Source organism: Trichoplusia ni, chromosome 2, assembly GCF_003590095.1.
Source record: "Trichoplusia ni isolate ovarian cell line Hi5 chromosome 2, tn1, whole genome shotgun sequence".
NCBI lineage: Eukaryota > Metazoa > Arthropoda > Insecta > Lepidoptera > Noctuidae > Trichoplusia > Trichoplusia ni.
The window spans coordinates 13,553,580-13,697,224 of NC_039479.1; the positions used below are offsets into that span (position 1 = coordinate 13,553,580).

A 143,645-nucleotide genomic window follows, 5' to 3' on the forward strand; every position below is an offset into this window, starting at 1 on the left:
ATATCTAGGGAATTCCGTTTTAACAGATTATGTATTATTTTTTCCGCTGCAACAGCAAATACTTAACAAAATTAGGTTAAGCTATAGTTTGATGGTCATAAATTAGATGAGAAACACATTTTTTAGATTGGTTTTTGTTGAGATTATTGTTCGGAACCCTCAGTTGCTCGAGTCAGACACGCACTAGTCTGGTTTTAAAAATCTTGAAAAAAATGTGTCATTTCTAAAAGCTCGCGTATAGAAGCTACACATCTGAGTAAAATATCAAAAGCAATGTCACACCCATATTTGACTAGTCGTCTGCCATCGTTTATTCTAAACACAATAAATTAAGCTGTGGTAGTTTTAAACAGGTTTTACTTCCAAAAAAAACAATGACAACATCAATTAATTATAGGTATATTTGAGCGTTACAAATTCAGCAGCATATGGATAATAGCATAACATAAATCAAAATCTATCCAAATTGACGAATAAAAACTAAAAACAATAATAAATCTCAAGAATTCCTGAACACATACCATCGACTCTTTAAACAAAATAATCACTACCAAACAAGTTATCTCGACTTCGGATCCTTTAAGTTGAACTTTATCTAAATATTTCTAAGTCAGACTCCCTAAAATACCTTCTTTACCGCCTTAGTACCGTCCTCTCAGTTATTCGCTTTCATCCTTCATTTTATTGCCCTGACTATTTTAACAATGAAGGCGAAATATATTTTGTATACATTTTGGTAGTATCTTAAACAATATTTCGGTACAGCAATTATTTTTACATGTTTTTTTATCAATAGTAGCGATTGTTGTAAGGTGATTGTGAATGTTTGAAACTTTCAAATCATTCTAAAAATAAGGATTTGAAGTGGCTAAATACATATCACATTTATGTTGTACGGAAAGAAGGGCTTAAAAAAATATCAGTTTTTTTAAACTGTGAAAAAAAGTGTATATTACAAGTAAATAGTACTTATGTTACATTACGTTTAATTATCGTTCTTGAAAAAAAAGCACTAAACACAGAAAAACTGAACACTTTAAAGAAATCTTTTATTTTGTTTCATTGGTAACCCAACGAGATCGGTTAACATTTTTCTCTTTTCCTTTGATTCGTTGCTTATTTCTAACTGCAGGCAGTTTCACACTAAGGACCGATTTCACGAATGAAAGCCAACCTCGTTTAACCGAGGTAACTTCAATTTATTATTTTCCAACATATATTGCGCATAAACATTTGTCGTTTTGACGTCGATCACCCAGAACTTTGTTTTTAGAAATGCAGGTCAAATGTAACTGGTGTAATCACCCCTCTGCGATAACACGAGGATTACGTGTTTGCAGATTCATTATCTGGTTCAAACTACAGGCTCGCTGATTTTGATTTTCCTCTTGTTTATTTATTTGTTAACAGTCAGCATTCTGTTTCGACGCTATTTTGTTTATTCAAATGTTGTACGCCTACTTGAATGGCGTTACAATGTTTTAGTTTTATTTGCTGACTGTAACTAAGTGTATAGTTAAGTGTTATTTCTTGTAGATTTGTAGAAGATTGACTTCGACAATGTATTGTTATAGCAATTGTTGTCAGAACTGATTTGCAGATTTTTAAAATGATTAAAAAATCTCGCAAGTGCGTAATTTCGTCACTTAATCGTTATTTAATCATTTGTTTTCTTAAATCAATAAACTACCACTCAAAAAGCTAATTAAATCTGAGTTAGAATCATCGACCTGACCATGTTTCACATATCACATACCTGAACCCAATAATTAAATGTATTTATTCAGCATTCAGAAAGCACCTCTCTGGTGGTGGTCGCTCTCATCCCGCTCTTGTAAAAAATGTTTGTGGAATCTAAAGAATTAAAATAGGTTTCCCTTGTGGAAATTTACATCTGCCTCAATCGAAGTTGTATACATAATTCCGTACGACCAATGCAATTTGACCCCTAGTATCGTTATAAAAGATTCTAACTTAAAGTTCATCACGTTATTGATTTAGGTATGCTTGCAGTTCAATATTATACTTATATACTAGGATATGATTAACTTTTTTTCAATTCGAAGCAAGCACATCATGCTTTAAATAAAAGAGAAATTAATCTAAGATTAGAAAACAGAAAAAAATACGAATTTTAGGCACTCTTCCTATATCGAATACAGCCAACAATAAAATATATTAGCCTCTATAACTATGGCTTTTCCACAGGCAACTTTCTAGTCTGGAACTCTGAAACTCGATTCATTTTAATCGAGACAAGACAAACTACCGATGGTCTCAGTCTGTTGGTTCATGCGGTCAGACGTTACGGAACCTATCCATCAATATACGTCATCTTACATTATACCATATCCTTTGGTTCCTGAAAGGTCGATCAACTACAAATTAGTAAATGATTTGTCAAAGCTCATGTCAAGAATCAAGAACCTTGTGTCGACTATCTAGTTATTCTTTAATTGCCAATCGTAAAAGATAATTTAATAATGTGTTGACCGGTTTTCCACGGCGGCTAGCAAGACAACAGCCAGCTGCGCGGGTCATATTTCAGTCCACAAGCATGGGCGCTAACACAGGTGCACTCTCTGTTCCCATACGCACAAAGCCTGATCAAGCGCAAGACTCACATTTTTACATGTCGTTTTGAAACAGAAGCTATGACATTCGATAAGCCGTTATACGCTGTGCATGCCTTGGTATCGAAAGTCAAAGGTCCTTTGACTTGGTGGTCCTGCGGCATTATAATAGGTTTTCACAGCTTATATTGTGAGTGTAGAGTATTTCCTATCTCTGAAAACCTGCATACGACCTACGAGCACAGTCTGCGCAGTTAGTTTTTGTAAGTGTACAATAATTGTTTTAACTCTTCCTCACGAGTATAATAATAATGTCAATCTAATTTCTAAGCACTGCGTAGCAATTTAGATTCTTGACAAATATTTTACTCAAAATTTTCACGCAACTTAATTATAAACGGATCTTGCTGTCAGCAAAAAATGAAACATCATTTTCGCATTTAGAATATCTTCCATCGCTAATGCTCTTTTAACTATCTGATGGTAAAGAATTAGGTAGATATAAACAATTTTATCATTTTTTAATTACTATTTATTGATGACGAGATCCTTACCATATGAAGAGTAAAAACGTTAGAAACTCTTATCTGTTTTACTAGTAACGATATGTTTATAATAATTATTTTCTATCTATACTAATATATAAAGCTAAAGTTTGTTTGTTTGTTTGAACGTGCTAATCTCAGGAACTACTGGTCCAAATTCTTTTTTGTCCAAAAAAATCTTTTTGTTTTGAATAGACCATTCATCGAGGAAGGCTTTAGGCTATAAACCATCACGCTGCAAGTAATATGAGCGAAGATAGGTACAATGGAAAATGTGAAAAAACAGGGCAGGTATAAATCATAACATATATCTTTTACCCACGGGAACGAAGTCGCGGGCAACAGCTAGTTCGTAAATAAAAATAATACGTTATTATAGTGTATAAACCTAGCCGGTATTAATTTACAAAGTAAAAATCAGCAAAAACAAAATTCGCAATATAAATCTGATCAAAAATAAATAAAACTTGTAATTGGCTTCCATATTTTTATAAACAAAATTGATACGAGAACAAACTAGCTTAAAGTTCTCTCAAATAAATTACTTTTATATGACGGTAGCGCAATGTTAACAGAACTTGCGTAATTGACAAACTTTGAAGATGTGCTTATTTTTATTTCTAGAATTTGTGTATACAACACAAGTACAGGGAACACAGGCAAAAAAAGTCGCTAAGTGGTGTTTATTTTCAGTCAGAACGATGATGCGTTCATACACATAACTTCAGGGTAAACATAGTTCAGGTTTACAGGGAAAGTTTAGAAGCGTAACTTTCCCTGTATATCTGTTGTGTTGTATTTAAATACCCGTCGACGCTAGATATTCTACAACAGCGCTCTTATATGCTATCTTACCCTTTTCAATTCTGTTAGATTTGTCTTCCAATCTTATCGGTTGCAACTCAAACTTGTTTTTACGTTGAGCAATCGTCTGTTTGACCAAACGTATACATATGAAGGTGGCGCTATACCCTGTCTCTATAAACTGTAGTCATGTGTAGACATAATACTTGTTTATGTAACAGTAGTTTAAATATTTTCTTCTTAATATATATGTCAATATGCTATGTTAATAACGATTTATGGATTTTGCTTTCCGCTGAAAGACATGTCTCTTTTCCTGGACTTCTAGTACCTAAACTTAACAAATATGAATACCACTAGTTCGCCTATAAAAGTGAAACAGTCATAGATTCTAACTTGGATGTTTAAATATGAGTATGGATACTTTAAACACTACATTCGTTTTGAGTACTGTAGCGACCCAATCCGGAGGGGTCACACGAACAGCTATTATGCTTGGCGTCTGTTTAATGATACGGACCCCCCTAATCCGTTTACTTGCCGTTAGCAAAGCAATTTAGTAACGATGCTCCTTAATCCTCTATTCTGAGGGAACATAATTGCATAATAATCTTGAAGCTCCTACTAAACCTACTGGAAAATATACTTTAGTTTCTTCAAACAATTATGTATTAAAGTTTTATGTTTCTTGAATACTAGCTTAGGCACGAGGTACAAATGGAAAATGGCCCCAAGGGAATATAAAATCGGGATAAAAATATATTTTTCTATGTGTTAATTCTGGTTATAAACTATATGTGTACCAAGGTTTTTCAAAAACGTTCAATGATTTTTGCGTGAAAAAAGAACAAAATCCATACATAAGAGTTTCTTAATGAAAAAAAGCGTATAAACTATATGTTGAGAAACTGATGTGTCGGGTATATAAAATGTATGTCACAAAATGGCGTACATTACATGATGTTTCGTTAGATTATTTCATCGAAATAAAAATCGAATCAAAGCATTATCATAAGAAATATCAGACAAAAAGCAAAACCTCTTGAATTTCCACGATTTTTTTTTTATACTCTGAACAATCGACTTCCACTTCTACGCACGCTCTCAAACGATATTAAAGGGTACAATAACTTCATTCGATACATTGTCAATGATAAAAAAATTGTATGTATTAGACTCTGTGAACGGAAATTGGTAACAGGGAATGAAATCGATGCTCCAGCCACTGTGTAGGTACAGTTCAAGAAAACAGCAATGAGGTTTTATTAACTTTGCATAGAAATAACATATGGAAGCTGGTACCTTTAAGTGTTCTCAGTGTATCTTCAAATTTGATCTAGGTTTGCATTGTTTGAATATAATTTAGTAACAGAGATTTTGGAACTTTTATAGAAATTTGAATGTGTGTAAATTTTCGATAGTCTTTTCATCAACAATTTGGAAAACAATCAAACAGCCTTTATTTTCCCGGACAATCCTCTTTAGCTTTCTCAGGCTGAGAGGTACGCTTGACTCTTACTGGGTAAAACCATCGGAGTACTATACTCTTCCCTTGTCCCGAGACTAGAGAACTACCGTGATCTCAAGCAACCGACAGTGAACAGTAAATTGCATCTTATATTTATCTAAATGCTAATTTGCATAATAAATTTAAATTATTTTGACGTATCGCACCAAATAAGGTATCGGGTATGTATTCTGCAATAAATACACACCAGTAATATACATTTGGCGCCAAAATCTTGCTTATGTCATACATCGCTCATTGCCGTTCACCGTGCCCCCCTCTCCCTACTCCGTATCCCCTTCGGACATAATACACGTGATAGATTGGGAAACAACATTAGCCATACCTAGCATACGTCTGTACCAAATATACATAGATTATGTGAGCTCCGTGATTTATTATTTTCGTAATTTGTTATTTCATTACGCGTCGTGGGTTTTCTAGAAGGGTTGGAAGTTTAGTGTAGGAGACATGGTGATCGTTATCTGATTGGTGACTGACTACGTATTTATCGCTTCAAATATCAATAAGCCTATAGGATAAATAAACACATCAGTTTTCGTTTTTACTTTACGTTTTCTTTATTAAATACAATGAAATCAGTCCATATTTAAACTTTTGATCAAATACGTACGACTTTTTCTTAAACTAAATTAACAAATATATGATATATATATATAGCTTTAAACTCGTAAAACTAGAGCAAATGTTCAGCCCTATTTGTCAGGCAGTTTCTCTACTGTTTTCATAATATTATTTTATACAATAAATCATACAACACTATAGTATAAATATCTAAGCTCATATTTCCACGGTAGCTTCGCATCTACAGAAATTGTAGGATAAAAGCGAGTTGAACCTGAGTCTCTTGAATTAGAAACTGAGTCAATACTGGATTTAGTGCGGCACGGAAGCTACACGGCTCTTGTGTACTCGGGCTAGATTCAGGCCTTTAATACAATCTCCACTCGACTCGCTTCGAAATTAATAGAATGGATTTTAACGGATTCGCTTTATAATTTTGTTTTGTGTGCGTTTATAAAGCGATTTTTCTTTTCATAAGTGTTAATTGCCGAAGCTTGAACAGTATTTTACTTTTAAGAGAGATGTTTATAAAAATGTATTCTCTCATTCTCACGTCACACCTTCTAATAATCAACGTCAGAATTGACTAGATTTACAGTTACACATTAGAACACTGTTGGGGTTTCTGAACAACATAAAAGCGGTCGACTAATACTTACTAAGCAAAAGTAAAAATATTTTATCATAGCATAGCGACTTCAAATAACTTCGTTTTAAAATTCTTAGCTGGAATAAAAACACATCAAAACAAAATGCGATCGCGTCGCCATCGTATTGTACGCTTGTTACACTGCATACGAATTCAATAAAGCGTTTGCTATCTTCCTTCACACGGGCGCGTTAACTGGAAATATTGTATCCCAACGTGCTTATCGCACCCGGCGATGCGTGTTGAAAGGACCTTTCACAACTTATACATTTTAAGATGGTGCCGATTTACGAGAGTCCTTCACAGAAGAAGCCTTGACGATGATGAAAGTCAAACTAAATATAGGCAAAATAAACTTGAGGATTGTTGATCGTATCTTAAGGGATCGCGGTTTAGTTTTAGGTTGATTTTGATGGTGGCTTAGTAACATATTTATGCAAAGTTTCGGTAATCAGATTAAATTTGATATATGATAAATTATACGATTTTTGAGACGAGAAAAACTAAATAGAGATAGAGTTGTAGTTCGTGTATATTTAACAAAAATTGCACAAAAATAATGAAGTGAGACGGGTTACTCTGATCAACTATACTGATTTCATTTGTTCCTGTTCTGATCGGGTTGTCTGTTGCAGATAATAAAAAAACAATGACAAGCTTATTAAAAATTTGGACAAGTCAAGGTTTTTAAAAAATGCCTTTTTATAAAATATCAATAGATACCGCTTCCCATCAGAGCTAAGGTAATGTGTGATGACGGCGCGTCGAGGACATGCCCCCCACACCCCTTCCACAAGGGCACGCCGCTAACTTGACAGTTTGCCAACTATCGACCAAGATGATGCTCGTCAATGTCAACAGGCACTCGTAACGATTCATTATCACTTAGCAGACTTTTAACGGGCTTGCTACTATTTATAAGGTCGGTCTGGCCTTTACTTCATTATGTTCAAGTTTGTTTCTGGGCTATTTTGATAGCACTGTTTGGTGTTTATACCTATCGATTATAAAAAAGGTCTTCTTCAAATGTCAATCAATTTGTAGAATACATTGGCCAGTTACTGACTTTTGAAAAAGAAAATAGGATTTAGATTATTAAAACGCTAGTTGCATTTCTAAAATTTGTGACAGACCTTACTTTCCATTTCCATATGAACTTTTTCATTCCCAAATATAAATCTCTTCCAATAAACCCTACCAATACACTCAAAAGAAAAACAAAAGCAAACTCCTTCGAGATTCGATATCAATATACACCACAGCATTTATAACAATCCAAAGATTTAAATTCCCCTATAAATCGGATGCAGATGGCGGCATAACGAGCAGGCTGTTCAGCTCTCGAGGACCGCGTTAACACCTCGCTGCGCCACCAGAATGCATCGCACCGTTTATTTACGGACAGCGAATACGTCTTGAACCCACCTCGAACGAACTGCATATTTCATACTTTTATTCCGTCATAGTTTTATTCGTTCTCGTCCTTTGTGAGATGGAGTTTGGAGAAATAATGCATAAAACAAATCTTTGAGAGAAAGTTGAAGCAAATACTTATTCTTTTGTTCTTTTTTTAATTACGGTTTCTGCGTTATGAACTGTCTATTCCGACGTATCTTTATAATGGCTGATGTTTTAGTTCATTTGTAGATATAATTTGTCATAACCCAGCATCAAATAAGATATTAAAATAGATGATAATTGCCATAAAAAATCCTTACCATTTTATTAGCATCCAAAATATACCTATTAAATTTAATTGAGTGGAAATGTTTCATAAACTATTATTATCACTTTTTAGCTAGTACCAATGTCTTAAATCAGGAACTTGAATAGCGTAAAAAGTGAAAAAGCGATCAGTCAAACGATATCATGTCATCGGCGCAGCGGTCGCGACGACTTGCAAATTGTTTGCTTATGAGCGATGGCTTTTATATGTTGAACCAAACATGAAAATATGGCAGATGGCCCACCATCCATCTTGTAAGTGGCCAGTGTGCAAATGTTTATGCTTTTAGGTTCTTATTTACACTTTTTCTTGAAATCGCAAGTTCGAGGGTCAACCTTTTAATTAAACACTAAATTTTAATTTCTTATCAAGTTTTATTCTCTAGGAGTACCGTACTTGACATAAAGAACTCTTTATCGAACCCTTTTCGACAAAAAAATAACAAGATCCAAATATTTTTTTACAGCAAGTTTTGATTATATTTTAGATTTTTCTTTATTTATATTTTTTGAAACTTTAATCAGAACATATGCAGTGCCAGCAGAGGCATTGCTTAAAACCACGTTTGGCATTAATAAGGCGGTTTAAAAGTTGATAAAACCACGCAATTTATTGGCAGATTGCCAATATATCGACTGTACAAGGAGCTTTTTATTCCATCCGAAACCCTTTCCTACTTTGACCAAATATATGATTTTAAGCATGAAAAAATATTCTTCATTAATGACCACATATTTAGCACTGTCTGTCTTCAATTATAATACTACTTACTAAAACGTTTACTTATAACAGGCACTTACCTAATCAATAAAACTATTACTGTTTGTTTAAATTTCAAGAAATCCACAGACAATCATAAATTATCATTTCATGAACTGAATATTTTATGCGAATTTATTCTCTCATGCAAATACACTCTCAACACAACATATAACTCTGAAAGTGTATTATGTGATTGCAAATGTTATGCTCAATCAAACTAATATTATTTGCTGCATGAGCAATCACGTAATTGTTTCAAACACGAATCCTGATTGAGCTCAACTTTGAACCTCGCTTCGGACTCTGTTCAAAACTGTCGCGTGGTGACGTCACTCGATGCATGCTAAATACGTCATACTGGAGTATACGGAGAGATTTTCGAACTTTGGTCTTCTTCACACTTGATTATTTAAATATGGTTAGGAAGAGTAATCAAGAACATGTAGGTAAGGAATGACGATTCTTCCCCATAGGATTGTTTTGAATTCGTTAATGTAACGTTTGTTTCGAAAGTGTCTGAAAATAATAATTGAAATAAAGCTCTTTTCTTCTTTATTTTCTTTGAAAACAAACCGACCCAATCTATCATTCAACTTTTTGACGACCTCCGTGGTCGAGTCGCGCACGCACCGGTTTCAAGGTGTCGCTAGCTCTGAGGTCCCGGGTTCGATCCGCGGTCGGGTCAATGTAAAAATTCACATTTCTACATTGTCTCGGGTCTGGGTTTTTGTGGTACCTTCGTTGTATCTGAATTCCATAACACAAGTGCTTTAGCAACTTACTTTGGGTTCAGAACAATGTATGTGATGTTGTCCAAATTTATTTTATTCATTTATTTAAATTTATACTCTTTTGTAAAAAAATCTTTACTTCGGGTATTTCGCTGTTTTTTTTTTTTCAATGAGAGATTAAAGTAAAATTAACGCTATTTTTTACCCTTGTAAGACTAAGATTAATTTTCAGCCTATTTGCAATTTAACCCTTGTAATTAGATTAATAAAAGGTGTCCGGGGTGGCCTGGTAATTGGATTAAAAATATTGCGATTTTAGGCTGAACTGCACAATATAATATTATGTGTACAACTTAAAGTAACCTTAATCGTTATAAAAGTACCGGAATCGTATTTAGAGCACAAGTAAAGCTTCATGTTTTCAGCCTAAACTTTTATTCGTGGTTTCTACATCATGTAATGGGAATCTCAGTTTGATTCGCGATCCCGCCGCATCTGCTCATGATTAAGGACTCCGGTTGGGTCCGAAACTAGTCGGGCTACCCCGATAAATACGCGTGAGTAAACCGTTACATCATTTAATAATCTTAAAAGATTTGCGACATTGAATATCGTTTTAGTAACATACATATAAGGAACCAGTCATTTGTTATACGATCTCATGTGCGCGATCATCATCGTCTGTGAAGTATGTCGAGTGGGTACGCCAAGTCTAAAATATAATTTATTTTACGAACCAATAGAGGCCCACATTTGTGCATTGCGTTTTGTATCTGAAAGCTCGAGACATTCGGCTCCCGGAGGAATTTACCCTTTTCTTCACTAAAAACAAATACCTGTGTCCGCCGGTCTACCCGCCCGCTCCTGTATAATATTCTAATAATATTTGCCAACGATGACTGCACAAGTCCCGACAAGAATTCGAGGCATTTCCTTTTCAATTTGTACCACAAAAAAGGACACATTTACTTTGGATAAAAATGAAAATAAATTTTATGAGTTCAAACTTCTTCGATTGAAAACTTTGAAATGCTCGCTGTGTCGTCTACGTCCTCTATTTGACGCTGTCAAAATAACCTACAACACCGTCTTCACCTTCACGTAATGATAGCACAGTACATTATATAACTTATTTCCTTGGAGCACTGATGGAAAATTAAGTAATTCTATGATGAAGCTTTGTGACAAAAGTTTTAAGAATGTAGACAATCTGTATTTGATGAATGGACTGAAGGTACAAAACTAATACGCAACAGACACCAGTGGTACCCAGGCCCGTTAAACTAATGGCAGAAGGCCATCAAATATGAAGATTTGCATTCCTAAAACATCGCAATGCCACATTACAAAAGGGAACTGTCACGTGCTCGCCATCAGGCTTTTTATGACCGCAATAGATTTCTACCTATCAGTGGTCGCCAACTGCTTTGTGGTCCTCGGATATGTCTGCGGAAAAGTGTTCTGTCAGGAATACAGTCAGTGCCTCATGGCCAGCTTCCTCATCCTGCTCGGACACTTCCTAGCAATGATATCCGATGCTTTCACCATTTTTGAAGATATGTTCTACTTGAAGCAGTACCGGCGCGAATTTCATGTGAATCGCTTCTTCGTTTTTGCAAATATCCTCTCCATTATTGGAGAATACCAGGAACTGAAGACGTCCCTCAACAGCACCCGGAACATGGCATGAGTGCATGGTGTTGCTTTCTGATGATGAACATTAAGTCTGTACTTGAGCTATACTTGCCCTATTTTGGACACTTTTTGATGGCTTTAGGGTACATACTAGAACAATTCGAAGGCTTTGACCCCCCCGTGCCGAGCGCCGTGGTGTTGCTGGGGCATATATTCGTGCTGTCGGACCCCCGCGCCCTCTCTCCGACCCGACCCAGCGTTCAAATCATAAATCTAATATTCTTAGTGAGTAACATCTTAGTCTTCCTATATGACTTCGTCGTATCCCTCCGATATGATTTGCACATTGTAAGTGAAATGGACCAGTACATGTAAAAATGGAATGGCAGGGTTTTTGAAAAAAATATGAGTTATGAAACTATGGACCATAATAAAAACTCTATCATATTCGATCGTGGTATTATTTTCGGCGCATTAACAAAAAACGACGAGTAAGCGTCGCCAAGCAATCGTATTACACCGTTCAGTGTAGACCAGTTTATAAAGTAATAAATAATCCTCTTGCAACGGATAATTAATGAAAAGGGGTTTAGGTATTACAACAGAATTTTAATTGGCTACGTGATAATGTTGGCATAAGAAAATTAAAACTCCTCCTCAGAACTGACTGAGTAAACTTGTGCTAACAATGGAGTTTGTCACTTATAGTAGACTTAATAAGGATTTTGAAACTACAACAAAAACCGGGTAAACTCAATTTAAGATGGAGGAAGCTATTATGACTGAACTTTATTCATAAATTATTGTAATTACAAATATGTCATGCTGTCTAAAACGAATATCTTAGTAATTATCAACCAACTTCACTCTTTAAGGTGGATCTATGTTACCATAGTGACGTGACACTTTCGTTTCATTTAAGTATCTCTACACCAGTTAAACATACCAACAGTATTGTATGCCGACAGCGTACTCGGTATTAGAGCAAGTAATTTAGGTCTCTAAGTAAAGCTTATCATGAATGTATGGCGGCTTCGATATCGTTTTGTGGAACGAGCAGTGTTGAGTCTTGGAGCGAGTGCCGCTCCGAAACCCATTCAGACCGATATCCCCGCGGAATGCAGACTTATGTACGTGATGTTCGCAACGAATGGATGCGTGGGATTATGAACGACGAGAGTGTTTCTAAAATTGTACTTGTTCCAGACATTTTATGTTTTTTAAGTAGGCAGGTAGGTACATGGAGTTTCTTGCTACTTCTTGATACTTTATAGGACGCAGAATATGGGCGCGATTCTTACTTCAAGAGTTTCCTTCCAGCAAACCATTAAGGTTAATTGAAGTTGGGATATAATTAAATAAATAATCCATTTAACGATCTTGCTGGTAGATAAATACGTGACATACATATTAATGTTACATTCTATGTTTCAACAGTTGAGGTTTCGAAAATGCTTCAAGAATAGCTTTTGCACCATAAAATCCTTGATTTTGATTAATTTATTAAGCAGCTTCAGGTTTAGACCTAATTTGAGCTTAAACTGTACCATGCGTCAGTTTAATCAAGTTCAATAATCACATAAAATAATTTTTCGGTACAATTTACTATGGTAGTAACTCTTCATCAAAACATGTACTTAATAGCATCACGTAAAATACATGGGACGCGTTATAAATAGCAAACGAAACAATATAAATCACCAATATAACGATATAATCAAAGGGCGAGCCGTACCCCGCTATATCAAAAGTGCGATCGCGGCCCGAGTTGTCAATTTGGCACATTTTGTATCAACCGAAGTGTTCTCGGTCCTTCGAGAGCTCTCCAAGGCCTCTCACAACCACTTTTTATCGTTGCAACAAAGAAAAAAATAATTATTTAAGGTCACTTGACAAGTGTCAACTTTTATACCCAAGATTTATATTTAACTTTTTCTGAAATACATTTACGTAAGGCTATAGATTTGTTAGTGAGAAAACTTGCTGACAAAAGACACTGACAAAGTATAGAATTTCAGGGACACAAAACTATTCTGAATCATTAATTTTACCTTGACTGATCGTGCTTAATGAGCGGATCGTAGCAACGAAACTAATATTTATCTAAAAGTTATCCAAAACTAGTTCACAAAAACTTAAGAAACATCACATCAGCAGCTGTCTACTCCGTAATCGCCTAGTCATAATCCTAAGCACTAGCAAGAAACACAAATTCAGTTATAAACAAAACTTGTAGGTTTGTTCTCTCGTCCTAATGATAGTTTTTACCGTATCTTTCTATTTGGGGCGAAGAGGGCGCCATCACTGTCTCACTAACTCGATCTTACAGGCCATGAGTCGACGCTACCTAAGTTTTAACTTAATACATTATGATTATAGAACTAACTGAGAACTCGAAGCACATTTGAGAGGCATCGCGAAGCTTTTACAGACTTATTTAAGAACTGCTTTGTCAAACCTTGTTTATAAAGTGAATGTGTACAACATTATCGATTTTTAATTTAAGCATACACTTAATACCACCCTCGTAGCGCGAAGAAATGTCACAAGTTTTAGTACCTATATGAGACACCGTTTGTTTTGTAGGATACTAGTTTTTAAGAAAGCTGTAGCTTTCCTAGTGTATCACGTTTTCATTCTGACGCAACCGTTTATTTTAAGTGATGTGTTAGGTAGACGTATGAAATTCTTAGCTTCAAATTTTTAAGATTTACTTTTTTAATTTTTTCAATACCTACGTACTTCGTCATCCATGCACTTCCCATTACAATTCGAAGACAAGAGTCTACTTGAGGGTTATATAACCTCGGTAGGTATTTCGTTCAATCAATCGCCCTTAGTATCGAACCCTTTACATTGATAAGGCGATTCCTTTGAGGCGCCTTCCTTTGAGCCAGACTCGAAATACAAGACGACTGATAGGTATAATGTATGTATGTTTATACACCTATATCAGTTTCATACAACTCCAATATATTGTAGAAGATAGTGCATGTCACTGTGAATTTGTGTGATATAAGAAACTAGAATAGAAAATTTGCCTTGATTTTGTATTTGACACTGCTAGCAACATAACACTCACAGCTTGTTTCGCGTTATGAAGAAGACCAACAAATAGAGGGAGCAGTGAGTTTATATTAAAAAAAACATGTTGAAATAAGTAGAGTAACTCTCTACTATAAACGCTGTATAAAATAATACTGCAACATAGCACTTGTTACGATTACTACTTAAAAAAAGAGTATGACAACTCGATTTAGTCGGTTCATGATATTTTGAAACACGCATGATACAAAAGGTTTAAATCATAATATTCTCGTAAGAATACCAAAGTACACACCAGGTATACCAAACTAGGAACTAATTACAGTTAATGCCAGGCGCAGGGAACGAAGCGGAGGATTATTAGCGAATAGCGGCACATTCAAAGCGTCACTGCCAACCTGACGGCTTAACTGACAAAAAGAAAATTAGAAAACCGCTTCCTTCGTAATATCTCTACTCTGTGTTATACTTTTACTTACAAAATGAACTTTATAAACTTTTGAGCAGTTTTTTAAGAGGTATCAGTGACGATTCCCGATTTAAATTGCCGATTGGTTCGAAGAAATAATGGCTTGGTACATTTACATGGTTTTCTGTAAGAGACGATAGATACGTGAATTGCAGTATGGCTGTGATATCTTGCCTAAATAGTTTATGTATCATGCTCTTTTCATGTTTCTAAGTCATCACTGCTATTCTAGTGTATTATATAATGCTTCGGAAAACTGACAAATATTTTGTATTTTCGCGTATATTCGATCATTGACTACACAATCAATCATAGCAATGTGATAATCCGTCCAAATCCTATAAGTCCATTTTAACTTAAGAACTTTAGCCATCCATCAAGTAGATATTTGACGCTGAACAGTAGATCATACGATTGGAAAGAAATGGGGGAAGTAGCGCACAAGAACTGATAGATAAACAAATGTAACTAGAACTTACTTGTAGCAATAATTCTTAACGATTGTTTACAGACAGATTACTTACTTAGACAGAAGAAAGGTCTTGAAGAAGAAGAGAGAAGGGGGTCTTTGAACAATGGGATGATAAAACATAGTGAAAGCCCATTAATAAGTACTCAGATTCTCTCTCTGATTCCTATGGTCTACCATGGTTACGTTCAGTTATTTTTTTTTTTGTTCCACATTTGCTATATTATTTTCGTTTGCAAATGCAACGATCAGTCTATGCGTAATCATCAATTTCATAAACATTCATCTAGCCATACATTCCCCAATCTTATTAAATCCTCATTTTATTAATCATCCACAATATAGAACGGAGGCAGCAAACTAGCAATCAAATCAGTGCAGGAGAAGGCGCAATCATTGCATGTCAGCGTGCAATTAGACTCACATACATCGAGTGACTAGGTCACTGTTATGCTCATATTGATTGCTCGGTCCCAACATATGAAATTCTAAGATTTCAACTTGAATTTGCAGATTAGTTTATGTATGTCACCGACTTATTGAAAAGACGGACGTAGGGCAGGAAATTACGCTTTCCTTTAGCATTTGCCTTGCAGGGATGTGTCAATTAATAAAACTATATAGGTTACGTACACGAGCAAGTATGTAGTATATCAGAAATGTTCTATACAAAATACTCCAATGGGAAAAATAGTAAACACAAAAGGTAGGAACATAAAGTACCTACAGAATCATAACGCTGTTAGGGAACCCTATTTAACATAAAGTGAAACAAAAAATATCGAATCGGGCCGGATGCCAAGATATCGTTCTTAAAAAATAAGTATTCCATAGCAAATGACGTTGACTGAAGAGTCTCAACACAGCCCACTGTTACTTAATATTCAAGCAATTAAACCAGCGACTAGATATCGAAAAGGGTCGAGTTTGTATAAAAGTGAAGTATATTATATCAAGACTGTCTTTCAAAATCTATACAAATATTTAAAGAAGTCTTGTATACCATGTATTTACTTTTCAACTCTTTTATATTAATACACTTTTGTGATCAAGTTCTCATTAAAAACATTGTTATGAGACGTTTTCACAGTTTAAAGTCACAAATGAAAACTGTGACATTCAATACAATCTCTGTACAGCATTTTACAAGTTGACGGGAAAGGAGCAATCTACTTGACGACTAAAAATGGAACGTTTCCAATATCGCTGACATCCGTGAAGTCCCGAGACGGCGCTACACCGCAACACACTCCAAACATTTTGTCAGCGACCGCTAAAACTCTACACAATACCTCCGAGGACTATGACTACTGGGACACCTCAGAAATGATGCTCTCCAACTACGTCAACGGCTCCTACGTCGAACTCGACGGGTTCACCTTCAAACAAAACTCTAAGAGAAGCATTAACGACGCGGTCTCGAAGAACATTACTCTAGTGCTAGAGAATTTGTTGAAGAATTACGAAAATTCGCAGCTGCCGACACACGGTAAAGGTACGTAAAGGCCTTTGATGTTGATTTTACAGTGGATAATACTGAGTATCTTAATTTTTAGGTTACATTTTTAAACTATTATAGGTGCTTTGAGTTGAGCAGTCTATCCTAGAATTATTAAACCTAATTTTCTAAAAACATCATAACTGCAAATAGTTTAATTACTTTTTTTATGTTTGTTTTACAGGATATCCTACCGTTGTACAAACTAACATTCTAATTCGAAGTATGGGACCCGTTTCGGAACTTGACATGGCAAGTACAAAAAAAAAACAAAAAATAATATAGATGTTTTATACTCTAAAAACAGAACATATGCTACGCTTTTGCCATTAACTTGCTACGAGATTGCTACGAACTCCACGTGTTGTAACTACGAAATTCTGAGTCGTATTAATAATGAAATATTTTTTTCGATATTTTATAAATGTCTATTTCTGTTGACATACAGGATTATTCAATGGACTGCTACTTCAGGCAGTATTGGCGCGACACCCGCCTGTCATTCCTCGGTCCCATCCGCTCTTTGTCACTCTCTATCAAGATGCTCGAAAGGATTTGGCGACCAGACACGTATTTTTATAACGGGAAACATTCCTATGTCCACACTATAACTGTACCAAATAAATTGTTGAGGATTAGTCAGCACGGAGATATTTTATATTCAATGAGGTAACTTTGTTGTTCTTATTATTTTGTTTCGGACTTTAGATTTAGGCATTTTATACCTACTTACTTTTATTGATATACGAAAAAAGATGTTTATTTCAATTACACAATATTTAAACATTTTACAATAAGGAGATCTCCTTTTAGGCAAAGAGGAGATGGTGATAGGAAAAATGTAATAAAACTTTTTTGTTTTTAACTTCACCATAAAGCATAAAGCCTTAACTTGCCGTCAATATATACCAAAAAACTTTATAGCGCGGTATTTCACAAATACGAAAATCCCAATTTACGTTTGAGAATAATTAATTTCATACCCTTTACATAACCAAAGCGTCCGACGTTTTAATTGGCAGAGTGAAAAATCTCCGTGATCCGATTACTCGGTAAAGTTTTTATTGGACTAAAAAACCAGACGACATTCTTGTTTTGAAAAATAACTGCCATTGAAATATAGTCTGTGGTAATCAAGAATACGCGGCTTTTGATATTCTATTTCAAGCAGCTGTTTTTGTTACTAAATGGAATGGAATGGAAAGCAAATTTTGAATTCACAATTTTGCATAATTGAACATTATTTTAATCTAATGGCGACATTAAAAATCACATCGAATATTTATGGAGAAAAAGACATTAATAGTTAAAAATAGAGTTGATAATATTGTATCTATGAGAGGAACTTAAACACTGCAATTCTTCACTTATTTAGAATATGTAGAGAAAAAGTAGAATTCGAGCAAGGAAACCTCAGGCTCTTTTATATAAAACGGAATAGATAAGTTCAACTAATTTTCGCCGGAGAATATGCAACTGTCCGCCCGTTAATCGGTTTAGTTCGGGCGAAATTCAGCAGCAGAATTGCTTCGATGAACGCGACAAACAGGGGCTGACGATCCTCTCAGTTAATCTATCGCTCGAGTTTAACGTTCCACACATTTGCAAGCATTCACCGTACTGCTTTGCAAACACTTGATTTCATTTAAACTTTCGGTAAGAGTATTCTGTTTCTACATTCAGTGTCTATTCCTACACCTCGACTTTTTTAACATTTTAGGGCGTGAATACTTTCTTTTGACTTCAATGTTGGCGTATTTCAGGTTGACCATCAAAGCGAAATGTCCCATGGAACTCCGTAATTTTCCGATGGATCGACAATCTTGCCCTCTTATTCTCGGGAGCTGTAAGCATTTTACTTTTTTATGTTTTTGATATGTTAACAACTCTACGGTTATAATGATCGTGCTCTACTTTGAAAAACACTTAAGTTATTGTTTTGCTACTCTTACTTAAAAACTTTTTAAGATTCTTTCTTTTCGTTTTTAGATGCGTATTCAAACCAGCAACTAGTGTACCAGTGGCAAAACTCTCAGAGCGTTAACTTTGTTCCCGGAATGACTCTTTCACAATTTGACCTCATCAGCTTCCCTTACAGAAACTTCACTTTCACTCGTCGAGAAGGTAAGAAACCGTTTTAAAAGTCATACGTATGTATGTATCCCATTAGCCATCACTTGTAAATATTGTCACGTATAAAATGCCAATGCTTGCTAATATAAACTCTTCCTACAATATAGATGGTAGAGACGAACAACAATACTTATATAGGAAGCGAACACAATATACTCGATATATGTCTAGCCATGCATCATATTTATTAAGTTCCTGCTTTGTTCATCCATTAATTGTTCGTATAGAATAAGAACATTATTTAGTTATTTGCGCGTGGCCGTATGGAGTAAGTACAAAGAAGTTCCATTCATTTAGCAAGAAAGTTTGTCCGGGGCAAACAAGAGTAACCTCCCTTATTACGTAGCCTATACAAACAAAAACGTATTTGTACAAGCGTAACGTCCTAAGCTCGTTTGATTATATCACCATATTGAACGACGAAGAGGTTTCGAGATTATCAGTCTGTTTCTTTATTAAATTTTAATAAATCAACTTAAAATTGTGTTAACGCTATCAATATTGGAGGTATTGAGTGGAAAGCTCTCCGTCAGCATCCCTCTCATAACAGAGCTTTCATCTGTAGTAATCACGGCACGACCCGCGCCGCCGGCACTTTATCCGCTTAACGCTTAATGTGATCCGCGCACATGACTTCAGGTGAATATATAAAATACCCCTAGCATTTAAATATTAACGTGACTGACAAATTTATTTTAATTCGTGATCCTCATATTATAGCAATGGGATATGTATAACGCAGAATAACGACAAAAAAATTACACAAACCAAATAAGAAATCAATAAAGCTTTAAGTTTCTATAAGGAGATGCCACGTGTAAGTATTTTTCGTAAATGAGTAGGTAGGGGTACCGACGTATGGGCAAACTCACTCAGCCGTAAATGACTTTACCCGGCTCTTATTTACCGAAAATTTCTTTGCTTCGAAGGCGTTTTAGCATTTTTATCTTAAATTGCCTTGCAAAACAGACCGCAAGTAGGAACCTTCTTCTTTTATAAATATGATTTGCTTTTCTCGTCTCAGAGAAAATACAAAATAATGTCAAACGAATTGTAGCGCGTCGTAACAATGACACGGATTGGCTTTTATGCGCCACGGAATTTACATTCGCACAAATGGCTCGGGATATGTTACGAAATAATATTAACAGGTCATTGCTTTTTAGTATTCGGCTTGTTGTCACTTATGTAGCAAGTATTATATTTTAGAAAAATCGTAACTATCTGGGAATCTCCCTCAGGAATGAGCTATAAACTACTTTGAGTTACAAATGCAAACAGGAGATGAAGTTACGCTATGTTTGAAATTCTTTTCAGGTGAATTCTCTGTGCTCCAAGTGTCGTTCAATCTTCAGCGACACACGGGCTATTTCCTCATACAGGTGTACGTGCCATGCATACTTATCGTGGTCCTTTCTTGGGTGTCTTTTTGGATTCATCGTGAGGTAACATCTAACACATTACCCCCATTTTGTTCACCGTCCATACAATGGCTTCTAAATGTACCCCTTTGCAGGCCACTTCGGATCGAGTTGGGCTTGGCATAACAACAGTGCTGACGCTTTCTACGATCAGTTTAGATTCTCGAACAGATCTTCCTAAAGTGAGATATGCAACTGCTCTTGACTGGTTCTTGTTAATGAGCTTTTTCTACTGTATTGCAACACTACTGGAATTTGCAGGAGTACATTATTTCACGAAGGCAAGTTTAAAACTCTGGTAATACAATGATTAAATGGATAAATACTGAATTGTTCTTTAAAATATTTCAGGTTGGTTCCGGTGAGATTGTGATTGACGATGCAGAGTGGGAGGAGCTTATAGAAGAAGTGGGTGGCGACGCTTTTGCTGCGAGACAACTTGCTGTGCGCAGACGCAGCTCCGCGCGATCTACCACTAATTTTGTGAGTAATCTTAAACCAAAACTAAAAAAGTAAAAATTAGTATGTTAGCTTTCTTCTTTGTCCCTTATTTCCTCGTAACTCCACAAAAAGATCTGGCAGAAATTACATCATTACATGAAAGTTTTAAAGTGTAAAATAGCAAAGTATTTTAACCCACGTGAACGAAGGGCTTTTGTTCTTTTTTTCTGAAACTGAACTCATGAGAATAAATATTTGGGTTGAACCAAATATCCTGCATTGCATTGCAGAGCTTCACCTTACCAGCTCAAAGCAACACAGACGAGGGCGGAACAACTGAGCACCCAGCTGTACGGTTGACAATGGAGCGCACCACACAGACGGAGAGGCGAGTGCCGCGCTGGCGCCAGCTACTCTACTGCCTGGCCGGCGACGACCGCTACAGAAGGCAGAGGCAGGTCGAAGCTGGTAAGTGAAAATGTGTAGTTAACGTGAGGACCTAATATCCGTTTGTAAATTTTTTTCCTAGCCAATTGACCCCAAAGAAACTTACTCACAAAGTATGCTGCGCAGTTAGATATTTAAGACGACCCTGATCTTAGAGCGAAAGATTTTTGCATAGGAGATACTAATTCGTCGTAAGCCAAAGTAGTTGAAGGCTCAAAAGACCCAGTCAAGTCACATACCCAAAGTTGTTTTGAAAAACTACTCTGTATTTATAATTTTCCTCCTTAATCGTTCATGCAATTTTAATAAACTTCTTATTTTCGTGTCACAGGTAGTCGAGGCCACATAAACAGCGTGTCCCACATCGACCGGGCCGCTAGGGTCATGTTCCCAGCCTCCTTCGCTCTGCTCAACCTGTTCTATTGGATGGTGTACGCGTTCTCCAGCGACGACTTTGCTTGGAGTGACAACCCTATGAACACTTTGTCACATTGAAGAATACCAACTATTATAATAGATTGTGGAGAATCGGTTATCCCTATTCGCCATATTTCGACCAAGTTTTTACATGGTTCATGTAGGGTTTGCATCCCAAAACATCTTGTGTCTCACTAGTCCCTGTACACCTGTTTATATTACGACCTCTATAAGTTGGAATAAAAAAGTCTTTACTGTACTAGGCAAGCCACAAAGAAGAGTAGTTTATATGTATTAATAGGTATTTTGTAGGTATCTATTACAAAAAAAGAAACAATTTTATCCGTACAAAATTATTAGTTCAAAATATGGCCTGCGATTTAGTAGCGTGGAATAAATAAAGAAGCACCTTTTCAAAAATAAAACCTTGTATAGATATCGCCTTAACTCCGAGACGTTTCCTTTATTGTATTAGTACCTGTAGGGTCTTTGTATGATCATTAATTAATTCTTATGAAATGAACATCCATATAATAGTATGCAACATCCAAACCGAAGATAAAAGTTACATTATTAAAAAAATACTTGTAATTTATTCTCAATTTCATTCTTAAATAAATAAATATAGTAATTATTAAAGGTAGAAAATAAACAGACATTATGTGTTTCACGTGTTTTATTATATTCAAAAACTAAAGCCATTACAGGTATAGTGAATCTTGTTGAAGTCGGAACTCATGAACACTTTGATCTTACGATTAATAAATACATTGTTTTATTTATATTTCGTTAAAAAATATATAAGTTTACTAAGTATAAAACATTAGTCTCGCCTGGGGGCGTTAGTTACCAGAACAACAATTCAGGGAAAATGACTGAGTCGTGACGATAAAGAGTACAATGGGCCAAAAAAGTAGTAAATCAATTGCGCATCATAGTGCAACAAGGTCGATTATCCGATGCAAAAATATTCTGTCAGCGACAAATGTCAACCTTATCGCTATTTTCATACACACGATATTATGTCTAAACTGGTAAACCACTTTCTTGGCTGACCGTACAGTTATTTTTTTAATTATTTGAATGCCTCGTTGACGATCACTTAACGTTATTACACTAGTTTGTTGACGAGAAGCAAGTTTATCATGGAACAAAACAGTTTAAAACATAATATTTTAATAGCTACGTCTAACTCACGACTTGAGCATTGCATCGTCACGACACGGATTCCATTTGTGCAAAAAAATAATTTTCTCTCACATTATGATGACGGCAACATATAGAAGTCCCTACGCAATAACTAACTGCCTCCAAATTAACATACAATTTGTGCTATATAAATGTCATTTTTAATTTATAAATACGTCTTTTAAGTATAATTAAATACCTATTACATGTCAACATTTGTATACATAGTGCTAAGAGACATGCTGTTGCTCTGTCATTAGTCAAACGAAAATGGATTTTATTGGGTTATAATTAAAGCTTTTATAGTGTGACTGTTGTGCTATATCGTCAACGAGGCCATTTAATGTGACCACAAACATTCCCATTTCACGCGGCCATTGATTCCAAGTACCACAAGCCACAAAACGCTTATTGACAATGTATATTTGACGTTTGAACCGCACCATCACAAGGGCCGCGAAAATGAAAATTTTCGCAATCACTACAATTGAAAAATAACTGTTTTGTTATCCCAACAGTTGGTTTACGTAGATACATACATTGTTAACAAACAATAGAATTGATATAATGACATATGGAATAGCATAACAGTTACTACGTTCAGTCACGACAAAATCAGTTGTATTGTGATTACAGTATACTCAATGTATTTCACAAATAGCATCCACACGGCAACGGTTTAAAATAAACAATATATTTGTACGACGTTAATCAACATCGTTAGAGAGAACAACCGATGTTTTATACATACATATAATATCTGCATAAGTATACGTTACATAACACTTCTCTAACAAATATCACAAATACATCAGTTTACAATTTATAGTCATAATTGAAATTGTATTTAGAAGAGGTAAATTTCGAAGAGAGCTATTTAGGCTAATTAGTACTCCAGTTGGTCCAACATTCTGTATAAATGCTAATCACTTCGTTGCAAAACCTTTAAACGTCATTCGTAAGTAGAAAATAGACATTTCGAAGGCATATAGATTAAAATACATAGTGGAATGTATAGTTTTTTAAGGCTTCCATCATAAGTATGAACTACCTACTACGTCAACATTAAATGGCGAATATTGAATCGTATAAAGTCGTATATATACATATATGGTTTAGAATATGTTGCGTGGACAATACAGAGTTATTAGGAAAATAGTTCACTAATAAATATTCTAGATGCGCCGCAAACATTACCAATAATATTGCGAAAGTTACATGAAGTCACCTCACAGCTGTTTCCAGCCGATAGTCATCATGTAAATGAGCAAACGTTATGTAGGTCCCGTAAGTAGTCATTTCATATAATTTACTATCAATATATAATAGGCTATAAGTAGGTGGTGAGACAATATAAAGTTAGTTGTTCTAGCGGTGCAAAGCTTATACGAGGCCTATACTAACGGCGACATGTCAGGATTCGCCTTTCCTCTTGCCACATCAATCGAAAATAACTACTTTTAATCTCATATATGTAGCAAAAATGCTCTACATTAAACATCCATCATCAAAAATTCACAATCACAGTTGATACCCTCTCTGAAATCCCATCCTGACTACGTCTACTCGGCGCCTCGGCCTACACGCCTAGCTGCCTTATCCTTGCCACAATCTAAAATAAACATATTCCGCACTAATCTATTGTCATTTAAACATAATCTGGTAAGTAGTCATGCGACAGTCATTAAATATTACAGATCATCTAGATAACATGCGCCTAGACATCCATGCACTTCGTGCTTAGATAATTTTCTACACACGTACTGTGTGATCTACAAATAGTCGAATAATAGTCTCTAATTGTTCAATAGTTCACGATAATTGCGTATTGCAACGGACCCTAAACACCTACGGAACCCGATCTAGGAAATTGACAAAAGAGTTGTATAATGGTAAGCGATGCGTCACTACGTAAACAATATAAACATATCTACTCACTACAAAGTATTAGTACCGTTTACTTAACACTAAACACATCTATTTAATTACATTTATATAAATATAAAACTCTATTTACTAGCCCAAGTGGGTTTATATTCACTTTTTATATACAAATATAAATTTATTCTCCGTAATATAAAGAAGGTAAATTTGAATATACAAGTCAAATAAATGGCGATGATCCAATTTTTTCGAATAAAACAGCTGCCGTCAATCAAAATAACTGCTCACTATTCAATCACGTACGTCATTGCAATCCAAATGTATAAACTAAGAATAATAAAACTGGATCATTTCCATTCTATGTTGAAGACTAGAACACTGGTCACAGATATTTCGGTATAGGCAAGGAGATTTTAATAGTTCGAATTTCTCATCTAAAATTAAATATCCATACATACGAACACACTCATTCCATCCACATAAGCTAGAAAAACAATAAATTAATAGCGTATGCAACACCCCGAGTATTTCTTCAAGCACTTATGTACTGCACACAATAAATAAGAATTTCATATATTCACATCTCCAATATAAATAATTAAATCACAGATTCTATATTTTTATTACGAATTAGTTATCTACGTATCTTTCCTACCTACAACAAGATAAACGTTCATGTTGTCCTTGCCTTTGACGTAGACGCTGCCTCGCTGCTCGAACTCGTAGCGCGCGGACAGGACCGGGATGCAGGCCTCGCCCACCTGGATCCTCTTTGGCACGCCGGTCGAATCCATCCTGGAAGCTATGTTCACCGCATCGCCCCAGATGTCGTAGTACAGCTTCGTAGTACCGATCACGCCCGCAGTCACGTCACCAAAGTTATACCCGATTCTAAGTATAAAGTCGAATTCGAGCAAATCTTGGTTGAAGTTGTCCACCACTTTCTGCATTTCTAGTGCAAACTCCATTAACTGGTAGAGGTGGTCGTAAGTACCGCGTGACGCGTGTCTCAGGTCTGGGTTAAGTCCGCTAGCTGCCATGAAAGTGCTGCCTATAGTCTTTATTTTCTCCACGTGCTGAAACTGAGGCTTCTCAAGAAGCTCATCGAAGTCAGCTATCAGTTCATTCAATACCCGCAGGTACTCTTTCCCTTTCAAATACGATTCGTCGTACATTTCATTAAAGTTAACAATGCTGGCAAATATAATCGCAACATCCTTGTGATTTTCCGAATATTTTGCCGTATTTTTGAGCTGGTCTGCGACATGCCGAGGTATAATGTTATGGAGCAGCCAATCAGCTTGGTTTCTCATGTTCTGTACTCTCTGTTTGTCTCGGTTTGCTACCACGTTACTATAAAAGCTCAATCGGTAACTGATCTCGAACTCTCGGTTCAAAAACCACACCAACATAAGCAATAACGCTACATCTAGGTAGAGCTCGGTTAAATGTAACTTATGCTGGTGTGTATCGAATCCTATGGTACCGTTTATCTCCAGCCAGTCCATAGAAGAACTATTTGCAAAGTCGTAATCCGTAGTATTCTGAGCAAACATTTGTGGGCTTAGCTTTAAAGTAATATCAGCATCTAACAATTGAGTATTCGCTTCGTGACAACCTAGCACGGCAAAAAATAGGAACAAACCAGCGTAAAGCGTCACTAGAGTATTTTTGACAAGCCAGTTCATCTGCGTAAAGTTACAGAAGTGCACTATACTTATACACAAGAGGTAAACGTAAAACGATTGTTCACCTCGAAGGATTGTCATCGTTGTATTTTGGCATGAGAAATTAATGAGCACTGCCAGTATTGGCAGACTAATGAGCAAACCACCAGACAAGTGCCACGGGAACCAGTTCGACAACTTCCTGAATATCCTCACCGATCTCGAGATCGATTCGGTCAGTGTTTCGTGGCTTGTCTTCCATTTTAAATAATGTCTATAGGAACAGAGTACCATCGCTACGATTTCTATTAACAGGAAGAAGATGAACCATCCCAAGGAGTGCATCCAATCGTCGTACAGTGTAAATATGGAAGCTGTCACCGCTAAGAAAATTATAGCTGATACTAAGATATCTAACGCGGTGTTAAATCTCGATGTGGTGAGTGTCGGGGGGAAATCTTCGCTGTCGTCACTTCGATGTGCACGGTCCCTGTAGTGTTTTTCTATTTCGTGTGATTTGAAAAATAGAGTGAACCTATTGAGGGGTGGTTGTACGAAGTAATTGATACCAGAACGGGCGTTATCTTGTACACAGCGGATGAGTTGTAGGTCGGATTGTTTCCTTAGTTTTTGTAGAGACTGGACTTGTTCCTCGTTGAGCGGCGGCGGGAGGCGGCTCCGCGACTGCGCTTCGTTGAGCGACGACTGACTAGAGGTGTAGTACCCGGACACGCGATGCTGCATCATGTCCGTGTGCGACGTCGCTATATGATTCAATGCATATATCTGTAAACGTAAACAGAACGCTTTATTTACAAGCTTAAACTGCTTTTATTTCAGATGAGCGTTGCAATTCGCATAAAATGGTTTACGACTTTTACATCATCTGGATATTATCTTATTTTCATTCATGTTTGCGTGATGTGGTTTTGCGTCAAAGCTTCGCACACATTATTTAAATAAATTTTTATGCCTTAAAGTTAGTTGGGCGTCTAAATGTTTAAAATGCCACAGCAGTATGATTATTGTCATTTGTTTTATTTTCTAACCTATGCCTTCAATGCTGGATGAAAGCTTATTGTAATGAATACAATTAATTACTGAAATTAATACACTTTTCTTAAATAATTATTCAATTTGCATAGAATGTCAACCAAACAATACGTTTCTTACGTATATTGTACGTTGGGTTTGGTTTATCAAGCAGAAAGTCTAACGAGAGGATTTATTCAAAGTGCAAGGTCGAGTTGCAGCCTTCAACTAACAAAGTGACGTTTATTCCCCGAAGAGATTAATTTGACAGTGAAACGTCGAAACTCAGACGATAACTCAGAAGGTATTCGGAATTCACGAAAGGTCTCATACAAAGATGTTCAAATGAAGGGGGAAAGCCTCCTTTTATCAAAATTAATACTAGGAAAAATCTGGGGAAGAAAAAAGGTTACATGCAAATAAAAAAAATGGTAGGAGTGAAGTACCCTTAACATTTAGGGGGGTGAAAAATAGCCTTTTCGGAGGAGTTAAGTACCAGACGATGCAAGAATTTTTAATGTTACAAAGTTTTCTTGAAATTTTAAAGACCAGTGTCTACAAAACAAGCGCGACAAAAATGCAGAACAAATCGACGCGTAGCGAATAGTACATTGCAGAAAACAGAATATATTTTGGGATTAAAAGTTTGCATATAAATATATCAAAAGTAGAAATTGCTGCTCTGAAAAAATCTGCGAATAGGCTTTATCGGTATACGAACAAATGATAACGACCTAAAGATGGATTTATATCTCTGATACTACGTATATCTACCGGAAAGTGTTCAAGTTATTTTCGTCAGACACTTGAAACGGAATTCCCTAACATAATACGCGACATTTCACTCCAATAATAGGTTCATGACGTCACCAAGCAATGACTATATGAAGTGATTTGAAACTCGACCCCTTGTGAGTGGAAGTTAAGTATTGGTTTTCATAAATATTACGTTTCGAACAAAATAAGATTTCATAGTACTTAGTGATACTTAATAATGAAAAATATGAGGTCAAATATCTATACAGATTTCAAACAAAGCCAAAATTGTGCATGGGATTTTCAACTTTATTAACGATGAGTAGAGTTTACCTTTATATCAAAAGTTAAAAGACTGACTGGTATGGTTTATGACTGCAGCCCACACAAAGAACGTGTTTATAATTTATTAAAAACATGTTTACGACGAATTACCATTTCGTGAAAATTCTAAAATTACTATTTAAATCAAGTCCAGATATTGTTTAAGATCAGTCAGTGTTTATGCGGGACTATTTTATGCATGTTAGCGAATATTGATGGCATTCACACAGAGTTAATAAAAGAAATAATAGTCAGAATACTGCCATTATAAAAAGCAGGAAAAGCAAAACAAACGTTGAAGAGCAGATCTCCTTCGAGCAATCTGAAACCGGACGCGTGCATGACTATGCAAAATTGACAAATTTAATGTCATACAAATCCTGTTTATTGCTTAAAATATAGTCCAAATTACGTAGGTGACAAACGCATACGTTAGCACACGCTTATGTAAGTACGCACGATCTATATAGCTTTTAATTTGTCTGTGGGTATTAAAGAAGTTGCATTAACCTGCTGTTGTATGCTTGACCGTCGACTGGTACTTCTAATGCCGGAGTCTTTTCTACTGTTCACTGAGGGACACAGGCTAATGACGTCATCAGCCGGTCTCGACGGCTGCGGCGAAGGTAACGGCAAGTTCAGCCGTCGTTCTTTAGGCCGAATCAGTTCGTCCTGAGTTGTGATTGTAGAACTTCGGGCACGACAAACTGGCACCTAGGGATAAAAGAAAACAGTTTGACAGTGAGTATAAATAAAAAGAATATAGTTTTATTACAACGCGCCATGTTGATGCATGTATGCAATAAATAAATTGCAAGCTGGCCGTCTCATACACACGTTAATTATTCGATGATTCCATATAATTTATAAAGTTTACAATAACTGAACTGATTTCGTTTTTTTTCTGGATGTTTACGTAAAAAAGTTTGTAATAAAGTTCCGCACAATTCATAAACAAGACGAAAAATCCTATACAGGTACAATATGTTTAAATAACATATACCGAGATTATAATGTTGGTGTATATCGCCCAGACGCGGGATTTACTCGGCGATTTCCACGACCCTCGGTCACGACATAACTAATTTAAATGATAAATATTGAAAGTTACGTGTCTAATATACCTACACACAGCATCGTTAGGAATTGTAAACATTGGTCAACACATAATAGAAACATGTATTTTGCACGCAAAATCGAGATACATTGAAGCCGACGGATATTAATATAATATTACAAATAAGTTACGCAAACACCAGTATCGGTTACGATTCACATTGCTCCAGAGTCAAGGGCGAGGTTAAAAAGTTGATATTTCATAACCAAAACTGTGATAATCTCGCAAAGATATAATAAACTCATAAGATAAGATGTCATAAAACTAAATACATCGGTTTGGTTCAAATATGATTCTATTAATATTTCTCTTAGCGTCATAGACGTGGTTGCAATAATGCGCGGCATCCGTTCACAAATCCTCTTAAACTTTCCTTATCACCATCTGTACTATCGGAGAGTGACTTGGACGTGTCCCAACGACCGGTGTTGTTACCGCCGCCGGCCATATTACCCAAGATCCGTGACTTAAAACAAAGCAGTGAGCTGTGACACATAAACATCACTCAAGGCGAGTTGATTCAACTCGATCGTAACTTATCGTAAAAATTGTTGGTGAAATTAAGTCGATGATGTTATTGTAAATATTGCATGATACCTCTTTTCGGAATAAACTTTTTAAAATTACACGTCTTTAATGAAAAATATTCACCTCTATGTTGTTAGCTCTTCCGTATTGGGAGCGATAGCTGCTACTTCTTGCGAAGGGCGACATGTTGCTTCTTGACTGGCTCAAGTACGACCTGATGTCGATGATCTCCCTCTCGAAGGACGCCACGTCGTGACTTATGGGGGGAATGTTCAGCCTACTGCTACTCTGCACCGGCCTACTCTTGTTATCCTGAGATTCTATCACAATAGGCACTTGCTGGTAACCATTACTCGACGGTATGCCAGGACTGACATCCCCCCTCTCCAAGAAGTTTATACTCTTATCTGTCAACTCTTGCTTTTTCATTTCGTGTAGCGGCGTATCAGAATGTTTCCGTAAAAATCTAGGCACTTTCCAGTTTTTCAATTTTGTTGTATATTTGCCGTAGCTTCCTAAAATAAAATAAAGTTACATGAAGCAGAACAGATAAATACCTCCACAGGATCATTTTCTTTAGATAAGTTTTCAACCGACTTCAAAAAGGAGGAAGTTCTCAATTCGTCTGCAATGTTATGTTTGTCTTCGGGGTTGATGATACGAGTTGAATATTTTTTAATTTAACGTGAATAGCTGTCGTTTGGTCCGATAAAAATTAATCAAGTTTGGCTCTGTGTTTTTTAATTGAAGTCGTTTGTATGGTTTTGTGAGATCGTAAACTCTGATCTTATTCAAATATAAGATTTACAACTTTCCAGTCAGCAACCAACATGAGTTACTCAACAATAATTTATAGTTCTCCTTGAATCACTCCTATTTCTAGCTCTGGTAATAAAAGAGGGAGAAATCTATAATGACTTTAATTGCTTGCCTATAAAATCTGATTCCGTTTCATGTTTACAGTTTATGTGGGTGATGTTACCAACAATACTGATACTAACTGCGTATGAAATGTGTGGACGATTAATTAGAGCATTTTCATTTCAGATCAATCTTGTTTGCTAGATCAGCTACTTATCGGAGAATGAACTAATACGAATCATCTCGCTCGTGTCATGATCTGCGAGACAAAGAGCATCACCTTCACATTCTATATCTTATCGGCATGTACCATATACTCCCGATAACTAGGAATTTCCTACAGTTCAATATGCACGTATTAGCTACAAGCAACCGACAAAAACGTTAAATTATATCAACGTAAACACAGGTGATTTTTAGAACAAAGCAGACCATCAGCGAGAATAATGAGGTAGTAAAAATTGGCGAAGTACGTGACGGCTACTTTACATTGTATAAGTAATTGCGACCACAAAGCGACGTAGCATTTGATTATACTAGCAATGCGATCGTGAATTCAGTTTTTCTTTTATGCGAGGAGCATCCTTTAATATGTTTTCTTCAGTAAAACTATAAACTCACCTACAGAAGTGGGACTTTTGGACGAGCTGTCATTTGTTTCCTGATATCCCTTATCCCTTTTTTCATCCAATTCTGTGTCGGAATCCAATATACTGGGCAGTGAACTAGCTTTGGTGCGAAAATTAAAATTACTTGGGGATAGGAAGTTTTTTGAGTCTGTTTTCCTGGTACCAAATCGGTCGTCCCCTGGTTCGTTCGGCGACAGCGGCAGCGGGAAATGATTGCAAGATAGGACGGATTGGGGAGACGCTGCAGGGGATATAATTAGGCGTAAATTTACAGGATTAGAGGGAGTCAGGCAGTTGTCGTGTTCGTAGGGGAAATACAGCTGGCGACCTTCAATGAAATAGGTTTTATGACCTAAAGGAAAAATATTGGTTTTAGACATGTTTTCACAATACACACATACATTTGAAATAATGTAATCATGCAATTTGAAGGTGTGTATTAAATAGTAACTTACCGAAAACATCATCGCCTTCTTCTAGTATATAGGAACCTCCGAGAAACTTAGCGGTCTCTTCTGATATGTGGACACGGCCTGGCTTCCCCGTTGACTCCATTTTATTCGCAAATGTAACGTCGTTGCTCCAGACATCGAACTTGAACCGTCTCGTGCCTACGATGCCGCACAGTACGGTGCCAGTATGGACCCCTACTCTCATATTTATTCCTTCGCCGCGCACTCTATCAAACTCTTTTATAGCATCTATCATACCTGTAATGAGTTTTGGATATTAAACAGAACTCTTTTAATTCTGCTATTCGTTTTCCGGAGAGAGCAAGAAGTATTTATGATCGTAAATAAGCCGTAATTAGTTGAGACCTATTGTAATACACTTACCCAGTCCCATTTCTACACAACACGTAGCGTGGTCCGGCCGCGGCTCGGGGCAGCCAGATACACAGTAATAACAATCTCCTAATGTAGAAATTTTCTCACACCCGTGGTTTTGACATAACTCATCAAACTTCTCAAATAAATCATTCAATATATTTACTAATTCTTCAGCACCTTTGTTACTCGACATCTTGGTGAAGCCCACAATATCGGCAAATAGTATGCTAACATTGTCCATTGAGCTCATGTTAAAGGGCCTGAACAGTGACTTGATGTCTGACGCACCAGGGTTTGAATTTCTAGGTTTGAGCGGATTGTGTGTCTTTAGAGTGTCTGTCTCAAGAACTTGTTCTTCCAATAGCCAACTAGCCACCTTTGGAGGCATCACAGAATGTATCATCTTCTCCTTTAGCTGCTTTTCCATTTCTAGCTGCTTTCTTACTAACAGACTCTGTCCTACTTTCATAAAAGTTCCACGCATTCTTACAAAGGTCATTAAATAAATATGTACACCAATTATATGGACACAAAGTTGGAGTAAGATTCTCACAAACATTCCGGGGCATTGCCATTCTTGCTCTGACAGGTGTAACACAATATTCAGTACTTCAAAAACAATTGAATACAAAATTCCAATGATAACACAGGCATAAAGTGGTAATGGAGTCAGTGTATAAATAATCAGTAAAATTTCAATGCACATGGTGAAGTGACCCGACTGGCTGATGTCAGCTGCCTGTGACAATGCTGTGTCTAATCTAGTAGTGAGTGTCACCAGTGACAGGCTGAGTGTACACAGAGCGAGTGCCATGACCAGGGATAACTTGAATGTATACACTTTATAAATATTTGTAAAAGTAACAAACAGCATAACAGATGTTATCAATAGGACCCCACCAAATATAGAACATAAAAATGGCCACTTAACTGTTATACCATTCAAACCAAGGACCACAAAGTAGACAAACCATGATATAGAAAATATCAAAATGTATAAAAGTGCAAATCTGAAAAAAGAAAAATAAAAAACATCAAGTATGTATAATTAATGATACTTTTGTGTCATCAAGCAATTTATCAGTTTGAACTTACAATCATGCAGGAATGTTACACACTTATTGGTGCTTATGTATATGTACACATTAGGGGACTTACCTAAATCTTAATCTTATCTGTCTAAAGGAACTACTTCTGTATTGGCCTTCAAGGATCTCTGAATCAAATCTTGGGTTCCACCAGGTTCCAGATGCAGCCCTCTCAAAGGCAATGGGTATAGTGAGCCCACAGCAGTTGGTAGTGGGATTATTGCGTGCCAGGTAGGCCTGGACATGAGGTGCCAGTCTGATTTGAGCATCCTCACCCTCAGAACACTCAACGTCATGTTTGCTATCATACTGTTGTGACCCACCACTACAGCTGACACACCCACTTGGAGCATACATCCTTTTTTAATTATTTCATATTACCCATTGTCAAACAGCTGCATCAGATAGAGCCATCTTTAGTCTGCTAAAAAAGTGTAACAGGATTTGGTAATTACTATTAAGTACTAAAATTTGAATTTTAGCACTAAAATTAATTTGTGAAATGATTAAATCTCTAAAGTTATTTATTTCATAAAAATTACACAGATGAGGCACTGGTGATATTTAAATGGCAATAAAGCACACTGAGTAGGTATAAGTAACAGGTATGTTGTGTGTTGAGATGAAGATAACATTTGAAATGGACCAGAATAAACTAGATTAAATAGAAATAACAAAGAAGGCATTGTAAGATAGTATTACACTTATCTGCAGTACAAGATTAAATTTAATCAAGTATTGACTACAGTCATAGTAGATTGTAAGCTAGATGATGTTTTTCTTAATAAATCTTAAAAATATTTTTTCACTTTATTACAATTAAATATTGACAATAATTATTTCGTTGTCGAGATATTATTGGCGAGTTCTTCATGGGAAATCTATAGTTTTCATGAGATTGAATAAACCACAACAATATCTTCAAATGAAATATTTTTTTATTTAGAATTCTAAAATCTATACACGAAACGAGAATTTATTATTTTTGTAACTAAAAATTACCTTGGTCCTTACAATTCAATTAATCATTAACTTTTAAGTTTCCTAATAAATCACAAAATATTAGACAACTAAATTATTTGCAAATATTATTACTTACCAATACATTCTGAATTTCTGACGTTTATTGATCAAGGTTATTACAGTTCAATTATAAGTAAACAATTAGAAACAAATTTAACTTTAATAACATGCTCACTTTTCTTTCACAAAATAACTAATACATATTTAATTAATTGCAACAACCAAAATTACGAATAAAAATCACAAAAAGACACACAATCCTCACAATACTATTATGTTAGAGACGTACTCAGGCAATAGTCAAATAGTGAAACGTAGTGGATGAAGGCTGGAATACTAAGCGGAGAAGATAGTGCTTTATGAATATTAGTCGATTTTTTAAATTTTCGATAATGAAAAATCTTTCGAATATTAACGTGAGTTACATAGTGTAAACTTATTTCGATTATTATGCTTCCTACCTCAATATTAATAATATATTATACTATAGCTTAGGATTCCATGTTTGTTTATGACATATGAACCTTTACTTGGTACCGGAGGGTTTCAATCATATTAAAACTTTCGTTCTCGATCTTGTAATCTTGTTGGACAGATTTAAGGAACAATCTTTCTTGCACATCCAACGAGGACATTCAGCTGCATTAATTCAGGGTATCAGCTAGTCGTCCATTGATCCATTAATTCAACAAGTCAAGAATCCAAATAAAAAGAAAAACAAATCGGTAGGCTTACAAATAAATTTATGGGTACCCACACTACCCAACCCCACAAACACGTAAAACTTATAATAAGTACCCCTTTTTTGTGTCGAAGGTGTATAAACTTTAGTTTCATCATATTAAATTCTCAATTTAACCCCCCGACACAAAAACAGGGATGTTATTAGATTGAAGTGTCTGTATGTGGCATCATAGCTCCCGAACGGATTGAGCGATTTTAATTTAGTTTGTGTAGCATTAGTGATGAACAATGTCAAACTAAAAGAAGAGTTTATTTGCAATGTGTTGCAGTTTATATGTGAGTGTTCTTATGTTCAATGAATATTGGTTGAGCAGTTTTAAAGTTGTGGAGGGTAAATGTGGGGAATTGAAGATAGCTAAATTTAATTAATAAAAAAATAAATATCACAAAAATATATTTTATTCATTGTGCACTACAACTACAAAAATATATAATGCTATGAAAATTATTAAAGTAATTAATACCTACTAATGAAAAAGATCGCGTAACAATTTATTTATTTGAATACAAAGAAAATAGAAACTTCAACAATTAACAGGGATTCTTGAATGATAATGGAAACTGATACTGTTAGATAGGTATAAGAGAATGCAGCAATAATCTGGTACAAAAACGGAAATTATTAAAACTAGACAAATTTCAGATTAGACAGACTAGACAGATTTCGAATTTCAAACCATAAACTTATTTGAGATTGTTCAATCCTAAATACATTCTTTTGGTAACTACAACAAAACAATATCAAAATACATTCATTAAAATATCAACATTGGTGTCTCATACTATATCAAAATTATCACATTATTAACATTCTAATAAATAACTTATGCTAAAAGGAAGACACTTCATTTGACAATTTTTATGCTGCTAAATAAATTTGTAAACATAGATATTATTAACATTACATGTAAGGCACATGTGGAGCACCACCATTATAATTATTATTGTCATTTTTTAATTAGCAAAATATTTGTAGCATCCTGCTTAGCTGCCACATGTAAATAACTATGCTTTATACTTATATAACTTGTTTCAGTTTTATTCTAGTAACAATTTAAATTATTGCCAATAATTATTTAGCTATAAGCATTTAACAATATAGAAATAACTTCAAGAAAAGTTTATTTCCTTTCCAAAAATATTCCTTAGGCCAGTCTGTTGTTTAGGCCACCATTTAACTTAGTTGTTTGGTAAATATTTAATATCTCTTTTCAATATCATCAATGTAGGAAAGCATCTCAATTTTACCCTGATACATCTTTAGTCATTGTACATGCCGTCAAGCAAAAAATCCATTCGCTTGTAATGCCTATTCTTCCAAGCTTCTTGGCCTCTACGCAATGCCATGTAACCAAGTACTGCAAACATAGGAACTAACAAAATTGTTATAACTAGAGGCATTATCATTCCAGGATGGCTGTTGGCATTCTTGGTGTAGGCTTTTAATTCTTTCTTAGGTGTCAGAATGTGGTCATATACAGTTGCTGCAGAAGGTGTCTTAACGGTCATGTTCACAACCTTGTCATATGATAATACACGAGGTTTCAAGTGTACTTCAGTTGTATTTACTTCCTTAGTTTTGTTTATGTTGTTCACCAAAGTTTCATTTACTTTAGAAAGTACTACTGGATGTGTCACATTATTTAATTGTGTATTTAAAGTTTCTGTCTTTTTTGCAACCTTTAAAGGGTCAATAGAACTTTCACCGAGTGTTGACAGAGTTTTCTGAGGCTTTTCACTATTATCTTCTGTATACACCACTCCTTTCCGTGCGACCACAGATTTAACTTTGTTTTTGCCTGTCTCACTATCTAAGCTCATCAGCATATCATGTTTATCTTTAGGTGAATCCAAAATTGATGTATCAGGCAATATTTCACCACCTTCACTTAACAATTTTTCTTTAGTTTTGTTAGGTAGAAAAATTTCATGAGATTCAGTTAGATTTTTGTTTGCGATTTCCGGTTTGCTGCTCGTAATATTTTTGCTGTAAACTATCGGAATAAACAAAAAATTACACAACAGAAGATAAAATATCATTTTGTATAAAACGAAAATTATCGAAAACCAAAAATCTTCTAAGTAAACTCATACAAGTCACAAAAACATTAGACTGGAAATGGAAAGAATAACATTATGACATCTATCATGTCATAATATATGACGTGTGCAGTCAAAACGGGTACAGTAGTGTAGAGCAGAAGCGGTCTAAATGTTAGTCGAATAAAATGTATGAAATTTTAATTAAGTTAAACTTGTTTAAACCCAGTATCAAGTTCATATAATATTCATTAGTACATATTGTAATTATCAATAAGTAAACAGGCTCCAAAACTAGAACTAAAGAGTAGCTCAGTACAAAAACATAAATTCATATGACACTTGTGACAGCTGCGACTTTCAAATGACATAAGACAAATTATCTTCGGTATAAAAATAATATGTTATTAGTAAATATAATTCATTAAATAATACGACGTTCACCGTCATATGTTCGTTATTGAGTGATAATGAAGTGTATGTATCGTTGTAAAACATAAAATACTACTGCGGCTGCCAAGATGAGGACTCGTAGTAATTCGGGGGTGCGTTTAGACTATTATCAAAGGGTAGTGCACAAGTTAATTTTAGATCATCAGCAACCTGTGACTGGTTTATTTCCTGCCAGTCCTCACAATGATCATGCGTGGATTAGGGACAATCTGTACTGCATATTAGCAGTATGGGGACTCTCCATGGCATTCAAGAAAATTGCTGATCAAGATGAAGATCGTGCCAAAACATATGAATTGGAACAAAGCTGCGTCAAACTGATGAGAGGTACATTTTTTGATGCATTACATTATTATTTCTTAATCAATCTGATACAGAATAAACTTTGTTTAACTATCTCAAATTAACCTTCCTGACATGTAATTTTATTACAGGTCTCCTAATGGCTATGATGCAGCAAAAAGATAAAGTGGAGAAATTTAAGAGCACACAGCACCCCATGGACTCACTCCATGCCAAGTATTCTTCTGCCACAGGGCGCACAGTGGTTAAGGACACGGAGTGGGGACACTTGCAGATTGATGCCATCTCTCTGTACCTGCTCATACTGGCACAGATGACAGCATCTGGCCTTCAAATTGTATTCTCCTTAGATGAAGTATCATTTATACAGAATTTAGTATTTTACATTGAATCAGCCTACTGCACCCCTGATTATGGTATTTGGGAAAGGGGTGATAAGACTAACCATGGATTGCCAGAACTTAATGCCAGCTCTATTGGAATGGCTAAAGCTGCTCTTGAAGCCATGAATGAACTAGACCTATTTGGTGCTCGTGGAGGTCCTTCCAGTGTGATCCATGTTTTGGCTGATGAAGCCCAGAAATGTCAGGCTGTGCTACAATCCATGCTTCCTAGAGAATCAAATAGTAAAGAGTTAGACTCAGGCCTACTATCTATTATAAGTTATCCTGCATTTGCTGTTGATGATCCACAGCTGATTGCTATAACACGGGATACAATAGTTACTAAAATGCAGGGCAAATATGGATGCAAGAGGTTCTTAAGAGATGGTCATAAGACACCCAGAGAAGATCCAAGCAGACTGTACTATGAGCCATGGGAACTGAGAATGTTTGAAAACATTGAATGTGAATGGCCATTATTCTTCTGTTACCTCATATTAGATTACTGCTTCAAAGGTGATAAGAACAATGTGACAGAGTACATGCAAATGTTAGAAAAAGTTATGATAAGGAAAGATGATGGGATAAAATTGGTCCCTGAGTTGTATTCAGTGCCAGCTGATAAGGCTGACTTAGAACAGCATGAGCCTGGAAGCCAAGAGCGCATACCATTAGGAAGGTGCCCCTTCATATGGGCACAGTCATTGTATATCTTAGGAAAATTGTTGCAAGAGGTAAGTTTATAAATATTGCATATTATAATATGTTTTAAACTAATTTAATAATACATTTCACATTATTATTATCCGTTTCAGGGTTTCTTGGCTGTTGGAGAACTGGATCCTCTCAATAGGCGTCTATGCTCTGAGAAGAAACCTGATGTAGTTGTCCAAATTGTAATACTGGCTGAAAATAATGAAATAAGAGACAAATTGCTTGAATATGACCTCCATGTTCAGACTATTAGTGATGTAGCACCTATTGAAGTTCAGCCGGCAAGAGTGTTGAGCCACTTGTACACATATTTAGGTGATTATGACTTGAATTAGAAAGGAAATAATAAATTTTAAACTTATAAAAATACTGTGCTGATTAGGGAAACAAGAAGCCAATGTCATCATTATTAATTTTTAAACTACAACAAATAAGACCAAAAGTTGAATGCAATCTATTCAATCTTAGCCTATTTTGATGAAGATAAACTAATTTTTTGGTATTTTACCAATTCTAAAGGATGATGTTCATTATGATTGCAGGTAGAAACAAAAAGTTGGGCTTATCAGGCAGAAAATCCCGTGACGTGGGTATCCTTAGTACAAGCAAATTGTACTCATTAAATGATCGTATTTTTGCTTTCACGCCACAGGTAAGTTGACCGCATTTGCGACTTTTTCAGACTGAATAAAACTGCATGTAAAATGGGTATGTTTATATAAAAGGTCTTAAGTGAATTGTTTTTTTTTTTTGTAAATTGAGCTTTAGAATTATATTCCTTAAGAATGTTAGAGACAAAGTGAACTTTTACTGGTCCTATTTTCCATTATAAACTTAATATTTTTATTTAATTTGCTAGTTTTCTGATATGAGACGTTTCTACATCGCCTCCGACTACGAACTAATGGTCGATACCCTCAAAGCTGAAATTAATTTCTTGAAGTCCTCTTGGCAAAACCTTCTTGGGCGACCTCTTGTGGTCTTGACTCTGAATCAAATGCATTTAGGTATTGTTTGATTTCTTTATTATTTTGTAAAGATTGCTTGCTGGTTTTACGTATCTATGTTTATTTAATTTGTACAATTATTCATTCATGAATAACAAACGCCCTGTAGTTGTTTAGTTTGGTTGATGCAGTGTTTTATCCTATTTGGTTATATAGTCTTGTGTTTTAGAAGTCTGAAATGTGTTGTTGTTTTTTCTACTCAGGCTATGGAATTTTGTAAAGTCCGTTTCCCATTTTTATTGAGTTGAGGTCTATGTTTCATCAAAATCATGATGTAATTGTAAGTTGGAAGGTTGATGTTTTGATAGATTTAGAAGTAGTTGCATCGGTTTACTCCCATATCATTATAATTTACTTGAACTTAATCCTGATGGGTGAAACTAGCTCAAAGGTTAAAGTTATTTATTGTATTTATTTATCATTAATAAAAGACATCTTTCATAATATGTATATTCGCCGCCTTTCGATATGTTACCATCGATATCATGCGAAAAAAACCTATCAATTTCAATTTGATTTTGAGTTTCGATGCGGTTCAGGCGTTCTTAAAAAAAGGGTTTAAACAACCTGTTGATACATATTAAAGTATTATGAAAATTACTAAAAAAAAAATGTTCACCATCATCATTAGATCCATTAGCTACCTTATTTCGACCGTCATAAAGTGTAAATTCGTGCGCGCTGCTGCGCCCGTCCCTGTAATAATAACCTCGCATGGGTGTGGTGTGTCATAGAACTTCGACTACGAAGAGTACTACATGTCGCGCGACCCGGCGCTGCTCGCCAGCACGTTTACGGCGAACGTCGCGTTCCTCGGCATGAGCTGGAAGCAAATGCTCGGCCGGCCGACGATCACGTTGCTCGCTACGCAGTATCTGTTAGGTAAACTGTGTGATGTCTATCTATCTTACCTCTCTGTCAGGCATCTGGTTTCTTCTTCTATTTTGTGTGTAATACTGTAATGTGACAGACGTGTTAGTTAACTTTTTGATATATAATTGATTTTAATTTAAAATAAGAATGGATTAAATTAGAATTTCCTCTACACTGTTGCACACATATCTTTTTTAATAAGAACAAAAGGGTTAGGTTGTGGATGTCCAATCTAATAAATGAGAACAGGTGAAGGTGGAGTGTATCCGTAATGCTTACAACATACAAAATAATACCTACATATGGTACATGGATATTTGTATGTGTTAATAAACTACGGTTTTAAGGTAATATGTCGAAAATGTTCTGTCCCTGTCTAACATTATGAACCAAACGCCATTACTAACAAAAATCATTTTCATCATGCTTTCAAAGCTATTGAATATTCTGTTATTCTGTATTTAACCAGTAAGCTTTATTGGATTTTTACATTTTAGACCAAGGCAAGATCCCGATGGCGATGATAACGACTATGAAAAAGCTGAAGTCTGGATATATAAACGGTACTCGAGTTACTCTTGGTAATCTCGGAGAGTTTTTGAGCACTTCTGCCATTACCAACTTGAGTTTCCTGGGCAGTCAAGAGGATGGATACCCGGACAGTAAGTATTATTATAGGTATAAGGCATAGCTAAACATTACGTTTTATGAATAATAACTGCATACACTCAAATTTAAACGTTTTAAAATAATTACTTTATAATGAGTTTAAAGTGTCCATATTTTTGAGACTTATTATCATGCCTATCAACTATACTAAAATACAAGCAATATTTACAGAGCTAAACCCCGAAGTCCAAAGCTATCTGGAAGAACATCTATTGAAGTCGTTCAGCAACAAAATTAGTTTCATGTCACGGCCTGCAGGCGCAAAGAACAACCGCGCCCTCCGCCGCCGTATGTCCGTACGAGGAGCTATCAAGAAGACCAGGTCTATCAATGTTGACTGTAAGTATAAGGTTGCCCTATTCAATTTTCGACCTTATGCGTATTCGAATAAGATTGATATTGCCTTTTAAGATATGTGGTTAGACAATGTGTATAAATCTTGACTAAAGTACTACAATACAAGCGTGTGATTTTGCATTTTTAACCTTATGGATATTGGAATAAGATTGATATTAAATTCAAAGATAGTCGGAAATTCGGGATCTATTAATCTTTGAATGTAATTACTACGTATAAACTGTGATATTGCATTTATAACCTTATGTGTATTGGACTAAGATTGATATTTCCATTTAGTGCGAGTCGAGAAGACGATAAATAATTATATTCAGAAAAGTTCTTAAATTCGTTACTAGAACTACACAGTAATGATTTTGTATTTCCTTTCCTAGCTGATACTTTGGGTATGGAAGGGGAATCTGTGGGTCGTTCCTTGGAGCGCAAGCCTTCGTGGCTTGATGTCGACCCTTCAACCTACGGCCGAAGCCCGTCACCGGATAATGCTAAGCGTGCTTTCACTAAGTATGTATAAACGATGTATTTTTATTCTATTAATTTTGATATTTAAATGCGACTGGCCTGCTGATCTAAATTTTTTAAATCGGTCCAGCTGTTTAGGAATTCAGTGGCATATTAAAAAAAATAAAACTTCGTTCTAAATATGAACTTTTAATTTTCCAGAGGAACATCGACAACAACTTTGGCAGTACCGGCACCTACTATAGAAGTGACAAAAGAAAGATCTCCTTCGCCGCCAGAAAGTACGCATTTTCTTTTCAAATTTTATGTAAAAGTTTTAAAAAAAAACGTAGTTGCAGCTTTATGTATTGCAAACATGTCACACTACTTCCCACATTTTCGAAGCGATATTTTCATCTAAATACTTTTCTCTCTCTCACAGCTATAATAAACAAGAACTTGACATCGATAGTCCGCAACCGTACAACATCGGAGTCTCAGAACTCGGTGTACGCGGAACAGGAGACCGACGAGCTGATCGCCATGCTGCGGGAGACCGAGAGCCTGGACGAGCAGGGCGACATCCTGCAGTACCTCGTCGATACGCATGGACTTGACTTCAGTACTGGTGAGCTGGTCACGTCACTATAGACAAGTCTTTTCCGAAAATTTCCCGTTTTACTACCAGTGTTAGCTGATGAACACAATTACTGTATCATCCAGAAACGTCATTCAGCTAAAAGTCGTCCATAATTTTCATGATGTCTGCAGTATATATCAGCATAGACAAGGACGTGAAATTTAGACATTAAGAATAGTTCAAACGTATCATGCATTTGAACTATTCTTGTAGTCGGTATAACCGAAAATTTAATGTAATTAATATTTGTTTGATAACCTCTGTAATCAAGTATAAATCTTGCATTGAAATCAAATCAAAATGCATTTGTAGAGAACACAACAGAAATAAAAGGCTCAAAAATGTTTTTTCAAGAAAATGAATATTTACCTCCTCTAAAAGTAATAACACAGTATTAAAATAACACAGGCATGCAAGAAAACGGCAAGCTCGTCACAGTCAAAGATTTACTCAAGGTGCTATACGAGAAGGCTTGCTCACAAAAGCTGTGGGGACTAGTGCGTCATACCGCGGGTATGCTCGGCAAGCGCGTTGAGGACTTAGCGAAGGCTGTTACTGACCTACTCGTGCGACAGAAGCAGATCACGGTGGGCATGCCCCCTAACAATGAACACACTATCACAGCTCCACTCCCGGAGAATGAACTGAGGCAGCTTATACACCAGGTATGTATTTTGACGTTTTTACTTTTTAATGCTTGCTACTGTATCGTTGTATGTGATTGTACTGTTAATGTTTGGCAGTGTGTTGTTTATTTAGGCACTAACTTTTCTTATAATAATAAAGGTATGATTTATACCTTCAGTCGACGGTCCAGTGCTATCGCGTGCTACTTATACACTTTTTTGTCTAAGCAATATTTCATATTGTAGCACTGATATAGAAAATATATGGAGACGTATACATCGCTGTAGTGCCCGTGCGTAGATTTCGGTACAGAATACGGTTCTCTGCAGGCAATGCTTGTACTGTACTGATAAAAATAGAATATAACATTTACAATTGATAGAAAGCTAAAAATCGGGGTTAAACTTAAAACGTTCCAAAGCGAAGCGAACCTCAACGAAGATTTTTCTATAATAACTTATTCATAATAATTTTCTCCAATTTTAATATTTGTTGCATGCAGTCATTTCGCCATGAAAAACAGGGGCATGGAGAGCGAAAGGTAAAATAACATTAATACCACCATGTAAATATAATCTCGCGTTCAACTATTATCATTATAAACATTATAATATACGCTCATTGCTTTCCGTTATTGCCGTATTATATGTGTAAGGTATTGTATGTTGAATGTCAATATATTTCTATAAAAAGGTTGTATAACTATTAGTTTTATAATCCACCTCTTTTTCGAATTATTTATATGTCACCTTGTTTTATGTACTTTCTTTTGGTGAGTAAAGTGAGTATTACCAGTATAATTTAGCATACTCGGGTTAAATAGATATAAGACGATTTATTTAAGATTTTGTATATTATTGAGCAAAACAAATAATTTCTACCATCGTCATTGTTTTTGTTTCATAATGTATTAACTTTTTTTTTGTATGTATAAGTAGGATGTTCAACTTATTAATGTATCGCATATTGTACCAACACAAAAATAACCGATACATCAAAAAAACGTCTATAATATTTCGTTATCAATCAATATTTGCCTCAATTCCCTTCACAACTCACATCTTAAAGTCTATATTCCTATGTCCAGGCGTATGGTGACGACGAGAGTACAGCGATGTTGACGCAGGAGCTGCTCGTGTACCTCGCCATGTTCATACGCACCGAGCCGCAACTGTTCCTCGAGATGTTACGACTTAGAGTCGGACTTATCATTCAGGTGATATATCTAAACTGTTATTATTATTATTTCTAGACTACACAGTCCTAAGGCTAGGTAATGCTTCCCCACTTTCTTCCTTCGGTTGTCTCGTCTCTCTCGTGAACATTTACTATCGTGTATTATTTGCCCATTTTTCTAGTTCCAGATAAAAGCATTTTTCTTTTTAGTACAATTTAAAGTACGCTATCTGTGCAAAGTGGGAGGAGTGGGGATAAAATAACTACTACTACAACTAGCCTTTGCTGTAGCAGCCCAGTGAGAAGCTTTGCTAACAAACATCCAGGGTAAATGGGCTTCAAATATGGATTTGTGCAACTAAATACGCCTCAAATAATAATAATATATTTTGTTTTAGGTCATGGCGACAGAGTTATCCCGTACCCTATCTTGTGACGGCGAAGAGGCCTCAGAACATCTATTGAACCTCTCGCCTTTTGAGATGAAGAACTTACTACATCACATACTCAGCGGAAAGGAGTTTGCCATTAATAGCGGTATGTATTAAAAAAAAACATTAAATATTAAATAATGGTACAAATCAAAACACATGTGTCATAAAACAAATGAGAATTTATAAAATAAGGTGGAAAATAAGATTAGCATAATATTTATAACATTTCAGATTTACTTTGCTATTATTCATATTAGTCCAATGATTAAATATTTCCTTTTGCAGCTAACTCACTATTTGTAATAAAAGGAAAGATCAGTAAAAGTAAAGGCGAGTGGTTCTGTGACAACAGACTTTTGCTTATGTTTATGTCTGAATGCACCCTGTTGTAACCCTCTTTGTATTCGTACTTTTGCACACCTGTTTTATTTTTTTACTTGTATGTTTTCGACCCCTGATATGCAGTGTTAGAATCCAATCCGTTTTATGCAGTTTCAGTGATCTTCAACATTCAGATTTGGATATATCTATGTGATAATTGATGTATCATTTGTATAGCAAAAAAAAAGTTGACCATCACTGACAATATCATTTTATACTTTTTTTCTATAATTCATTCAGTTTTTTTCCGCTTTCTTATATTATTGTTTCCTGAACGTCTTCTTCCTTCAAAGATCTATAAATTGATGGATATCGGAAATTCTTATCTGTCTTTTCCGTGTAAATATGACAAATATTATTTTTATTATTTTTTCGAAAGCAATTTTTTTCCTGTAAATTTGTGATTAATGTCGTGTGGTACTTTTTAATGTTTTACGTGTAACATTGAAACACTTGTTTACAAAATGTATTGGTGGCTAAAAAAATATAATGTAATATATATAACCTAATATATTATTGACATGATTTTATTTCAGTTGGCCGCGGTAATTTCTCCATAGTGAGCAACAAGTCTACTAGATATGGCAAAAAATCTCAGATCGTTTTAGAAGGTCAATCGTTGCAGGGTGGTATTGAAGACAGTAAGTTTATAACATGATGACTTTCCTAACTACAATAAATAGTGAGATTCTGTATTTTAGACCGACGAGTTTGATTTGCCTGTCTACCTAATGTTCTGATATTGTGTGTGCAGCGCCTATGACAGAGCCAGACCGTCAGGGCCAGTGGCTGCGGCGGCGGCGCCTCGACGGAGCACTGAACCGGGTTCCCAGAGACTTCTATCCACGTGTATGGGGCGTTTTGGAAAGGGTAAGCCTTTAAAATACCAACATATCTAAAAAGTTAAAGCTAAACTATTAAGCAAGTATTTACCGAAGTAGCTTAAACACTACTTGTACTTAAACTATACTTATTTTATTCCCGGCTGTTATTCCTACATCTTTGACAGTTGTTACAGGTAGTCAGAAGCTTGAAAAACTCTGACAGCCAGTCTAACCAAGGAGTGTCGTGTTGCCCAGGTAACTGGGTTGAGGAGGTCAGATAGGCAGTCGCTCCTTGTAAAACACTGGTACTCAGCTGAAACCGGTTGCATTGGTAGCCGACCCCAACACAGTTGGGAAAAGGCTAGGCCGATGATGAATTCTGATAATGCTGACCCTACAATAAGAAGAAGATTAAAGCGAATAGCATCCTAGAGTCATCGATCTATTTTTTTCATTCCAGTGTCAAGGCTTAGTAATACAAGGCAAGCTCTTACAACCCAACTTAACACAAGAGATGACATCCGGCGAGTTGAAGTTCGCTCTCGCGGTGGAGACCGTACTGAACTCGATCCCGCAGCCCGAGTACCGCCAGCTCGTGGTGGAGGCCCTCATGGTGCTCACGCTGGTGGTGGAGTACAAGGCCGTGGCTCATCTCGGCGGGACCATCGAGGTCGAGAGCCTGGTGCACAAGGCCAACCAGATATTCTTAGAAGATCAGGTGAGATTGTTACTATGAATCCATCAGTACTAAGTTGGGAGGTGGTTTTTTTTTTCTATTATTGTAAACGCATAACTTCTCGTTAAATAAAGCAATATGAAAATTTTTGAAGAAAGTATTTCTCAAAGCCTTTGGATACAAAATGATTGGTGAAACAAACTTGTCACTAAACAGTCACAATCTAGCCTCATATCCGGCGATTTTTTTTGTTTAAATATGATGGTCGATATCGGGTGCTTTGTTTTTTTATGCTAAAAAAAGTTTTTGTTTGTTCAAAATACGACTCTCGCAGTAAGAAATTTAATCCTTGTGTTTCGGGGGGTTTTACAAACACACAAATTACGTGCACAAAGACACCACAGACGCAGAACAATACTTATCCCCGCGACAAGTCGCGCTCGCGGTTTGGCGTGGTGACTTCAACGACTCGGCTGTCCGTGCAGTCTGTTAATTTGAATGTCCGTCATCAGATGCGCTGCAACGGCGACGCGACGCTGTGCTGCGCGAAGGGCGGCGCGGCGGGCGGGGGCGCGGGGGGCGCGGGCGGGGGCGGGGGCGCGGGCGGGGGCGCGCTGCTGTGCGGCGGCGCGGCCGGCGTGTGCCAGCACCTGTACGACAGCGCGCCGTCGGGCAGCTACGGCACCATGACGTACCTGGCGCGCGCCGTGGCCGCGCTGCTGGCCGCCGTGCTGCCGCACGACAAGCCCATCGAGTGCACCATCACATAAGCAAACGCCTAGCAGATCCAACATACATACTTTTCGCTTGACTTCCACTAAATGATATCTTACTAAATCCATTTCTACCAGAACTTGTGTATTTCACCGACCTTTTTTTACGACTCCCACACTAATTACTCAACCCATGTATCGCGGATGTTTCACAAATATTCAAGTCAAATGCACAAATACTCTCAATTATCTCATAACAGACATTTGTGGATCACACCAATACTTGTACTTCACAAGGATCGAACTTACGATACGTCTCACGTAATTTGGCATAGTGACCTTTATCACCCAACAAACTATGCAGTTTTCAATTTGTAATAACTTTAAAAACTGCAAGGATATAATCAAATTCAAAAAAAATAGCCAAGCATATATCTTCCTCTTCAATTAGTTAAGCTCAAAAGTATAATAACCAATCGCTTACCAGTAGGCAGTTTAGTTGCAGAAGGTAGTTTTACTAATGATAAGTAAATAAGCTTATCAGAAATCTAAATACCGATGTTACTCTATTTCTGCATCTTATGTAACTTCGACGTCAATTTACTATTACTTCTAATCCTTCCCAGTGCAATAACTAAAACAGCAATGTGTCAATCTTATTAATGTTAATTATCTTATAGGTATGATACACCCAGAGCTGTCTGTATACTGGGCATATCTTAATTTTCTTAAACAGTTCAGTGTCTGACATTGAAGCTGATATAAGTATTGTTACGATTAAAAAAAATAAGACAATAATCAACTCGGTTCATCTGAGTTGTGATGACTTTTACATTAGAAATGGTTGTTATTAATGCCTATGTTTACTCCAACCTAATATTTACAACCTCGTTAGTTTATTTATAGAATAATTACCCAATCATCCTTAAATTTTCAACTCTATTGTAGTTTATTAACACGTCCCATCACTGTAAATTTAGATACAGAACAGCCATCATATTTGGGTGGCTTGACGAGTGTAAATGTTTCACAAAAACACTTGTGTCAATTTAGCGTATCAACGACATTAACGACATTGAAATAAATTGTTATAAGAGTCATGGCTAAGTGCCATTATTTTTGAAGCAAACTCGCCTAGCAATTCAAAATAAACAGACATGTGTATTATGCCCCCTTAATATAGTTATATGTTATGACAAAAATAGTTCCTTTGTTAGGTGTGTTATTCAGATATCAGATATCCTATTTTATCAATACTTATCATATTATATTGTCACAAACAAAAAAATATTTGTGAATGTATTTTTGAACTAAGTATAAGTTAGATTTAGGTTTAATAGACAATTATTAATTAATCAATGTTGAATATTTTCGGATATTAAAATTATTTTATCAATTGTGTGTTTCTATTCTGTTTTTTGTGTCCCTAGTCTGTTTGTACAAGAGCAAGCAATTTTTTTAAATGTACATAATAAGGCAAGTCTGCAAGAGTGTTTGTTCATTCATTAATGAGTACAGACAAGGTCACAAGGATACCTTGAATGTATTTACACTGAACTGATTGAAAAGTGTAAAAAAATCAAAATACAAACAATTTAATTGTAACACCTATTTATTCTAAATAAAACTATCTCTGGCAATAAACACATCTACTAGAAATGTTACATTTTGCTAAAACAACAATTTTAATGATTTTCACATCAAGTCAAAGAGTAGCTAAGCTTCATCTTTTTTACCAAACGGATTCATCTTTGAAAGCCATGATGTTGTGTTTCTGAAAGAAAAAGTTTTATGTATAAATACAAATTATCAATGTTTCTTATCTTCTTTTGTACATATGAGTAATTATTTATTATGGAGTGTAAATAAACACACTGCATACATGTTGTACTGCTATCAGAATAACTACTGACTTGCAGCCAGCTTCAGCCATAGTTATTCATAGCACACCATTTTCTGGAGAAAGAGTAATAAAAAATTTAACTTACGACAGTTCATCAGGTGTCTTTGCTGCTTCTATTCCTGCTGCTTTTAACTTCTCTACTAGATTTTTTCTGTACATATTTTTTAAAGGGACAGGCCTATTAGCCGCCTCCTTCTGTTTGGCTAGCTTACACAGGGCTTCATACCATGACAGTCCATACCATTCTATTTCTTCTGGAGTGTACTGAAAAAGGATTTAGCTGTTTAGAAAGTTACATAATAAGAGTCATTCATGAAAGGTTAAACCATTTAGAAGTTTTACAGTATGTCATTTTATATTATTAAGTCCATTGATGGGATAATATAAATAATTAGTATGTTCGGACCATATTGACTTTATTGAATTGTGTTGAAATTACAGATATCTATACTTACGGATGACAAATAAGTTTTATACTCCTCATAAACAGCTTTCTGCCTCTCAGGATCATGTGCATACCGAGGGCATCCATTCATCAACTCCGTTAGTATTTGTTTCTTTAACTTCAAAGCTAACATGGATACTAGGTCACATGCTGGTGTCTTCAATAAATAGTGATCAAAACCATAATGATCATTGATCAAACTAATGGTACGGTCGGTGACTGTGACCGAAAGGTGGGTATTCAGCACCTCAGACTTGACTACAGTCCTCTTTATCACAGGCACCCAGTAGTGGGGTACTCTGCGTCGTCGCGGGTCGCGTTTCTGAAAGCCTAAAAAATAATAATAGAAGAATCAATAACATAACCTATGAGGCCACTGATTATGTCTTATGGAGTTATGGGGGTACCTTTCACAACAGCTTCTCCACCCCATATTCCTTCGTGAATCTCATTCGGATACTTCAATGGTATCGGGATGTTCTGTATAGGTAATATCTCTCCAGTTAGGTCATCACGTTTCCATTTCCCTTCTTGAGGGATGTAGTGGACAGCAACGGGCTTTAAGACTTTCCATTCGTGCCAGAATTTCTTGTAAGCAGTTGGCAATTCCGAAGCAATACCAATATCAAACCTACTTTTTTTCTTGAAGGTTTTAGATAGTTGACGTGCTGTTGACTGAAATAAATAATCTACGCGTCATATTGCACAAGGTAATATCGACAAGATAGCCTTATTGTATGATGAAACATTGTCACCTTTTACATCAGACGTATTACATACCTGGATTCGTGATGCCATTGAATTAATTTCTAATAAAAACCATAAAAATGAGAATTCCTAGTAATTAACAAACAAATTTCTGCTATAGCCAATTTTATTTGACAAGACGTCAAGTGATATCTCTAAATAATGTCATGTAGAAAAAAGAATGACAATGGCAATGTTTCTGCAAAATAAAACTTGCTGTGAACCCAGTTGAATTTAATCATTGGTTTTATCACCAAAGTTCCAATATTTTTAACTTGATAGTAATTATTTATGTGAGTACATTTTTACTAGAATATTGTTATGTAAAAATTCACCTAAAAAAAAAACTGCTGTCACTATTTTATTGGTGACAAATGAACACAGCAAAAGAAAGATTTACTTTGAATCTGCTGCTAAGATCTGATGCTATGCGTTGCTTCTTTTGTTACCTTTTTTAGGCTGATATATATATATATATATAAAATAATGATGAGTTAGATGGAGAGAGATTTGTATTTAACTTGCAACTGTCTAAATATACTAAAATGCTGACTTATATATTCTGAAATCTATTACAATACTATCGTATATTATACTACGAGCATCTTCCAATTTTTTAAAAAATGGGCTATCGTGCTAAAATTCAAAATCTTTACTTGCATGAAGTATGGCAGCATTGATGACAGTTCAACAAAAATCTGACATCTGTCATTATTTTGTTCTGTATGTATCTGTAGTACCACTGCTGACGTGGATAAAAAATGTAAAGGCAAACTATTGGCAATTAGTGCTCAGTGGTGGTGGCTAAATATTTTGATAATTAGTGACATATTTATATTAGTTCTGTTATTTCTTTGTACTGGTTTTTATATAGTGTATCAAATAGTGATTGCGCAACGTGTTCTACGTCTATTATTAATGTTGGCAGAGAGCAATAAGCTATGTCGGACAATAAAAACAATAATCCCCCTGAAACGGGACAATCGGATACTGCTGACAGCAATATAGCATCACCTAGCGAAGTGTCTAGTGTCACAGGAAGTGTAAAAACTTCTAAGGTAAATACTGGCTAAGACACGAACATGCCTAACATTATATGTACATGACATGAGCATTGAGCAATGCAAGGCCGTCAATGTTTCGATATGCTATTGACAACTTACTTATACTACGTAATTCAACAATATGTGTGAGGCTGCTACTATTTTTATACAATGTACTGTATGCATAAGATGTTAGAAGATTCAACCCATGAAATTGAATAACTATTCTCTTTTCAGCTGTTTATCAAAACATCAGCCATATTGTAAATTAGTTACAAAACAAACTTTTATTGTGTATCTAATGCAGTGTTGAAGATAGAATAACATATGTAACTTTAACTCTTATAGACATCTCAGCGCATGTCATCATCTTCTGAAAGGCAAATAAAGTTTGAGCGTGCTCAGAAATGCCTTGAGAATGCTGCCCTTGTGTCAAAAAGGATTAAAGAACACCGAAAAGCTACTGCAGAATTACTTGGAAGACCATTTGGTAAGTAATAAGTATCAACACTATATTATTTGTTTACCCATTATTAAATTGACATTTCTACATAAAAAAAACTTTTATTATAAGATTAAGAATTTTGATTTTTTAAAGGAGTATTTAAATTAATTCAATTATTAACGTTTGATGAACTGTTATTTTTTACTATAGACTAAACATTAGAATGTTTTACTCATATAATTTATGAAAGGCATAAAATATATCTTCCTTATTTATTATTACTAATATCATCATTATTTATTTATGTATTTATATAGGTTTACCAACAGCTTCTGTGTACAGTAATGCTTATGTATATTGATAATTATGTCTAAGACTTACACAGTCACCAATTACTGGTTAACCAGCATTCACAAAAGAAGTGATTACTAATATAAACTTTAATATTTCCAGAAGAGGATGATGGCGGTGACACTGCTTCTGAAATGGCTTCCACCATGAGTGAGAAGACTGGATACTCTGTGGCCACTGACACCTCCGCAGCTATGTCTGTGCAGGATGCTTTAAACAGTAAGAAAATGATAAATATTAATAATAAAATGAACAAAATAATATGCGGCCCAGATTTTAAACATTTGAATCTGGAATTGTCAATCCGGGAGTAAGTGTGAAGATACACAGCACCGGATTATAGTAACTAGCACTAGTATGATCTATACAGGCTATATAAAGTCTACCCATGAGATATAAATAAAACATAAAAGGACTTTTTCATAAACAATCAATAAAGCTATCAATAACTAATTATCCAATAAATTCGAACTTCACCAATTAAAAAAAACAATCCTCTATCATTTTACATGTCCGTTCACAATAACTTCATCTTAACAACCATTTTCAGTACCTGGCATTAGTGAGAGCTTAGCAAACACCTTGAAACAGAAGGAGCTTCTCATGGAGAGGATAAGACAGTACAAAGAGATCAGTAAGAAACCCATGACTAAACCCACAACCATCAGGAGGGAATCAACGGTTGAAGCTAAAGCAGAAGTCAAAAAGGTATATTTAGAACCTACATACCACTCTCTTTATCAATTAAACAAGTGTATTCTTTTATTTAAATATTACATAGTATTTTCAAAGTCCATGGAATTGGATAATTAGTTTGTATTTGGATCACAAACAATTAAAAGCTGATATATAAATTTAAATTTATATCTTAATGACGATTGTCATTTAAAGAATTGAGATTGTAAATGTTACTCATCTATTGTATATTGTACCTTATATGGAACCAGTTTTGCGTAACTTCTATGTAGATAAAATAAATGATTCCAAAGGATTTCCATTGATAAAAGCACTTTTCATCTTCTAAGTTAAATTTTTGTATAACTTTAGGCGGCTGACAACAATGACATAATGCAACTTATGAACACGATAAAGGATAAAGAGAATAGTCTTAGTGTGATGCAAGTAAAAATAAAAGCAATGGAAACTACTATCCTAGACCTACAGGAGATGATAAATGAGAAGGACCAAATTATTGAAGCTAAAAATAAGGCAACAACTCTCATGTCGGATACTTTAAGTAAAAAAGGTAAGTCTCTATGACTCCGAAAAAATGCACAATTAATATGTGTAAGCTGACAATGCAATACAAGCCTACTTTACTTTAAGATTTGAATTATCAGAACAACATAGATCTCATATAACTTTTTTGATTTTCATTTGAAATTAAGGCCTCTGCGCATTTTGTTACATGTAAATTAATGTTATTTAATTTTTTACAAAACTTTTTAATTGTGTGTTTATTTTAGAAAAAGACTCCCTAGTTTTACTTGAAGACACAAGGCAACAAATGACAAAAATGCAAGAAAATTTTATAGTTATGGAATCTGAATGGAAAGAAGAAAAATCAAAATTGTTAAAGGAAATTGAAACAAGTCACCAAAAAATTAATAGTTTAGAAGAAGCAAATACTATTTTAGAAACCTCTCGTTTTGAAATTAGTGTCGCTCATTCCAAATTAGTTGAAGAATTAGAATCTAAAAATCAGGAAATACTTCAGTTGCAAGAGAGGATAGAAAGCTTGTCGCAAATGGCTGTAGAAGAACCACCTATTAAAGAAAAGGACGATGTAGAAGAGGAGAAGGGCTCTTTAGAGATTTCTGGTATGGCTGAGTTGACGAAAAAGATTGAGTTATTGGAACAATTGAACTGTCAAATTAGGCAAACAAACAAGGAACTAGAAAACAAACTGGCAACTGTAAATATTGAACCTAAATCACCAAGTAGTAGTGCTCCAGGCAAGAAAGGTAGCCCTCTTCCTACCCGCAAGGGCGGAAGAAACACGGCAGCCAAAATAAAATCTCCCTGGAGCCAATTATCCTCAGAGTCATTACCTCAAGAAACAGACAAAAAGACAGCAAAAACTGAAATCGCACGCCTAGAATCGGTAATACAATCCCTTAACAAAGAAATACTTGAAAAGGAATATGCAATAGCTCAAAAAGATACGTTAATATCTGAACTAAAACTCGCGCCCTTGATACCAGAACCTAAGATATCTGTTGAACTAGTAGAAGTTGGTGTTAGTACTGATGTGCCAGAAGATGTTAAAGAGAAACTTGCTCAAGTGGATGTAGAAGTAAAAGACCAAGATTCTAACCTACAATCTAGTCCTATTGATGTAAGTCAATCAAGTGTGGTACTGGAGCTAGAAGAGAAATTGAAGGCTGCTGAAGAGCAAATCATCATTCTAAACGATGATATTGACGCAGCTAACAAAAACATGATTAAAGTGAAGTCGAACAATAAATTGAAACTGAAACAGCTGCAGAAAACAATTGAAAACTTCAGTAAAGTGTCAGATTCAAATGCAGAGATAATAAAGTTGAATGAAGAGTTGCATCAACTTTCCCAGAAAGTGGCTGAATTGGAGGAAGAGAAAGGCAATCTCCAATTACATCTTGTTGATTATGATAGTGGCAGATGTAAGTATTTATTTATATACATGGCCAGGCGAAAGTAGATTTTAGATTAATGTCAATAAAGTACATTGTTGTTTGAACTTACACACTTATCTCTAAATAACACGTACATATTCGCCTTGTAATTTTTGTTAAATAGTTGGAATCTTTCAACTTGTGTTTTTAAATTATTTTTCGGGGGTGCTATATTGTGCTTTGCCCCATTGCATATTTTCCTGTCCTGATAAGTCGAAGTCGGTCAAAACCAAATAGAACCTGATGTGTGTACAAAGTTAAAGTCGTATTATTACTTTTGGTAGGTATTACAGCATCCAAAATGTTATTCATTATGTTTCGTAACATTACAGTGACTGATTCGGACATTTACAAGAAAATGGTTGAGATGGAGAATTTAGCAGAAACGCGACTCAAAGCCATAAGTGTTTTAGAAGCGCAGAAGTTTGATCTGGTTCAAGGTAAAATTCCATTCGGAAATTATTGATTGATTTCTCAAGAACTCATGATTATACTTATCGTTTTTTTTCTGTTTTAGAACTTCATGTGTTGCAGCAGAAAAATATTGAGATGGAAGATAAATTAGCAGATATATCTCAACTCCAAAATGAACATGTTTGCACTGAAATGAAGTCCGTCCAGATGGAGGAACAGATTGATGAGCTTATAGCTGCTAAGAAAGAATTAGAACTTGTTATAGAAAACATTAAATTAGACAAAGAACATCTTAACGGGACTATTAAAATCCTTCAAGATGAGAAAGATGAGTTAGCTCATAAATTAGAGAATTACATCCAAGAAAACATGGAGCTAACAGACAAACTCGAAAAACTAAGTGCCGAAAAAGTTAGTTCCGCAGAATCAATTGAAATTGTAGAGTCACTGACTACACAAGAGAAACTTGAGCTTGAAGAGTACAACAAAGGCATAAGTGAGGACAAACCTGATGACCATCATGAAGAGGAAAATGTTTCTTCCCAAAACGATAAGAACATAGACATCTTAATTCAACAAAGAGAAGAATTAAATAGCAAAATTGAATTATTCACACAAGAAAGACAAGAAGTTATGGAGAAAATGGCCAAAATAGGATCAGAAAATGAATCCTTACTCGAAAAGATAGCCAATCTGAATAACCAATGCAGTATTTTAGAAAATAGTATAGAAATGCTAAATAACGAAAAACAGGAAATACAAGATTTGAACCAAGAGCTTACACGACAAATTGAAGATATGAAGCGTGAGAGAATTGAAATAATGAAAGAGTCTGCTGAAATAGCGAAACCATCCGCTGAAGACATTACTGACGGAGCGCAGGCTGAAGTACATCATGATGATAAGTCTGCCGGAGATAAGGGCAACAAAGGAGCAAAAACAGTGAAACAACTCACAAAAGAAATACTTAAATTGAAAAACACTATCAAAGAAAGAGAAGACGAGATTGCTGATTGTCAAATGAAAATACTGTCCATGGAAGAACAACAGCAAAAACAAAACGAGATACTAAAGACAAATGTGTCTAATGAAAATAAAATAAAATCTTTAACAGAGGAAAATTACCAATTGAGACAAGAATTGGAAGTTAGTAAGAAGGACAAGGAATCTGAACAGCAGTTACTCCAACTAAAACATTCTAGTGAATTATTACAACAGGAATTACAAAAAGTCCATCAAGAATACGCTGTTAATGTTGCGTCACGTGACGCGAGGATAAATGAACTTGAGAACGTTTTGTTGGAGTACGAAAAACAAATGTATAACTATGGAAATAGCCTACAGCAGAAAGACAAGGAGCTGTCAGAGTACATCAACCAAATAACAAAACTCAATGATGTTTCACAGAAACTTAAATCCACTATTGAATTACTCGAAGAAGAAAAGTCCAAAGACCAAAATGCAGAGCTTGTTAAATCGCTTAACAAACAGATCGCTGTCTATCAGAAAAAGATGGCCGAAAACGAAGAAAAAATCAAAGCACTAGATGAAGAGAAAATGCAACTCCATTGCGTGAAAGGAGAACTTGTTAATAAAAATACAAACCTCGAAACAGAATTGAAGAAGTTAAAAGACGCCTTTAATGAGAAGCAAAATATTATTAAAGAATTGCAAGTACAACAACAGAAGCATTCCGAAGAAATGTCTACCATAATGTTACAAACTAAAGAAAGGGATGAAGAAATTCATGAAATCAAATTGCAACTAAGAAAAGAATCTATAGAAAATGAAAAATTGCGTAATAACATCATGGACAAGGAAACACAAATTAATGATTTAACACAGCAAATTGAAGAAACCAAAGAAAAGCTGAATCACTTATCGTCAGAGAAAGACAATTCATCTGAACGATTTGTGGCATTAGAGACGAAAAATAAAGAACTGATGGAGAAATTAAAGAAGTTTGCAGTTACGATTAAAAAGAAGTCCGCAATGTACACTGAACTAGAGACACATTACGAAGAATCTCAGAAACAACTTAGTGCTAAGAATGAACAGTTAGAGCAACTCCTTATTCAAGTTGACACACTCCCTGCCTTACAAGATAAACTGAAACATGCCGAGGAAGAGATGAATCGGTTACAATCGCAAAAAGTGGCTTTAGAACAGCAAAAAATACAAGATATTAACCAATATCAAACAGAACTCAAATCATTCCAAGAAAGACTTGTTATGTCATCTCAGGAAATATCTCAATTGAATGATTCAGTCAATATCTTACACAAAGACTTGCACTTTGCTCGAGAGGAAAATATGCATTTAAAATCACAGATTGACGCTTTAAACAACAAGTTAGTGGAGCACGAAATAGAGCAGAGAAATAATGCCAACTTGACCACAAAAATATCTGGTTTAGAAGCAGACTTAAGCCAAAAACAAATGCAGATAGCCGAGTTATCAAATCAAGTTGAACATTATGAGCGTCAACAGAATCAAGTACAGTTTGGATACGACGCTAAAGTGCAAGAACGAGACTTATACATCGAGAACTTGGAAGCTGAAATAAACAAGTATAAGGGTCGTATTTGTCGCCTTGAAGAAAGTATTTCTATTATGGAAGATAGAAGACATTCTTTAGAGCGTAAGGCTGATCAATTAGGCACTCAGCTGCAAGAAAAGCAAAAGGCTTACTCAGAATATACTAGTCAAGAAGACGAGTTAGTCGGTCGTCTAGCTGTACTTATGGATCATGACAGAGTTCTTGAGAAGCAACTATTCGAGATTGATAACGAAAATAAGGAGTTGCAATTTAAGGTTCAACATCTTAATGAAGATAACCAGAAATTAAGGAAAGCCCTATCTGAAATTCAGGAACATTACAATGTAATGCTTGAAAAAGCAAATAAACTCGACTTAATTGAGCCCGAAGTTTCTAAGTACCAGGCACAGATTCGTGATCTTGAAGCAAACTTAAAGAAAGTAACCCACGACCATCAGTCTTTAGTTTCGCAAAAGAAGCACGAGATTGAAGAACTCGAAGCAGAATTTAACACACAAATAGAGAACGCAATTAAAGAGAAAAAAGTATTGAGTGAGAAGTATGAAAAAGTTAACGAATACGTGTCTCAACTAGAGAATAAACTGCAGGAATACAAAACAAACATAGAAAACCTGAACATCAATATAGAAGAACTACATAAAGTTAACCATGACTTAATGGAGAAGTCGTCTAAAAAGGAACAGCCTGCAACACCAGATTATACAGAACAGTACATAGGCGAAATTAACAAATTAAATGCTATTGTTAATAACAAGAGTCAAAACATAGCAGAACTTAGTAACACAATACAAGTTCAACAAATGAAGACAGCAAGTCTTGAAAATAGCTTATTCGAATTATCCGAAAACTTAAAAGCATCTTCTTTCGAAATAGAGCAATTGCAGCTAGCAATGAATTTATTAAAACAAGATAATACTGAATTACAATCCAAACTCTCTGAAAAAGAAGAACAAATTAGAGAATTGAAAGAGAATCAGAAACTGACGTTTGAAATGAATATTCCAAAAACTGAAGGTATGATCATTTCATCTACTATTGAACAGCTTAGTGGTGATAACAAAGGATTTGATATCTCATCTCTTGAATCGCAAATAGTATCTGGTATGGAAGAACCTTCTGTTGAAAGCAAACATGTCGTTAAGAAAGTCTCAGAACATATCCAAAAACAACCGGGAGAAGAGAATGTTGTGGAACCAGAAATTGTGGCGAAAAAGGCCTATGTGTGTTATACTAAAGACGATGAAGAAAATGTGGGTCCGGAAGTGGATCCCTTCAATTCTGATGAAGGTTGGGGCTTAGGTGAAAGTGAAGACGTAGTTGACGTATCACCCGACGTAACACACTTGAATGTCCAAATTCAACAGCTGAAGAGAGATAACGAAGTATTAAGAACGGAACTTGAAACGAATAACACAAAACTTATAAAAGCATTAAAGAAATTAAAGGAGCTTAAAACCAATAATGAAGTGCTCTCCAAAGAGCTTAAAGTGGCTAAGCAAGTTTCACAGTCTTCCTTTTTCGATAACGCAATGGAGGACGAACTTCGTCTTAATGTTCAAGATTTAGAAAAGAAGCTCGATGAACTAAATACAGAAATTAATAAAGAAAAACGTGACAAAGAATCGCTAAGAAAACAAAATGAAGTCTTCCATAATGCCAATGATAGATTAATGGAAATGAAGGATAAACTAGAAAGCGAAATAGAACTGTGGAAATTTAAATTCAAGGAAGCTAATGATAAACTCTCGACTTTGCAATGGGGTGGGGAGACCAAAGACTCCCAAACAGTCGAGCAAAAATCCCCCGTTGCAGGTCTAGATGAAGACAAATTTAAGGATGAACTACTAAAAATAGAAAAAGAAAATGATGAATTACAGTCTATGGTAGATCAGCTAAACACTCAAAATAATGAGCTTCTCTCTCAGCAAACTTTATTGAAGAATGAAATCGGTAATCTTCAAACACAGCTGCAGCAAAACAAGACTGCAAGCCATAATAGTGAACAGTTACAAAGTCAACTTAATCAGTTACAGCAAAATAATGATTTGCTGGTGAAAACTAATGAGTCTTTGTCAGAAAAATTGCAAAATATTGAAATTCAGTGTAACAATTTATCAGAAAATGCCGAGAAGTATAACATAATAAAAACACAATTTGATGATTTAGAAAAAGAAAAAGCAGAATGGATTGGCATTCAATCTAAATTACAAGATGAAGTACTATCCCTTAAACAATTACGTTCCGACGATGAAGACAAAATCTCTTCTTTGTCAACTCAACTGGAAGATTCTAAATCAAAGATAATTTTCCTCGAAGAGCAGCAGAACTTAAATAAATTCCAAAGCGCGGATAGTTTGGCTCTGGCTGAAAAGTACAGTTCAATCGAGCAGTATTGTGCAGAATTAAAACATAATTTAGATGATGCAAATGCCAAAATATCACTATTAGAATCCGAAAATGAAAATTCGATTCAAAAGTCCAAAGAGTATCAGAATCAAATTACTGAACTTAATGCAAAAATCGAGCAATTGAACGTTGAAAACGATACTTTACTGTCTACTGTCGCCGAGTTGCGTTCATCTGTGTCCAGTGCAATAGATCAGAGAGGTTTCGAGATTGCGGAACTATGGAAGCAACATCTAGCGCAAAGGGAAGCAGACTTCCAAAAGATTGAAACTGATTTAAGAACGCAATTAAATACGGCCGAAGCTAAATATGAACAGTTATTAGAAAACGTACAGTCTTCTAACCAAGAAGAAACAAGTAAGTTGGTTGTTATTGAACAAGTTACCTCATTACAAAATAAGTTAGAGGATAAAGAAGAGCATGTAAGGAATTTACAAACAAAATATGCCGAGGTCATGAACCAGTTAGACATGTTACGTTCGGAGGTAGAAGACGAAAAAGTTGCTCAAGAAAATAAATTATTAGAACAACAAGAAGAATATGAGAAAGTTATTCAAGAACTTACTGTAAATAGTCATAAAAATACTCAGACTTATGAGGAAACCTTTAAGAATATACAAAACGAGCTTATGATATTTAAATCCAATAATGATGGACTAAACCAAGTAATTGAAGACTTAAATGGTAAGATAAAAGAAGCCGAAGAGAAAGTTATCGAGGTGACTAATCAACTTCGACTGAAAGAGAGCGAAATATATCAGAAAACCCATGACTATACTATTACACTGACGCAAAGAAACGAGGAGTTTGAAAACGTAAGACGGCAGTTGATCGAGTATGAAAAGAAAATAGAGGAATTAAGTTACGAAAAAGAATCCGAGTTAGCAGTTCTAAGATTAAAAATACACGAAAGAGACAGCCATCATGAGAAAGCGATAAGTGAAGCAAATGCTGAAAAAGAGAGTATACTTGCAGCGTTAAACGATAAAATTTTTGAGTGTACAAATCTAAACAAACAGATAGTTGACTTGAACAAGGAGTTAGAAAATAATTCCATGAAGGCTGCAGAAATGCAAGCCGCCTTAGAAAACCAGGAAATAGAAATAGTCGGGCTTAATGACGAAATAACGAATTTACAAAACTTATTGCGGTCGTCTAGTGCTAAAATTCAAAAACACGTTTCATTTGCGTCTGATACCAAACCTGGTACTGAAGGTGAACAAAGCGAAAACCTTATGAGCAAAGACCTGTTGGACGCGGTGCCACGGGCTGAGCTAGACTTGGCCCTCTACATGTTACACCAGAGAGATGTGAGGTGCGAGGAACTCACCATGGAGCTAACTCAGCTGCTGGAGGAAAGAGATACCTTACAATTGCGGCTATCAGACAGTCTCCGGTCCAACGAAGAAATGAAAAACAAAGCGAGAATTGCAGGATTGGAGGAGTCGATGAACTCTAGTCAAGAAACAATATCTGAACTGCCGAGCTTTAGTATAGAAAAGGAGTTTGTTGATACGCATCGCGGACAGACGTCAAGAAGCAGCAGTATAAGTGAAATGGAGGGCGAGAAACCAAAGTTGCAGGCTAAGTGAGTGACGTCCTTAATTTAAACAAGAAAGATTTAGAAAACTAGTCTGACACGTGTATAATACGGTGTAATATTTCAGGTTGACGGAGCTGCGTAGTGTGAAGCATAGCCGCGATGTACGGTTCCGGCAGGAGAGCGAGCAACGGCAGCTGGACCTGCGGCTGCTGAGCCGGGACGTGGCCAACCTGCCGCCTGAGGCAGTCGACCAGCTAGCGCAAGCGCACCACACGCTCTGTAAGTGAAATTATTTTAACCATACTTTTCCTATGTATTTTCGTCGTACGCCTAATATATGTACGCTTAATCTATCTAAATATAAAATAGACTTAATTCTTGTGTGCTTAAAGTTATAAGCATAAAAAACTATATTGCGTCCATTAAAAATGCCTGATATATATAGTTTCTTGGTATATTTTTATATTGACGTGCTATTTTTTATTGGCAAATCATTTCACTATAGTTCTTAATGATTACGAAATAGTTATGTTATCTACCACTTATTAGGTTATGTTATATGTTTGGTAATAAAAACTCTTTATAATAATATTCATGTTGATTTCAGCTCGGGATTCTCAAAGTACGTCAACGGTTCTTCTAAATTGGCTGCGAGGGAAAAGTACACCAAAAGTAGTTCACATGTGAGTGAGGCATTTATTGTTTAGGTTATAATTGCAAGGTTAAAATCAGCCGTCCTTTCGTCGACGACTATAAGTAGAAAAAAAAACATAAAAACACTTCCAATAATTAAGTAGGTCCTAAAAATGAAGGAACTTTGTCAAACTGACCCTTCTTCGCTTTTACTTGCATTTATTAAGAGCCACCACTCAGCACATCACAATTTTGAAATGTTTCGTTAAACATTTAGTTGTAAATTGTGCCCTTAGAAACTTGCCAACGAAAGCAATCCGATTTCACCAGATCACCTATTCTTTCGATACTTCTTCTCACTATATTTCTTCCATCTGAAACCTAGTACAATAAATTAGATTTAAATAATGGTCTGGTAGATTGAGATTTTAAATACAAATTCTTATGTGCTTACAATAGTCTGTGAATTAGTTTTGGTAACATGACCTGCGTAGTAAAAATCTAGTAGTTTTTGCTTGTTAGGTCAAAACTATATTGCAGACGGTATTGGCCATGAGGAAATTAAATTGGCAAGTACGAACGAACGATAAGATACCAAATTATTTATTGAACTTTATCTTTATGCATTCCTCTTATTTAACCTTCCTTTTGTCTCCGTCTTACATTTACATTGTACACAAAATTAAATAATGATTAATACCTACGCGATATTTTCTACTATTCCTTTGTTAATTTTGTGTTGCCTTTCCTAGTATTTAAATTGATTTATATTTAAATTTTGATGTCATTGAAACCTAAAAGTGCTGACGTCATTATAATTGTTAATTTATGAAAATTGTGATTTCTCCAATGATTAAATCGTGCCTTTTCATTCATAGATGATATGTAAATGTTATCGTTGTTCACGTTAACTGTTCTCACTTGTAACATGTATTATTACGATTCGGAACCTGTATAATTTATGTATATAATCCGTGGATTCCAAGCGAATCCTTGTATATTGAATTTGTAAATTTGTTTCTTGAATAAACGGTGTTCATTTAATTTCGTGTATTTATTTTAGTTCATTCTGTTAAAGTTGCGTCATTGCAAAACTTATGTGATATCGCATTTGTCTATTGTTTAATATTTTTATCGTCATATTTTGTTCAATGAAGTGTATATTTTTAGATACCAAGAAAGAAAGGTGTAAGGTGTAGGGAATAAGGTTAGGTAATGAGAAATTTGTGATGTATTTTGGAATTTTTTATTACTTTTTCTGTAGATATTTACATTCTCAACGACTTAATTTCTACTACATATATCCAATGTCGCTTAAATATAATAAATCACAATATAAAATCAAAGTAATGAAAATGTTCTTGTCATAATTACTTTTAGAATTTTGGTCCTTATAATATTAATATTAAAGTATATCCATATAAATCGCTCAAAGCCCATCTTTGTTTGAGCTGTGCAGCTCTAAAGCCTTCATTCCTCATCCGTTTTAAATCACTTAGGAAAATAACATTTTCTCTAACATTTTTATATTTCTAGTTCATAATAAACACACTAAATTTCTTACACTATTTCGAAAGAGCCAGTCCAAAAGCCAAATAGCGTTAAAATAAGACTAACTTCGTAATGCGTATGTTTTCCCACATAATGTTTATATACAATCATATATATTAAGCATATATTACTATCAGGCAGTATGTTGCAGGTTACAATGTCTTTACTATTGCGGCACTTAGTTACCAGGTAGATATTTTCCACAACCAAATTTGTGCAAGTCAAATACGTATATGTAGTTAGTATTGTCGGGTGTACATCTATGACATGTTGTGTCAACTATCGGAAATGTGTTGTGTGTTCTTTATTAAGAATACTGGTTAAGTAGCGTAACTTATGGCACCACATGCTTACAGCATATCTATATAGTATATCAATATATTTACATTTTACTCTAATGTATGTACATCAACACCAGAACCTAAATACATAGTTAAACTAATATTCTGTACGAACAATCAGGCGTATGTGATATAACAAGAAATACGAAAACTATAAAATATAAACGCAATACCTTAGAAACATATTTCACCCGATATGCTAACACTGCTCGACTCTCTTATACCCATGGAAGACATTAAGAGTGATTTCTTGTTTACTTTATATATATCTATTTAAAAATAAAGTGCACGTTATTATCAGAGTGCAATTTTTAACTATATTAAAAATAAAAGTAACTCCTATTTAATGTTTTTAAAAGGCAATATCTTTTCACCTTTGCCTACGCCACCCGTACTTAAATTAATTAACACATAAGTATAACTAAATATGAAGATATTATATCACAATTTTAATTAAAGTTACGAGCGCTTCGATCATTAATTAGTCTAGTCGAAACGTTAAGTACAAAATAGTGGAACATGATGACTATTGCATGTAGGTATGTCTATGTCTAGTTCTGATGGTTCAAACGTAGGAACGATCGCGTCACTTTATTACTAAGAGCTAACCTAAACATCTTAAGCATGATCACATTGTTTTTAAATTTTCGTTTAGAATCCGAAATGGTCTTGCATAGTCCTTGTAAGTTAATATAATTATTATGACTGGAAGTGACTATGATACGAAGTTACATCAACATTTATAACACTTATCACAATATTTTATCAACTAATATGTAAGGAACAAGTTTATAAATCAATTTGCTTACATACATAAGTTTTATAAGAGAAATACCAAAACAAAAAATATACAGCCCTTTGTCTACATTATATCTATTTTATTTTATTCTTTATGTAAATATTATTTGCAGATGAACGGCTAATTTTATACATAGTTCTGACTCTGTACTGTATTAAAAATATAATATGTAGGTAATGAATGTAACATTAGTTTTTACAATACACAAGCGTAATTTATTGCCTTCCCCCGATACAATAACATAAGTCTGGTGGAACTTGTTGTTATCCCTGTAGGGACTTCTTAAACTCAAATCTGTCACAAGTTTATTGTGTATGATAACAATTTGAACTTCTAATATTGTAAATGCTTGATTGGAAGTAAGCTGTATAAAGGTATTGTACCTCGGCTTACATTTACTAACAGTGATTGAATCAGCTGATAAATATATCTTACGTACACTTTATATAATAATTCCATATAACTATTTATATATTAATTACAAACAACTGAAGGATTGAGTCAGTTCATGTTATAAAATAAGAAAATGTGAAGCTAACTTTGGTCCCATTCGAACATGTAACAAGGTAATGACTATTTGTAACAGCTATTTTATTGGCAAACTATTACAGATTTAAGAGCACTCGGCAGGTGAAAAGAAGCTTAAATTATAAAGAGGTAGATTGTAATTTCAAGAACCGTATTAACTAGAACTGAAAGTTTTATCTAAAGTAAACACGTTCAATGCAACAGTTTTAGTGAACGCACAGACTAGAGGCAAATTACAAGTAGCACACAGGGCTTACACTTATTTATTATGTATGCGCAAGTTGCGATTAGTAAGATACGTACAAAATTACCTATGTTAGAGACATATGATTGTCAGTCTTGGGTTCAGTCCTTCATCACGGTCGCATTTGAAGATTTATAGTTTAAAGTATTTTCGTACTAATGCACCGTAATTAAAGCAATCGTCCGCGCACACGCCGTGGCCGCAGTGGCCGCGAGCCGGGGCTGGTGGCGGCCGGTGGTGGCGGCGAGGTGGTCAGGTGACGGCTCAGAAGTGCACGTCCCTGACGTCGGTGGGCGTGGCCGCGTTACTGTGCGCCTTGTCGTGCGTCGGCGGCGGAGTCCAGCCCGCCGCCTCGCGCGTCTGCCCGTTTGGGACACTCACACGCTCTTCTATCATGTTCTGCACCATCTCCTCGATCTGTTCAAGGCATGTCTGGAGACAGTCCTGCAACAAAACAACATTTCGTTAATATTCATGTTAAAATATTCCAATAAGTAAAGATGTTCAAGAAATGTTGAATAACCACTTCCTTTTACAGCATTCTAAATTGACAATAATTAATATAAACTTACCAAATCGATGCGCGTGAGTTCGTGCAGCCGTGACAGATGGCCGTCTAGGCCGAGGCCGCGCAGCGCCGCCGCGATGCTGCACGACGCCAGTGTGCTCGCCGAGTACAACGTGAATTCGTAATCTACGACAAACAAAAACATTATTTAATATTTTTTGACAGGTGTACCAGTAACCTAACCTAATTAATATGTTCTTTACCTAATTAATATATTTTCAATTTTACCTAAGTTCATAGCACTAATGATTATTTGTTCAAAACCTAATCGCACAGCAGCAATTTAAAATTTTCCTGTAACGCTTCCCTATTGCCGTACGTGTTGATTAAGTGCAGTGTAGCGCGTAAGGTTTTCATGTAGGCAAGGCGACGTCCGTAGACGGTACGAATGCGGCAACCGGCGGCCGTAGAGGCTAGAGGAGTGGGGCATATCCGGTAAAAGAAATGTTCCTTTCTCTCTCTCGCAGGTTGTCAGTCTCCTGCGGAGAGTGCAGCCTCAAAGGAGCCGCACCCGCCCTCGCGGCCGCATTCCACAGGCTCGCTCCTTCGCCTCACTTGAATATTTCTCACGGGCTTACTTTGGCAAGAGCATTATACCAACATACATCATATGTACATGTGCGCTGCACACGTATGTAAGCCGATATCGACAGGACTAACGACGGGTTATACGAAATAAGCGAACCAGTACAAATCAGACAGGAAAACAAATACTTATTACATAGGCAATTATCATCATGGAAAACCGCAGCTTGGAAGTGAGGAGCATATCTAAAGTTCATGTGCTCGTATATTTAAGGAATTATCTAATTTAAGGATTCGTTACTATAGGGTTTAAAAACTTAAAACTTAAATGTTTTAGAATTTATAACTACTTTATCAGTACCTAGCTATATTTCACCACAAAAGCGGCTTCGAACGATAACTAACTAACTAACCAGGAAAATCAGCTGTCGAATGTGACCTTGTCGAATTATTTAGTTAGGGTAACGTATTTTCCGGAACAGTACTTAGTAGAATGTCATATACCTACCTACATTTAATCTGAGTAGTCTATGTTACGTTAAATTGAGAGTCTATTGAACGCACATGTGATTCTTTGGTTAACGTATTCTTATAAATAAGTACTACGCAAGTACTTAATGTATTATAAATTATATTCCCACGCTACTTCAAGTTTGAGATAAGAACTTTAGCGTGGCATCACAAATGCCCACTAACTGGAAGACGGAGACAATAAGAGTGAAGCCTACAAGGGCCCTCTATTCATCATTAAGCACTCTATTATACCAACCAATGTATAGGTAGATATCGAACACTCTTTCAGCTCATTTAAAAGATTTATTTTCATTTTTTTTTTAATTTGCATGTCGGCATGCTCGAGATAAAGCGAACGGGCAGAGGGAACGAATAAAAAGAAAGAGATGAAACAACGAAAGCGGCCGCTCACTCGAGGTATTTGCATAATCTGATGTTAATCAAACAAGGCTGTAGCCGGGGCGCGTCCGAGCCGGGCCGACTGCCGCCGACCACTGCCGAGCTGCGCCACGCCGCCTGGCCGAAGCTACCAGCCCCTTTGTCACGAGCGGATCAAGATTACCAGGCCGGCTGATTACCTAGTGCGTCTCCGGCGCATAGACACGGCTACACGCAGGACAGCGGTACAGCCGGTACAGGACACACACGTAGCGGAAGCGACGCCCGTCCTTATTAGTCGTGACGCGACTGCTGCAGCAGGAGCTAATGACACTAATGTACACTTTCTAGAGGAAGTCGCGCCGCCTCGGTCCCACCGCACTTTGGTGGGTATGTAAATTAATAAAATTGCTCGCACTCGCGTTCCTCGCTTCGTAGACATTGAGGGCCTCTTTCAGGAGAAATAAATAGACTGAGTCATTACCTACAGCTACGTGGCAGAATATATTTTTTTATCAAAAATAAACCATCCCGTGATCTACATGGACCGTAACACATAACGACTTCTGTGACATAATAATGATATTATGCCCTTGAATATGAAGTACCTACATTAAAAAGGTGTCATCGGCACAGGTACTAGTAGCACGCGCAATCATTATTTGCGAGGTGAACGATCTCACAAGGCCGGACTAGTCATAGATATGTACCTATCCGTTTAGAAATAGACCAAAATGGCTTAATATTGTTACAAAACTTCGTCGTGTTCTACAGACACAGGAGAGTTGCTTAATTGTTCAATAGTAATTAAGGTGCAATGGCATATCGCACAAAAACGCGTATGTACAGATTAGTATCGTTTATGAACAACTGGTTATTTATTAAAGATCTAATCGATTTATCTATAATCGGGCATCACTAGTCATCGCTCACTGGGCACCGGAACAAATACTGCGCGGCCCCCGCGACTCCGCGACTCCGCCGACAGCCACGATTGCTATCCGACGTAAAGCGCTCACATTGTCATGTGAAAGAAATCGGCCGGCGGCGCGCGGCGACGGAGATAAGATACCTGTCTCACGTAATATAGGCCGGCGTTACACTCGCATTGTATGTGTGAGAAAAACGTTACCGTACTCGCTATTACTAGCCGCTAGCCGGTCTCTAACAATAACATTATAATGTCAGATCGGCGACAAACCCTCTTCGAGATAAAATATGTAGAACTTATCATCATCACTGAAAGATGCCGGCGAGAGATGTCAGCATCAAAATAACCCATTACAAATTTAATATCCTGACGAGTTATGATTCCAGAGTAAATTGTGCCATTCAAATAATGATACATAATGCGGGTTCGCTCGATACCGCGAAGCGTTAAGTCTACGCTTCTTGCCGCTCGAGGGTTGTATACACACTCACACTGTATACATATACCACATACACAAAGATCCCATGATATTATTCACAATCCATCAAACTTAATGGACCGTGTAGGTTTTATTTTATTTATAGTGAAATGATCCATGACTGGCGTCGCGATATTTTCGAATCTAAGCAATATCAATAGACTATCCATATTTCATGAATGGAAATTCATAATGTTGCGCACTTGGTTGGGTACATTAGCGGAGGACACTTTATTCGCCTCGGACTCACAGTGAGAGATGATATCCGAGAAGCAAGTGAAATAAAAGAGCTGGAGCGTGAACTACTTGAACAAAAAACAATACGACAGCGGCGGCGAACAACAAAAACCGTTGCACAAAAACATATGATCCCATGAGGGTAGCGGGGGGGCGCGGAGTGCGGCGCGAGAGGGGGAGTCCCGAGGCGTGCTGGAATGCGCTCAGGCGAGCGGCGTGGGAGGCGCCCAGCGAGCGCCGCGCGGCCGCAGCCAGGACACACACAGTACACACCGCCCTTGCCTCGCCCGCGCCGCCGCACTCTACCCTCACTGTAAACAAACCTATTCACATCTCGCTACGCTCTCTACCAGCCGCAAGCAACCGATACCTATCTTTTCCACTAATAAACTGACCCACACTAACCTAAACACTATATCTTATAACAGGGAATACATATTCCGTTTCCAATAAACAAGTTCACAGAAGGTTATTTGCCAAAACAACTGGTTCTGTTTTTATTCGATTTTGAACGAAATACTTAGGTAATGTAATGAATTTAGTTACGAGTGTTACGACCTACGCAGATGATAACCTAGTTATCAGTGTAACGAATTTGTTACACGTCACAACAATTTATTTATTTTCTACCGAATAAACTGAATCTAAGTGATATGCACTTTGGGACGCGTTAGTTAAATGGTGACATTTAAAAAATGAATAGAAAGTAGAGTAAGGTTCAGTGACATGTGGACGTAGACCAACGCGGTCCGCACAAGACGACATTGTCGTGACATGACGTGCTATCTAGATGCTAATTACCCTCGGCCATGGCAAACAAAACGTTACGTTCAGTCAACTATCAATGGGAAACATGGATTTGGCGTAGAATGACGTTATGAGTAGATAGGCCTGTGTCGGTTTATAAATAGAGTAATAAAAGCGATGTCTTCCTTTCTAACATTAAGTTAAATAAATACGCACCTCTGGCAGCGAGCGCGATGAAGGTCTGGGCGTGCCGGTGCACCATCTCGGTGTTGACGAGCCCTCGCAGCGGCAGCCGCGACAGCAGCAGCGGCAGGAAGTCGTGCGCCGTCACGCCGGCCACGTCCCACTTCAGCTTAGACAGCACCAGCAACTCCCAACTCTGTTGACAAAATATAACACATTACATATAACAGACTGCTCTTCTTCACGTTCACATTTGCGAATAGCCATAAGTATTAGTCATTGTAAAGCTGGGTATGTCCGTGAGATAGTGAAAACGTCACCTAATCCAGCTAACGTATTTGTGACAGCAGTGCAATATGATTGATGATCGGATGGAGTCGGTACGCAAGGTGTTTCTCTAAAAAGAACGTGGCTTCAGATAATGTTTCCTGATTCCTGCTAATGTTTCGATCTTTCCAGTTATATTAACACCACGAGAAAGGTCAATATCGGTTCGCCTGGATAATAAAATAGCATTCCTGTCGCCACATCCGCCTTATAATCACAAACACGCAGAGTTTTGCCCGACTTCCCGGAACGGCGCGTAGGTAGTCCCCGGTAGTGTTGTGCAATCAAATGAACAATGTTACTGTTTTAGTTCATGTTTTGTTTAGTCTCATTCGAAAACAAAGTTACTTAGGCGTGCTCAGCCATGGTCTTGGTGTCGACGAGTTGGACTTCAAAAGCTATACAAATATAACACTGCAACTGGCCTGACCAATAAACATTTTTTATAGTTTTTATGCTACTAGACATTCTTGTTATGTCTATGACGACGGAAGATAGTTTGCAAATTATGAGAAAAGGCCTGTCTCTTTTTCTACCTAGAAAAAATGGCGAGTCAAAGACTATGGACTTGTTAAAGATTATCAAGTCGTTATCTTCAAAGAAACTAACTACGGTTGACCTAGATAAATTAACTTTGTTGTATAAAATTTGACGTGTCGCCAGTATCACTCACGTAGATAGTACAGATACCTATATTTTTATCAAACGTGAACTGTCGAGCATCTGAAGTCTTGTAAGTATAGTGACCCAAATGTGGCTAATATACGAATAGAAAGGAACTTTTAATGAATAAGTTGATTATTTTATGCGTGTATGTTCTCACACACACAGCGTACACACAAGTACATGTACGCGTTGCATGTCCGTTGACAGATAATACTCCATGTTTACTTAACTCAATCGGCGGGGTCGACTGCGGCGGAGCGGCACTGTTTAATTCCCTCGAGGGACTATAATTCTCAAAGCGATAAGCTTAGAGTCGGTATTTGTTCAGCAAGGGATATTAGTTAGGGCCTATGGATTCTTTGCGTATCATGTTTATGAATGAATGAAGTATCATCACTGAAAGTCGAATTAAATCGGTATTGTGTAGTGTGAGTGAGAAGCATGATGTTACAATGACATTATCAGTTTTGATTTATAATAATAAATAGGTATGAATTATAACTTATTTGTCAATGAGAACATAATTTATATTATCTATTACTTGACACAATATCTTAAAGGAGAAGACGATCAAAAGCGACTAGCAACGGCAATGCGGGTCGACCACAAAATAAAAGGATTTGCTCTATCGTTCAACTTGAAACTGGTTAAAAACTTTTCGAAAACAATGCATTCATAAAATATTCACCGCAAACACAGCTCAGAGGTGACGGATACATGGATTAACTAGAGGCTACAGCTAAACATAGTATTTTTATGATTCGCCAAGCGCTGAGCCCCTATCAGCTGATCTCATAAATTAGCTTAGCGATCAGCTTGTGCGGCGCGTACCGGTGGCGCTGCGGCGCGGCGGCGGCGACACACGGCCGCGCGGTCGCGTGTGTGGACCCGCTCCACCCGAGACGGATGGAATGCAGCTCGTAAAGTTGCAGGCGAGTGTTCATTAGAGTGGAGGAGGGCGCGCGGCGGCGGCGGGCCGGGTGCGCCGGCCGCAGCAGTTATCGAACCACGTTACAGCCAATAAAGCGAGCTATGCAAACAGCCCTCGTTGCCCGCAACACACTCGCTGAATTCCATACTCGGTTCCCATGCTTTATCCAATTTCATCGAACGGTGTGACTGCGCCGCTATTAGAATCAAACAATGAGCTCGGTGTCGCGTGGCTACTAAGCTCATGAGACTAAACAACTTCGGAATTTTCCAGATGCGGATGGGAACACGCAGACTTACCGGAGGTTATTAAAAAGTAATGATGAATTGAAATATTTATGTGTTATGACCGCGGCCAACTGTTTAATACTGAGTGTAAAGACCTACGGAATAATACAGGTGGTCGAGGCAGGCTTTACGTTATTATTACTGAGCCTAATTGGAATCATAGTCATCGATGAAAACCTCAAGAGTGCAGTATTGAATACAAAATTTGCTGCGAGCGTTTAAAACGTGTTAGGCATGTACGATATCGCAACTCTTACGTAAGACAGTGTGCCATCAGCACATTCCTGTAAAATGATTATATTGACAGTTAGCTCCTGGCGTTCATATTTAAAGCGATAATGTGACAATAATATGCAAAACTTGTTAATATTATTAAAGAAGGTTATCGATACCTGCCGACCGTTGTTTTTGCTCGCATCAATATGTAGGTAGGAAAAGCGTCAGAGAGTAAACCAGCACAACGTTTGCTCGGCCTCGGTTCGCATCTCCAAGCCCCTAACCACAAAATTTTCATTTTTTTCTTTCCCCACCGCCGCCGCCCGCATTGGACGAGTTGTTCAACAAGTACCCATTGGAATTTTATTACCGTTGAAGGTACTTTTAGTGGCGAATTGTACAACAATAATATATAATTATTGTAGCTCAAACATAGTTTAAGTAGTGTTGGTTTATAATATCGAAAGCGGATTGATGTTGTTGCCGATAGGAGACATTATTGGAGCAGGTTGACGTGAAACTTGCGGTATTGAGATCAGCGATAACATGGTAATAGCTTCAAGTAAGTATAACGTATGCGCGTGATGTTATTAAGCGAGTTAAGTGACACAATTTTGTAACGAGCGCGGGCTTGCAGCGCGGCGCGCACCTTCACTCATGTGCACCAGGTTATCGCGCATGCGCTCGTTAACACAATTTCTGTTCTAGCTGCGAGGTGTCATACATAACATTCAGTCGTCGCGAGAACACAATACGGCCGCGCAGATAGTGGCCCGGCCTCACTCTATAAAAAGGAACAAAATTAAGTTTATTGGAAAGGGCCTCATGGAGTTTCCGAGCCGGCTGGAATGCGACTGGTTATCTGACTTTTCAATAGCTTGGTAAATCAACTTTTTGGGAACCGAACGCGATACAGATTTATTTATTTTATCAATCAGAAATTTAAACATGTTCTAAAGTTAGACAAACACTTAAATACCTTGTTAAAGCAAAAAGGGACTTCCGTACTATAAAACCAACAAGGTAATTTCACGTGAGTTACTCTCCACATACAAGATAATTAGTATCTGTGTTATAATTACCAGTAGTTACATCATTAAAACAGTAGTAGCGGACGTGTGCTATTCAAGTGAGTAGATACAGTATAAGTAGAGACGCGGAGACCAGAGTGCAGTTCACACCAGCAGTCGTTTTGTTGTGTGGCATTAGTTCGCGGGGAAGTTTCATTTGCACCGGAAGCGAGCCGCGCTGGGCCCGCGCACGCCGCGCGCCGTGAGATCGACAAACAACTCGCGCTCGTGCTAATATGCTCATTCCGCATATTCTAAACAATAATTTCCTTTAACAGATTATTGCATTCCGACACTTATTATTAGAACTTCCATCAAAAGCCCCCATTATTACGAACGCTCGCCACTATTTATGAAAACGAACTCGGTAATCAAACATCCCGAGGAATTTTATGATATCGAACAGAGTTATGTTCGTTGTATAGTTCTCATTAAAGTTAAATTTTAACCGTAAACGCAATATTGAATAGTCTTTTGACAAACTGGCACCGCGGTCGTAAACTTATGCTTCAATTATAATAAACGTTTACAGTGGTAGTGTGGATGTGAGAACGCGCAGGTTTTATGGTCGCGCGGCGACGCAGACCGCGAGAGCCCCGCATTAAAGCCGCTCGGCTCTCAGCGCTCGGATGCCGGGACGTGCTCTTTTTGCTCCGCCGCGCACCCGCCGCCAGCCCGCCACAATCAAACCTAACCGACTCCTCCACTCACACTACCCACCCCACTCACTACAGCACTACTCTCCAGACAGTACACAGCCTCTACATTCAAATCTATATGGTAATTGATACTTTACAAACGGAAAGCTACATCTACCGGTACATCAGTTTTTAATGTAATACGATTTAGATAAAAACGTATTGGCGGAAATTCAATTCGTCACACTTGGATGACTGGGTGTAAGACGAGCATAATTTTTTGAATCTCTACATATGCATTATTACACTCAGCCCAAGCCGCAATCTTCACAAAAACGCAAATGATTTCTAATACTTGATAATGAGCCGACTCATTCGTTTTATCTATATCAACATTATCAAAAATTCTTAATGTACGACGAAATTAGAGCATCTACGATAATTCGTAGCACGTCTACGAAAGTGCTACGAAGCTTACGTAAATTGTGCTATAAAGATGTTCATAAAAAACTTGTAAAAAGTAACATTGTAGCCACGAAATGGTGTAAATAAACGAACATATTTTATAAATAACTGTTGTATTCGACCTTTTTGAACGTAATTATGCAACTGTATTTAGTCTCAGTAAATGCAAGTGTCGCTTAACGATCGTGTCAACATGTTATAGGTATTAAAACTACTAAGAATTATGATAATAAATAATGGATGTATGCTAGAGTCATATGTATTATGTTCAATATGTTACTAAGAGGCGATATATTTAACAGGTATGGTATCATGAACGACGTGACTCATTGAATTAACATAACGCGTATATTGCACCGCATTATACATTTGCGGAGACGCGGAGACCCACTCACGATTGACGGGTAAAAAACTCAATCGTGTAAAATTAAAAATATCTAGTCAATTTAAGCGTGCGATCCATTTACGAGCGTGGTGTCGACCCGGCAGTTTCGTGAGATGAGATTAGGCGAGCGCGGACGCGAGTCGCACCGCGGCGCGGCGCGTGAGAAAAAATAAGCCGCGTGCTTCGCCTGTAATTGGTCTGATTGAAACGCGAGCCTCGTTCGGCGGCTCTTCCGAGAAGCCGGCGGCTCGTTAGCTCGTAGGGGACACTGTCCGCAGGGCAGCCCTCTCCGGCCAGACCGCGACCTGTCGCATTCCACGACCACCGCTCGCCATACTCAGTACGCACCTACCACATCTTGTATTATAATTGCAATCATTTCGCACGCCCGCGTATCCCATACTTCATTTACCGATTGTTTCTCATCATTGCTATCCATAAAATTTGATAACTTATTATTAGCCAGTCGTGAAATTGCCGTTGCTAAACATTGGTACAAGTGCAAAGCGCGGAATGCACTTGCATCGCAGGCAGAACGAGTCGTATACATTATGACGTCCGAAAATGTGGCGTGCACTTATTATCTACGGGACGAGCGGCGACAGTCGGGGCCCCGGCGGGTGGCCGCGCGCCCGAACTGCAGCACACAGCCAACACGTAATACGTTGTATTCAATGCAAATACCTACAAGACATGAAATGAAAACGCTTAGCTGCAATTACCGAGAATCTGCCTAACGTTAACGGCTCGCGACTTACTGTACCTACGTACGTAACGGTTCTGAAATATTGAAACAGATAAGCAAAACAAACCTAAATGCCAATGCCCTTTATTAAGATTAGGAAAGTTGTCCACGTGGGTACGATATTGCCATAGACACTGCACAAGACCGCAGTGAGTAATGGCTCGCTGAGGGAACGGTACGTGCTGTACTGCTGTCTCATACATCAACATCAGGTACCTACCTAGCTATCTAGGGTACCTACAGTCTCTAACTCATTGAAATCCGTTTAAACATTAAGCATAGTTATGTTTACTACTAATTCTACTATGCATTATCTCAGGATGGCGCTAATTAATTATTTCCAAATATACTTCCTATGGTAGGTACCTACTTAATAAATGTACAAGAGATTCATATAACTATATCTAAACACAACTCGATAAGTGTTGTGTAACTGTTGATTAAACGGTTTGTACCAAGTAAATACGGGCCAATAAGCAACATTTTGTGGTTTGTTAAAGAATAAAGCGACGATAACAGCTGAATACAAGGAAATAATAAATAATTAAGTAGAAACTATCCTGCTAGCTAGAACATTATCATGTACACCACGATTCGTACTTGACCTTTTCATATATTTATTTTTAATTTTAGTGTACTACTCGCCTATTTATAAGAGGCGGCTATTTATATCTCTTGTGTTTCGTTTGTCACTCGTGTGTAGTCGTGTGCCTATGAATGCTTTCGTATTTTTGTAATTCTGTTAGTCATCCCAGAGAGTCAAGTTTGTACATGTTGCACATATCATATATGATAAATCACATAATAAACGCAACGTACGCAGCGGAGTCGATCACTCCATAGATATAATTAATGTTCCGACATCAACTGGAATTCCAATCTCTCGCGGATGTTCAGAGCGCGAATGATTTAGAAATCAGCGGAGTGAACGACACGAAAGCATCCAAGCTAACTGCAGAATTAGTGCACGAGCGTGCACGGTGCACAGGCTCAGCCACACGAAACTGCATGATTAATGAGATCAGCTGTTTCCCGAGACGAAGAAAGTTAATTAAATCTTCTTATTACTTCATATGGCAGTTCGTAGAACGGATAGGTAGTCCATAATGCTATTGATGTAATTAATAGTAAGTAACAAATAAATCGATAGAAACTGGCGCGCTGTGGTATCAAGCGTCTGCGCGATAGTAGCTGGTGATACACGTCGATTAAAGGTCAGTAAAGATAGGTACTTACACAGAGATCGGTGAGCGTGATACTGTTGGCGGTGTAGAAGACGAGCAACTCCGCGGGCAGCGCGCGGGAGCCGGGCTCGCGTAGCTTGGACGCAAGCAGCAGGCAAGCCGTGCCCAGCAGCTGCACCTGGCTCTTGCTGACGGCGCACACGCTCAGGAACCGATCCAAGTACGATATCGCCAGCGGGAACACCTCCTCCTGGCAGCCCTGATCCTCGCATACCTGCAATTCAAACAACTTTCAATATAGAAAGCAAAGACGAGTGGAATAGTTTCTAAGAAACTAGTGGAGTACATGTTGGTACCGCACCCAGGGCCGCTGCTTAGTTTATCATCCGGAATTCCTGATAACCTATATATAAAATGGAAATACACACTTATTGCGATAAATACTGCGCGCGTTACTTTCCTGCTGCAGTTATACTGTGTGCCTTATCAGTGTTAATGGCTCCTGAACGTACTGGACTTGGTGCCGGATATGTTGGTTCTATTATAACTGTTATTGCAAATCTATTTAACAGCTGAATCTATAAATAGAGCATCACCGTCATTTTCCTTAACCACGTTAGAGATATTGTTAACGATTGCTGCTGCCCTGCCTCTGTGGTTTACTCTATGAATAATTATAGTCAAATAACGGTAAATTCTACATAAGAAAGGTCAAATTAAGATAAACCTATTTTCTGTGAAGTGTTAAGTAGGCTATAAAATATAAAACTGCAAGTCGTTAAAAGCGAAAGTAGATAGTTCCAAAGTAGTCGTAAAATAAGTAGCTAGAGTGTGATGAGAGCGGCAGTAGTCACAGATTGTTCCCGGCATTGTTTCGCACGGTGCCGCGGTGTAACGCGACTCGCGAACCGGCACGGATCCAATCGTATCACCGTGAAAACAAAACATGTGCCATAACCCGCTGCATACCGCTCACGGCTCAACTGTCTCACGCTCCAACTCGCTCATAATTAATTATCCCGCCCGACTTTGTCCCGATAATTATATTTTACTGTATATTCAATTTAACGCTTAGTAAATAGTAATAATTTCTCTAGAAAAAAATAAAAGCTAGTCAAACACAAGGGTAGATAGGTTCCCTTCGGAATGAAATAAAATTGTGAAAAGTGAAAAGGCCGTTTCGTGTTGTTTTAACTTAGGTGACAAGTAATTCTCAAAGCATAACGATCGAGACTAATAAATGACAGGCGGCTATGAAACAAGGTGATTACCGTAATACCTAGTGCCAGCGTGCTATGATTACATCAGGAATTCACGAGAATTACGACGTCATTGGGTATCCTTCAGTTTTAACCTAAAGTACATCATCGGAAGCTAAAGTATTTAAGTTTCTACAGACGAAATAAAAAGTTGAGGTTGTTATTTAGATAGTGATCATGAGAAATATAATAATATGAGGATTCCGTGAACAATCCTTGAATCGTCGTAATATGCTTTTTGGGTGCGCTTGATGATTAAACATAAAAGTTAATGTGAGCACGTTGAAGGTGTCATTGACCCGACAACTAAGGAGGATCGTTTCGGTCTGCTTGTGCTGAAACGTCGGTATGCGACTAGTTTAAGTGTGAGCATGAGGTGGCTCGAGACCGAGGTGCTGAGGCGCATGTGTCGGGCAGCAGCGCGTGCGCAGCGTGACGTCAGCGCGCCGGCCGGCTCCACGTGGCGGACTGCCGACATGCTAACTACCCCATCAAACTAAATACTGCACCGAGATAGCGAGCTGCGAGCCCTACAATCACACCAAACTCTAACGTACGGAACGGATAAAACGGTACTCATAATAAAAGGTACTAGGTACTACAATATGTCGATTCACACTTGCTAAACAAGCAAACTACCATATAAATTACACGTCATTTAGGCCACTAAGTACGAACAATGACGTTGTGTGCGCACTAGTAATTATTTATATGTACATATACAAGCAAAAGATAAGTGCGCAGCCGAGCGTCAGCTGTGTGCGTGTCAAAATCAGCTGATTATTCAAATAGAACGAGCAGAGTCGCATCGGTCGGCGACCGCGCCCGCCCGCGCTGCGCGTCCGGGGCCCCTCGCATGCTCGGCTCCGCCGCGCAGCGCTTCACACAACCAGTTGCTTACTCGAGTAGGTATGTATCTACGTGCGTACATCATGCTTACACACTAAATAACTATCAAATCTTAAACTTTTGACACCGTTCGTAGTACCGAGACGATAACGACCATGTGTGAGGCATTCTAGTAAAACTAATTCTTATAAGATTCTAACATGTGGAACTAAACTGAAATCAGCTGATCATGTAAACAAAGTCATAACATCCGTATATCGACCTACGTATAGCTTGATATATTCATGATCACCTGCAATAACACAAATGTATCACTCCACTAGTCTAGCATTAGAAACCGTCTCTCGAGACTCCGGGACCGGGGCGAGGGAGCCCGTCAGCAGGCAGTGGCGAGAGCATACGGGGGCCACTGGTGCCGCCGGCTACGGCAGGGAGTACCTACACGTGGCCGGAAAACGAGACAAAATGGCGAACGTTCGGGTTGCGCGGTCCGCGGATGGAGCGGTGTGGGTGCGGCATGCGGCGCGGGTGCGCTCACCTCTAGCATCCACTCGGCGACGAGGCGGCGCATGTGCGGCGTGACCTCAGCCTGCACGGTGCCAAAGTAGTTGGCGGTGACGGCGTAGCGCTCCTCGGTGCGCAGCAGGTTGTCGAGCACGCGGCGCCGCAGCAGCACCGGGTCGGGCGCGGCGGCCCGATGCGCCGGCGCCGGTACTGCGCGGCCCACGCTCTCGCCGCTCTCGGGGCTCACCCGCTCCGCGCACAGCAGCTCCATGTTACACCGCACTGCGGCTTATTGACAGCTCGCGTCGCGGCCGGTGTCGGCGTATTGTGGTCGGACAGCTGATCGTGCGCGAGCGGCCGGCGTGGAGGAGTGCGCGTTGTGTTGCGACGACGGCGAGTGCCCGAGTCGCAGTGAGCCATCAGCCGGCGCTGCGAGCCTCGCCGGCGAACATATGATCGGCGCGGCGCGGGGACGGCGCGGGGGCGGGGCGGGGCCCGTGAGGCCCGCACGCAGGTTTCTCCCATTCGACGTTCAAATAATAATACATAACATGTTTTCCTACTCGCTCGCGCTTTAAAGTACTTCTCACTCGTTTCGATTCTTGCTTCTCGTTCTAGTAGGTGCGTATGTACTTACAAAATAAGATGAATTCCATGGATTGAATTCGTATACAATACCTACATAGAATCACTCACGAACTAGTTGAGACCCCGGGCGTGTTTATCATTGTGCAGCGATGTAATCACCGCACCAAGTCGCTGGGCGGCCGCTCCGGCGCTGGCGGCCACTGAACTTTTCTCTTCGGCTAAGCTGGAGCAGGGCTAGGGCGGCTGAGCTTCTTTTGCTCAATGTACCTATTTTATTGCTATTATTGACTTCTGGCTGCGACTATCATAGACATCTTTTTACCGTTTTATCGAAACCGCTTCTAGAGACCTAGGTATTTAAGTTAAATTGATTCGTATGGATTTTGAATTTGAATTCGTATAGCGAAATTGGATAAACATGTAATTTTAAAAACATGATTAATAAATGAAATATCTTTCCAACTATAATAATTGTTATTACTTTTAGTAGGTACGAGCAAGAAAATAAAGATTTGACTCGAATATCCATGTTTATTGTTTAGGTACTCTCTGAATAAACAATTACTTAATGATAGCGTTTTGCTTTACATAATGAATCTTAGTCTGCTAGGTAACTTCACAAAGTTCAGAGGTATTACCAATTTCTTCTTACTAAAATCACCACGCTGCAGCTGTTTGGAACACCGGTAGAAACAATGAGATTTTTTACTGTTTTTTTGATTTTATGGTGAAAATTTAGGGCCTTTCTCATTTCGGTGTGATTTCGGGAATTAATAATAAAATTCTAATCCACTAGCCATTATGTATGAAGAGTACAATGTTATCATTTAAACTGTTTCAAGTAATCGAATGTACCTAATAAGCTAATTATACGGTTTGGGTATTTAACTATTTATAAAGTAAAAATATTTTGCTTTTAATTGTGTAGTAGAAAACTACGCTGTTATTTAGCACTTCGTTTTTATATGGACAAGATTTGTATTTGCTGTGTTGATCTATGTTTTATATTTGTCACCTATATAGGTCACTAATTTAAAAGATACCTATGACACTATGACCTTAGATGCGAATCCATGCTTCTTTCAAAAGCACAAAAACTAAAATTATCGTACTCTATACGTTATAACAGCCCGTTGAAGGGGAACCAAACTAAAGCTAACCCATAGAGACATAAAAATGCTTATTAATGTTTTAGGTATCTTATCAAAACGTCAATGAAGAAAACATTACACAATGTTACGTTACACGGTTGCTATTATACCTAGTTATAGTAGTTATACATTAATCTATACTATTTCACCTATACTAATATTACAAAGCTGAAGAGTTTGTTTACTTGAACGAGCTAATCTCAGGAACTACTAGCCGGATTGAAGAAAAATTTTCAGTGTTAGATAGTTTGATATTATGGAAGGCCAGGTGATATACCATCACGCTATCATTAATAGGAGCAGAGCAGCAATGAAAAAGTTACAAAGGTGAGGAAATTCAAAGAAAGCCCAGGACAGCATTATGTCTATCTTTTAAAGTTGACTCAACATAAAGACTTTTATGGAATTTTAGAAGTTGCTTTTTGAAATGGTGAAAAAATAATTATACTGAGTCAACCTTAAAGGATGACATAATTATGATGACTTTTCTTTAATAACAATAGTAGTAACGTTATTTACTGCGGCTTTTAATGGGCTTTCTAAAACTGAAGGAATTAATTTTTCTAATTAGTTCATACTTCAGAGAGTTCAACAACAAAGATAGGTAATGTGTCAGTATTAATAGATTTCGTCGGCTTCAAGAAAAAACATTACATATTCGTAATTTTGTCTTCAAGTTTTCCGTTTTACAAAGAGATTTCCATTACACATCCACCTAAGATAAATATCAGCTTACAAATAAGACAGCCGCTTGAATTTCAGTCCTTTAGTTTAGGAACTATTATAGATCAGATAGATAAGCTTAGATATGGATAGATAGATTGTGCTTGCATTAGAGACTATTACAGGCACAAACTATTAACCTTTAACCCGGTCGTCAGGGGTTTAAAACATTTTTTCTATCACAATAGTTTGGTTTGTTTACGTAAATGTTAAAGTACGTGGTTAAGGAAAACATATAAGTGTCCCAGATTCCTGCGTAGAGAGTGCAAATAGAGCGGAAAACCTGTACTTACACTGCTTACACATTAGACATCGTTCGTTAGATAGTTGTAGGTGAAGGTGCATACAGTAACTTGAGAATACATACTGTATGTATAAACGAGATGTTTCCATACTAAATTTTGTTTTCATGCTATTCACCATGTGAATTGATGTCATTCACTCTGTTCTAGTAGCTTTTAAGCCACAAACAAAAAATATACAAATGATCAGTTTGAAGGCATTGGTGGGAACAAAACCTATTCAGATTTTTTTATGATACCTAAATAAGGAAATACTCAGATGTCACTATTGCGGAAGGAACGAAAAAGTACGAGAAGGTATATTCTATCTCACGACTAACAGCGAATTCGTCGAAAAAGCTAAAAAATATAAATGCAATTTCTTGTAAAATGAGTAAGAAATTGAAGATTTGAAGTAGTTTGTGTCTCCCGTGAAGATGTTTCCAAATAAATTCGTTCGTTAACCGTGGACCATCAAGAGTCATAAAAAGCGAATTAAATCTGAAATTTTAATCGTCACGGTTTTTTGACGCTCCGAAACATTTACTTGATTCCATGATGCAAGCTTTTACGTTTTCTTAGAAGCTTAACTTGATAAATACAATGATATTAATGAGGCCGGAAATGGTAATAATATTTGTTAACACGTCTAACCGTGTGTACGTATTACAGTATTACTGGGGAAGCTTGCGCAAGTCGTCCGTAGAATGCGTCCTTATAACATCACACAGTTAATTGCTGAATAAAGCAAGTGATCGATCGCCGATTTGTTTCTCATTGTTGTTGAATGTCAACGGCCATATAAAGCAGTTGTGGCAATAGCAGCGGGTCGATCAACTCCTTCGCGGGTTTTTTGCTAATTCAAATCGGAGGTGTGGTGAGGCGCAGACGCAGGCCGCGCAGGGCTCAGCTCGCAGGAAGTGCGCTATAACCGCGCGTCATTAATCACCGACTAGCCGGCTTCCTTGACGCTGTTCCACCGATGTGAGGCCGACACTTGTATTGTTTCACGTATTTTAAATTTTATGCGAACATCTCGTGTTACCTCTCTGCGGTCGCACTCGAGAGCTTCAATACTAACTTAGATTACGTTCTCATAACATTCCAAAGCTTTTTTGTTGATGTCCTTGTATTAGCGTGTAAGTACTCAGTCATTGAGGGAATCCAACCACCTGCAATGTCCAGCAACTCTTCTAGACCTTTGACCGGATACGCGTTTAGTTTCCTTACTTGTATTGAAATGAGCTTGAGCGCAAACAATGAACAGAATTCCAAAACACGGCAATAATATGGAATGCTTAGTGCGAGCAGGACATCACTGTTTCTTGGAACCACCACACTGCGTAATGGAACGCGGCGAAATGGAATGCAACCGGCACCGTTCATCGGCCGAACCGACCTCTCTTAACTAAAAGTAATAAGTAGTGGATATCTTCTTTACTTAAACACGTATTATTTTAATGAGATAATTATTTACCTGTTATAAGTACCTGGTAAGTTAATCTGTTTGCAAAAGTCAGACAGATAACTTAGCAACGGTTGAATAGGGGCCAGTAATGTTTTCGCTATGCGGCAAACTTGTACCTTGCAAGTAGGTAGGTACAGGCAATCTTAAATATATTTTGTACAGACTTTTACAGGCTTTAGGCACCTATAATAGCTACGATCGAAGTAACATTCAGGAATAAAGATCATATTGTTAACGTGTCTTGCACCTGCTAAATGTTGTAAATCTAAAACTCATTTAAATACTTCTCGAGATACATTCTACGGGGATTACTTGGAATGGCAATAATAGTGGACACTTAAAATAACTCGGTCTGTGAATCTGGATGATGGAGAGGGATCATCAACTTTTAATCCTCCGTGGCAATCAAAACGGCTATTAAAATATCAATCACACAAAAGACGTGTATTATTATATTTCTATATTATATATTTCATGTCTATTGGTAGTCTAGAACTTTTAGTTACCTACTCTATAATTAACGACCAATATGGAATAGTATTCTACTCGTAAAGCAAGATTTTGTAAGTAGAAATTATGTTCGCTTGTGCTATGACTGACATTCTGTGCCCGTGTTTCTAGGAAATATTGGCTCAACTATTGTTGTTTAAATATTTCTACAATTGTTTACCAAAAAATTATAATATAAATCACTGTTGACAGCGGCCCGCCCGCTAAAAATCGAAAATGATCCCACGGAAAAATAAAAGCGGGATGAAAACTATCCTACGTGTATCCTGGTTATAAACTATCTATGTACCAAGTTTCGTCTAAATCCGTTTAGTAGTTTTTGCTTAAAAGAGGAATTAACATCCATACATACAAACTTTCACGTTTATAATTTTTGTCGGATATAGTAAGATTTTGGCAGAGCACCGCGTGTATACCTCAGGGAGGTTACATCTCAAGTTAGAAAGCTTCACTTTATTGATATCGAATACCGGCACTTAACAGGGGAAAGGGCTAACGTGGGCACTGGGCTTGCTCACCGACCGTTACATTGCATCAGGCTAATGATTACGTAATAGGAAAATATAACTTAAAAATGCATCGTCGCCTCCCTATACTGACTACGTCGTCCTCATACTCTGTGTAGTCTTTACTTTGCTCAGTAATCGTGTAATGGATAGATTGTATTGTGGTTTTCTGTATGTGTGTACTGTGTAGCTAGGTTTTTGGTTGTAGATGATCATAGCACGTGGTCGTGCGTCCCCGGCCAGACGTCTCGTCCGTCGCCGTCGTTCCGCTCAGCCGCTGCCGGCCGTTTTGGATCATGGACCTCACGATGCAACACGTCTGACACTAGCCACAGCAACACAATGTTTTTCTCAGTTACTGCTCAACTACCTATAGTTTTTTCGTCGCTCGAATCAGTATTCTGTAAATTTACCGAGACGATAAAATGTCTGACATTGAAATAAAATTTAATTTTCCTGATTTTTGATCCTGTTAGCTCAAACTTGTTAATTTAGGTGATTTATGAAGAGTATTCAGTGGCCTATACGCGGAGTAGCTTTAGTAGTGTGGGTTTTGTTAATAGTAGATATTCTGGCTTCTTCGTTCTCCTAAGAGACTTAATGTCTGATAGGTTACCCTTCCGTTGACTTTTACTTAGTTTTTTTTGAGTAACTTGTAGAACGGTATTGTTCTCAATAAATAAAAAATGCGCTAATATTATAGCAGTGTTTTATTCGAAACCATCAAACAACAAAATCATCTGACATTTGATTGAGTTGCGTCGAGCAGGTAATCTCCAGGCTAAATGCACATTAGCGATTTCCTTAAACATATAATTACATAAATCAATATAGGTAATTAGATAACTACAACACAACACGAGCTAAAAACTGTGAAGGCTACAAAAACAAAAACGTAACGTGCAATTTAGATAGTATGTCCAGCGGCTCTAAGCGTCAACGTCAACGCTTTCGGCTCGCTTAGCCGGTCACACAGACCCGAAACATTGTGACAGGTTTGTCAGGGGTTTGCACGCAACACTCCGCTTATTAGGACAGTAAATTGCACCAAGAACTTTTCCATAGATTGACAACTCCGATTAATAAATATTTTGTGTCATAATACGTTTAGTCAATTACAATTTTCTACTTGAAACCAGTAGAGTCGGCTACAACCGCAAGAGGCTCGAGCTGCGTAGCGACTCATTTATTTTCCCATCGGAAACTGACGGTTTACTACGAAAGTAAAACATAACAGCTTTTTTACGTTATACCAAGTTCTTTTTTATAAATTCTGTAATTACGTCTAATTAATCAAGAAACATAAACCGATAACTTTGTGTCAGTATTCTCATGCTATTATTATTAAAGTGGACTGTCGAATATAGAATTCATAAGACTTTTATGAATGTAAATATTTCAAATGGTACCTCATACTCTTGTGGTAACTTTTTATTTAGTGATTGAGTATTTCAGTGCGAGCAAACAATTAGCACGCTTGTATTTGTTCATCACTTCCGGGGGAAATCTATAAGTATTTTCTTCAGTATTGCGGTACTAGATAGGTACTATAATGGGTATCCATTAGTGGGCCTCTTTGGAAACGATTCTTCACGGCTGTTGGTAGGGCAGTCATGGCCGAATTGAAAAAAAGCGACTAGAGACAGCGGCGTGCATTGACCTGGTAATGTTTACTGTCCTTGATCGGCGCGGACGGCGGCGTCCGGAGTGACGTCATCGCGGAGGTGCTCGTGGGTTTCGGCTACGAGGCCTCTCCTATACAGCACAGCTTACACGGGCCGCGCCGCACACACCGCACACACCGCACACACTGTCTACACAGCTCTTGTACACTCATTTTACATCACAATAATAATACTTACTATGCCAGTAAAAATAAATTCCACAGATGTATTATTAATAACATCTTTAAACACTCCAAATAAATTAAGAAGTTTGGGCTGTTAGAATGAACAATATGGTCAAATGAAAAAATAGTTCAAATCTAATAATAAATGTTTGGCAAGGTAAATGACCTGAAACTGTCGACTTTGATAATAATTCTATGTAAAAACCATTATTTGGTAAATGTACAATTCCTCATGGAAATAACGTTTTTATCAATGCTAGTTACTATTAAAACTAAGTGACTCACTGTATTATTTTTATATTAATTAAACACTAATGATGGTTGTATGTTTATAATAATTAAGATGTACTCGTCTGTCACTTGCATTGTTAATTAATTAACGCTTATTGTTCTACGGGATGAGTGGAGTATCGATTACTGTGCTAACATTTATAGTTTTTATACCACACAAATTGTGAATTAAGACTTTATAATTAAAATTATACTTAACAAATATAGTGTACATAGCATTTTACATCATATATGTATAGATACAGATATAGGTTACAAGGATATTACAAATGTCTGTGGCGTGAGGCTCCCGGCGCTGGGCGCTGGGCCACCCGGCGACTAGTATGATGTCATTCTCGTCCTTTAGCGAATGACGACCATTCATTTGCGTGAGCAGCGCCAACAGCCATGTACTATGGTGGGTATCCTGTCCAATATCAGGTTTAGCTATGTTCACGTACGTAAATCTTCTTTTGAACATTCTGCTAATAAATAAAATGCTAAAAAATGTATCTTAATTATGCGACATTAGCTGGCAGCTTAAATTTTTCTATACTCTTGTTTCTGTGATAATAACAACCTAACCGCCATTCACTTTAAGTAAAAACTGTTAAGAACAGGACACTAATTGCAAAAAAATGTTGGTTTGTTTCATGAATGACAATAGCCAGTCCTGTCAACACTGCGTACTAATAAGCCGTATTAATTTATTGAAGTTTTCTGTGAAGTATGCGCGACCGATTAGGTTCGTAATAAAGTTCTTTGTTTGGACGGCGAGCTAACGGGAGAGTAACGTCCTATGGGAGGTACGTTATGGTATGGCGCAGAACGCGCAGGCCGCGCAGGTAAGGCACTGCCAGTGGACACTGGTACATCCACATAGTTGCGGCCAGATCACGGTGGATCACACACTTTTTGCCGGGCGGCCGGCGGCGAAGGTCGGTCGAGGCGAGCCACGAGCGATCTAGCATTCCAACCGCTATGAATGAATAGTCGCTCGACTGGTCGGGTGGCGCATACTAAGTAACTTCAGATTAATTTGACAACAAACATTTAAGTTGGCAAAAACCGGAATGGTTGCCGGCACCGGCACCCGCCCCGTGGGAACCGCCGGCGAGCCAAAACGTTTGTCTCCGATGATTGTCCGATTAATAAGTACCTGCCCATTTAACGTTCCGTTTATTTCTCGCTTTTCATAGCGTGATGTGCGGCCAATTTGCCTTACGATTTTCTGACACGACAATGTGTTCGGACACGCAACTCGGCTTGTTTTACCAAGGATACACAAAATATGTGTGTCTGTACCTACCAGTATGTGTTGCCGCGGCGATGACTCTAACAGTTTGGAAGTTTTTTGACATTTGATAGAGTGGAATAGTTTGATATTGAAACCGATTTTAAATGTCAGTTATATCTATAAAAAGTTAACACTGGACTTATGTTTATGTTTCGACGAGTTTTAGATAGGAAAACAGCTCTGAAGTGAGTCAACAACAGGTCTAGAGTTATCGCCGGAGAGATGGCCACACTAAAGTGTTGGAATGTATCCGTTTGCAGCGGCGGCGCGGCTGCATTGACGCCCGCCCACGTCTCTCTCACGTCGCTGATGAGTTTTATTGCTTACCCTGAATAATTGATACACTCTAAAACAGGATTTCCGTAGTACATTCGTACAATATCAATATTAATGAAACATTCTATGATAGATGGATGGACAATAAGCTTCATTGCTATGAAGTTTGTTTTCTGCTGGATCTATAGGTATCTTAAATTGTTAGTGATAATTATCTTTTATGCATCCCAAGTTTGTGTAAAGAGAAAAATAAAGATGAACCTTAAATTCCCATGCGTATGCTAAGTTCCTTGCTGCAGAAGATCTAGAGATTAATGCGTGACTAGGAGTAGGTAGGTAAGGTAACTAGGAGTGCGATGGTCGTGGCTTGTATAATACAACAACTAGGAAGGGAAAATGTTCCAAAGGAACGTTAACACTTTTCGTCTTGGTTTTAGGATGTGTTCGGGTAAGGAAACAATAGTCAGTCATAAGGTCAACATTATCAAAGTTAATATCGAAAATGTTAGCGTAGAAACAAGAGCCATTTTCGTGTTGTTTTGCTTACATTACTACTTAGAACTTATCCTTATATTCGAGTATCTTTACCTAAGCTAAGAATGATATCTTTGCCAGTATCAAGTTGAAACAATGTTATAAAACGTCAAAGTATGAAAAAAACATAGTAATCATTGATGAGAACAGATACCTGTGCGCCGGAAACGAACGGTTGTAAATTCCGTGTGGTGTTGGTACAGCCTTGATAGCTATGGTGATTATGTCACGGGGCTATGGCGTATTCCGCAACCGTGCCACCATAAAAACCCATGGAACCTTGAATCTGCGGAGCCTTTTCCTGACGACTGCGCAAAACGGGCAGAATTTAAATTTATCCTACCTGGTAATCGCTCGTTTGATCTGGTATTCTGAATCCTTAAATTTAAGACGCATTTAGTTGTATAGAAAGTCTTTCCGCAAACCTAAACCATATGGTATGTAAAAACGTTGTGTCGTTAAGGAATCGAATTCAGTAAGCCTGTCAAGAAATTATAATTTTTTTAAAGTTTTAGCATCTTTTCGTTCTTTTGTTTTTGATTACCGAAAAAGTTTCTATTTCATGTTAAAACCATACTTAATTGAGGACTTCTCTCATCATATAATATAAATAAATGATTTATTTTTTGTAAATAAGTACGTAAGTAAAACTCACATAGACGTGGCTAGCGCTAACGTCAATTGCCGTTGGCCGTTGAGGCTGGTTCGAAGTTTAAAACTGGCATAACGTCTGCATATCTTAGCTCGGTAAAAGCTTTCAAAAACCGGTCAAGTACGACTCGAGATCGTTCTTAGGAATTGTAGTAGTGTTTTGTTTAATTCTATACAAATTATAAATCGATTAAAATGTATACATTCGAAGAATAAATATAATTCATTATGATAGAAAGTTTTTTGCCCATTCTCTTTGTAATTTGAAACTAACGTTTTATAGTAGAAAGGACGAGCAATGGGTGGTTAATCAATTTTCATAACTAACATGACTACAATGGAATCTAAACATAGTTAACGTCTAGAAATGCTACAAACTGATCAGGTTATTGGACAGGCTAACAACCAAAGGCTATATAACGCGTAGAAGTCTGTTGGAGGTATGTTTACGTTCAGTTAATTGTTATTCTCATATACAGACATTCCATTTGTTTGAAGGAAAATAGATTAAAATACACAATTTTTTTCATGTAGATACAACTAGAGCTATAGTTCTCATGTTCTCATGTGCTCTTAATGTTCCTTATCACATAAATTAATTAAAGTCGTCGACACCTCATTTATTCAAATGATCATAATCTGATCACATTTTGAGGTGCGGTCATCGTTGCATTTCGGTGATGGTGCAAAATTAAAAATTAGATAAAATAGTTATTAAAATGATGTCGAGTTCTTATCTTGATTAGATAACTATTCTAAGTGATACTAATTTGCGCATTATCAGTAACTGGTTTAGGTGTAACGCACCTTTTACTGCAATTGCATACTGGATTCATTTCGATCATTTTCCTTATTGTGAAGGGAACATGATAAGAGCATACGGGCACCTATTGATTTTGGCAAACTTCTGCGAAAAAATATAAAAATAAAAACGAAATTACCATCCATGGAATAGAGAAAGACTTGTCGCTTCGTCAGTTATTGTACCGTTAGATTCCAGCTACTTAATGTTATATTAATAAAATAGACGCGTATGATAATGTTTCATAGCTCTGCTTTGGGCGTTAAATAAACTTGAAATACAATTTAATTATTTATTTTACGACGAAAGTTCTGTCGGAGATAAGAGATTTATAACAGCGCGTGTTTCCTGAAGGCGGGTAACCTTTCTCATATATTTTGCTTGTGATGGATCAAAATTGTAAGTACACATTAATAATTATTTGTGCGCGTGGTGCAATTGAAGAAGGGTAAACAATTATAACATGCATTTTTTAAAGGATTTATATTCTAAAGAATAGTATACTGTACTTTCTTTCTTTTTTATTTTTGTACTTTTTACCTCAAACTTTAATTTGTCGTATTTACAAGGTGAGGGAATATATTCGTATTTCTAAGCTTTTGAATGGTGGTCGTTATCAGGCTCTTTATATCAACTGATAAATTCCATCACAATCATGACAAGGAACTACATTGTTACAAAAAAACGAAGGAGGAGTGCCGCGGAAGGCCACACACTAGGTTTTTATTCTTAATACCATAAAAGGAACTAAAAATCGTTGAATCTATCTATACCATAAGTTGATGTCCTTCTCACGCAGATAGATCGGAAACTAATACTTGTACCAATTCTGTCAAGTTTTAATACTATCCTCTTTTAAAGAAGCCGCGTCAGGCAATGATTTTAACACATTAAGTTTTTCGTATATGTGTGCAGACGGCAAAAACTTAATGTGACAATTTGTGGTTTTAAATGTTGTATGCACTTACCGAAATCACGACTTTAAGGCTGAAATGGGCTGAATTGATTCTGATGGCGCTGTGGTACGCGATTGCAGTAAATGTATAATATGACCGAACAAATATTTGTCGAAAGGACAATTCTACTACATTTAGGATGTAAGAAATAGCCACTACAAGGTCCGGTCATACTCTGTGGAGTGTAGGCGTATGCAACGACACAACGTAACAATTTTCATAGTTCAGTGTGTGTTACGATTATCAAGTCCCATAGGGTAAGCAAGCTCATCGCTATCCAGTTACAATCTTGTCGCATATCCATTGCGTCAGTTTGTTTAATTGGCCATATACATTACATCTCGATAGCGCAAAGCATAATAGTTCAACGAAACTATTTTAGATTATCTGAGTTATTCATGGCAAGCACATGCCTAAATGTTGAACATGTGACGCGGTTCAATGTATACCGTGATGCGTAATAAAAACCTCACTTTTTATACGAAAACTTGTTATAAAGAGTCCATATGTTAGGAACAAGAGAACATTTACGCAGGATGATTACTTGCCCCCGCTGGGCGGCCGTGAACCCGCAGGATTGCGTTTATCTGGCGGTTGGTATCGGGGCCCACAGTTTCGGCAGATGCTTGCCAAAACAACGCTGATAACTTTATGGAAGACGGTAGTAGGTATTCACAAGCCACGATATGAATAATATTATGATATGTGGTATCCTAACTAAACAGTTGTGTCGATAAATCAGGAAAATCCCACCTCCTCAGTTACTCTTTGTTTTCTCAGCTACTCTAATGTCTTTTTTTCAGCAAGTAATCAAAACATAACATATTAAATAACAGTCGTCATATATTTAATAATAATGCTCCATATATTAATAAACATCAAAACTTAGTAACAAAATATGAAGTTTGATTTCAGAATTATAACAGTTCTTGTGTGGCATGCCACGGTATATCATGGGATGGAATTCCAGGATAAATTTGGCGCTTTATTCCAGATTAGACGGCCCGCACCCATCAAACCAGTTCCAATCGGTTCGTTGAATAATAAAAATGGCCTCTATTTTGGGAACGCTGCGCCTTATCGGGCCTCTTTCAAGTTCGTTTCATAGAGAGCGGCGACCCTCGCCTTGTCTGGATACCAGTACGTGACGTTCCACTTCCTAAACGTTTACGTATAATTAGATGAATGAACACGATATACATTACTTGAGAGAACTTTAACAAATCAATTAAAATTGTTGACGATGATTATTATTGTGTTGTTTGTTATTCATAGTTCATATTACGGCTAATGAAATGAAATGTTAATGACTTAATATTTATATTGGAGGGGTTGTTGAAGAGTGTTCGAGGAGTTTGCAGAATCCACGTGAACGTGAAAAAGTCTAGTGTAAATAGTATTACGTGGGCACATAGTCTTTTGTAATAGTTACTTCATTATTATCATTTGTACGATCATACTACGATATCTAATAAAAAAAACTTTAAGACGGTTATACGTTTGAATTTGATGGGCCATAAACATTTTTTTTTAATTTCTTGGAATAAATGAGCTGAGTATTTAAATCGATGGTGGTAGGTATAATGGCATGTAATCGTTTTGTGGGAGCCCTATAGCATGTCATTTGGCGGACGGCGAGGCGAGCAGCGCGACGTGGCAATGACTCGCGGGCCTTGAGGCGTGGTAGACGAGTGCGGGCCCCAGCGCCGCGGCCCCAGCCACACGTAATAACGACACGGATCGCGTAAGCTCACCAAATCCGGTTAACGTGGAGGAAAGCTGCCTCATTATTTACCTAATTAGTATTACATTGTATGTCGATAGTAAAATGGACTTTCTTAGAAATGCGCAGTTGTTTATTTCAATTTCAACCTTCTTAACCTTGTTTTGTTTTGCGTGAATCACGTTTTTCAGCGTTATTTAACTTAGTTTGAATAAGTCGCTCCGCCGTTAATCATAGTATTCCTATTATCAGTATAACAGAAATAACAAATATTATAACAATGCTATTTTAATAACAACATGAGTCATTCACAATATTGTATATTGTGTGAATAAAATATTGCGTGTTGTGTAAGGGCGAATCCGAGGTACGTGACAATATGTATGTAACTACGAATAAAACCTTAAAGTTTCTCCGTGGTGAAGTAATTTTGACAGAATAGCTGTTGCTTTGCTGAATGACTGAAATGACGTCATACATTATGTTTAGAGAGATTGAGGATGAGTTAAAGGGAGCCGAAGAGTTTTGCACTTGATCATAGACCAACGAACGGTACTTAAACTACGATAAACGTAGTATCAAACACCTAATAACTATTAAGTTGAACCAACTTCTTGATTTTCTTTAAGAAAATAGTACATAAATCGGTAATTGTTTTAAATATTGTACGTAGTTTCTGATAATACGAGTACGAGGCTGTATTTTATCCTGTGAGTAGCAAGTGTAACAACACATTCCTCGCGATTTTCAGTAAATTCAAATTGTATTTTAGCACAAGATGGTGATGTATTCTCAAGCGTCACAAACGCTGACCCGAGTTCACATCTGACCTAAACTGCAAACGGTAACCTATTTCTGAAATACCGATTACGCTTAGCATTGTGTGAGCTCGCCTTAATATTACAATTGTGAATGGTTTAGACTTGAAGTATCTTCTTCACCTATAGGTCACTGTATCTTCGAAGTTTATGCTCCGATTTCATCATATTTTTTTACAATTTAACATTCAAAATATAAATGTTATGTAGAGAAGTTGTTGAATAGACAATAGGTAACCGTATAGCAGACAGCCTGTCCTAAATTACTTTCACAACGCTAAGTAAAATACGTATACGGGTGGGTTGTCTGCTGTCGAAAAGATAAGCTCAAAGTTTCCTTCGAAAACCAATAATCGTGCACCTTTGTCTCATGAACTAAGATTGTCGTTACCGGTCGTGAGAATTCAAATAACTGTGGGATGTCGCAGTATGGAACTTTCTCAAAATAAATAAGCTTATACCTTTCTAAGTAATGTCAAAGTCACTGAGCTGATTAGGTACCGTCACGGGGAAATTTCGTGCTTCTTGCTTTCCAACCAAATAATGATGTAAGTAATATTTGTTTAGAAAATGTCGATGCATTTTATAAATTTTGCATGTTAGAGGCCAATACAAAAAATCTAACAGTAGTTACTGCTATTAACAAATTTCAATGATATTGACTAGACTTCTCAAATTAGAATTAACAAAACAAAAGAGAACTTTAAAATTAAATTAAATTCTGCGGTTGAAAGATAAAAGGAGAGCCGATGAAATGAGATTTGTCGTCGGAGGTGTACTAACAAACCGCTCGTTGTTGGCTTGTGTCGGCTACACTCGACGCAGAAATACGGCGAACGCTTATCAATTGCAATGTCGGTCAAATACTCGACCGAGCCACATAGGGGCGTTATCGTGAGCATAAATTCGTACTTATGTTACTTATACATATCTATCCTAATTATTCAATCACGCATACAGTCTGAACTACTATTATTACTTGCAGGAAGCCCTACTTTACTCGCTACGATTGTAAGTGCGTTCAATCTTTAAAGTTTATGAAGTGCAAAATTAAAAATAACATTTAAATAAAGCTTTTAATGCTTATTTCAATCGTGATACAAGATAAGGTAAAGAATGACTACTTTATGAGCCCAGCTCTTAACAGACAACTCTCTTTCCATCAGATTGACAACACACCTCTACAAATAACAATATTACACGATTAGAATCTGTTCTCTCACGACATGTTTAAAACAAAATCCAGCCAAAGCCACCCTTAACATAAACTAACAACCCCGACACAGCGCCAGCGACGTCTGGCCCTTCTCAGAACAACTCTATAAAAACATAACTTAGTAATGATACAACTTATTATTAAAGAATAAATTCAACAATAGACGTTAAAACAACCAATGGAATCATCAAGGATTTTGACTAAATACAGAAGATGTTCTGTTAACATAATTCAATAAAAACTGCACTTTACTGAAACGTACCGATGTTGATCACCATGGCACTTTATACAGAGTGTGGTAAATGACATTCAATATTGCGAGCTATTTACAGTGGAATGTAAATGCCGCTGTATTTGGGTGCGTTTTCATCAGCCTGGTGCATCACCGGTCACAAAAAAATTAAGCTTCAATAGGTATTCGTGCAAGGTAATTAATTAAGAGCTATTAATTGTTGATTCTCCTTAAACATTCTGCAAACTGGACTACGTGGCGCGGCTGAATGCCTGAGAATGTTCCCCTGCACATTGTGCGCCTCGATTTATGATATTGATTTGGTTGCTGACATATTTCTCAAGAGATAGTTCAGATAGCGTCATACTCCGTACTAGTGTGATGTGGACATATCAAGTTCACACGTCGAACACAATGAGCTCGAACACGTAGGTGCTCTGAGATAAATGGGATCTTGTTAACTTAATGACTAGTCAATGGGTAAAAAAATGCAAAAAGACTTTAATTATCGTACAGCGCTTAAAGGCATTCAATAAAACAAAAACTAATCAATAAGCCGTGATAATTATTATCAGCCTAACTTGCAGCAGATAAAACAGCCGATTAAATGTGATGTGCACGTTGAGCGCTCCAGGGCAGCGAAATTACTAAACCGCGGGCGGTTAAACGTCAACTGTTAGATAGAATGATACACGCGTATAGGATGCTAAATCACAGAATCAGGTATGAGGAATAATTATAAACAAGGAACAGAATAGCTTAGTCAAAATAAACAAAGGTACCTATTTGAGGCTTAAGTGTCTGGAAAAGAGTTATTGTTTTCATGTTATTACGTTAAACATTATAACATACTTGCAGCTTTTATTCTCTATTATAAAACATAATGATGGTAATAAGATGAGCTGCAATTAGCGAGTGATGGCCTTAAAATCCAAGTACCCGGAAAGGAGGTATTAATTAAACATACGAGTACATATTTGTGCAACGGTATCCATCGCATATTAGAGCGGTAATCTACGACTATGTATGTTTACTTAGTTTAATGCCTTGTTTATCATTTACTTTATATTTTAATTATCAAGTGCGTTATTTGTGTGTTTGTTCTACTTTATGAGCACGCACTAGTTCAATTAATACTTTACACATTAGCAAAATCCATTAAACTCATTAAGACAGTTGCTCTATATTTATAAAAATAAAATTATTGACAAAATTTGGCTCGTTCTTGCAGCTCCCCGTTTAATATTCTTAAGATTAGGTTGGGTTTTATTTACTAAATATCTTCGACTATTTATTATCATTTAAATCTTGGTTTTTACAAAGATATGGGTCTTAATAAGTTTGTAAGAGGAAACAATACAAGTACAACAGCATTGTTGGCTAACGTTAAAAAACAAAGCATTGTTCCATTTCTCACTATCGTAAAATCTACAACATAATATTTAGTGGAAGTGCTAACCATATCGTCTAAAGCGCCGTTAACAGCGATAACACTTCCTATGTTACCGGAATCGATTATAATATCATCGGTGATCGTTATCAGTCGAGTATCATCTGTGCTCATCAGACGGAGACGAGGCGAGCCCTAGGTTTATTGACCTAAGATTAGGAGTTAGGCAAGGAGTGTTTCCTGTGGGGTTAAGAGTGCGGGCGCCATGCGCGCTCCCGCCGGCCGCCGCGCGCCGCGCTCTGTTCGCACGCCCCTGCAATGAGTTTTAATTGAGTTTGACCGCAGGAAGCAACGGTTACGGTCTACGCATAGGGTGACATTTCTGGACGACTATACGTATAACGCCTAAGTAAAGCACGCGCAGTCACTTGTAGATTACCAGATTCAAACTCGACCTAAGATTAAATATTGAGCTTTGTCGTTATACGGACTGAACGTATCGGTACATGAAAGACCCCTTTGTTGTCAGTTCTATGTTCCTTTTTTCTGTAACTGGCATTGAATGAATCTTTTTTGTAAATAATAATGATTTCAAAGTAATCACTGTAGTGCGTACATTGCGCTATTTATAACACGAAGTCAACTCATTGTGTTAAACTGACGTGGTCGGATTAGTGTGATTCGGCACTGTGAGGCCCGCCTTGTGTTCTCATTGCTTTATTATCTGCTTTGATTGGTACTGTTTCTTTGTGCCTTTGGATGCAAAAACTTAGATTTGGTTTGTATAGTCACGGTCCGCTCTCCGACGACGGTCGCGTGGTCACTGTAGCGCAGGCGTGTACGTCACGCGTGCGCCCGCGCCGCCGCTGTCACCGCCAACAAATTGCTTTGTTTATGGCTTCTTATTGAAATGTGCCTAATACAAACTGCACGAGGTGGAGACCTCAAATCTAGACCGGACCTTTGGTTAAGCAATGTTCAAATACCCTTGTTCCAGAAGAAATAAAAGCGTTTTTAGTATAAATTCTAGGATTAACTTAATGATTAACAAAAGTAAAAAATTCGTTGGTATCGCGTTAATTTAGCTGTTATAAAAACACGAAACAAAAAAAAAACAAACAATCTGTCAAACTATTTTTAAATTCAATCAACACCAACTAATTTGTAGACTTAGTCGTCACTTCGCATTTGTCAGTGAACAAATGCAAACTAATGATGATGACTTGTGACGTATTATGCTTAACAAGCATAATTCCCAACACTACTTCAAGACGGCTACAAAACATTGTGACTTCCAGATAATAAACGCCATAAGTTCCAAAAGTAGTTCCATTCATCAGATCTTTCCAACGAGTTGGAGCGGAGGCTTTGACTATTTTTAGCGGAGTATAGAATGGAAAAATTCGACCGTTTAAACCAAAAGTAGTTTCCTTTAAGTACAACACTTCGCTTATTTGATTACTAACTCAGATGTGTATAGTGTACCTAAAGTTTCAACTGATCAACATAGTAACTCTGTTATCTGTGTTTATTTCAATTAACACAATATTAATTAAAAAACTGTGATACGGATACGATAGTACTTAGTACTGGGGCTGTGGTAGATAGCCATTTTTTGCGTTTAGCCCGTAAACGGAATTGAAAATCAGTCCTAAGGTCTTTACTGGTAAGTATGGTTTGCGCCTTCACTTTGCTGAGGTAATATCGTGAAATCACGAAACTTCATCAGTATGTCTGTCAGTGCCTATAACTTGGCACGTCGGGCAAGAGCTGCAAAATATAGCTGTCTCTGTTTCACACAACCGGCTTGTATACTTTCATCTCGCTTTAACAAACTTTTATCTCTTTTCCGAAGCACCAATTTACATCAAACCTTAGAGTTTAGACTTTTAGTCATAACGCTGTGAAGATGAGACGGCGCTACAATTCGCGTAGCTAACTCACATGCTCGTTACCAGCAGTCGGGTAAAATTTACAATTTATAATTAAAACCATTATTCCATAAACACACAAACGGTTCCGACCCGGTCTTCTGTGGGAATTGTTCTTATCCAATTGTATTGAACAGAATAAGATATATCTCATGTCTGTCATATTTCTGTATTCATGTCGGCGGCTTTTTTCGTCGTTTTAGTAGTTTTTCAGGTTAACTAGAGTGAAGAATAGTCGTGTGCAGTACCAAATGTGTTGGTGTGCTCAATTTTACAAGCATGAAAAGAGAAGTTATCGAACATAAATAACAATGTTCACGACAAAACTGTATGCTATTTTTTTTTTTTTGGAGATGGTATATGGAGTAAGTGGTAAAATTCCTGTAGTGTACAGGAGTTAGGAGATAGGTTATACCCAGATTTCGGGGTAAATGGCATACGAGTGTAAAAAACTACTATTTTAACCCTTTCTCTCTTTAACTCTTTCGGCCCGTCTTTAATTCCTAGTTCCAGTAAGCTATTTCGTCTTGTTCTTTGAGGTCCTATATCTACTCATGCAGTAAGTTCGGCATATCTAGGTTTACGTAGTAGCAGGAGTTATAAACACAAACGTACATATTCGCAGCCTTCACTTGTTCAGGACGTTGAACCGCACCGAGATGACAGATGTTGGCCAGAACTACGCTACCTCCGATTAATATGTCTAAACATTAAGTAAGTACCCTAACCAAGTAGGTACCTACCTACCTACCAATATTTCACCAAGAAATATGTAACCTCATAGTAGGCAAGACACGATATCTCATTAATTTGAATTAGGTAATATTGATATCTTTCTAATCATTATCGTCGCTGATGAAATTATGGGAAACATTTATTGATTCATTTTGCCGGTGATAACTTAAAATAATCTTGCTTTCTTTACGATTAGGCGTTGTACCTATATATTTTTTGTTGAAATTTGGCCATTGATTAATGATGTTATTCACATACGAGTGAGTTATTTTATGTCGAATCACCTAATCTGAATGTTATTTGGTATAAATAGCCGCGACTGATACGGTTGATAGCGGTGTGAGTTAGCGCGCGGCGGCGCTGCGAGCGCTGGCGGCCGGCCCCAAGTCGTGACAGCCGTTTGATACACTAATGGCGCACAAAAAGAAAAACCGCCTTCCATTCTTCCATTACCTCTGTCCGAGTGCGCGATTGTTGACTCGATCAATTTGCACGCGCGAATAGAATTTGTCTAAGTAATTACTTCTATTGTCATATCCGAATTGTTGTCTAGAATGTCTAGTCTATATATTTTATTGAACATTTGAGAATATTAGATCAACTGACATTCAGCTGATAAGGACCTGTTTGTTTAATGATGAAGAAATTAGCGAAGATGGCGCCATGTGTTACGTCGCGGGGGTCGTCGGATCCGCACATGTAACCCACGCGACACATCGCTCGAAAAATGGAGCCGCGATAAAAAGCAGTCGGTGTCGGCGGGCGTGAGAACGACGACACGTGGCCACACTCCACACCCAGACGCGAGCTCATTCATGCATTTGATTCATAAATTGTAAGCGCGGTTTAAGGGCACGCTGACACACGACAACTTGCTTAACGAGATTTGATGAAGTCCAGAATCCTCAGGTTTCAAAGTAACGCACGCATAAACATCTCGAGAAAGGGAGAATAATAACCATAAAACCTATCCTATAGCCAGAAACACATAATAACAAAGGAGAGATTCCTCAATAAGCGTGCCGACCGAGCATTTATGGTTATTTGTGTGGGGAATGCAATCTTTCGCGGGCGATCAACGGCAGCAGTGGCGGCGCCCCGCTTGCTATAAATCAGGGCCGATTGAGGTCGAGCCGGACGCGAGTTATTTTTAAAATTGCGTGCACAATATTATGTGTTTAGGTGGAATATGATAATTGCGTCGGCGAGAGAGGCGCCGTAAGCCGACACCGACGATGGGATTACAGAGCGCGGGCCGCGACCGCCGCCGCGCTGGCCGCCGGCCGCGAGCCCGCCTCAACACGCCTACACCAGGAACCATACACGAATACAACTATATACCTACACAAAGCTAAATTGCCAATTACGTTAACGATATCTCCAAAACGTAGCTTGAACTCTACATTTCACATTAAACTCTTGTTACTTTCATTCAAATACGGCGCAGAAGTTCTTGGGTGTTGTAGAAGTCTACGGTTCAGACAACTTCCTATCAGTGTCTATATCACCACACCCTATACTGCACCTAAGTCTAGATTGCATTAGGTGGAAAGATAAGTTGTGCCATTTCTATCTAGAGTACCTAAAACTACCTGACTAACTAGCATCAATTTTCCCTGAACGATATTCAAATATTGTAGGTACCCAAGTATTTTATCCCGTATTACCTGCCGTCTGTAGGTAGAGCTAAGTGTTAACCGTACGCAGCTAAAAACTAGTTACAAAGGAATGTTTTGAATAATCATAACATAGCTATTATAACAACGATGAATAATGGTCTGGTATTACAAATTAACATACATAATATTTTTTATCGCCTCCTTTGGTGGTGGCCGCAGACAGGTACAAGCTATGAGGGTGCAGAATTCTTTGAATGGGCATCCTAGTTCACTGAGTCACGAACGATTATGAATCCTAAAGGAGTTGATATAAGTTTTAAAACTCATCAAACCAGCCTGCTTTTATTTAAAATCAACAGATTTTTTTTTTTTAGATTGTGTAGTCTATAATGGAACTTGTTGCATTGCAGCAAGGTGGGTAATAGGTTGCAGCGGCGAAGGTGCGAAGGTCGACTAAGCTACTATCAATCAGCAAGGCGCCATTGAGGGTTGGTCGAGGCTCGTGAGAAACCGTAAACACTTACCCGCTTTATCTGACAGAGATTTTTTTCGCTCAGCAGCAGGTCCAGTCAATTAATGGATTGCGCCGTTATTTGGTTTATTTTTGATACCGACGCTGCTTAGCGTTAGGAGCGACTAATTTATCTGGAAGGGTTTGACAGGTAAGGCATTACCGCGATGCAGATCGCCATCGAGGGACCGTGTTAGCGGCTTATCACTCATTTGAATATACTCTATCTACGTGGAATGTAATTGTGTGGGGTCCGATCGATACGATCCTCGAGAAACCAGGTATCGTAATCTTGAAAGAAATATAATTACAATTCATGAGGAGAACGTGCTCTCTACCGAGGAACTTAGACATTTGTATTGATTTGTAGAGCCGTGATGTTTTAAGCGTTTTAGAATTGAAGACAAATATTTGTCGGGGGTTGTGGTCTGGGCGGTCTGCCGCCGCACATGTGCGCATAAAAAACTGTGTGATGTGTGCAGTGTGTTCGGTGCTGCGTGTTGACAGTGCGCATAGCTGCGACAAAGCGGTGCGACCACCCTCCCGGCGCGGCGCAGCGCGGCGAGAGACTCGGACGGTATCATTTGAATAACTTTAACTATCCAACTTGGCATAACAAACGTGAAACAGCGCCTGAAACGCTCCAATGTTTTAATAGTGTGCCCATAATGGTATTCAACATTAAATATTCTAAACGCATGTAAATATTTTAAGGATTTACGAGTGGATACGTTTGTGCTATTGTTCAATAAAAATACTATAAAAGTTTATTATTATGAAAAATATTAAAGAAACTATCGCTTTTTGGTTTATACACAGACATTGACACAAAAATAATAAGTTATAAAAGCAAAATATCTATTCTGGAACTCGTGAGACGAATCTTATCAGAAGGAAGTCTTCTAATTCACTAAATATTTAGTTAACACGGAAAATGCAGCAGTGTGTGGGTCCCAACTCCCATGGTATAGCAACCGTAATGGCGTGTAAATTCCCTGATTAGATACCATCCCTGGGAACTAACAACAGAACTATTAACCGTCGCCATTTCCCGGTGCGCAGCGGACGAATACTCCTTTACGACTTTAATGTTACCTGAATTATTGAATACATTATGAACTTTATAGAAGTAGAATAGTCGTGCTAGTATTACAAGAGTTGTATTGCGTCTCACTCGACTGGAATGTGATCATTTATCTAGAAGGGCGTTATTTTTAGTCGATAACAGATATCCACCTTAAATATTCGGACACTTTGATCTCTATTTTTATCAGTTCGGCTCTCCCCAGTTTGGTCGACTAAATTGTCTATAATAAGATCCTTCGTAAGCGGTTCGAAACTGTTTTTCAAGGGTAAGGTTACTGGATGTATTATTTAATTAGGTATCGCGCACTTGTATCAGTGCCGTACACAAACACACTAATGCTGTTTACCTAATGAGATGTGTCGGCTGCACGCGATCCATTCTCACGACCCACGCGGACGAAAAAAAGAAATTCCCAAAATTTTAACGCAATAGATACATTGTCTCTACATAAACAACGGTTAAATTTCACCGAAAAAATAAGGTTGGAGCAGTGTGGAGACGGATTACAAAGGATAATGCTATTGAATACTTTGTTTTATATTATTACCTTTAGCTAAAACTAAAGAATTGTTAGTCCAAAGTATTTTTGTAAGTTTTACATAAAAAAAAAACAATAAAAGAGGAATTGTAGTTCCCACTACGTAAATAAAATTCCTTCGCCTTATTAAGTGGTTTCAAAATATCTTATACGAGTAGTTTAAAACTTTCTCAACTGACATATACAGAATTAATGCAAATGACATTAATCTTATGACTCGATGTTGTGGTAACCACATACCATAACTTTTAACATCAGTATTTACCATAAGATTGCTAAATCTCACCAAAAATTTGGATGTTTACCTCAAACTGACGTGAAACAATTCCAAAACGAATCATATGTCTAAGCATCCTTATAGATAACCAGTGAGGTGTGACTGTGTGTGACTCCCTAAAACTTTTTATAACACACAAGCGGTTTCCATGTCAGCTAAGCCGTTATTATCTATGGAATGCTCATTCGAGGAGCACCGCACTTTACGCCTCTCCCCAAATTGATTGCTTATTCTCCCTTTGGCTGCCTTTTAACAACTATTACACCAAATTGTTATGTAACTTATTAATTTGTGGTTAATTGCTGGGAATAAGAAGAACAAATTTGGTTTACGCGTCTGTACTGCATGGAGTACCCTAATTTGTCTTAGTCTGTTGATGGACTCTTAAAGCAATGAATAGGGTTGATTCAAGTAGGTTTATATACTGTTTTGTAACCTCCTCTCTTTTGATCAGTTAATTGGTGATTGTCATTTTTCTTGAGCCGCCAGACCCAATAATTGTATGAAGTTAGAGCACATGTATGAGTCAATGTTTCATACAATTAAGTGTCCTGGTATGCCGCCTCTTTATTTAACGTTATCAAATTATAAACTCGTTTTCATTTGGGGAATCTAGGTTTGTTAATTATAGTGCACGGCAAGTGTCACTCAAATAAACGTTTCGCTCACATTCTTGTTGTTTCATTCAGCAACATAAACAGAAGATGTTCCTGTCTCTAGGCCGATTTTACCAGGTAGATTTTATAATAAATAGATTTTGAATATACAATATCATGTTTTCCGCAAAATATTATATTTCGCTTTTAAACAATAAAGGTAAAATGATTTGTATTGTAATTAAAGAACTATAGTGTGGTTTCGGCGACTGTGCGTCCAGTGCTTCGTATCGTGTGATATTGCCTCAGAGACAAGACAAAGCGGGTACAATTTCGCCGGCCTCCCAGCGGCGAGCGTAATGCGGCAAAAATGTCGCCGCCTTGTAATTAGCACTAGGCTCCCAAGACACTACACAAATAGAATTGCTCTCTTTATGTTTCTCGTTACTTGTGACACCAAAGGGGCAATGTACTCAATGAAAACTGGACACTGGTTTTGAGTGAGAACCGGCGTTATACCGAGATGGTTCAGAAGATTGAACGCCTCGCGCATGCGCATTCAGTTCTAACGTACGCTTCCGATTCATGCATACAACTAGTCTAAGGAGAATCCTCCTCATTACCAGTGAAAGTGTATCTTGGGCACGGATACAGCCGTTTAACACAACTAGTTTGAGATCTCAACTCCAACTTTCCCAATATAAACATCCCATGCCTAGTGTGTGCATATAAGCCATGTTTATTTATTTACAAATGCGAGGTTCACAATAACGGAACAACTAAGATCAATAAATAAATCCATTCCTTGTAATTCTCACAGTTGGGTCGCCTCGCCTGTGCTGAACCTCATTCCATTGAGCACGCGTCCTTGTTGCGCGCGCGCTGCGCGAGGTAAGTGCGTCTCGTTCGTTGGCTTTGTGTGGAACCGCCCTCGACACAAGGTTCTGAGAATCGAGCTCGTGGCATTTTTTAGAACGCATAATAATTTGATCGGGAAATATTTATGGAAGGGGTGGCCGGACGCGGACTAGTCCGACGAGTCAATTATCAGCCACTAGCACCACTGTCGGTCGCCTGAAACGCGCAATGGGTGGCTGTGCCGAACTTAACCCGATGTTAACTAACAATTTATGACGTAGATAGACGAAGGGTGGAATTTCACAAGATTTCATTCTCTTTTTTGTTAATGCCCTATATCATTATTATCGTGTATAAATAAAGTTTTTTACACATCCCACAGTGAGAAAGTTTTTTTGTGCTAGCCCAAGACAGGTACATACTTCTGATAAAAGGAAAGTGAAAGGGTCTCGTCTTGTAAAACAATGAACATCCTTAAATAATACTGCAATTCATTAACAAATAGAAGCATGATTATTCGTAGTAATTAAATTCATTAGTTTTTACTAAAACTTAATGGAGATACAATGTATGCTGGCTAGATTGCTGTATCACCAAAGTCCGAATGCATTCGTAGCTCATTTGCTACGAGTCACGTGCTACGAATTTCGTAGCACTTTATTAGTACAATCCTCGTAGGCAATATGGTAAATGAAATTGTAGTACTTACTATTCATAATCAATACGAATTGAAATACAATTCAATAAAATCAATTTTCTAACTATCTCGTACTAAACTAGAGTAATGGCCTTGACCCACGTGACGTCATTAAATTATTGATTCTACAAGAAAAATCAAAGACAAACTAAGCATTTTCAAAAACTTATACATTCTGTTCAGACTGTTTATGGTTATAAATTAAATTTATTTTAACCGTTTAATTCTTTTTATTTACATATTTTGTGCTCACGATAACTATGTAGTATGTTAACCAATTAATCTCTTTTACATTTAGATAACTAAGTTTTTTCCGCAACTGCAACGCACGGCCAGATTTCTTAAAAGTGTTTATATATTTTTATTATGTTGTAACATTCAAATATCAATGAAAATCGGTTTGTACGTGAGTCCATCGATGTCGCATCAATCAACGTGCCTGACAACCAACTTGACAGTAAAAGCAGGGCGCCTGCTGGTACTTACCTAACACCTTCAAAAGCACTGCGTGATTAACTTACGTAATGGTTCTCACGCCTATTTAAAATAATAAATTCATAACATATAGGAATAAACAAAACACGACCTATATCGTTTCTATCAGGAATTTTATTACCCAATAGCACAAACAACAATAATTCGCTGTTTGTTTTTTAATTTCGCAGGCGAAAAAACTGAAGATTAACTGTGACCCTTTTCAGATAGCGTAATTGTACCGTTGATATAAACCTTAACTTATATATAAACAAAGATACCCCTTTTATAAAAATAAAGTGTTCATAGTCTAAGATCAAGAAAACTAGAGACGGTTATTATAGTAGTTGTGTGGCCGGATAAAGGAACATAAAAGTTTTTACTGGCCGGGACTCGGCAATAAACTATAACAAACGCTTATTTAAATTGTTGTCGATCCATGATGTCATCCTCACATACATCTAGATTAAGGGGTTATTATTAAGTGTGCAATTCTGGCAGCTGGACGCCCCTATGGTGGGCAATTTGTCCGGACGCCGACACGAGAGCGAATATTTTTGACAAGTGTTACGTCATCCAGATATGACTTCGAAACTTTACATGCGAGTGGATTAGTAATGAACTTATAAAACTTCTTCTAATGATTTTCGCAGAGTAATAGCAGTAGATAATTAACTTAATCCTTATAAAATTTAAAATAAACAGTCGCCATATCCTACAGGTAGCCTCGGATTGTTGATCTTTCAACAGTAACATTCTTACCTCATTTTAAAGCCTTACCAGAAGTTTCTAAGGAATGTTTCGAACTTAATTATTGTATTTTTAGTTGACCTGTACAACACAATAAAATAACTCCGAAAAGTGTTGTAGCTTAACATAAAACTCCAAGATAAGGATTGTAAAACAGCTGTTAAGATAAAGTAGAATAGAACTCGATACAATAGTAAACCAGCGATGGGTCATTGTTTTCAACAGGACGGATGACACAGTAGAAGTGTAAAGTAATTAAAAAAGGAGCCTAGCGAAACAATCCAATAATAAAACAATGCGCACAACGTGCATGTTATCATGCACGCATTATAATCGTTTCTGCTAATTTGTCGCAGAGGCGGGACCGAAGAGACGTTTCCGGTGCATGTGCAAGACAATGCTGAATGGACCCATTAATAGCACAAATGAATGAGCGCGTAAACACATGTGTCGAACCCGCTACCCCCGCGGCTCGGCCACATGCTGCAATACATTGTGTTATGCAAAAGGACATTACGTTTCATTCACTAATTTGTGGCGGACTTCGAGGAAACCCCGTCTTATGCGCCGAAATGTTTCTACGAACTGTTTCATTTCCTTCCGTTGTTTTTGTGGTCCCTATATGCTGCTATATATAGAGCACTATTAGTTCCGCACGTGTAAGTTAATAACCCATACTTAGTATATTTTCGATGGAAGCGTTATCATCGCTTTTGACACAATTCTGGCTATCGGTACTTCAAGTTAAAAGTATTTGAAAACATTGCTTTCATTTAATTTCTTTCTGTGCATTTAATAGAATTACTAAAAGTTACCATGATAAAGCTTTATTTTCAGATGGATTAGTTTGCGAAATGAGAATAGGCAGGAAAGCATTGATCGGATAATAATAACGAGACACTTTAGGTTAAACGCCCCATAACTAAATGTCAATATCCCACAAGGGCAAGAAACATGAATAGATACAAAGACGTGAAAAAACAAAACCCTTTCGAGCTCTCCACACTGTCCACACTGGACGTGTACGGACGCGTAACTTTAGGATTATTGTTCAGTGGTCGGCTGAGCGCTGGACGATAGTATCGCTTCCTGTGCTTTTCACTTTTCGTTTGTTTAAGGCATAACAGAATGCGGGCGCTGCGGACGATACCTGCAGGACAATGCCAGGTACCGCCATATTGACAATCCGTCAGCTCGCTTACCGGACAGTTATATTTTTGTTGGTACCACGTCTCGCTGGCGCCAGATATCCCATTCTATTGTACTGGGCTATTACTTATTCTTGTCAACCAAAGATGATGATCAATTGTTACAGGTACTTCCTGGGAGGCATTCTTGTAAACACTGTGAATTGGGAATTCCGCACGTTTTGTTTCGGTGGCGCTTCATTTAGCCCTGATTTCATGGTTCAGAACTGGAGACATTCAGTCTTTTCAGCGGAATACAATGCAACTGTAACATACTAATTTATAACTTTTTGGTGTTTTTCTATGCTTGGTTTCTTGATAACATGCTCCATTCTCATGTTGTTTGCATATATTTCATATTGGCTTTATCAATGCATCGGTGGCCGGATACGCAACGTCGCGTCGCGCCGCCTTCTCGACTCTTATCATATACATACATTCAATATAATGTCCGTTAATATTAAATAATGACTAAATTTTCTGTAACAGCTAATAATTGGCAAATATTTCTCAGTGTGCGAGACCCGCATCGTTAGGGTGGGTATATAATGACTTAATCGGGTTATAAATAAGGTCAAAGTAATGATCGGTGGTGATACTTTTATGCTACCAAATAGTGGTCACGTGGCGGGAATTCGCTACAATTGCCTCGTCGTGCGGCACCCTAATTAACTGAATGGGGCTCCGAATGAAGTGATTATTATGTTACATATCTGTAACACAAAACTGTTTAGCTTTATAGGGGTATTATTATCATGCGAACGACAGAGGTTTGCCTAACATTATTGATTTAGGGATCAAGGAAATGTTAAAAACTATTGCCGCAGCGTTGTTGTAAAGTCGATAAGCAAGTCATTGGAATACGTTAGCGAGCAAATGGCGCCCCTTCCTTGAAGGACCGCATAAACTAAAACAGCTATGAGCAATTCAGATTGCTGTATCGTGGGAACATCGCGACGTATCGACAGTGATACGTGAAACTGACAAATATATGGCGGGCCAGAGTCTCCTCGCGGCATCCATTTGCATTATAAGTAATATGTATTTTAACATTGATTACGCCAGACATTCATATCATCATCGAAAATATACGTTGTCAACGCGTGATCGCTTCACATCACCTAGTTCCCATGGACGCAGTGTCACTTTTCCCATGTAGTTATCATTGGCCGTCACTCCATAGGTCAGTGTTTCGATAAACGACTGAACCCTGTGCATATGTGCGTGCATCACGTTATGATATAAAGCTAATATGGCAATGAAATGACGTAACCCCAGCCAGAGATGTGTCATCGGACGAGCTAATAAAAATAACACATTGAACATTTAACCAGTATTATTTATCTTTAATGATTACCGCTTCTGACGAATAACCGACGCGCTAGTTGGGGTTCTCAAACTACATTAAAAAAAAAATCCAAGATGAAATCCTAGATTTTGTTTATTTTGAGATATCCGTCGTTGTCAGGACAACGCACGGGCCGGAGTATCCTGGCCGTACATGCGCGCATACAAACGTAACGAAATAAAACGTTGGAGACAGCATTCCCGACAAGTGGTGCGGCGTATTACATTTATATTTGTGTTATAAATTTTATGGGCCACGACAACTGTTTGCGGAGCCACTTGGAATTTTGTGAGCTGAACCTCATTTACCTACATTCCTTGTAATAGATCCTAAATACATAATTCTATCAAGTCATGGATTCACTCTCTTCTCATTAATGAAACAAAATTTATCTGAGCGCTGTTAATTAACAGCCGGGTATATATGGCTACAGATCTAGTTGTTTAACCATTTAATTAAATGATCGAACACGTGAAAGTCTGGGCCGATTCCGTCCGTATAAATAAACACTATCGTTGCAGGGGGTCTCGATGGAAACCATTATTCATAGAATTAGTCGAACCTACGTCAGTGTAAGTAACATGTGATTTGTATAGATGGAATAAGTTAATAGAATCAATAAGTTCTAAAATCAAGTTTTAAATACCCACCTAGTGACAAATATCGCAGCTGAGACAGAGTATATTTTAACGTTGTCGCTTTAATAAATTTAAAATTCTTCTGAAGTCTGTTTTTTTTTAATAGAAACGGTAATTATAATTCAAAAAAAAAGTCTCTTGACCTGGCGTGAAGTTTAAAGGAGCCCTAAACGGGCACTTACATTATGTAATTGGTTTCATTTACTTTTGTGCCCAGTGAATCGTGGACTTTTGAGGTAAAGAAACCACCCCACGGGACAATTGAGCGTGGGAGCGGTCGCGGTGGCATTCACTAATGGTCGCTCCAAATCATCTTATTACTTTTGTATTATTGTCCACGATTTTTTGCACTCCTTGCGACAATAAGATTACCCGTGCCGCATAAAGGCAACGTCAATACAATCTTTGAACTTTTTGTAGTCTCGATAAAAATTTTGAAATGTATTTATTGGCAGAAAATTGTTGTTTTTTATGTATTACCGTAATAATTACAAATTGAAACCTTGCTTTTCAGGGTTTCTAAGTACTTTTGTGTCGCCAATAAAACAGTCACGACTAACAGGGAACCTTACGTCCACAAAACACTTGTAGTGTTTAGGCTAGATGCTGGCTCTAGGCGGAGCTACAAGCCTGGGCTCAACATGGTGTGGGGCGGGAGCGGTGTCGAGGCGGCGCCCTCGGCGAGGCGCAGGCAGCGCACCAGGAATGCGAGTTCGCCAACTATCACACGCCCAACATGAGTTGGATCTTTTTTAAAAGGGCGCAATTCCTGGAAGCATCTCTCGAGCGGCCGGAGGCTGGCGCTCGCCGGCCATTGTGGCGCGGCCGGCTAGTTTTGATCTTATTGTTAATGGGACGCCAAGTTTTTTCAACCGTGTTCGGAAAAAAGGTATCATAGGACCCCAGCGGAAACGTTACGGACCCTTGTGAAGTAAAATGGATATGTTCTACGAAGGAGGTGTTATTTTAATCGTAGGTCGGCTTTGTTGTTCAGGAATGTAGATGGCCTGTCATAATTTTAATGGGCAGTTTCTCAGACATTCTATGAACCTGATGGTGCACACGTCCTGAATATTCATCAGAGATCCTCACTGCGGCCGAGCTCATACATTGGAATGTAATCATAAGCATCTCTCTAAATTAAAAGTTAACAGTGGCTTGTGTTAAACCGCAAATTTATACTCTAAAACGTTTTATTACTAAAATGTTTGTAAGAATGAAAATCATTATTAATAATAAAGAGCTGCAGAGATTCCTCGTGCATGAATGCAGAAAACTGATGATTCGAAATAATATAATGATCCATAGATATGCGGGTTTGAATGTTCACCTTTATTTATTTATCGTTCCCATTACTTTGATCAATAAATTGGCCTTTTCGTGGTCTTATATGCAGCGAAACAATAATGAATAAGCGGTACCTACGTGTATCTGGCGGCCACACACGATGTGCTTTGTAATGACATAATTGCCATACGCTTGCTTTAATAAACATTTTTAGAGTTGCGAATTCAAGTTTTGTATAAAATTATCATGTAGGTACTTAGTGTACATCGTTAGGTACACATACATACACGTTTTACTATTACCAGTGTCCCACACTCGCCGAGACCTCAATATTTGTGTGACGCTAGCGGCGTCGTGGAAGATAGTCGCGGCGCCTTTTCTTAAATTGCAAATTGAATGTCGTTGTAAAATAAGTACTTTAGTCCGGATGTTATCAAGTAATTGAGCTCACTATCTTCTTTTTAGGTATAAATGCAGACTGCCTATCGCTATTGACACGTTTTAAAAGAAACGTTTTTTTTTAATAGTTACATAAATCTTTTCTATCGTTTTTATAACTTAAGAAAATATTATCAGCAAGTATGACACACAATATTTGTTTAGCATTATATTAATCATTCACATGACAAAATTGGTTCTCAGCTGTCGTCTGTGAACCGCAGACCAATCAGATGACCAGATCAGCAGATCAATCGCAGAGTAGCCTAGATGGATTCATACCGAGACCGCGAATTCACAAGTCTAAGAACATTGTTGCTTGAAAACTTCAGGGAGTGATTTCTACCATATAATTTTTAACGATATTTTTAGTTCTATTGGATTTTCTACGAGAAAGTTCTTCCCATGCCTAGAGACACTTCGATCTACTATTTATAAATATATATTTATGACCGGGGGCTGTTGCATTAAAACCAAGACTAAGAGAATGCATTTCTCTACATAATATACAACGAGTACAATGAGTAGTTTATAATGTAGGCGACTTGAGTAAGGCGTGTTATGTAGAGCGGTACTGATGCACTCGATGTTAATACTGGCATCGCTGTACTTCCATTCACGTTGGAACCGCAAGTGTAAAGATAACTGTGGGCGCTACAATAGACTAAATATCACTTAAACACTCCATCTGAACATATAGAAAGATAAGACTCCGGTATTTTTTTTGCGCTTTTATCAGTCCAGTATATAGGAATAGTTAACTACAAGAAAGCAGTAACATATTACAATAAAAACCCCTCAGAGTAGGTACTTCGAAAAGCTGATTACAGAATAGAGTGAATTCACTTTTTGGCGAAGTACGACTATTTTGCTATTATCATTCAACAGAATTTGATTTAAAAATCCGACCGAGCTAATTCCATGTTTGTAGAGATACACCAGAGTTTAAAACTTGTTGGAAAAAGTCGTTACACGTATGGTACAAATTTAAACGTTTAACTGAATCCAAGCGTCGAGAAAATGAGCGCGAAGAAAGGAAGAGTGCACATAGGTAAGTGGATGCTAGTCGCTAGTACATCATCTGCAAACCTGTTCTCACAGCTGATCCCCTACAATTTGGACTCTATACGTAGATGTTGAGTCCATACGTAATAAATACCTCTATCGAAGGTTAATCACAGAATATCTGCTCACTTATTCGATAAACTAACTTATTTTTGGCTTACAAGTAGTCGGAAAATATAAGCCTTTGTGTTGGTACCGGTTTCTGAATGGAAGATTTGAATGTCTCGAAATTCTGCACGAATTCTCAAAGTCGTTTTTATGTGAATACCTATTCATATGTATAATCATAACGAAGCTGGCAGACAAAGGACAAAACGTTAAATAAGCAAGAGCGGTGGGGAACATAACAGAAGCAACGATTACTTTAAATAATAGAAATCAACAATTGTTTTTATCTTAACGAAAACATAATGAAGTGATTAACACTAGGAATGTGCAAACAAGTAACGTCTGGTAATTTTGGAATCGCTCAGCTCTATGCTCAGGCTCTACGATCTCGCTCGCAGGCGGAGAGCATAATGAGCGGTTGTTAAAATTATGAATGGAACATCTTCCGAGAGATGTGTTAGTGTGCGTGAGCCGCTTCTTAAACACGGCTCGCACACACGTAAGCAACAAATTCTTATCGCGGCGGCATGTGTGAAAGCCTGCTCGCATGTACCTAAGTACCATCTGATGCTTATTTGATTTTAATTCTGGAATATTCTTTTATTTACATACCGTTGTCTTCTTTTTCACACGCATCAAGTTTATCACATCATCTGTATCGAATTAAAGTTCAAAGAACAGTTTTTTCGCAACTGTCCAATAGGATTAAGGTTCTTGCCAAGTTACAAATTGACGCAAGCATAAGTAGATTTATAGTAATATAACCTTAATGAATCGAAATGGACTCAGTTAGTGGCGATAAATATTTAGAAAAAAGTTACAATGTACTTATCAACATCTTAATTCTTACGCGTATATGATGCTTACGTCAAAACGCTAGTGTGCGTATATATAAAGGAATTTTAAGGTCCAATTACGAGCCGCCTTCCATTAACAACTTTATTTATAGTGGGATGAATAACTTGCGGCTTTTTAATCAATCACGAGGGGTACTAAGTGGCATCCGGTGTGCACGACAATTGTCCAATAACCGATGATCGCTACGTAATAAACTATGCACGCGATTTAAGTTAGCGTTAAAATAAAATTATACACAGACGCGCACACCGTCGCGCACTTGACCCAACAACAAATGGAATGCTGTTCCGACTAGCCTCACAATAACAAAACAAAAAAGAGATTCCAAGGCAAAATCAGTTAGAAACGTCCATTTATTAATCATTTAAATGACATTCGATAATTTTCTCTATCTATGACTATCTCCGATAGTTTGTCGAGGTATTATTGATTGTTTGAACATAATATAACAATGGGGAAATATTGGAAGCTCACGCAGAGATATTTGCTTTTTGGATCGAAATATGACCATTGGACTCTAAAGAAATAACAATATTTATAGTCCCCCATCATATTTCGGATTTCAAAAATGTAAGGTCTAAAATAATTGTATATTTTTATTGTTTTCGGTAAGGGTTTTTTTATCATTCTCGTGACGAAATCCAACTTGTCGTTCGGTAAGTCAAATATTAGTTCGAGCTCTACCACTGCCTGCATTTTAGACACTGCATTGTAAAAGACAGTCTGATATATCGCTTCAAATACCTCGTACGTTGTAGACGCTATTTAAGAAGGAAATGAGAGACTATCGCGGGCCATCGTCACTGGCCCCACATAATTCGTTTTATTGCCTTTATTAAACTTTATTTCCATCTAGGATATCCTATATTGCGTACCGACATGAATGTGGAAGATTATTATCACTTTTGATCTTTTTGTTCTACTTTGAATGTAAACGGACCATTCTTTATGCAAAATACCGAGAATATTAGAGGTAGAGTCGTCTACAACCTAATAAAAATTGATTTTTCAAAATTAAATTTTGCCTGTTTGCTGAAAAATATCAATCTAGCGATTACGCGATTGGGGTTTCAGCCTAATCAGTGTTATCTTTGGCGCAAAATATTATCATTGCTTAGTTATTACTCATTTTGTCTACAATCAGTTGCACTACCTTATCACTGGACTTGTAAACAATTGGATCGTATCAGCTGGAAAATTTGATTGTGTAACTGATTATACCTAATGAAATTGTAGTAAAGTATTTCGAACAAAGAAACTCTTTTCATACACTTTCGGTAAGTTTGAATTTCAATTCAAGATGTATTTTCATTGTACGATCGAAGTTCTGTTTAAGTTAGAAAACGAAAATTTGCTGTACCGATCGAAAGCTATTTTCATATTGAGGGCTTCGAAAAAGATACGATGCACAATTTATACCCAAGACTGAGATAAAGTTTATCAAAAGGTAAGTAAATAATTGTGTACGGTAATTTTTTTCACTTGGCGGCTTGGATGCGACAAAATCTTAGGTCTGGTCTACAGCCCACAGAGGAGAAAAACCAAAGAATGCGTTTACGGGTAATTAAAGAAGATAAAATAATGGTAATCTGGTTCCAGGGAGATAGTGAAAACCGCCCCATTACCCGGGATCGAGTGGCTCAAGGCGGCCGCGCGGCCCGGCGACTGGTCGGCCGCCCGCGCGCCCGCCGAGCGCTCGCTGTAGCCGAGCGCCCAAAAAACACCCCGAGACGTAACATAATATTTCCCAAGCAGCCTTTTATTTATTAGCCGAGTAAGACGCGGCGCCGCGACCACTCTACTTCCCAGAACGGAACATCGACGTGTCGGCACAAAGCCGTTACACATTATAAGAAAAAACAATATTTATGTCGATGAAAAAATTGGGAAACGACGCGTATTTATCTGAGCACCGTGAGCTATGCGCTTTTTGTTTAGTCCCGATTTGCAGGAATCCGCAGGTACCGCCTAGCGTGTAGAAAAGTATTAATTTGTTAAATGATGGCCAAATGGGCGGAACCGATGCCTGTTAACGCTGGTTAGTAAGCACATATTATACGCACTAAGAAGGCGGGATCTATTAAAATTAAACCGCAGAATTGTTTTTTGATCTTTTAGTTTGTTTGCAACAGAATTTTTACAAATAATGTGCTTGAATTCGTTTAATATAGTCTCTTTTAATAAAGAAATAAGTTTCAATAAATGATTTACATACCCCGACCCGACGTTAACATGAAAGTCTAGGTTTTGCTTTTATCTTGCGAAGATATTGGCCACTGTACCTTGAATTGACTTATTCTGTAGGTAAAAACACATTGTATATCCTACTTTATAATTGTATAACCAATCAGAAACCAGTAAATCTCGAAGATAAAGCCTTAACCCTGTTTAGAAACGACGAAACAAACCTTAAGTATGGATGCCATAATGTTATGGTATTTAATGATAGTGATTACTAAAGTAAAATATAAGCGGCCATATTCCAAAATTCCAGACAAGCATCTTGATAAAATCATTATTATCCTATAACACCTACGATGTTTCCAATCTTCGTTCATCAATGCATTGAACGACCTTTCCAATCAATTAATTTCAGAGCCAGGTACCAAGTGAAAAAAATAATGTAGCTACAGGTTGATACAAAAATGCATAAGATTAACTTTTTTTTTATTTCTAAAAGCTGAATGTTGAATACATGTGTTTGGCATTTAGTTTTTGTCAACTTTCATATGACCTAGCTCGTAATCTAGTATTTTAGGTACGCCGCAGGGGATAGTTTTTAATATCACACTTGTGGGAGAATAAATTAAAAATGTGTTTTAAGTTATTTATAGCCGTTGCATTTTACTTGTTTTGTTACGTTTCTAGCGCTTGCGAAACAAACTTATAATCAAAGTGCTGCCTTTGTAATTAGACAAAATTAATCACATCCGTTTAATTGCTATCACAATGGTGTAGTTTAAAGATGTATTGAATATTGGGTTATCACACTTGAACAATACTGAATGAACTTGAAATGCATACAAGTATGAATTACTCAGACAGATAAAAATGTTAGCTAGGACGTTGGACAAAAAGTCAGACCAACAATAACAACACCCTGTAGAGCACAGGTTCAAATCAAAATAAGAAAGCGCCACGTAAACTGGCCGAATGAATGCACTTGACACCGTAATAAATAGAAGGCAGCGGCAACAAAGGCGGGAACAGAGGTGTTCGCCGCACCGACGCCGGCAGTTAAGCCGATTGTCATCCGGCAGCACTAATCTGTTTTCGGTGCATTGCCGATACACTATACAATATTTTTTTAATTCCGATTTTGAGATGTCATCTTCGAGTTTTTAGGTACTTACCGCTTTTTATAAGGAAGCATAATTTTCGTCTATGTGAGAATCCAGCTTAGCTGTGACAGGTTGACTGGTTCACTTTACTTTAGAATAATTGAGCAGCGAAAGCCAGTTTAACGGTAGATTTTTTATTTATTTTACCAAAGAGTTTCAGTAATTTCATTGTGTCGGGAAACCCACTTATTGTTTTTAATTACTAATTTTGTTCAATATTTAGACTGGTTTTTGATGTAATCTCAAAATTTACAGATCATTACGTGGTCTAAGCATAAAAAAGGTCTGTAAAGATGACAAGATTTAAGAGTGCCTTTTAATTAAGCAGCGATCTTTTACGCTAAAGCGCGTACTAAATTACATACAACGTTAGATATTAGAATACTTACAATGTATTCCCCTTGTCGAAATTGGCTGACAAATACCGAAGGCATCTAGGATATTTTCTTCTTTTGATTAGACCTTTAGATCAATAACAACCCGATTAAAATGTTATATGATTATTTATTAAGAACAACAATAATTTACTGTGAGTCACTATCGCTACCAGAGTAGCTCGCCAACAGCGACAATCCCGTAGCTGAGGGCGCCACTTTACTCACGTCATTAGTCTTATTTGTGTCACTGCCTTTACTCGCGTCATTGCCTATACTTGCGTCATTACTTCTACTTGCTATACTAGTACTTACACTGGTTGAAGAAACCTCCTTTGTATCAACACTTTTCTTACTTTTTACTAAGCTGGCGAGAGCTGGTTTCCTTAACCCTCCTATACTTTTGTTCCACGATTGGTTATTTTGTGTAACTTTCGGCGGGAGGATTTCTATTCGGGACGACTTTGCAGGGGGTTCGCTGTCCTCGTCTTTCACTTCTTCAATAATTTCTTCAGCAACAACTTTCTTTAATGTCGGTTTGTTGAATTTGATGGCTCTGAAAAAATAATTTTTTTACTCATTAATTTAACAACTTACTATGTGTACTTGAGTATAAGGACAACTACTGAGGGTTTAGATGAGATTATTTATATACTATTAATTATTACTAACCTAAGTACATTTGAACATAAATTGAAGTGTAATTTTAAAATATGTTAGTAAATTTTGTTGTCAAGTGTTTCAGATTTTAGTATTCATTACCTACATGTACTGTTGACTTTTTAAAGGTATTTTTAAAGAGGCAACGGTTTAAGAACTTAGTTATAGATATTTAGCCTTATAGTTTGTAGTGTCATGACATTATTCAGAATTTTGTTCATCAAAAGCTTTGAATATAATTTTCGTTTAAATGGCGGATCTTTGTAGCATACTACTTTTGAGGCTAGATTTTCTTTAGCCTGGTTTAGTTATTATTAACACTTACTTTATAAACTCATCATCCTCTTTTTCTTCCCTGGCCTTCCTCGCCTCTGATGTCTCTGGCTGGTACTGCTTCAGCATGCCCTCATAGTCAACAGCATGCTGTCTTCTGTTCAACTCTTTTAATTCCTCTAAACTTTCCAGCAATTCTATCTCCTGCTTCGACTGTTCTGTTCTGTATTCTGAAATATACATTATACATATTACATTTTACTTGAAGTGAAATATAGCCTTTACAATAATGAAAGAGGTCTTTATCAAACTTTGACTGGTCTGTTGGCCTAGCGGTGCATATCCCTAACTGTTACACCAGAGGTTATGGGTGCGATTCCCAACCAGAATATAATATGCTTGTGTGATGAGCATGATAATTTCTGATGAGTCCGTATGTATGGAAATATATAAGTATGTTTATTAGTTGTCTAGTATTCATAATAAAAACTCTACTTAGTTAAGACTAGGTGAGGTTGTGCGAAACTTGTGGAACATAAAAAAAAGAACTGATGAGAGACATATCTCACCTAAATTTGCTTGACTTTAGTTAGAACATAAAACATTAGGTATTTTCATTATTACAGATCATATTAACAAACACTTGCTGTTTGGAGTTGCATGACATCTCAGATATTTTATTTAATTAAAAGATCAAAAAAAATCAATATCATGATTGAACAATGTATCAGTATGTAGTTAAGAAAATAAGCAAAAGATTCACAAACCAGTTTCATTCAATGTTAAGAAACAATTCATGGGTATGTGCTAGATCTATGATTGCCATTATTTATATTCAATTTAAAGATACCTCAACCTATCTTTCTTATATCCAGTTAATTATACATACTAACTAAAGGTACATATGTTAGGAATTGGTTTTCTCCTTCCATAACATAGTTACTAAGCAAACAAAACTGTATGTTACCTAACAACTTCATTGGATTATTAGCTTCTTCCTCTTTCTGTTCTTCCTCCTCCCGCTTGGCTTGTTCCTCTGCAAGTTTAAGAGCCATGAAGTTTCTTGTTGCACCGGCCTCTATCTCATAGTCTGTATTCTTTGGATCTGTTTTAAATGATATCTCTTGCAGGCAGCGTGTACACTGGAAAACCATTTTAATATCCATTTTTATATCAGATATTTGTTTCTTTTTATAAAAGCTGCATCTAAGAATAAGATAATATTATTTAATAATAAGATAGAAGTCCATCTAAATAATTGTCTTTCAAGTAGATGTATGAGTATTTAAACTGTAAATAAATTAGTTTCAATTGTGTTTAGTGATGAATTGAGTTCATTTAATATACACCTGCATAAAGTTATGCATTCATAGAGTATGCAGGTCGTATTTAATAACAACTGTGGAAATTTTCATAGGAACTGTTAGTAGTTTTTGTAAAGAGAATCAAGGACAACAGATAGTAGATACCAATTACTATTCCGAGCTTTATCAATAACAACATTTTGCAGAATTAAATGAAACTAGTTATTTTTACACATCGTCATAATAAGTCTTACATGGTGCACTGAGTTATTTCTTTCGGTTTAAGATATATGTAATATACAGATATAATATACTTATGTCGGGTTTTCAGCTGAATCTAATAAGATTACAAGCTGACTTGAAGGAAGGTTGTGGTAAGGGCAAGACAGATTGATTGCAATATTAATATATTGGCATAATGCTTACTTTGATATAGAACCTGTATATTCGAATACCAAGATAATCCTCGTTTTCTACATCCTCCTTTCTAGCGTTAAATTTCTTTCCTTTATAAATGTATTCGCCGCAGGTTGCGCATCGCATATTGAAGGGGGCCATAAGTCGTACTGTATACTGACGGTTCTTCGCCAGTTTCATGCGAGGAATCTTCGAAGGATCGAAGTCCGGAGGATAGTATTTCTGTAATCAAGACAGCAAGTTATGTTAGTTAAAACATTAGTTACCTAGCATAATTAGATACTGTAAAATGTCTAGTGATATGGTACTTACGTTTAACACTTTTCTTTCCGACATTTTGAGGCAGTTAAATAAGAAGTTAGTACTTTAAGAAGATAATTTGTAAACACGCTACGAACGCAAGGATGCAAGTTGTGACAAAAGTGACATTGACAACTGTCATTTCTTGGCGTTGTCAAGAAAGCACCAAGTTTTTGTTGTCAGTCGCGAAAATTAGGTGTTACCAGATTTGAATTATTAATCTACACTTACAAACGTAGAAAGCCCTGTTTTACTTTTTTTTTAAACAAATAACATTTTCTTTTAGTGTAGGAGCACTTGTAACAGTTTAATAAAATGTAACAACTCAAGACATTTGCTAGTATTTTATTTTTATTTCTAACGGCAATGCGGGGTTTCTCATGTTCCCCGTTTCATATACTAGTTGAATTAAATAAAGATGGTAATAACAACAATTTGAAGATTATGAAAGTATCATTTTATTCGCAAAAATCGAATTTACAACAAACTTTTCACATCAACGGACATCTACAATTTTCACCATCACTTCAAAATTTTCCGAGACGAGACTTTCTTGAGCACGCGTTAGATCAATTTTAAAAGAAGATGAATTTCCTGAAACAATTGAATATGTATTACACACCTTATTACGACCATTTTTTTTCTATTATTGGAAATAAAGTTGTTGAGGAATATACTGCTTGGGGTTATTCCTTTAAACTACGTTCCGAGACGTTGTGAATGCTCACCGTTCTCGTCGATTTCCACTAGCAGCGAGTTCGTGTTCAAGCGCGGCGATCTTCTCCTCGTGTCGCGTGCGCTGCGCCTGCGCACGTCGCTGCTGCTCCTCCAGCGCCAGCACAATCTTCTCCAGCCGGCGGATCTGTTCCTGCTTGTTCTCCAGAGTGGCAAATAGCTCTTGGATCTCTTCTGCTTTCGCGGCTATTTGCTTGTTTACCTATAGAAAAAGGAAGAAATTTATGAACACGAGATCTTTTATATTATGCAATAAATAAAGTTTGTGATCAATTTCCATTATGTTCCAGAGAGAAAAATACATATTAAGTAATCGCTGTATAACAGCTATGATTGTAGAAATAAATAGGGTTAAAATTAAATAAAAATAAACGAGAGTCTCACTTCATCAACAATTTTCATTCGGTGCTCAAGGTCCTGCTGTAATGCGGCCAGCTCGCGACTCTGCTCCGTCTCTTTGTTCTTCAGCATATTGATCAACTCCTCGCGAACCTGTATCACTATCTCTATCAAACAAAATTCAAAACTTCGCAATTCAAAGAGAAAAATGGCTTCGAGGAAGCTTGTTTCACAATACAGTTATAAAAAGTGCACTTCCATCTTATTGCTTTGAAGGCTATCACAGGCAATTCTACTTTTCGGTTTCAGACGATGTCTAAAATGCACGCGAAGACAATGGTTTTTACAAGAGTTCAAGGTAATGAAAACTCTGAATTGAGCTTAATAAGAACATTGGAAACATTAACTCAATATTAGCTTGTAAATGACTATTGTCCTGATACTACATTTCTTTTTTAAATCCAGTCTTTATAAATTAATCATTTACTTCCTACATAACTATGATGTCAAGAAGGTACTAGTAACCTTTATGACTCTTGCCTGGGCACGTGAAGTCTTGTCCTGCTGCTCAAGTTGCTGTTCTTTTTGTACTAACAGCTCTGACAACTCCTCGTTTTTATTCACCGCTTCGAGAAGGCCCATTCTTAAATTCATAATCTAATCGGAGAACAAGAGATATAGATTTTTAAGGAAAAATTGTCATTTTTAGGTGACATATTTAAGCAAGTGTTGAAGTGAATTTGAGTTATTAAGTAGCTTACATCTAAAGGATGTGGTGCAACAGAGTATTTTGTGAGACTGACTGTCGTATTTTCTATATGATTCTCGTTTTACCTGTTGCTGTAAGTCTTGATAGCTGATACCATTAGGAGCCTCCTGACAGTTGGCCACTGCGCGATTGTGCGCTTGCAGATCTCGAACGTACTGTTCGTACTGAATTACTTTCTGTTCACTAAAATTATTATATAAATGTAAAATAGTCAATTAAATACTAAATGGTAAGTTTTAAATTGACTAGTCACTTACTTCAATTTGATATTTTTAGTCAATTCTCTTATTTGTATTTGCATTTTTCCTAATATTTCTTCCTTGCTCAGAAGCTCAGCTGCCAATTTCTGTTGCATGCCTACCTTGTTCTCCGATTCCTGTAACGCGAGAAGGTTATTTATTCACAATCCGCAAGAAACCACACAAGTTTTAGAGCCAACTGTAATCACCTCACTGGAGGAAAAAAACTATCTGGTACATAAGACTGAAAAAGAAAGCCCATCTAGAATAACTAAAATATTAAATACAACGAACACAATAACACGTTAAAATGATGAAACAATATTTACAGTAATCTTTGTAAGAGTTTCCAAGAATCGAACTTTTTCCCGTTTGCATGCCGTCACTTCGTCCTCTGTTACACGCAAAGTTTCCTTCGTAGCTTGTAATTCCGCCAAGAGATTCATTTCTCTTTCTGTTAGTAAATCTAAAACAAGCAAATAGTTAATTGTTAAACAATGAATCAAAAAACAACGAAACTAAGCTTGTAATTCCTTCAATTCCACAACATTTACCAGGATTGGGTCTGCTGATTTCGAGTTCAGTAATCTTAGCTTTCAATTCTTCAATATTACGAATGCTCTCCGTTACAACAGCTTCAGCGGCTTCCTTCAGCTCGATCTCCTTTTCAGTGATTTTACGCTGTTCTTCTAAGTTGTTCTTGAGTTCTTTGAGCTGACTGGCTTGTTCTTGTATTGCTGCCTTATGCTGAGCAGTCAAAGTTTCAATTTGTTGCTTGAGATCTTGAATTCTGAACAAAAATGGTACACCTTATATCGTTATCATATTTTTTTCAAAGTATTCATTCTAAAATACAAGGTTCCCTTACTCATTCTGAAGCGAGTCGCGTTGTTGTGCTAACTGACTACTGGCAACTTCTCCGGTCTTTAAAGATTCTTTAAGTTTTCTAGCACGAGCTTCTAATTGCACTTCTCTTTGACGACTCTGAAAACATGTGCATGTGTATGAAAGCCCAAAAAAATTATAAATTAAAAGATAGAGTCCGATGCCCCAGTCAGCAAATCTGGGTAAAATTAGTCAATCCATTCCAATGTAAGAGTAAGTAATAAGAATTTAGTGACAGCAGTTATATTATCCCGTTTGCTAGTTACATTTTAGGTAAACTTCTTAAGTGTATTCTAAGGTTAGACGTTATAATTATAATACAGCATATAACATTATTTATACCGATTCGTCATTTTCTTTAAAATAAAGCACTAAGGAATTGAACCGTTCTGTCGCGAGGTTCCCACAACGACGTGATCTGAGCCATTCGTCGACGTGCAGTCATTTATGATTCATACCATTGTAATTAATCCATTACCTGGTCTTCTAAAGTCTTGACAGTGCCTGTAAGACTAGCAATACTAGCCTCTGCCTCTCGAAGCTGCCGGTCCATCTTGGTGATGCGAATACGCGCTTGTCGGAGCTGCGACTCCGTGGTTGCCAACTTCTCCTTAGTAGCGTTCTTTGCATTTCGCTCTTCTTCTAGCTCCCGACGCAAATCCTATTCATAAAAGTATCATATAACTCTCTCAAAACGTTTTTGCACTTCTTTATTACGTCAAATACTAAAAACATCACTTGCTAATAAAAAACGTGCTGGTAAGTGACGTCACTTACTAGTACGTCAAATACTTATTTTTACGTACAAATAAATTCAAAAGCTTGTAACCCACCTCAGAAGGCCTACTGCGGTCAGATGCAATGCGGGACTCTTGCAGTTCGCTTATAGTATTAGAGCGTGATTCTAGTTCTTGTCGAAGTCGTGCAACCTCTCGTACTAAAGATTCTCCGACAGCAACTAATGCACTTCGTTCCCGACAAGCTCGCCTAAAAAATAAAAAGCAATACTTTTGGGGATTGAATTAATTTTAGTTAGTATCTACATAAATATTTGTTATAAGGAGAGATAGCAATCAACAAAAGTATTGATATCAGAATATTACTTAGAGAGTTGGGTTACGGTATCAACAGCTTCATCAGCGCGCGTTTTTAACTCTCGAAGGGACTCGCAGAGTTCAAGTCCTTGAGCATTGTAACGAGCAATACGCTCTAATGATTCACCACTTCCACTTTCCTGTAATCAAAAGATCATGAAGCAATAATTTCTAGATATTAACACTTTTAACATTGAATTTAAGGCATTGTAATAAATATTTGCAGACTTACACTTCTTTCAATGAGCTCTTTGACCCAATCAATAATTTCTTGGCGCGCCGTAAACGCCTGCAGGCATAAATCAGCAAAACGTGTGGGCACGTTTGCTACTTTAGTATCTAGTTCCGCAAGCGTACATTCATCTGCATACAACATAATAATTACATGTTACTATTCCATAATTTGCATAAAAATCATGTTACCATAGGTATTTTTTGGGTGACTAAAATAAAGGAGAAAATATCAAGTAGCTATTACCGATAGGAGTAGTGGTGTTAATGAATTCCATAGCGCCATCGGTGGTAGAGGAAGCAACGGCATCTCGGCACAGTTGGGCAATCTCTTCGGCGGTCCAGTCGGCTACATTGAGTACCATTAGTTCCTGTAGCTGAATACCCTCGCCACATCCGGAGACACCCTCACGCGTCATGCGCTCTCGCAAGCCTCTTAAACTATCAAATATTTCCAGGACTGCTTGCTAAAATACAAGATAGGAAGAGTTTTATACGTATATGTGTCCAATAAATAGATTTTTAATGTTAAGTGTGTTATAAACACCGTCTAGTTTAAGTATTTGGCACACCCCCGTTACTTAAAAATGAAGGATTGACATTACTTATAATCACATATGCGAACCTGCTTCAAGTCTAGCTCCTTCTTCATACGATGAAACTGCTTTTGCTTTGAGAGGTACACTGATTTGATATCATCCTCTTCTTTGTACAACGAACGTGTCGGGCTGCCAGTGCAAGGTGACAGAGTCCTGGAACTGGGCGGGACGTTCAAGGCCGGCGTCCTCGGGCGGGAGAGCGAGGTCAGCGGCTGCGGCGTGTTGGGCCGGCTGGTGGGCGTGCTGTGGCGCTGCACCGGGTGCGCGGGCGTCGTGGGCCGGCTCGGAATGCGCGGCGTTTGCGGACGACTCGACTGTATGCTGCGCGGAGTCTGCGGCCGACTGTTTAACGCTGGAGTTTGAGGCCGACTTCTTACTTCTGTTTAAAATATATATTATTATGTATTTAAATATAAAGTTAATTACGCAAGGACTAGAAACTTTTTTTTCAATTCTTACCAATTTTGCGACATAGATTAAGTTGTGGCGTGTCAGATTCGTTCAACCTCTGTTGATCATTTTGTTCTCCTTCGTTACTCTTTATTTCTGAACCAACAAAAATCTCTATTATTGAAATATTAATTGCAGTATGACATAGCACAAAATATAACATTTAAATATAAAGTATAATTTCTATACTAACCCAAAGGGCAGTTTTCATTGATGTCTTGTAGATTAACAGTTTCGTATACAATTTGGTCGTCCGATGTTTCTTCTATTATCATTACCGATGCATTCTCGATAACATAGGAGTCATTTTCTACCGGCGGCAACTTCTACGCAGAAAACATACGATTACGATACTAGTCTTCCAAAGTTACCAAACCATACATGAGATAGAGATTTTAACCTACATTTACAACATTATCCAATGGTTCGTTTTCGGGGTTTCCATTTATCTGAAAATAATTTATGCGTATGAATTGATGAAGGCGTAAAAGTGTATCTTAATTATCTTGATTAACTCCAAATCTTTTCTCACCTTCACATCCGTTTTGGAATCCGATTTTTGCGGGCGTTGTTGTACTAGAGAACTCTTCGCCTGTAACTATTTTAATCAATATATTTGTAAAGAGGGGAAGAAAAGGCGGCTTATGCCCAGCAGTAGAACAACATCGGATAATAATTAATACCTACTAAATAAACTAATCCCTATTATTATTGTAAACTAAAATAAATAAAATAAAATATAACGAGATACAAAAATATCTGCCACTGACCTACAACTTTGGAAGTGCAAATGAGTGGGGAAGTGCAGTTCCGGAGACCTAAATCTAGTTGTTTACCTAAGACAAGTGACTACGTACTTTAGGACAAGAGCCATATCGCCTTCTTAAAGTGAGTCTTTCAGAAAGCGTCATAGCGCGTTACGTAGCATAGAACCGCGTGTCGCGCGAAGATATTACTTTAAGGGGTAAAGTGGGCTACCAGGTACCTTAGGGCAAGCAGGCGTCCGCGTCGGCGACAGTCTTTGGGAGGGTAGAGACAAGTTCCTGTTGGTAGCATTGCGAGCGGCGCGAGCGGCGGAGGCTGCTGTTGGCCTAGGTAACAATCGCGGAGCGGTGCCAACTACAACAGAATTTAATGACAAACGATAATTCTTACAGTTTTTCCCAATCAAAAACCTATTCATGAGAAAGTAATTGACAATTACCCCGAAACGATTCAGTAGTGTGTGTAGTGCCTGTATGGTGTGAGTTAGAGGTGAAAAGTCTAGACACTCCTCGTCTTACATTAACGTGACAGTGGTAACGATTAGTTGTCGATCAAGCTAAGCTTTTGTATTGTTCAGAATGGAGAATTGGTTACTACGGGGACAATAAGAAAAAGTGTTTTTACCTTTTTTCGTTCTAAAATTTTGCCTCGTTCTACATAAATATAATACACGTTTAAGTAATAGATAATAAGTGCTTTTACAATTAGGAATGTGTGTAAGAAGGAAAAAACAATCATGGATACTTACAAGGTTTATCCTTTTGTGATTTTGCTGCAGTAGTCATATTAAACTACAGCTGAAAATTGGATTATAAAAATGTAAAAGAAAACCTCTGGAATTTTGATATTTTGTAAAACTATTTGCGTGATTGGTGATGATGGACTGGGCTTCTTAATTTAAAAAAATGACAGTATAAATATTTTATGGCGATTCATTGCAAAGAAAATAATTGACCAATTAAACTTTTTGGTTCATTGTATAGGAAACTTATTAGTCGAAGAGAAAACAGATAGAACACGAGAAAGCTGGCCGGAATTATTTATTAGAAGCTTGTCGTTTTCTTCTAAATATATGCTACACAAAATGAAAACCTCAAGTCATTTACTTTTGGAACGTAATTGATAAGAAATTTTTGTACTTTATACTAGTTTTACAATTTAAACGTTTCACGAAAGTGCGATCAATTTAAAAATTCTAAGTTATGTAATGAAACATGTCACTATTGGCGCCTGTTGAACCTAGACAAGGTAATTGGATGACGTCTGAATTTATTATGTATTAGGACCAACTAGGACATTATCATGACCAACAACACGAAGCTACATCATGATCCGATATTTCACGTTTTTCACGTCCAAGCGACTTGCACTCTAGCACCCAACAAACCACATACACAATATACATATACATATATGTACTAACTGCACGCTGGATTCTGGGGATTAGGCTCTTAAAATATATAAGCCGGCTCGTTCAATGAATCATTTTATTTCACAGACGGGGTTGAAGTTACAAAAGGCCCTATAAAGTGTCGTATACCGCAGAGATTGCCCCCTGGGCGACAGAGATTGCTACCCAATAGACCAAAACCTCCTTCTGAAGTAACGGTAAGTTCCTTTTTATCCTTAGTTTAATTAAACTGTTTTTGCACTAGACCATAGTTTCAAAACATCTTCTTTTGGGTCATATTTGATATGAACTGACATAGTGCTACTTGCACGACACGGTATATCGGGATCGTAGCAAGTATTAATACGTGGTTTCCAACTTTTTTTAATAAAGACATAATTTATGTAACTACCAAACTGTTTATATAAGTATAATATACTTTACAGAGAGCAAAGTGGGAGACTATACCAGTTCAACATCAGCGTTTTGGCTTACGGAACACGATACGGCCACGTTCCGATGAGGTACGCGTAGTTATACAGTTTGTAAGGACATCCAAGGAACACATTATATCGCTACGATCCTTGTATACTAATTAATGTACAAGAAAAATTTTATTTGATATTTTTTAAACAACATTTGGAACGTTAAAATACTAAGTATTTTTCTCTAATTCAATCGTACATTACTGAGGTAACGCAGACATTCCGCTAATCATTCAAGTATAATACCAGCCTTACTATTAAATCTCATAAAACCTTTTGTTTGACAGTCACGGCCAAAGTCAGCCAATCGAGTAAAAGATGAGTTGGGTCTTGGACGACCAGGCGTGCATCCGTTACCACGCTCGGCCAGGCCCGATCGCGAACGCTTCGTGTCTGCACCTAGAGTATGTCCAATCATTGTACATGATAAATTCATTTATACATTTTCCTTTAAACCAGCCTATTCTGGAGAACTGTAATCAAACGTCTATAATCTGTTTTGATTAGAGACCATCCACGATCCCTAAGAAAATGAATGACCATACAATACAAGGCAAGATCGGACGCCCCGTCATAACTGTGCCCGTTCCCGGGTCACAGGTGAGAAATTATGTAATGTCATTGTTCCAAATTATTTACATTTCAAGTATATTAGCAATACTCGCGACCCCGCCATCGCGTCAGCTCATGGATAAGGATTCCGGTCTAAAACTAGTCGAGTGATCCTGATACATACGCGTGAGTAAACCGTTATTAAGTAAATAAATAATTATGCACCCGTCTTTTCCTATTTGGTAAACTTCACCCTACAACTAAAAATAAGTTATGTGTGCTGGTGTCTCCGAAGCAAAGCTTAGAATCGCTCATGCAATTTGTGAATTACTATTGTTTTTTTGTCAATATTTTTTTTTCTTCTTCTTCTTGTTGTTCTTCTCTGCAGTTAAAAAGGCACGCTGTTTAAGATCAGCAAGTGTAAAGATTTCGTTTTTATTTACAGAGAACCCAAATGAAAAATCATGGTTATACTGGTCTACCGGACCAGGTAAGTCGCATCACGTTAGTTAGACAATGGCAGCAACTGCAATTTGATAATCCAGCCAACCATTATGACAAGTCCCAAATCTCATCTCTGGTACATTCCCTTTACCAATGAATTTTACTTCGCATAAAATTTAGCATAAAATAGGTTGATATCATCAACTGACGTTATGTTTCAGGAAACTATACAAAAGCAGGAACGATGTGAAGATTTAGAGGATTGTGATGGAACTCATACCCTGGTGGAAAAAGGTCAGTACCATGGACGCCTCAATTCCACAATTTTAGAATCACGCCATCTAGTCTTAAAATAAGCAAAACTTGTTACCGCATGTCCATAGACCCAGGCACTGAACGAATGGGTATTGAACTCACAACCTCTTTTTAACCAGGGCATACGTCTCAATCAATACCACTAAACAAGCATTTAACAATTTATATTTCCTTGCTTTCAGAATCTATATCTTCTCGAAGTGACAGAATGATGAAACTAAAGATAAGTTGGCAAGAAAATATGGTGCAGTTTGAGAAGATGAAAGATGATCTCAAAGAGCGTCAGGTATTAATAGATTCTTATCATTGATTACATACTGGCTTTGCATCGTTTAATTTTAAACAAATGATGCGTAAGTACAATCACCGTAATTATATCTTTGTTTGAGAAAATGATTGAAGCATTGTATTGCAGAAAGCTATAATGGAGCTATATGCGCTGATGCGGAATACCCATCAGAAGATGGCAGTTTTGGGCCAGAAGGCAATATTACCACCTTCCGACGATCTGCGCATCATGAATGTGGCCAAGTTAACTGCCGAGCAACTGCTACAGCTGTGCTCAGTACGACAGTCCGACGATAAATCGAAAAACGGTAATTGCAATAAGATAAAAGAAATAACATATGTATTAATATGTCTGTCAAATGTTGAAGTGAAATAGAAAATTAATTTGACCAGATGTCCGATTACTTTTACTATTGAGTAACTGAACCGTAAAACACTAGTACCTATGTTTTATTTGATCTCAATAATTTCTCAGATCCGTCGACCAAAACTCCCCTGACAGTGGACATGAACAAGCTGTACGGTATGCCAACTAAATTAGTTGCCACGTGCGAACAGACTCTTCTCAAGAGGAAGGAGATCATTGATTGGTTTGAATCTTTGACATTGAAAAATGAGGTAGGAACTCATCCTGTTTATTTAAGAAAGTAGATATGAATTGTATTTTCTTAAACAATAACTTCATATTCCTTGTTCCAGAAGGGTATTGGTTTACACAAGCTTTCTAAGAAAATTAATGAATTTAATGCCGAAAACGAAATGTTGAAAAGCTCTTTAGATCAAGCCCAAGGAGATTTTAGAAAGGAACTGAACGAAATTATAGAGTTTATGCGGTATGTACGTTTTTGGTTTTTGTTTTACAACCTTAAAAAATTGATGATCATGTGTTTCTTTGCATATTCCAGAAAAACTACAAATGAAACAATAGCCCTTCAGTTACGTACTGAAGAACTGGTGTATCAGATAACAGAACTCAATTCACAGAATAACGATTTAAAGAAGCAAATGCACACTTCCGATCATCTTAGGTCACAATCGAATAAAAATAAAATAGAGGTAATAGCAATTCAAGCTTCATAAATATTTACACTTAGACATAAATATACAGACATTACTGCAATGTTATTTTAATAGGAACTGGAAAAAGACCTCAAGATGGAAAGATGTAAAAAGATTTACATAAAGGATCGCTTGTCTCGAGCAGAAGGTCAAATAAAGATAGGCGCTGAACGAGCTTCTCAATTAGAAGCGGCTTTAGAACAAGCTCGCTCACAGACTCGCACGCTAGAGCGCACCGTGCAACAGCTACATGAGCAGGTGAAGTTTCCCAAAACAATACTACCAAATATACACAAGCCTTAAGAAAAAAAAATAAAGTATAAGGGAATAAACATCACTTTTCTTTTTGCAGAACACGAAGTTACAAACCGATTTTGACGAAGAACTTAACAAGTTAAGAGAATCAATACAAGAAAATACAATGCATTTAGAAGAAATAGCGGATGCGCGAGAGAAGTTACAAGCCGAGTGAGTTTTATGAATAAATATTTACCTATACGATGGTGAAGTCCTACGGTTTAAGCAAGTATTTAAATCGTTTTGTTTAATTATTTCAGGAAAGATGATTTGGAACATCGTCTTATGAAGCTGTCACAGTTTTACAACGAGTCACTTGCAGGCATTAAACATGACATGAATATCAATGTAGCGCAGCTTGTTGAAACTAAAAAGAAATATGAAGATGAACTTGAAGAAAAGATAAAATTACAAGCTAAAGTGGAATTACTATGTGCGCAACTGTTAGAGTCTGAACTACGGCTCAAAGATCTAACCAAAGAACTGCAAGAGACTCAAGAGAAAATAAGTAAGTGAATTTACGTAATTCTTCGCCTAGAGATAATTGTGATTACTTACTAAAAACTCTTTCCAGGTACAGCTAGCAGTTATGAAAGAGAATTAGTATCGACTAAGCGAGATTTGGATCTTGCATTAAATGAAATAGATGAATGTAAATCTAGGATGGCTCAACAAGAGGAGACCATAAAAGAATACGAGGTACTTACGCAAATATAATACAATAATATATTTACAGTACAATCATTTGCTTTATACAAAAAAAAAAAAACAAACAATAATTAAATCAATGCATCAAAAAATTCATCGGCATCGCTGCCGGCTGGGAGTGTGCCCAAAAGGCTGGCAGCATTGCCACGTTGAATGGCAATGCTAATCCTCTGAACGAGGTAAAAGCCAGCCTTTGGGTCACGAGAAGTGTGAACGAGACGCTTTGCTAGGTCTTTAAAAAGCGTTTTGGCACTCGGCCCCCACGGCCCAAAAGTTTCAACCCCAAACGGCTCAAAGAAGTAACTTCCAACTAGATTACCATATTTGCGCCGTTTGAGGTTTTCAGCAGCTGCGGCAGCAGAGCCAGCGCAGCTCGAAGAGCCGGGAAGATGAGATGGCGCAAGAGTGTCGACGCAAGTGGTGTCCCACACTAAAGGCCTACCCATCTTCCAAGGGAACAAAGACATACCGTCCGGTCTCTTGCCATCATCGCATACCAAACCATAAGGTTCTAATACAGTAGGTACGCCGACGGCAACAAGAGCTCGAAGGATAATGTCATTAATATTCGCGTGACGAGCCATGCGACCTGCACTACGGCTGCATGATAGACCGAGGTGTCCAAGGCTGTTGACTACTTCACCACAGTGGCAGCGATGCGGAGAACAAGATGAAGCACCTAGTCTTAAGGCAATATTTAATACAAAATTTGTACCAACATATTTATAATTATCGTTACCGTTTCTCTGCAGCAAAATTTCAAGGATTCCATCAATTTAGAAGAAAGTTTGAAATCTGATCTAATGAATAAAGAAGAATACATATCAGAACTTGAGAAAAAACAGTCTTTACTGGAACAGCAGTTACAGGAAAGGTAAATCTGGTTACTTTTCTCGTCATGCTATCACCTACCGATTTTATTTTACCTTGACTTAACGACTCTGTTACAGCGAATGTAAAATGGGATCTTATGAGGAACAGTTGTCATCTCTAAAAACACATATTGCTGAATTGCAAGAAGATTTTGGAGAATTTGAAAACCTAACTGAGCTTCATGATATGGTCAGTAGACTGTACCAATCTAATAATTTTATTATTTTCAAGCATCGATTGTTACTGCAGGACCATTGCCTACTATAACAGATTTAACAAAAAATAAAATGTTTTAGGTTAACCAACAACGAGCGAAATTGCTTGAAGCTACTCGACAAAACGGGGAACTTGCTGAAGCGTTGCAAAAGAAAGATATGGAATTAGAGCGTCATATAGAGAACCTTACAGAACAAGAACGTCTCTTAGAGCAACGAGAGGGTGTTATTAAGATGCTTTCAGAAAAGGACGAAGAGCAAAACAACATCATAAAATTGTTACGTAACAATTTAGAAATGAGAACTCAAGCGGATATGGACGTAAGTAGCATTAATTTCCCAGTAATTTTGTGCTCGTCATCATCCTGAGATATACATAATCATATGGATCTTTTGATTTACAGTTAAACCAGCAAATTACTGAGAAGAACGCTGAGATAGAGGCTCTTATTTCAAACGTCGAAACGAGGAAGAAACAAATATCTCAGCTCGAGACAATACTTTTGACATTAGAAGATCAAACACGCAAAGCAAGTACGCAAAGGAAAAAAGACCAAGAGAAAGTTAAGATGTTGGAGCAAAAGATTGCTGAATATGAAGCGTACCATATGGAAAATAGACATATCGAAGTCCCCGCTAATAATTTAGATAGCATAATCAAAATCCTTGAAGATGAATTAGGAACATCTTTTGAACCAACCGTGAATTCGAAAGACAAATTTATTACTCCAAAAAAGAAATATATAGGAGACCGTAGACGAGACAAACTCGAGAACTTTGAATGTCACAAAGGGAACAATAATCAGGCTGTGTTTCATGCTGAACAGGAACCCACTAAAATAGCTATGGACAACTTTGTAAAGAAAACTTATATATCAACTAATGACGACCAATTCAAGGGTGATAACCTTAACCGCAAAAAAGCTATCACCAACATTGACACACAGAAGTGGGTCCCTACTCCTGAACCGAATATTAATAATGTGTACACCGCGCCGCCCAATGTCAAAGAAAATAATACATTTCAACCTTTCAGAGGGCTGCTTCCGGCAGTCAGTCAGCTAAAAGATAACCTTCTGTCCAGAAACATACAATTAATGTCGAGCAACCAGTTTCGTGATGAAAAAAAGTGTAAGATGTTTAAAATCGCCGGCCATCGGCTATGAGTGACGTAATTAAAGTGTTTGTAAAGTTTGTGGTGTATACTGTTTAGAACAGTTTGCTAAAATGTGTATTTAAGAGAAATAAAATTTTCTTTTGTGCTACTTAATTACACTATTTATTAACAAAATAACATGCAGCTAACTAATAATTTAAAAAGGTGGTAGCATCATCTGTCATTTAAATCCAAGAATGTCCTAAATCTGAAAAAAGAAAAGACAAAATTAGCGAAAATGATTTTAATGACAAACTTAAATTATAATATTATAATATATGCTAAGCTTGGTTAGATCTTTAGACTGTTTTCTGGATACTATTCTACGTCACTTTTATGTTCATCCGTTACCATCCGTTACCAGTAACGTTTTATTGGAATACAAAATGTTTTATTTGTTTAGTTACGTAATAAAAGCAAGAATGTTAACAATGAAAACGGTTATTCCTAGGTACATAAAGAAACATTGGGAAAATACCAAACTTGGATTTTTGTTTGGATTCAATACAGAGGGATCGGGGGCGCCCTCGTGATGTGTTCGCAAGATTTCTCTTTCAAGCATAGCCCGGCGCCGCTCGAGCTGCGTGCGCACGCGGCCCTCGCGCTCCAGCTGCAGGCTCTGCGCTAGCACGGCGCTCTCCAGCCGCAGCACGCGCGCGCGCTCCGCCCGCAGCGCCGTCCACGTGTCCGCCGCCGATGCACACACCGACGACAACGATCTTGACACCTATTACAAACATGTTTTCATTTATAATAGGTATATAACATCTTGTCCAGATAATCTGACTACCCTGTCACATGGTTTCGTTCCTAGTTGCAGGTAACTAAGTGTAATGCTACAGAAATGAGCAAAACATTGTATATTATTGGAAGAATTATATTTTTCCATAACAGCAAATTAAAGCATAAACATTTGAACAAACGAGAACGTTATATAATAATAAAAGATCTCAAATCATCTGTCTGTAATACTGATTCGAAACAATTTGTAGCTGTAAGTACAACAAGAAAAAACCTTGGGCAACACAATATAAAATGGAAATAATATCGTGTGTCATCCAACACTCGCAGCGATGACGGAAAGTAACCTCGGCATGGGCAGTGTCGTCGAGGGGCGGTGGTTCCGTGCGGCCGTCGAGCAGCGCGGCCAGGTCGCGGCGGGCGCGGATCATGCGCGCGAACAGGTCCGCCGAGCGCTCGTGCCGCTCCAGCATAAGCGCGCGCGAGGCCGCCGCCGTCACCAGCGCCGTGCGCTCCCGGGACAGCGTTTCCACTTGCATATGCAACTCCAGTAGCTATTCAAATTACATGTATCAAAATCAGTCAACACACCCATTTCTAATTTAGCAGTTTTGCAGTAACAGTTTAGGTACCTCTGTGTGTAACTCTTGATATGGTACTTCTTTGGCATAACTGTCATAATTTCGTAACCGCTTCACTTCTAAACGTAGGGCAGCTAACTGATTTTCGTATTGCGTCATACTCTGTTCCCTGTTCGTAGAAAACTTGTGATAAAAGTTTTGCGGCAACTTTTTTTGTTCTTTAAAGTAAAAACCAAAAAAGGACATTGGAGCATACTTGTACGGTCAACTAAAGAAGTAGATATATTAAAGACTAACTCACATTAATTTTTCGTTTTCTCGTTGTTCTTCAATAATATGTTGTAATTTAACAATCTTTTGCTCCCTATCCAGCAATTCAGTTGCAATTTTCTCTTGTACGTTATCCGTACCTTCTCCTTGCTAAAACATTCATGTAAATATTTTTTAATCATTATAATAACTTACCTCTACGACGTCGTTTCGGTGTACTGAGGACTCTTGGTTTGACTTTATTACATGTGTTATTGATAGCCTATTATTGAATTTTACCGCAATCCTAGACAGTGAGTTCAAGAAGCTATCTTTATCCGCGCGACTCTGTCGAAGTTCCTCTTCCACACGTGACAACGCTACTCGAGTAACTTGCAGCTCTTTCCATATCTCAGTTTCCCTATCGGAGGGTTCACTTTCTGTAAGAGATGGAAGGGTTGAACTGTTGACCTTTACAAGCAATTCTTGTTTAACAAGCAAGTGATTATGAAAAACTAGGTATAAAAGTATATGAGTACTTACATCAAATTGATTTCGACTTTGAACCCGTAATGATATTATGCATTCGTATGTATGAATTGTAGCTAACCTTTCGATGGCACATACTCTAGGCAGCGCCTACGCTCCATATCCACTAGTCTAACAGAACGTTCACGTAAAGACTGTAACTGATCTTCCAATTCTTTGACTTTGGCATCTAGCTCCATGACGCGGCCCTCCGTAGCCGCTTTAACCTTCTCCTGCGCAGAGATCTATTTTAAGTTAACTTTAAAATCAGCTCTAATATGGATACAGTTCAATCACATAAGATGACCCGAATGCTTAGCACCTGCTCCGCTACCTTCGCCTGAAGGGACTCGGCGCGCGCGCGCTGCTCGGCCTCCTTCGCCGCAGCGGACCGCTCCGCCTGCTCGGCCTGTTCGCGAAGTTCCTTTACCCTGAGTACCATTACTTTATTTTTAATCTCACAAACAACAGCTACCATAACTATAAATTAAACACGTTTAAAAAGAAACCTAAGCTCCAATGCATCTCGTTGACGCGACAATGTTTCTATTGTCATTTCACCAGTTTTGGAAACTTCAATCAACTTCTTTGAACGCGCATCGTAGCTGGTTTCTCGATGACGATACTGAAAATATAGACAGACGGTAAACTATAAATTGCCTATCAGTATGAATGAACGAAAGATTAATTTGTGCAAAAATCACTTTAGCATAGAGAGTTTAACTAATTGTAAGTATATCATAAAACAAAAACTAAAACAATCAATGGATGAAGGAAAAAATCAAGATAATAAGTGGGGCTATGGATAGTTTCGATCCTTCGGAATGGGATCGTAATGTAGAGTGTTACAACTTCACTGTCTTATTGGTATGTTGTGCGAGTCTGTTTACGAGTTGCTCCAGGTCTTTGTGCTTTTTGCGCGCAGCCTCGAGTTCGGCGCGCGTGTCCTTGAGCTGGCGCTCCAGCGTGGCGATGCGCGCGCGCGCCACTCGCAACATGCTCTCAGCGGCCGCCACTACTTCTTTCAGCGCTTCGCGGGCCGCACGTTCTTTCGAAAGCTCTTCAGAAATGCCCTAAAAATAACAAAAGCCTCATTTCCTTTTATTTTACAAATATGTTAAAAGTGATCTAAGACCTCAAATAGCTAAGAGTGGTTCGCTAACAAAATGATAATACTAACAGCAATAGGCAATTGCTTGACTAGCAATATAGTGAATAGATTCTACGGTGTATATAGATTAACCTGATAGTTAGGTAAAGCATCTGACAACTGTCCTACTTCTTTTGGCTCTTCGACGGGTTCTTTCTTTACGACTTCATCTAACTTGTGTTGCAGAATCATGTTCTCCTTTTGTAAACGTTCAATCTTTTTCATCATGGTCTCTCGGTCCACCCACGGGATTCTAATGAATTGACTTTACACATGTATGTAACAACTAAACAGCAACTACTACCTATTTTCAACAACTAAATATTTTCCTACGAGACACCAAATTACATCTTTCCACTTTATAACAACTCGTCAAACACTTTTATACACTTTTTAAGTTTATCGCAATAGATTTCCAACTCATCAAGAGTAGTAATCTTTCGTGTCATCACACTAAAAAACTTCGACAAAAGAAATATGTTTAGTATGTATGTATGTATAGTACCCAACTTACTTAGCAAGCTCCAAAGAATAATTAATCTTAGCTTTTAAATTCTCAGCTGTACCGGCTACCATTCTGTGCAATTTCTCAGTTTCATGATCAAATTCTGTGTTTTTCGTTTTCCATTCCAGGTTCTAAAATAATTTGAAACTCTGCTTAACTTCATAGTACAAAATGAAAAATCACAATCAAAGCAACACAAATTCGTCACTGACTTTTATCTACACTAAATTGACGTCTGTCGCTGACTTATAATCTACACTACCTTCACGTCAACGAGTGCCCATTTAACAAGCATAACATACGTTACCCCATGTTACATAACAGTATTCGCACCCTCTGATTACTAACTGTGAGGTAAGTAGCTCGGTCCGTCCGATGCTTGCCCCGTAGTAGATTCAGCAGTTCTATCCGCCTCGCCATTATCTCAGCGCTCACTGCTAATACTTCTTCAGGAATTGGATTCAGTTGGGCTGTTATTTGCTGTAGTACGTGTGGGCCTGAATTAAAAGATATTTAAAGCTACGGCAATTTGAATAGAGAATAGTCCTTTGATCTATACCTGATATGTTACGGCACATTTTCGAGTTTATACAATTGTTTGTAAAAAAATGTTTTCTCTATTTTATTCGTCAACCTTATTTTAAGGCTCGTGTCTACCTGAGGCCACAACAGAAGTAAAAATAAAGTATGTGCCAAAATCGATCCTACTGGTTTGAAACAAAGACGCTATTAATACCAGTGTTGCTACCCATTATTGTGCGCTTGACTATACTTGCGTACTGATAATTCGATATAGACAGATAAGCGATTTTATCACGTCTACAACGTATTATTTAAAAAAAATAATTTAGTTTTTTTGCATAATTTCGATAAGTAACTTTATTTTGAGTGTTTCGTACCAAAAGAATAAATTATTTCTAAGGGTCCGCTCACTGTCCTATTATCACCCAGCTGTATTTCATGAACCGTCATACTTAGCTAAAAAATACGATTTTTAGGGATATATTTCTGTCTGTAGGCGGAGGTACTACAAGATGAGCAACCTATCTTATTAACGTAAAAGAGAATACGGGGATTAACGCGAATTTTGCCTTGATTAGTCCGACGTAAAGTCTGCTCGTGACTTGCTTTTTGTCTTTAATCTATTTGTACGAAACCGAGTCCAACACTAACTTAACCGATCTCTTAAGTATGCGTAGAGTCTTGGTACTCACCGAACATTCCACTTATCTCCGAATGCAGTGGCATTTCAAGGTCATCGCGGACGAGTAGGAGTAGATCATGCGCCGGCCAGCCGCTGACCGACAGGATCCGAACTTCGCCGAGGCTGTCGTCTGTATGAGTGACACCGGCCCGAGCTTCCAACTCCTTCAATTGGGCGAAGTTCTCCAATAACGTGTTCTTCAACATACATAAATTGATTTATTAGTATTAATAAAATATTTATTTATTCAACTAGTTTCGGACCCAACTGTAGTCAATCATGAGCTAATGAGGTTCGTCAGTCGAACTGAATGATTACTAGTCGGGCTATCCTGCTATCATGACGGTTTACTCGAATTGATTCTCGAGTAAACCGTTGATACATAAATAATTTCGAATCCGCAATCACGAAAGCTATTATATTAATTTAACAAAGTACTATCTTTCACATAATGTAAAATGTACAAATATTAAACAAAAACAATTAATCTTGATCATGATCAATAACAGGCATCGGATTTGAACCTCAGCCTTTATGTAATAAAGCGAGGAATGCTTTTGTTCTCGGTACCTCGGTTCCTGGAATTGATTCTTTTCTTCATTTCTCATTTGATCCTGTCTCTTTTTAAATTGCAACTTGTCTGGGTTTTATTCTTTAGAGTTACTTAGTCCATACACAAAAACGAGCGAGTACTGATATGTATTAATTTCTTTCGTAAAATTATAGTGTTACCTGTTGCGAAACTAATGATTTCCGCATTTTCAAAAATTCCCTTTTCTTTGTTGCTAATATTCTCATTACTTTTGCTAATACACATTGTGGCATGACCATGTCTTTTTCTGTAAAAAAAAAGGTATTTTAAAAATTTTGAATAGATTACGTGTATTTAACGGGTTTGAGTGTTAAACTCAAACCTAAAAAAGAAAAGAGGAAAAAAGACGCATATGAAAAAAAGACAAAGAAATTATTTAGTCCGTCAGACAGATCACCAAAAAAACATTGGGTTCATCGTTCATATCTCGAAAAAAATATCAAGTGGACAGTGATTTAAAATCACATGTGACGTCACATACTAGTTACATAATGTTACTAGCCCTTACTACCGCACATTTCATCATTGAAGTGCTTATAATAATCTTCCTTTAATGACATGATAAATTGAAAAATACGTTTTCCATACATTTTTTGGAAATCTTTATGATGGACTAGACCGACTGATTATTTGATTGAGGGCCGATTTTTCAATCGCCAGATAACTTTTATTCGATGAATATATTTGACGTTTTGATAGGTTTTGTATAGAAAATATGTCAAACGGCCATATTTATTCCTCAAATAAAAGTTATCTGACGATTAAAAAATCGGGCCTGAATCAAATAATCAATTTATTAAAACTCTTATTACCTGGTTCGCTTTTGCCTGGATTTGAGAACGGTTGGGCGATTCCTTCGGGCGCCGAAGCGCTAACCGGACCTATTTGATCGTGGGATGCTTTCTTCGCCTGCAATATATAAAATGACGTTAGTAATAAATAACAAAACAACTTTATAACTTTAAAAAAGTACTTACATATATATAATGCAATAATACGGAATAAAAAGCAGACTTACATTATTGCAAGGTGAAAGACTTTGACATCTTCTCTCTGCTGCTTTTTTTGGATGAAGAGGGCTCTAAAATTAGGAAAGAAACAATATAAGCAAACCACGGAGCATCGCTAGTTAACGTGCTGGGGTGTACAGTTACTCTTATATTTTTATTTTAATCCTTCTGAGAATGTAATCATGGCTTACCGATGTGCTTGTGAAATACCGAGACGTCAAAGCGAAAATAAAACGACAGTGAGTAAGGATACTCGCATCAAACAAAGGCTGTATTTTTGTTATATTTTTATTAGTATTCAAATAACGTTCCACTTAAGTCCCGTTGCCTATAGAAACTTGTACCTTGTACAAATGAAATGACATGAACACGATTTCATGAAAACAGGGAAACTTGAGAACAGATCAAGAAATAAGTAGTTCCAATGTTTTCGCACGCGAAACCGATGGGCACCGGTTGACATCCATAATATGTATACGGATACCTACTGATATTACGCTGTAGGAGAAAATCTCTGAAACTACTGAACCGATTTTTCATTTCTACTAATTCTTTTATCAAAATTCATGAGCTACATCCGAAACAAACCGCACGAGTGGAAATGTCAAATCAACAAAGAACACCCTTACAGTATAAGTATCTACAAAGCGCTTATTGTAATTATTTGTTACAATAAGTCTCACTTGAATGTAAATAATTACAACAGTGTTAGTGTTCATCAAACCTCTGTTATCTTTTATCATCGCTTGATGATTGTTCTTCCGATATTTGCACAATGACTTACTTTCGGTCGGCCCGCGATGGGGCTGGCTGAATGTGCCCTCTTGCTGACAGGTCGTATGACCCGTTTCTTGGGGCTGCCATCGTTATCTGGAACAAGTTTATATACTTCACTAGCTTATCAGTGACCGGGTGACTTATTGGTACTATTGTGTTACAATGTCTTGGTGGCCATGCGGTTCTTTGCAGGGATTTGTATACACAAGGTTGCGGGCTCGATCCCAAGACAGGCAAAGTACTAATGTGACTTTGTGGTAGTTGTATTTACTGTACTTTATGTACTTTCTTAATTATTCTAAGACATCCCTGACAAACGGTAAAAGAAAACTTCGTGAGGAAAAATTGATGCCAAGTGCGGGAAGAGGCCTGTGCCCAATAGTTGGGCGTAGGTATATAGGCTGATATTATATAAATCCAAAGCACGTTTTTAATGACTTGCAAAAAATACTTTAAAATTGATTTATATTTTATGCCCCGATCAACCGGACCCATGGCTAGAGAACCAATGCCTCAAGAAAGCACCTAAATAATAAGAAGCGTGAAGTCGCCAAACAATATGAAAACCAAGTAAAA

The 143,645-nt window shown here is 37.3% G+C and overlaps 11 protein-coding genes across 27 annotated transcripts in view; 4 read left to right on the forward strand and 7 right to left on the reverse strand.

Moving 5' to 3' along the window:
- The first annotated feature begins 16,730 nt into the window (after positions 1-16,730).
- LOC113508008 (gamma-aminobutyric acid receptor alpha-like) lies at positions 16,731-22,770 on the forward strand. Of its 2 annotated transcripts, XM_026890952.1 has the most exons (9): positions 16,731-16,995; positions 17,183-17,250; positions 17,447-17,667; positions 18,762-18,844; positions 18,988-19,122; positions 20,449-20,576; positions 20,648-20,833; positions 20,904-21,035; positions 21,284-21,578. In XM_026890952.1, the coding sequence occupies exons 1-9, from the start codon at positions 16,827-16,829 to the stop codon at positions 21,467-21,469; spliced, it is 1,308 nt and encodes a 435-aa protein (XP_026746753.1). In that variant the 5' UTR covers positions 16,731-16,826; the 3' UTR covers positions 21,470-21,578. The 2 variants fall into 2 exon arrangements, with proteins under 2 accessions (XP_026746753.1, XP_026746762.1); XM_026890961.1 differs by lacking the exons at positions 16,731-16,995; positions 17,183-17,250 and adding an exon at positions 21,772-22,770 and having other exon boundaries at positions 17,344-17,667; positions 21,284-21,461.
- LOC113507970 (adenylate cyclase type 9) lies at positions 22,519-35,710 on the reverse strand. 2 transcript variants are annotated; one of them, XM_026890914.1, is made up of 8 exons: positions 34,861-35,710; positions 33,832-34,182; positions 32,680-33,683; positions 32,299-32,553; positions 31,836-32,195; positions 30,477-30,868; positions 29,219-29,422; positions 22,519-27,382 (listed from the first exon to the last, which is right to left on the reverse strand). In XM_026890914.1, the coding sequence occupies exons 2-8, from the start codon at positions 34,116-34,118 to the stop codon at positions 25,568-25,570; spliced, it is 4,317 nt and encodes a 1,438-aa protein (XP_026746715.1). In that variant the 5' UTR covers positions 34,119-34,182; positions 34,861-35,710; the 3' UTR covers positions 22,519-25,567. The 2 variants fall into 2 exon arrangements, with proteins under 2 accessions (XP_026746715.1, XP_026746711.1); XM_026890910.1 differs by having other exon boundaries at positions 33,832-34,185.
- Positions 35,711-36,244: 534 nt separating this feature from the next.
- LOC113508028 lies at positions 36,245-37,653 on the reverse strand. Its single transcript, XM_026890986.1, has one exon. The coding sequence runs from the start codon at positions 37,566-37,568 to the stop codon at positions 36,789-36,791; it is 780 nt and encodes a 259-aa protein (XP_026746787.1). The 5' UTR covers positions 37,569-37,653; the 3' UTR covers positions 36,245-36,788.
- A 270-nt stretch (positions 37,654-37,923) lies between these two features.
- On the forward strand, positions 37,924-49,635 carry LOC113507984 (probable phosphorylase b kinase regulatory subunit alpha). Of its 4 annotated transcripts, none has more exons than XM_026890927.1 (18): positions 37,924-38,348; positions 38,456-39,441; positions 39,523-39,736; positions 39,964-40,073; positions 41,163-41,310; positions 41,799-41,963; positions 42,142-42,309; positions 42,702-42,831; positions 42,991-43,070; positions 43,211-43,396; positions 43,817-44,073; positions 45,123-45,251; positions 45,610-45,748; positions 45,931-45,975; positions 46,563-46,667; positions 46,781-46,896; positions 47,311-47,568; positions 48,039-49,635. In XM_026890927.1, the coding sequence occupies exons 1-18, from the start codon at positions 38,090-38,092 to the stop codon at positions 48,294-48,296; spliced, it is 3,753 nt and encodes a 1,250-aa protein (XP_026746728.1). In that variant the 5' UTR covers positions 37,924-38,089; the 3' UTR covers positions 48,297-49,635. The 4 variants fall into 4 exon arrangements, with proteins under 4 accessions (XP_026746728.1, XP_026746722.1, XP_026746742.1 ...); XM_026890921.1 differs by lacking the exon at positions 41,163-41,310 and adding an exon at positions 40,281-40,428 and having other exon boundaries at positions 37,925-38,348; XM_026890941.1 differs by lacking the exon at positions 45,931-45,975 and having other exon boundaries at positions 37,925-38,348.
- A 198-nt stretch (positions 49,636-49,833) lies between these two features.
- Positions 49,834-51,502, reverse strand: LOC113508020 (39S ribosomal protein L28, mitochondrial). Its single transcript, XM_026890974.1, has 5 exons — positions 51,368-51,502; positions 50,995-51,262; positions 50,598-50,917; positions 50,228-50,406; positions 49,834-50,013 (listed from the first exon to the last, which is right to left on the reverse strand). Exons 1-5 carry the CDS (start codon positions 51,383-51,385, stop codon positions 49,956-49,958), a joined length of 843 nt encoding a protein of 280 aa, XP_026746775.1. The 5' UTR covers positions 51,386-51,502; the 3' UTR covers positions 49,834-49,955.
- Positions 51,503-52,047: 545 nt separating this feature from the next.
- On the forward strand, positions 52,048-64,427 carry LOC113508037 (protein lava lamp-like). The gene is made up of 10 exons (XM_026890997.1): positions 52,048-52,392; positions 52,726-52,867; positions 53,276-53,392; positions 53,724-53,881; positions 54,221-54,419; positions 54,640-55,815; positions 56,160-56,267; positions 56,345-62,795; positions 62,875-63,029; positions 63,358-64,427. Exons 1-10 carry the CDS (start codon positions 52,276-52,278, stop codon positions 63,435-63,437), a joined length of 8,703 nt encoding a protein of 2,900 aa, XP_026746798.1. The 5' UTR covers positions 52,048-52,275; the 3' UTR covers positions 63,438-64,427.
- A 186-nt stretch (positions 64,428-64,613) lies between these two features.
- Positions 64,614-81,962, reverse strand: LOC113508047 (G1/S-specific cyclin-D3). The gene is made up of 5 exons (XM_026891008.1): positions 80,967-81,962; positions 78,373-78,594; positions 71,440-71,602; positions 67,419-67,540; positions 64,614-67,290 (listed from the first exon to the last, which is right to left on the reverse strand). Exons 1-5 carry the CDS (start codon positions 81,201-81,203, stop codon positions 67,111-67,113), a joined length of 924 nt encoding a protein of 307 aa, XP_026746809.1. The 5' UTR covers positions 81,204-81,962; the 3' UTR covers positions 64,614-67,110.
- A 37,038-nt stretch (positions 81,963-119,000) lies between these two features.
- LOC113508139 (YJU2 splicing factor homolog) lies at positions 119,001-121,979 on the reverse strand. The gene is made up of 5 exons (XM_026891107.1): positions 121,857-121,979; positions 121,554-121,766; positions 120,791-120,965; positions 119,876-120,053; positions 119,001-119,446 (listed from the first exon to the last, which is right to left on the reverse strand). Exons 1-5 carry the CDS (start codon positions 121,878-121,880, stop codon positions 119,041-119,043), a joined length of 996 nt encoding a protein of 331 aa, XP_026746908.1. The 5' UTR covers positions 121,881-121,979; the 3' UTR covers positions 119,001-119,040.
- Positions 121,980-122,278: 299 nt separating this feature from the next.
- Positions 122,279-128,826, reverse strand: LOC113508087 (trichohyalin-like). 6 transcript variants are annotated; one of them, XM_026891066.1, is made up of 21 exons: positions 128,699-128,826; positions 128,171-128,304; positions 127,718-127,783; positions 127,590-127,634; positions 127,379-127,511; positions 127,195-127,299; positions 126,762-127,114; positions 126,384-126,603; positions 126,138-126,268; positions 125,915-126,045; positions 125,645-125,798; positions 125,290-125,472; positions 124,795-124,910; positions 124,481-124,716; positions 124,256-124,392; positions 123,945-124,063; positions 123,753-123,870; positions 123,444-123,575; positions 122,964-123,071; positions 122,573-122,781; positions 122,279-122,438 (listed from the first exon to the last, which is right to left on the reverse strand). In XM_026891066.1, the coding sequence occupies exons 1-21, from the start codon at positions 128,733-128,735 to the stop codon at positions 122,420-122,422; spliced, it is 2,886 nt and encodes a 961-aa protein (XP_026746867.1). In that variant the 5' UTR covers positions 128,736-128,826; the 3' UTR covers positions 122,279-122,419. The 6 variants fall into 6 exon arrangements, with proteins under 6 accessions (XP_026746867.1, XP_026746881.1, XP_026746875.1 ...); XM_026891080.1 differs by having other exon boundaries at positions 127,195-127,281; positions 128,171-128,307; XM_026891074.1 differs by having other exon boundaries at positions 123,459-123,575; positions 128,171-128,307.
- Positions 128,827-128,889: 63 nt separating this feature from the next.
- On the forward strand, positions 128,890-135,846 carry LOC113508055 (COP1-interactive protein 1-like). 6 transcript variants are annotated; one of them, XM_026891038.1, is made up of 21 exons: positions 128,890-129,198; positions 129,449-129,558; positions 129,787-129,864; positions 130,113-130,229; positions 130,333-130,437; positions 130,823-130,867; positions 131,043-131,115; positions 131,319-131,422; positions 131,552-131,732; positions 131,900-132,042; positions 132,124-132,257; positions 132,330-132,480; positions 132,559-132,741; positions 132,836-132,951; positions 133,041-133,288; positions 133,355-133,479; positions 134,241-134,362; positions 134,439-134,550; positions 134,658-134,897; positions 134,981-135,525; positions 135,613-135,846. In XM_026891038.1, the coding sequence occupies exons 1-21, from the start codon at positions 129,165-129,167 to the stop codon at positions 135,740-135,742; spliced, it is 3,096 nt and encodes a 1,031-aa protein (XP_026746839.1). In that variant the 5' UTR covers positions 128,890-129,164; the 3' UTR covers positions 135,743-135,846. The 6 variants fall into 6 exon arrangements, with proteins under 6 accessions (XP_026746839.1, XP_026746821.1, XP_026746828.1 ...); XM_026891020.1 differs by having other exon boundaries at positions 134,981-135,846; XM_026891027.1 differs by having other exon boundaries at positions 132,127-132,257; positions 134,981-135,846.
- LOC113508122 (myosin-7-like) overlaps positions 135,834-143,645 on the reverse strand; it is a 9,161-nt gene continuing 1,349 nt past the window's right edge. The window contains exons 2-19 of one of the 2 annotated variants that reach the window (XM_026891100.1): positions 143,077-143,162; positions 142,301-142,363; positions 142,095-142,191; positions 141,423-141,529; positions 140,701-140,887; positions 139,820-139,983; positions 139,496-139,617; positions 139,075-139,246; positions 138,689-138,904; positions 138,341-138,456; positions 138,154-138,262; positions 137,914-138,076; positions 137,604-137,743; positions 137,356-137,474; positions 137,106-137,223; positions 136,821-137,027; positions 136,215-136,459; positions 135,834-135,940 (exon numbers count right to left, since the gene is read on the reverse strand). In XM_026891100.1, the coding sequence (XP_026746901.1) occupies positions 135,907-135,940; positions 136,215-136,459; positions 136,821-137,027; positions 137,106-137,223; positions 137,356-137,474; positions 137,604-137,743; positions 137,914-138,076; positions 138,154-138,262; positions 138,341-138,456; positions 138,689-138,904; positions 139,075-139,246; positions 139,496-139,617; positions 139,820-139,983; positions 140,701-140,887; positions 141,423-141,529; positions 142,095-142,191; positions 142,301-142,363; positions 143,077-143,162 (2,465 nt within the window). In that variant the 3' untranslated portion in view covers positions 135,834-135,906. Of the gene's footprint in view, positions 135,941-135,969; positions 136,460-136,820; positions 137,028-137,105; positions 137,224-137,355; positions 137,475-137,603; positions 137,744-137,913; positions 138,077-138,153; positions 138,263-138,340; positions 138,457-138,688; positions 138,905-139,074; positions 139,247-139,495; positions 139,618-139,819; positions 139,984-140,700; positions 140,888-141,422; positions 141,530-142,094; positions 142,192-142,300; positions 142,364-143,076; positions 143,163-143,645 lie in introns of those variants that run through there. The other variant, XM_026891097.1, reaches the window with a different exon arrangement.

Coding starts and splice junctions, on each gene's coding strand:
- LOC113508028 (XM_026890986.1), bottom strand. CDS start 37,568: ATGATATTTTATCTTCTGTTGTGTAATTTTTTGTTTATTCCGATAGTT.
- LOC113507970 (XM_026890914.1), bottom strand. CDS start 34,118: ATGTATGCTCCAAGTGGGTGTGTCAGCTGTAGTGGTGGGTCACAACAG. Junction 32,196..32,298: donor AGAAGGCGATGATGTTTTCG/GTAAGTTACTAT, acceptor TTTTTCCTTTAG/GTCATAAAACCTATTTCATT. Junction 27,383..29,218: donor GGTCAAGCATACAACAGCAG/GTTAATGCAACT, acceptor TTACGTTTACAG/ATATATGCATTGAATCATAT.
- LOC113508047 (XM_026891008.1), bottom strand. CDS start 81,203: ATGGAGCTGCTGTGCGCGGAGCGGGTGAGCCCCGAGAGCGGCGAGAGC. Junction 71,603..78,372: donor TCACGCTCACCGATCTCTGT/GTAAGTACCTAT, acceptor TTTTGTCAACAG/AGTTGGGAGTTGCTGGTGCT. Junction 67,541..71,439: donor CATCGCGCTCGCTGCCAGAG/GTGCGTATTTAT, acceptor TGTTTGTCGTAG/ATTACGAATTCACGTTGTAC.
- LOC113508008 (XM_026890952.1), top strand. CDS start 16,827: ATGATGCTCTCCAACTACGTCAACGGCTCCTACGTCGAACTCGACGGG. Junction 17,668..18,761: donor GATATTTTATATTCAATGAG/GTAACTTTGTTG, acceptor GGCGTATTTCAG/GTTGACCATCAAAGCGAAAT. Junction 19,123..20,448: donor CACTTTCACTCGTCGAGAAG/GTAAGAAACCGT, acceptor AATTCTTTTCAG/GTGAATTCTCTGTGCTCCAA.
- LOC113508139 (XM_026891107.1), bottom strand. CDS start 121,880: ATGTCGGAAAGAAAAGTGTTAAAC. Junction 120,966..121,553: donor TATACAGGTTCTATATCAAA/GTAAGCATTATG, acceptor ATGGTTTTCCAG/TGTACACGCTGCCTGCAAGA. Junction 119,447..119,875: donor GAGGATGATGAGTTTATAAA/GTAAGTGTTAAT, acceptor TTATTTTTTCAG/AGCCATCAAATTCAACAAAC.
- LOC113508087 (XM_026891057.1), bottom strand. CDS start 128,735: ATGACTACTGCAGCAAAATCACAAAAGGATAAACCTT. Junction 127,512..127,589: donor CATTGGATAATGTTGTAAAT/GTAGGTTAAAAT, acceptor TTTTCTGCGTAG/AAGTTGCCGCCGGTAGAAAA. Junction 126,604..126,761: donor AGGAGCTAGACTTGAAGCAG/GTTCGCATATGT, acceptor CTTGTATTTTAG/CAAGCAGTCCTGGAAATATT.
- LOC113508055 (XM_026891020.1), top strand. CDS start 129,165: ATGTCACTATTGGCGCCTGTTGAACCTAGACAAG. Junction 130,868..131,042: donor ATACTGGTCTACCGGACCAG/GTAAGTCGCATC, acceptor GTTATGTTTCAG/GAAACTATACAAAAGCAGGA. Junction 134,898..134,980: donor GAACTCAAGCGGATATGGAC/GTAAGTAGCATT, acceptor TTTGATTTACAG/TTAAACCAGCAAATTACTGA.
- LOC113508020 (XM_026890974.1), bottom strand. Junction 50,918..50,994: donor TGGAGAAGCTGTTGTGAAAG/GTACCCCCATAA, acceptor ATTATTTTTTAG/GCTTTCAGAAACGCGACCCG. Junction 50,014..50,227: donor AAGACACCTGATGAACTGTC/GTAAGTTAAATT, acceptor TTTTTCTTTCAG/AAACACAACATCATGGCTTT.
- LOC113508037 (XM_026890997.1), top strand. CDS start 52,276: ATGTCGGACAATAAAAACAATAATCCCCCTGAAACGGGACAATCGGAT. Junction 53,882..54,220: donor CTAAAGCAGAAGTCAAAAAG/GTATATTTAGAA, acceptor GTATAACTTTAG/GCGGCTGACAACAATGACAT. Junction 55,816..56,159: donor TGATTATGATAGTGGCAGAT/GTAAGTATTTAT, acceptor GTAACATTACAG/TGACTGATTCGGACATTTAC.
- LOC113507984 (XM_026890927.1), top strand. CDS start 38,090: ATGAGGACTCGTAGTAATTCGGGGGTGCGTTTAGACTATTATCAAAGG. Junction 41,964..42,141: donor AGAGGATGGATACCCGGACA/GTAAGTATTATT, acceptor CAATATTTACAG/AGCTAAACCCCGAAGTCCAA. Junction 45,252..45,609: donor GAGTCGGACTTATCATTCAG/GTGATATATCTA, acceptor ATTTTGTTTTAG/GTCATGGCGACAGAGTTATC.